Source organism: Leptonotus elevatus, chromosome 1, assembly GCF_054856555.1.
Source record: "Leptonotus elevatus isolate MCC_2025b chromosome 1, RoL_Lele_1.0, whole genome shotgun sequence".
Lineage (NCBI taxonomy): Eukaryota > Metazoa > Chordata > Actinopteri > Syngnathiformes > Syngnathidae > Leptonotus > Leptonotus elevatus.
Window position 1 is genome coordinate 15117683 of NC_141239.1, and position 135690 is coordinate 15253372.

The window sequence follows — 135690 nt, forward strand, 5'->3', positions numbered from 1 at the left end:
AGAAAAAAATCACACAGAACCCATTTTCCTTCAAAATACACATTCAAATTAAAATTACCAAAATTAAAAAATACAACTATGAAAAAAGTTTTTCCTCTAAAAAAAATATACACCACAAAAATGCTTTTCCCCCCCAAAAAATTATTTTTCTCTCAATATACAACTTAAAGAATTACAGTTAACAGAATAAAAAAACAATTATTTTAAAAACTTCTACACCAAAATACAAGTTTAAAAAAGATACCATGGAAAAGGCAATTTCTATATTATTATTCCTAAATAATATATATTTTTTTATATCTCCAGTAACTATACACATACACTAAGACACTTTTTGTAAAAGAAAATACAAACTGGCAAAGATGATTTCAACTGATAGAACGATAAGACAATAAATAAATTGCTTGCACAGATCATCTTTTTATTTGTCTTCACACAAGAGCTACTGTTGGCCACGGCCGACGCCGGAAACAAGAAACTAACCCGCGAGCCGAATTGGCACATGAGCTAACAACGAGTTCCTTCTCCCCGGGGAGACGTGCCATGTGTACACTTAACACTCGGGCACCAGAATGCAGAAAACAGAATGTGCAACACCAGAACACTTATGTATCAGCCATGCACGGATCATGTCCTCGAGATCACATTTACAACGCTCATAAGCAATATTAGCTTTTCAATTCCACCTTCATTTGTCGTCATTATTGTTACAACTTACTTTGACGTATCGTTGTTATCATATCATACCTTCGCAGTAAAAAGGAAGCCAATTGTCACTGTCACTGCTCAGATGTTTACACCAGTCCCCTGTCTGCGCCTATCAGACTGCATTTTGGTTTGGTTTGTCGCGCTGGATAAAACTTCTCCTTTCTTCTTTTTTGGGGATCCGTGCCAGCTGTGCTCAAACGTGCCCTTTTCTTACTCCCAGCAGATTCCATACCCGTCAATGTAAAAGCTTGTTTATGCCAAGTGTCTAAGGGGTGAGCACTTCTTCTATGCGTTATGGTGCAGAAGTGGTCACTTTTATTTTATTTTTAGCATTCCAGCACTACATTCAAATCACAGAATTTTTTTTTTAAACAGTGCAGAAGTGAGAGGAAAAAAATTTGGAAACTCTATTTAGAAGAGCTTTATAGGCTTATCGACGCAGTTGTTGTAAACACGTTAGGACTTATTCTACACATCAGGGCATTGCTGCTGCAAAATCTAATTCTAACATTTAAACTTGCTTGATGCAACTTAAAAAAAGAAAAAAAAGTCATACAAATGCACCAATTTCTCTTCAAAAATAATATTGCTCAAATTTATCCCCCCCCCAAAAAAATCTTTAATAGTACTTTTTTTTTATTACACGTATGTCCCTCAATTTTTTTTATTCTTACAAAAAATACTTTTTCCTTCAAAAATAAATAAATATTTTTTTTAAATGGTGCTGAAGATGCGAATAGCAAGTAACACATACCTGCGGAGGTACCCACTCTCCGTGTCCAGGGTCTCCAGTGAGCAGTTTCCAGTCGCCGACCCTGATGGCCGCCTGGACCGATGTGTCCCACACGGGCGACTCGAGGAGCTTGTTGGCACTGTTGGGCGGGGGCGCGCTCTCAAAAAAAGTAGGCGGAGACAAGGATGTAGGCGAAGGAGAGCGTTTGGCCTTGAGCCGCGATTGTCGCTTGCTGTCGGTCCACGACAGATTGTGCTCCGGAGATGCAGTCCTTTTGGACTTGGGCGCTTTGCTTTTAGGGTGGGACGCACGAGTGATGGACCGGTCTAGGCGACCTTTGAGCTCCGAATACAACTTTTTGGTGGCTTTGGACTTTGACAACTTGAAGGCAGACTTTTGCTTGGGTTTTTGCTTCAGAAGTTTCTTCCTTTTCTTTTGCTGCTTCTTCTTCTTGGGCTTCTTGAATTCTTTTAAGAGTGAGTCTCCTGTCAAATCAAAACAAATATCACGTGAATTTTCAGGTTGATCGACACGTGAATGAACGTATGACGAACAGCTTTGGATCTCCGTATGCTCAAACTCCTGTTTGTGCCATACCAGAATTTGGTGGGGAGAAAGTTGTTGTTTTTCAAGGAACAGTAAATATAGAAAAAAAGTTATATATTATGTTCAAAATGTTGTTTTATAAACTTTTTTTCCCCTCCCCTCCAGGAAAATAATGTTATCCTGTCAAGGAAAAAGGCCATATTAAGAGAGAAAATGTGTGATCTTAAAGTTTTTTTTCTTCTTCGTTTATTTAACCGCAGTACTTTGTTAGGATTTTTTTTCTCTCTAGAAAAAAAAAAAAGTTGTAATTCATAGAAATGTAGGTTGAGGGGTTCAAATTAAGTCATATTTTCTGGGAAAAGCCATATTTTATAGGAATAAAGTTGGAGTCATATTTGTGGGATTTTTCAGTGACTGCAGAGAACAGTCACGTTGAAATGTCCTCCATGAATCAGCCAATTGGAAGACAAGATGCCAAAAATGTGATTAGCAATTAGCTTAATTGATGTGACTTGTGAGCTTACTTGAGGTGACTCAACTAATCGCTTCGACCAAGACTGGAGAACAGTTTGGTCGACCAACTCATAAATTCAGCAACTTTAGAAATTTGTTATAACCTTTTTAACAACAACTAAACGTAGTCTGTTTTGACCACACCGGCCCAAACTCGGCGTTCTGCTGATGTCATTCACTGGTTTACCTGCGGCTCTGTGCGGAGCGTCCCAAGTGTGGGTGGGCGCGGGGGGCTTGTGCAGGGGGTCAATGTTGTGCAGGATCTCCTGGCGAGGAGACGCTTTGTCTTCGCTGATGGCGGCCCACACGTCGAAGCCGTCCAGACCTTGGCTCTGTGAAAGGAAAGCACATGCACTTTGGTACTCATGGGACATGTTTAATTCATAGATGGGGTAGAAAAAAAGTGACTATAATAAAATAATTCATTGTATGATTTGTAATTCATTTGTAAAAAAAAAAAAAAAGTTTGTAGAAATGTTTTTATGAATATTATAATTAAATTCCCCTATAAATTTATGTTTTTGTTTTGAAACAATCCATTCAAATTGGGAGTGAATTATTTATTTTACCAAATTTATGTAAATACATCCCAAATGCATTCATGGAATATGAAAAATCTACCCCTTCTTAACCATCACAGGGGGCGGCCATTTTGCCTTATACTGACACTTGCTGTCAACTGAAAATGACATCACAGTAAGGGCTCAGTTTGCAAAAGTCACATGACCAAACCCATAAAAAAGCTGAGCCTCGACGGTTGTTACCCGAGCAACTGCGATGTTATTTTCAGTCGGCAAGTGACAAAATGGCTGCCCCTTGAGATGGATAATGGGTGCATTTTGCTGCTTAATTTATATTCTACAAACAAAATATGAATCAGAATAACATGTTTAAAGTAGTGGGGACGCATAGAACATAATTTTGACCCTGACTTACCCCTGCTAGCTGCGTTATGCTCCAATGTAGTATTTGTACTCAACTTATACTGTATTTATGATGTAGCTTATGCTTGAGTAAAAATACCGAACCGGTCATATAATTTGCCCGAACCCGTGACTTAAAAAGCGTGTCAAGTTGTCTTCTCGAAGTCGTGGCTGCTTGACTTGTTGAAGTTTTTTTTTTGTCTTCAGGCAGCCAAAGGCGACGACTACTGTCAAAACTTCTGTGTGTGTAGCGAGCCAGCTTTCAACTTTGCTCTGCGGGAAGTGCCAATAAAAGTCAACAATTTATGTTTGAAGTCATCCAAAAAAGTATCCATGAGCTCCATGTTTTGTGCGCCGCTGACATCCGAGGAGCACATTCATCTCCATTACTGTCAAATGTGCTTTTTACTTTTACGGCCACTGTGGAAAACTTGCCAACGCTTCGACACAGATTCAGAATTATTGCTACTCATCAAAAGCACTCAACAAACGTTTTTACAGCTTCATAAAGCCGTCCAGAGCGTTTATGTTTTTTTTTTTACATCAGGTAAAATGATTATCACATTTATTTTGATCAATATTGTAATCACAATTATTAAACACACTCGCACTCGCTTATTATTTAGGCCTCTTAATGAAGCCTTTACCATGTTCGCCCCCTAGTGGTTGGCTGACTACTGTTTGAGAAAGCCCTTCAGTGGCTCAGCAGCAGGGCCTCCATTTAAAATGTGAAAATATCACCGACAATCAGGTTACCTCGTAAGTCACAACTCAATTTCATATTTTTTCAGAAATTATACTTTTGGTCAGTGTGGGTGTGATTTTATGAATTATTGCTCAATCAAAAGTGTTAAAATGGCTTGTTCTCCTTTTATGAGGTAATATTAACGGTTGAAAAAAACACATCATTTTTGGGGTATCCTGAAAAGTGACGATCTTGGAGGTGAGAGGTTTTGGCCCAATGCCACTGATAAGCGTTTTTGTTTCAGAAAAAAGTTCTGAAATGAAAGATCATTTGTTTCAGGATAAAGTACTTTTTTCTCAAAACATCACACGAACAAAGATGAGTAAGATCTTGAGTCGTCTTTTTTTCTATAGCTTGTTTTATTTTTTTCTAGCCTAACAGAGTAAAAATCGTCATGACTTACCTGGCTGACGTTTCCTCCAGCGAGCGTGAGCAGGGTGGGGAACCAGTCGGTGATGTGAACCAGAGCGTTTGATACTCGCCTCCGTCGCCGCAGCAACGGGCTGTGCACGAAGGCCACGCCGCGGACGCCGCCCTCCCAGTACGTACCCTTAAAACAACCAGAACATGTCACGTCATCAAAACCGTACGACTTTGCTGCTGAATGGAATGAGGGTTACTCATCGTGTTGGGATTCACACACATTGTGCAGTTGTTTTTATTCAATTGGGGGAAAAGTCATAAGTCATGTTTAGGAAAATGTCTTCATTCACAAACCCCCCCGCCCCCTTTTTTTTGTTAACAAAAGTGTGGCTTTTTGGGAGCAAAATACTGTTTTTAAATGTTTAAGTATTTCCATTGATTTTTTTTTTCGCCCCAGAAAAAAACACTTTAAATAGTATAATATAAAATTTGACATCTTTCTTTAAAATTATTTTTAAAAGGAGTATTCATGGAATAAATATAATAGAAAATAATTGAAAATTATTTTTAAAGTTGTAATTTAATCTTTTTTTCCCAAGAAAAAGTAGCATAATTATGAGAATAAGAATAGTTAAAATTTTTCATAAAAAAATAAAAATAAAATAAATATATATATATATAACATTATATTTAAGGGGATTAAAAAATTCTTTAAAGTACTTTCTGGGGAGAAATAACATTTCCTATATTCATTTTTAGAACAAGCAAAAAATAATAATTTTCAGGAAGTCTTAGAAATATCTATTATCACGTTGTTTTTCAGAAAGATAGTCAAAATTGTAAAAGCTAAAATAATAAGAATAAGAATGAGATTACACATTGGAGCACAATTTTCTGACAACTGTTTTTAACTCATTTTTGGATGCAGAATGCAAAACGTATCAGTTTTCCTCTATCGTGTCAAGTTTCTGAGCTATAGGATCCCTGTTTTCTGACAACATATCTTCAATATGCATTCATGCAAATAAAGATGGAATAATTACAAGCTTTGACAACTAAAAAAGCAGCAAACAAAATGAAGACAACTGCACAAACAAGTTGCCACGTAACTGTCGATGAGGCCAATCGTAATCGGCTCTTCTTACTACAGCTACGGAATTTTGTTTATCTGGAGGGTAGGCTGTGGAGAAAATACTTGACGCGCTAGGAAAAAAATGAGTCAGCATGCCAATTTGAGCTTTAATCAGAACATTTTTCCTAAACTGTTTCCCAGTGTTATTGGTTATGTCGTCCTTCTCTAAAATACTGTGAAGTCCAAATAAGTGACATTTTGTTTTGCGGAGCCCATGCACAGCCAGTCGCCGGGCGTTTTGCGTTACCTTTCGCCCCCGGAGCGGCCAGTTGCTCCCGCCAGTGAAGGGCTGTGCCCCGTTGTCGGTGGAGTAGACGATGACGCTGTCGCGGTACAAGCCCGACTTGCGCAGTGCGTAGGTAATGTTGCGCACTGCCTCGTCCACTGTTGACACCATGGCGGCGAACTTTCTCCGCGCCACGTCGGCCATGCCGCGGTACGGGTAGATGTATGACTTGGGCGGCTGCAGCGGCGTGTGCACTGCCTGTGCACGTAAAACACCAAAACACTTTAGGGAACAAACAAATCTCTCCGACAAAAGATTATTCTGGTTTAAAAAAAAATAATTAAAAAAAGTATTTAAAAATGTTTCTTTAAAAAAAAAAGTATTTGAAGGAGTCAAATTTTTGGTGAGGAAATAATTAAGAAAATAGAAAAATGTGTCGATTTCTCGGGGGGGAGAGTGAGTCCTTTTTAAAAAGTAGCATTTTTTTAAGTGGTAATTTTACATTACAAAGGGATTTTTTGAGATTTTTCTTTTTTTTATTGCACTACAACAATGTTGTAATTTTTCTATTGTTGGTATTTACTGTAGAATTTTTTTTGTTAAATTACATTACTATAATTTGGTAATTTTTCTATTGTTGGTATTTACTGTAGAAAAAAAGTTTTTTGAGAAGAAACTATTTTTAGAATAAATGTTTATGAATACTTTTTTAAAAGCAAATCCTTTCTTTTTTTTACAAAAAAGCGCATCACTATTCAAATAATTTATATATATATATATATTATTTTAAAGATTTTCTCTCTCTGCAAAGTGGTCGCCGCACACGTCACGTCCCCCCCCCCCCAAAGAGTAGCAATGAACTTAATTAGGATTAAAACATTTTTTTTAAGTTACATAATTTTAGAAATAATTGCATGAGAATAATTTTTTTGGGGGGGGGGTTAAGTTAAGGTTAAGGTCTTAAGGTTAAGTTGTAAGTTAAGATAAAAAAATAATAATAATAATAATAAAAAAATAATAAAAAACATTTAGAAAAGGTCCCCAAAAAGTACTAATCTTCCTTTGGGGAAAAAAAGTTTTTTTTGTTGGTTTTTTTGATCTTATTGCGTTTTGTCAATAGCTTAAGAGAATATAGTTGTATTTGATTATTTATTTATTTTTCTAATTGACCTACCTGCAGGGAAAGGAGCAGGAAGATGGGTTGCCGGGTGGGATCGTGACTCTGGAGGATCTTGCGAGCTCGCTGCGTGAAGAGCGTGGTGGAGTATTTGCCCTCGTGACCCCAGGCCACGCTCTCGTTGTCGTGGAGGTCGTAGCCGCACAGGCCGGGGCCGTCACATGACCCGTAACTGCGCACGCGAGCCAAACGCGCACGCGCGCAAGCCAGTCGCAACGTCACACCTTGTGATCAATGAAAACCCCACAAGCAAGCACTCGTTACCTGTAGTAGTCCACACTTCCCGTTAAGGATCCGAAGAAAGAGTCAAAGCCTTTCCTGGTGGGCAGGCACGCCTTCCTGGATGCGAGACCATAAGCCGAGTCCGAATAAGCGATCGCTCGTTGCGCGGGTGACGACTGAATTGCGTGGCGCTCACGTGTAGAATCCCAGATGCCACTTGCCCACCATGTGCGTGGCGTAGCCGGCCTGGCGCAGCCTCTGGGGGAGCGTGTCCATGTTGGGGGGGAGGCAGCTGGGCTGGCTCGGCCTGATGATGGAGTGCTGGAGCCCCGTGTGGATCTGGTACCTGCACGAACAAACAATACTTGTGGAACAGTAGCGTACTAGAGGAGCACTAACTAGTACCTGCCGGTGAGGAGCTGGCTGCGCGACGGCGTGCAGATGGGCTGGACGTAGTAGTTCTCCAGCTTGACACCCTCAGCCGCCAACTTGTCCAACGTGGGCGTCTTGATGCTCGGGTTGTGGTAGCCGATGTCGTTGAAGCCCTGATGGAGGGAAAGTCCGCAAATCATCATCATCATCATCCAAGACCAACTGTCCCGTTGCCAAACCTCCCTAAGTGGCGCATTGACTTGCAAGTTTGTCCAAATAGCAGAAGATTTCATTAGAGCGCACTTCACACCCCCACAGCTAGATGGCAGCAGCAGCAGCCTTCACAACATCTGGCCACCATCAATTCGCGTCGCTCTTGCACACCCACCTGATCATCGATGAGGATGAAGATGATGTGCGGCTGCTTCCTGCCGCCCTTCGCCGTCGTCGTGTCGTTCTCAACGTCATCGACGTTGTCGTTCCCGTCATTACGGCGTTCTTCCCGATGATCGCAGCAGCTGCGGTGCAGGCGGACAACACAAAGAAACAGGAGCAGCGATGTGGCGGCGGCCGCCCGCATCTTTCCTGCGGGGACCATAAAAATTGGGGATTATGTGAATCTACCACCAGGGGGCAGACCTCCAAAACACTTTCAGCCAGCATCCTTGCTTTTTCTTAGGATTTTTTTCAGTAGGAGCTCATAAGAAAAAGATTATACACAAAAAGTGGTGTCATCACTTGATAGATAAGAAAAATAAAATAGTACTATTATTTAGTTTTCTGTTGTTTTTACATATTTAGTATTTGTATTTTTTTTTTGAAAAAAACTTTTTTCTAAGCTGCTTTTATTTAATCATCTAAAAAAAAATGTTTTTTAGGTGGGAAAAGTTAATTTTTTCAAATTATACAACCTACATATTTTACTGAATAAAACGGGTGGGATCAATACAAATGGGGGGAGTGGAGAGGGGGGGGGCACCTAAAATTATTCAGTGTTTACATTTTCAAATGATTACTTCTACAACATTCCTAAAAAATCACAATGTCTCATCAATTTATTAGCTATTTTTAGAACAGGCCCATTGGCTACTGATGCCTTGGGGTCACCAACGTGGTGTACCCTTCAGGGTGTAAAAAAAATAGTCATAAAAACAGACTTTCCCAGCTATATATATATATATATAAAGACTATTCTATTTAGCAATCACATGACGCATTCAAACTAATCATGTTATTTTTCTTCTTTTATTATCTAGCATGTTGAAATCACGCTTGCGTTTATGGGTGCTTTGTCTTCAGCTTTCTTCAGTGAGATACAATGACGCCAGGAGATTTTGTATTTCTTTGTTAGGCGCGTGCTTGCAAAGTGCGTGTGAGTCAGACATGCAGCAACTGGTCTTCATTATGTTGCCATGAACTGGTCTCTATCCAATATACCACATATGCACAAATAATGGACTGGTCGCAGCAAATCACAGAGCATGTAAACTAGACACACAAAGGATTGGTCACCAGTCTTTCATGAAGCGAACGGGCACGTTTCGGGAATGTGAAAGGAAAAGCCCACACAAGTAAGAACATGCAAACTCCACATAGCCGAGATTCAAACCCACAACCCCCAAAACTAGCCAACCGTGCTCGCCACTAGAGCACGGTTGTGCTGTCAGACATTTATCACCCAAGTGTGTTATTTAATGAATACAAAAAAAAATGTCAACACATCTGATCTGCCGGCCTGCAGCGTTATGATCAGCTCAAGGCCGCTGTCAATCAATCATCAATCAATCAATGAGTCAATCAATCAATGAATCAAACAATAATACCTCAGGGTGGGCACAATGTGAGTCACTTCATTCTCTTTCTTGCTGTTCAAAGTTTGCTGAGGACGCCGCCGCATGTCCTCAAGTTTCCAAGAGAACTTTCCCTTCCTCCAAAAAACTTTCTTCACACTCCCACTGGAAGAAAAAAAAAAAAAGAACCTCACCACACTTGTCAAGTCACACGTACTCTTTTAACAAGAATTCCACCTTGACCCGCCAAAATAAGAATCTCAAAAGGCAAAACGGCAAATAGCCAATACAAGCGTGAATTCCACGTGCATAATTACTAATAGGTTACGACATAAATAATCATTAAAGTCACACTAAGCTAACGTTCGTAGCTAACGGCTAGCTAGAGGCTATCCCTTTTTCAATCACAGTGGCGCGAACTTTTTTCTTTTATTTTGAAAATACAACTAGTCTGAATCCGCCGCTTTTTTTCCGAGGGGGAAACTTGAGCTTAAAGTGAAGCTCAAAAACTTCTTTTCACGCTGTTTTTGTCGCTCACCCTCCCTTTACTCTTTATTGGACACTAACATCATAATACTAAATGTTTGAACGTCGTATTCTTGGTACCAACGTGAACACATGCTAAACACATGAATGGGAACAAGAAACACGCCATCTGGCAAGGATATGAATAATTCATGATGCATGTAATAAATGAAGCACGTTCAGTCTAATCCAAACCAAATGTATTTTCAGAGCACATTTCAAAACTGCAGACCAAAGTGCTGTCAAATACACAAAATTAACTCCAATATTGTATTAAGACAGGCGGTTCAGAAAATGGATGGATGGATGAATTGTATTAAGAGTGTTTTTATGTATAATCAAATACATGTACTGTAAAGTGTAAACACACAATCAGTAGATTTAACAGCATAAAATAGAATATTAACAGATAGCATGGCTGGTTGAACATTAAATGTAAAACAACATTTTGACATCTCGTCTTGTCACAATTTAACGCTCATCTTTCAGCAGAATATCATGTGGTCAGTGTTATAATGCTGTCATTAATGATCGTTACATTTTTTTTAAATCGTATTATTTACTAATATTTATTACATAAATAAAAAAGTTGCATGTATATGCATTAGATAGTTTTTTTTATGAAATACATATTTTTTACATGTGTGAAATAGAATAAAATAATTAAAGAACGGTGGGAGAAGAATTTACGTGACTGATTAAAAAAAACCCAACAACAACCAACCAAACAAACAAACTTCTGTATCACATTATGACGTCAGGAATAAGCGTCCAAAGAGTTTTTTTTTAACTTTATTGCAATTTACAAAACAAACATGGCAACAGTAAAATTATTCTTTGCACGTATGAAACCAACATAGGGTGATTGCCAGAAGAACGTTATGATTACAAAACACACAATAACTGTATTCACACAGAAATAATTATTTAAACTACCTTGTCATAATTGTCGTTGCAACAATACTTAATACAAAAATGTAATCCACAGAACAAACAGAACAACCTTCGATCATCTATCCAGCTTTCGGGTTTTGGGTCATTTGCCGAAAAAAGACTACAACTCCCATGATGCATATCGCGAAGTGAAATGAACCGTGTTCAAATGTAAAGTGAACCAGCCGAGCCTGGAACATTTCATTTTGATGCCATGTTCGTCATGTCGTGCCAGGAAGACTCGTCGCTGCTCGCTCTCATCGTACAACATTTAAAGATGAACGGCTTGATGGCCGTAGCTCAAGTGTTGGAAGAACATGTCAGCCAGGTAACAACACAAAAAATGGAGAAACATATTTGACATTTTTTAATATCCGTTTTGTGTGCGTGCCATCTGTTCTCATTTTATTTAATGGCAGACAGGCGACGAAGAAGAAGGCGAGAAAAATAGAATTGAAATGTGCATTTAGAGTTTAAAAGAGGGTTTATGGAAGGAATAGAACATGAAGTACAGTTGGAGGAGGTGTGTTCCAATTCTCTCTGCTGCTGACGTTGCTAAGCTTGACCAACCTAAAGTCGATGCTTGTATGTCAAATATCTACTTTATGTAACATTATGAAAGCACACTCGTATCAAGTATCCCTTAATATGATCATATTTTTTGACCCATGTGTACAGCAAGACAATATTTTATGTATTGATACATAGCAAGATATTTTTCTAACATGGCCAGACTTTTTTTTAAATGTTGTATTGTTTATAGAAATACATTATTTTAAACAGGACATGTTACATCTATTTAAAATGATTATGTAAGCATGCTCGTTTTGCATAAAGCATCATTATGTTGTTCATTTTTACTCATGTGTACGGCAAGACATTTTACATGACATGCATCAGTATAGCTTATAAGCACACAACAAATTAACCCATGCTTTAAAAAACATACAGTTCATGTAATCAATATTTCCAGAACATTGACGTGTATTTAAAATCACATTTTTTAACCGGAAAGTGACTGACATTTAGTTTAGTAAGACCGTGTCCATTTTTTTTGTGTGCAGGTGGAGATGCCAAACATGAGCTTGAACCTACAAGACATCTACAACGGATGGCTAAAGTAAGCAAAATTTAAAAATGAATCTTGCAAACAAAATGTCTGCCGTCATAAAATGCACCATCAATTATAGTCTTGTACGTTCCATTTATATGTTGCGTGCGTACAGGCTGTGCTCGCATACCCAGCATGCCGTGCAGCCAGCCGACGGTTCCGATGCGCCCAGCCAAGTTGAACCCCCAAGAGACGACAACATCGATGCTGAAGCTCTGCCTGGTAAGTTTGCTTGTTAAATTTTTTTTATGGTCTTGTTTGTGTTTTATTTTTACCGGTTTACTTTTGATTTAGCCTCTAAGGCAGAAGGCGTGGAGCGCACCAACGGACACGACCACAATGGATGCCACTCGCATCAACCTGAAGAGGAAGAAAAAACACAAGAGGTAAATAAGGTCACCAGAAATGTGATGGATATTGATAGATGTATGATGCAGTGCACTTGTACAAGCACAATAATTAACATATTTGAAAGTGAATACAGATAATGAATTTGATTTTATGGTGATGTGTACCTAATGAATGTGTAATGATATATAATGCAATCGAATATGGATTTTTTTCCCTAGCATTTTTATTTATTTTTTATTTTTTCCTTTTCCCATATTAGAGATTCATCAAAGTTTTTTTTAAAATATATATATATATATAGTATAATAGTAGTACTTTGTATGCATATATATTCTTTTTTTTTTTTTACTGTGTATTTTAGTGCATAATTATAGTCAGATTTTTGCCATTCAACTGTTTATTTCTTATGAAGGGTTATTGAGAAAACTGGACTCAAATTGTATTGATAAACGACCTGATATCACATTTGATGAAAACCTCGACTCATTTGACAAGTTCATGAAAATATCTTGGTTATATATTTGTTCCGATAATTCCAATAAAAAAAAAAAAAGTCGGTGCCAGTATGGATTGTATTGTTAAATTGTACGATACATTACCAGTCGTAACTCATTCTTTAAGTTCTGTAAGATTGCAATATCAGAATGTATTTTGTTGTTTAAGCTTATGATACACTATCAATCGAATTGAATCAACTATTGATTTTGTTGCTGTTCGAGGTCACACTTCATGAAAATTGTCTCATTCCAATTTGATTCCATGTACAGTGAGCACTTTGTACGGAGTGACGGTTGTTTTTAAAGTGCTTTATAAACAAAGTTGAGTTGCGTAATCTCCACACATTATTGTTACTGGGATGATTTTTACTGATACAACTGGATCACATATTGATAACGTTGTTGATGTAAATATTGAAATATGGATGTATCGTATCATTTATAGACTTGCTACTATCCATTGTGACACTACCCCAAAAACTGGAATTTGTAGTTGCAAAATAAATGTATGGTGAAGCCTATTATGTGATATCAGATATCAGTTATGTGATATCAGAATTTGACGAGCTCCTCTGCCCAAAAGTGAAAGCTGACTGTCCACAAATGCACAAATAACTTTGGCTTTGTCGGGCGGAAGCGGGCGAGCCCGAAAGTTTGATGTTCCGTTTGGTTGCACACGCATAGCTGCGCTCCACTGGCCGTAATAATGGCGTGCGTGTGTGTGCGTGCGTGCGTGCGCTTGTCTCAATCAATGACAACACGACACTTTCACACACGTCTGCCTCGCCTGTTTCCACTGCAGATGATCTGCTTTGTGTCTGCAATCAAGTGTCACCTCACAGCAAATCATCATTCTGATGTCATGTTGTTTTTCAGGCTTTTGTACAACAAACACAAAATTCGATTCAAGCAGAAAGTTGTCAAGGAGCATTGAGCGTTAACTGGCCTGTCGTCCTCTTCCTCCCGCAGCCAGAAGTTGACACGGATGCCTCGTTGGAGTCAAGTGTCAATCAAAAAGAGGCCAGGCCCTTACCAACGGAAGCAACCAATGATTGCTCGGACGACACACAGGTGCAAGAAAGTAGAATCGGCTTGAAAGATGAGCAAGAAATGTTTTGCACCCATGACGTCCCGCCTCCTGCAGGTATGAGCGGCCAATCACGGCCCAGCAAAGAAGCAACGCATACACACAGACACACATTCGCACAATGTTCTCTTTGGCACTTTGGCGGCAAGACTTGCAAGCGGCTGTGAAAATGTCTCATTTGTAAACGGATTCTTTCAAATGAGTCCGTGCAACTTTGTTCTTGCAAATTTATACCATTTTATTGTTCTCCAGGAAGTAAGACTTTACGCTTGTAAGATTACATCTTTGTTCAGTCAAATTATGCAACCATTTATTCCTTCACCTCTTCTCATGAATATATGACTTAAGTATTGGAAGAAATATTTTATTCTTGAAAAAAACTTTAATAATAAAAAAAAAAGGTCACATAATACTCTAGCTTTTTTTTCCGAATTTCCTTTTTTTTTTAAATAATTTTTTGCCATTTAAGAAAAATACTGCATTCCCAAAAGAGTATAATTTTATCCTATTAAGAATTATTTTACTACTTCTTTACCCTTTAAATTTGTTTAACTTACTTGTTGAAATATTGTGCTTTTTCTTTAAAAAAAAAAGGCTTTATTTCTTAAAAATAATAAATAAAATGTTATTCTGGAACAAAACCAACCAATTATTCCTTCATTTCCTCTAGAAATCAGACATTACTGTTGCATTATACCTTTTTTTTCCTCCAAAGAAACAACTATTCTAAAAAGAAAAAACTTAATTCAGTCAAGATTGCAACTTTTCTTGGAACAAACGTGACTTATTGTTCCTTCCTTTCCCCTTGAAAAAAAGATGCCTTAATTGTTTCCATATTATGCCGTGGCTGACTTTATTCTTGAAAACAACCTTATTTGACTTTATTCTGGGAAAAGTTCAACTGCATTCTTGATAAAAGACTTTTTTCTGAGAACGTCTGCCATTATTCTTTGCAAAATACCTCTTGTTAAGTTTACCCTTAAATCGTTTTTTCCAACCATTTATTCATTCACCTGGGCATTGTTTTTAGATGCTGACATCAAGACTGAGCGGAACGACGATGAGGTCGCCAAGGTAACAAACACTTCTTAGGATGTAAACAAAAAACTATAATAGTGATGGCTGGTGATGACTTGGGGGCGTGTGTTGAAAAGATGGAGGTCAGTGATGTCACAGTGAAGTCGGAGCAAGAGGACAACCAGACGGGGGCGCTGGAGTCTCCCGATAACGGTTAAAAACAATTTTGTCGTAGCCACGTGATGACATTTTTGTACAGTTTTCAACCATTTCAAACCGAATGTGTGTCCTATTTTAGATAAGATGGCGGCGGAGGAGCGAGACCACGTGGATGTCGCCATCACCCTCAACTTCGACGTAGTCAAAACAGAAGTTTGTCTTGCCGAAGAAGCGGCAAGCCCCAAGAAGAAGAAAAAGAAGAAGACGGCTCCTGAGGAGGATCAGAAGACGGAGCGGGACGATCCGCCAGAAAACACGAAGAAAGGCAAGAAGAGGAAGAAGGAAGACAAAGAAAAGGAGCAGCAGGAGGTGGAGGAAGATGTGGCTGCACCGGTGGAGAAAAAGAAGAAGAAGAAGAAAAAGAAGAGGGAGGAGGAGGTGGACGACGAAGGTCTGGGAAATGAGGAGGTGCAGTGCGATGAAGGAGCAGCAGGGGGCAACAGAGAGCTGCAAAAGAAGCTGGAGGCCGAAGGTACAAAACTGAAAAGCTGCTTATTGTTGTTGTAAAAATATTTTTTCTTGAAAAGCAAAACTTAATTCTTGAAAAACAAATAACAAACACCCTTACTCTTGCAAAAACCTGACATCATTCTTGAAAAAAGATGACTCTGTTCTGTGATTAGAATACTTTGGAAAAAATATGACATAATTATTAATAATAAATACAAATAATTAATTAAATGACTTTATTCTTGACAAAAGATGGCTTCATTCTTGAAAACTCTGCTTAGAATCTTCATAGATTCTTGAAAAAACAACTGTATATTGTTTGTAAAAGAACTTTGTTAAACATTGAAAAATTATTCTCATAAGTTTGAGGTTTTCCTTCAGCGTGCCACTAAAACTCTATGGTCTCTATGTTTGTTCCCAGCGCAAGCCAAAGTGTCGTCTAACTGTGGAGTTTTCTTTCTTTTACAAACCCAATTCCACTCAAGTTGGGACATTGTGTTAAGCATAAAAACAAACTGAATACAGTGATTTGCAAATCATGCTCAACTTATAATTGAATACACTACAAAGACAAAATATTAAACATTCAAACTTGATTGTTTTTAACTTAGAATTGGCTGCAACACGTTCCAAAAAATCAGGGACTGGTGGCAAAAAAGACCGAGAAAGTTCAAGAATGCTCATCAATCAAACACCTGTTTTGAACATCCCACAGGTGAACAGGCTAATTGGGAACAGGTGGGTGCCATGATTAGATGTAAAAGAAGCTTCCCTGAATTGTCGTTCACAAGCAAAGGCGAGGTTCATCTCTTTGTCAACAAGTGCGTGAGAAAATAGTCGGACAGTTTAAGGACGATGTTGCCCAAATGTACAATCACAAGGAATTTAGGGATTTCGTCATCGACTGTCCAGAATATCATCAAACGCTTCAGAGAATCTGGAGAAGTCACTGAATGTAACAGTGACAAACATGGCCATGCCGTTTTTTTTATATATATTTTTTTGTTTTTTATGTTGCAGCCATAACATTCTATGTTAATGATGCTAAAAGCAATCAAGTTGACCAGTCTGAACATTAACTCATTCACTGCCATTGACGGCTATAGACGTCAAAAATTAATTTGAACTATTTCTGTTAGTTTAACTTTTTTTTTTTTCACTTTTGTTAAGAGTATGAGAACCTAGGATTTTTTTAATTGTACATTTAGAACAAATATAACATTTGTGATTATTTGTGAGTTAACTAGTGAAGTCATGCAATTAATTACAATAAAAAAATAATAATTGCCTGACGCCCCTAATTTTTTAAAAAAAAATTATCGCGTCAGGTGATTAAAAATGTTAATTGTAATTAATCGCATGACTTCAATAGTTAAGTTATGATTAATTACAAATTTGATATCTGTTGAAAATGTACAATAAAACATGTTTCTAGGTTTTTATATTCTTGTTAACAAAAGTGGGAAACATTTTAAACTAATAGAAATAGTTCAAATACATTTTTGATGTCTATAGCTAAATATTTTGTCTGAGTGTATTCAATTAAACAGAGGTTGAACATGATTTGCAAATCATTGCATTCCGTTATTATTTACATTTAACACACCATCGCAACTTCATTGGAATTGGGTTAGTAGTATTTTTCGTAGCCTTTGCGCCGATCGAACTGGATGTAATGGCCGTTTGCGCCGTTGTTCACCTTTTGTGGGACGGAACAAAGTCTTAGATGTTGCTGTTTCCTCTTCTGTCCTAAAGGTGGTGCCGCCACCAAGCTGTCCAATAGCAAGAAGCGACGTCTGAAGCGACATCGACAAAAGATGCTCCTCCGCGAGAAGCAAGCCACGTTGCTAAAGCAACAGCAGTTGGACGTGAGCGAGGAAGAGCAAACTCCGCCGCTTAAACCCTCCAAACGAGATGCGGATGACGCCATCTTGGAGGAGGACACACCAAAGAAGAAGACGATGATGATGCAGGACGAAAACCAGTCTCCTACCAGCACCGCCAAGAAAGCCAAGAAGAAGACAGCAACCAGTGAGGAAAAGGTCGAGGATGCTGCTGACTTTTTAGAGGCCGTGAGCAAGAAGAAGAAAAAGAAGAAGAAGAGAGCAACCGATGAGGAGGCGGTTGAGGGAACGGAAAACGGCGGGAATGCTAACGACTCACTGGAGGTGAAGAAGAAGAGAGGAGAGGATGATGAAGCTGCCCAAAATCACGAAACGCCTGTCAAGACAAAGAGTAAGAATCTATTTCAAAGTTTAAAATTAATTTTTGTTCCAGGGCTAGTTTATCAACTACTACCCAACTAGTTGTTGTCCAATTCAAAACCAGGAAGTAAACCTGATGAGTTAAAAAAAATAAAAAATAATAATAATATATATATATATATATATATATATATATATATATGAAAACAAAGTTTTTCAAAGCTTGCTTAACAATCCACTTTTCCCCATTCTCTAACTGGAAATGTGTTGTGTCCATTCTGACTCACTTAACTCATTCACTGCCATTGACGGCTATAGACGTCAAAAATTCATTTGAACAATTTCTATTAGTTTAATATAAAATTTCCACTTTTGTTAACAAGAGTGTGAAAACCTAGATTTTTTTAATTGTACATTTAGAACAGATATCAAATTTGTGATTAATCGTGAGTTAACTAGTGAAGTCATGCGATTATTCACAATTAAAAAATTTAATCGCCTGGCGCCCCTAATTTTTTGATAATCCTTTATTTTTTTTCTTCGAGTCAGGCGATTAATTTTTTTTATTGTAATTAATCACATGACTTCAATAATTAACTCACGATTAATCACAAATTTTAGATCTGTTCTAAATATTCAAACATTTTATTTTTTAGGTTTTCATACTCTTACTAACAAAAGTGGAAAAAGTGTCAAACTAATAGAAATAGTTCAAATTAATTTTTGACGTCTATAGCCATCAATGGCAGCGAATGAGTTAAAAGAAGGTGAATGACTTCCTGTTGTTGTTGCAGAGAAGAAGAAGGTGAAAGGCAAAATAGTGGAGGACGAAGTCGCTCAACTCATGGTATGATGCAAACGCAACATCGCAGATCATAGCAGTACTTGAGCTGCCATAAAAATGGGTCCCCAAGAGGCCATAAATGACATGGAAACGACCACACAGCTGTCTGATTGCATGTGTTGTCAACTTCCAGTGATGATGCTATGACATCATTCATTGTACATTTGAACTTCTTGCAAAAAAAGAAAACTGGGAAAAAAAACTTGCCATTTCCCATACAATACGTGTTTGGTAGTGTTGGGAAAATGAAGCTTCATGAACCACTTGCAATATTTTTTTTTTTACTTCTCTTGATGGTGCTCTTGATAAAGAAGAACATTTGAATTTGATTGCTTTTCTATTGCATCAAGAGCACCATCTAGAGGAGTTAAAAATATCGCAAGTGGTTCGTGAGGCTTCATTTCTCATCACTAGTGTTCAGTAGTGATGCACCGAATATTCGGCCACAGAAAATTTTCGGACGAAAATGGCTATTTTTGCCATTTTCGGCATTCGGACAAAATACATTTAAAGCCGAAAGAATAGGATGTTGTGATGACGCAAGCAAAAAAAAAAAAAAAAACGCTGCAAGCAAGCGTCTGTTTGAATTAAACAGCGAACGCGGGGGTGAGTGTCCGCCTTGTCTTCTCGCTGGCTTTTCAACCGTGTGAGTTTACATCGGTCGGTCGGTCGCAGCAGCTCCCGGGGTCATTGATAGGGGCGTCGCTTGGCGTACAACATTTAAGTGGATCGAAAAAAGACAGAACTGCCGTGTACTGCAGTACAGGTGAGCCACTCTTTCTCCCGCAGCGACTTCTCCTTCTTTTTTTTTATTTCTTTTTTTTAATTTCTTTTTTTATAAGAGCCCCTCGAACTCTTCCACTTTTTCACCGGCATCCCGGTGGCCGCGCTGAATACTTTAGCTAATGCTAGCACTATTGCTATCAACAGTTTTGAACTCGGAAACACTTACCGCTATCTCCGGGTGGCGACACACCTGTACAGGACGCTGTGTGCGACTTTGCAGTCCGTTCCCAAAGCCGATTAGCTGGTACGAACAAATGTATTATTATTTTTTTAAACGTTGGTGAATATGTGAATGTGCTGATTTTAAGTGCGCCGCACACATCCGTGCCTGCCTTTGCAAACTACATTGACTATAAAGTGCAATCGCACCGCCAGAAAATGCTCACCCCTCGTTTGGTGTTTAATGTACCATTAGCCAACATGTCTGCGGTGTGGGCACATTTCAATTTATATTGTGCTTGGTTAAAAAGCCAGTGCTAAATAAATATTTTATAATAATATTATAATTTTAATTAATTATGATCAATGCAATGATAGTAAAAATTGGCATAATTTTTTTTTCAGCATTTCGGTTTTCGGCCAACATTTTTCGTTTTCGGTTTCAGCCAAACATTTTCATTTTCGGTGCATCCTTAGTGTTCAGGCTAAACAAAAAACACTCTTCCAGATTGAGAAGCTCATTTGGTCCTTTGATGGAGCTGGAAAGTGACCCACAAAAAAATAAAAATAAATAAATAGTGCTGTCAAAAGTTTAAGCTAAAATGGCTACGTTTAACGTAGCACAGGTTGTGTTTGAGCAATGTGAATTGTCTCTCCATAAAAGGAAAAGATTGACCCTGACTTTGTGTATATTCATGTTTCAGTGTGTCTAAAGACCACCACATTGGACCAGAAAAACACAAGACGACAAAACTTGTATCTTAACCACCTTCACTGAAACCTCTGATTGTCTTTATTCATGTTAAATCAAATGTGTCACATTACCTTTGTTTTCATGTTGTCAGTTGGATACTTCCAGTGTGTCGTCCATGTTTTTGTGCTGAAGAAATACATTCCATTAGCCACAAATTGGACAAAGGTGTTGGCTTTCCTGTTCACTTGTTATATTCTTCCTCATCACAATCATTACATTAAAGAGGAGACATGTTACGAACAATCGAGATTTCAATCTTTTCTACAAATATGTGTGTGCTCACCCATCATCATCATCATCATCATCATCAGCCTTCTTCATGTTTGGCCATGTCAAGCACCGCACCACACCACTGCATGACTTGCCAAGTGTAATTCAGTGGCTTGGTGATGAAATGTTGCATCCATGGAATCTCTATAACACTCAACTTAAGTGAGATAACAACATTAGCTTCTAATAAACATTTATTTGATTACTCTGAAGTAGTGCCCACAAAAATGCTTACATTATCTTCGCGTCGGCTTGTTTCACAGTCTTGCTCTGCTTCCGTTTACAAAGTGCTGTCTGGTGTGCAGGCGCCACCTAGTGGTATGTGAGAAAATTACAAAATTAATTAAATGTTACAGTGGCTTAATATTTAATATATGCTCAGTAGAACAGCTTGTTTTCAGATAATAATAAAACAATACATTTTACTTTATTCTTTAAATTAAAAAAGTACAGTGCGCATGTGCCTCTTATATTACCCAAAACATGCAGTAAAAATGTCAATTATTCTTAAGGCTTTGACGGAAGTATGTCACGGACGTTATTAAGACACTTGAGAACTCTTTAAACTGTGTGGGGGGAAAAACATGTCTCTATTGAGTGCTTGTGTCGTGGTACCATCAACGTGTGTTGAATTGTTGTTTGTTCAAAGTGCTGACAACAACTAAAGCTTTTTCAGTGAGTGAGGACAGAATGGCTGCTGACATTTAAAAGTGTTGCGCACAGACAAAGTAAAGTGCTGCATCGATCCAAGTAACATACCACCGCTTTTACGCTTAATGAGGGACAAAGAACAGCAACAATAGGTCATTGACTTTTCTTGGTGAGGGGGGACAAAACAAGTGAGACATGCCAACAAATACACACACTCTTGATTTCATCTTTTTGTGTTTACTGGACAAAAGTCTTTGGACACCTACAGGAAGTTAACGTGTATGTATTGGGAAACGTACAGGAAGCAAAATGGTGGGGGGGGGGGGGATGTCTTTTGGACAACAGTAAAGGGACATATGAAGGTTGTGAGGATTAATTTGAAGACAATTTGGACAAAAGTAATGGAACACAGTCAGTTACAATGGAGACATAAGTATTGGGACACCTACAGCAACTGAAAACGGAGTGTTTTCAGTTGCTGTAGGTTTTGAAGAAAATGTAGATGAAAGTAATGGGACACCTAAAAAAAAACTAAGTGAAGAAAATGTGGAGTTGGGACTAATGTATTGGTACATAACGTACAGGAAGTGAAAAATAAAGAGTTTGCTATTTTGAAAGCAACAATTGACATTCTAAACGCTCATCCACTCTGTGAGTGATTGATTCGTTGATTAACAGCTGTATCCAGATACTTGTGTCCATTTGTTGAAGAATGTGTGAGAGGAAAGTACTTAGTAACATCCAACAGGGGGCAGTGGTGGAGCGTGGAAGAGGAAACCATGCATCAGCCATGCAGGACACAGCAGAAAAATGTCACTGTTGTACATTGTTGAAGCAAAAGCACTGTATATTTTTAACACGCAACGATCAAAGGTCAAATCCATCCTTCCATGTCAAAGCAAGTCCACTGTTGATTTTGAACGGACCTCACCAGAGATTAAATATGGAGTAGGACAAAAGTATTAGGACACCTATCTGATGTGAAAAAGAAATAGTGGAACTTAACTACAAGTATTGAGACACAAATAGGAAGTGAACATTTAGATTAAAGAGCATAAAAACAAGTTAAATGTAGAATTTGGACAAAAACGATTGAAAATTGATTACTTTGATGACTCATGTATTGGAAGAAGAGCTCAAGTTTGGACAAATCTATTGGGATACCAACAAGAAGTTTAAGAAAAAAGTTAAAATGGGAATTTCAGACAAAAGTATTGGACACGGTCAGGAAGTGAAAATGTGGATTTTTGAAAAAAGTATTAGGACACTTGCAAAGTACTGGGACACCAATAGTTAGTGAAAGTGTGGATAACTGTATATGTATTTTTTGACTTAAGATTTGGCACAAAGGACAGAAAAATGTTTATACAAAAGTATTGGGACATTTACATAAGTCAAGCAAATATGGGAATTTGGACAACAGTATTAGGACACAAAGAGGAAATAAAAATGTGGAATTTCTGGACTAAAGTATTGGGACACCTAATGGATGGCAACAATGTAGATGCTGGACAAAATTATTGGGACAACAGGAAGTGGAAGTGTGGAAAAAAGTGACAAATTGACACTTACTGAAAAGGTGATAAAAATGTGGACAATAGTATTTGGAACATTTTTTTTATTTTTTGCAATTAGGTATTGGGCCACAAAGACAGGAAAAATTCAAATGTGGATTTTGGACAAACGTATTGGGACAGCAGTTGGAACTAGTAAGTGAAAAGGTTTTGAAAAATGGACAAGATCAAAGTCCTTGACTTGCATATTTTCAAGCAAGGAAGCAAGACGACTATTGATCTTGGACATACCTCATCTGAGAGATGTGTGAGCTTAAAAGAAAATGTTTTAGTTCAAACATTTTCTCCCTCCATGATGTGATTTATTTATTTATTTGTTGGCGCATGGAGTGAGTCACAACCTGATGTTTTCCCGAGATAAACGCTGCGCTGCCATAGAAGTAGCCACCGTAGCAGATTAGCATGCTTTGCCCGGGATGGCGCCACATGCCGGGAATATTTATGGGCTGCAAATGTGTTTTATTGGCTTTTATCAGCGCCTGGCAGACATTTCACTTACAGTAGGGCCGGGACTCGAGTCAATACGGCCGCTGTTTGTATTTTCTTTATTTTACGGATGAGCCTGTCCCGCCTTTGTCGGCAGCTAATCAACCTCTCGCCGCTCAGCACACTCCAATCAATTTGGCAACGATTGCGGCGGCACAATGAAAAAGAAAAGAAGAAAAAAAAAGGGACAGTGAGCGGCGGTGTTTTGCAGCTAAGCCCCAGCACAGGCCTCAAGGTTACAGGAAACCGGCGGGAAATTGCAAGTCGGCAATCGTGCGCAGACGACAGCATGCGTTGCGCGGTCGGCTCCTTGTTGGCCTCCACAAGGACAAAAATACAGTGAGCCACTTTTGAAGCACAGAAAGAAAAGTGAGTGAGTGAAAAGCGAGAAAAATATGTGCAGCAAAAAGCACAGAAAGTGAAAAGTGGAGTATGGACAGAAGTATTGGGACACAAAGAAAAGCCTAATAGTGGAAAAAAGATCATATTGGAACAGCTAAAAGAAACAATGTGGAAAAAATGGAACGAGAGACAAAATTATGGCTTATTGAAGAAGTGAAGTGTAAAGAAAATGTGGACAAGAAGGGGGGAGGAGACTAAAGATAATACAAAATCATCAAAAAGTTAACTTAATATAATGAAAGTGGATTGGATGTGAGCATAAATCCAAAAGTAAAAAACTTTTAAAATATTTAATTTAAAGTAAACTCAAATACAAATAAGCAAGTTAAATATGTACAGAGAAATTAAATTAAATCATTAAAATTCAATAAATACAATGTAAACTCAACTAATTTCAATACAAATGATTAAACAACAATTAATACAATAACTTAGAATTAATATATTTTTTAAAGGTAGTGACAATAAAACACAATTTAAATCATAGGTGTCAAACTCCGGTCCTGGAGGGCTGAAGTCCTGCAAGGTTTTGGATGTTTCCGTTCTCCAACACAGCTGATATATCATCAGCTCATCAGCAAGCTCTGCATGAGCCTGATAACGATCCTGCTGATTGGAATCAGCTTGTGTTGGAAGAGGGAAACCTCCAAAACCTGCTGGACTACAAATCTCGAGGACCGGAGTTTGACACCTATGATTTAAATCCTACGGAAGAAAACCGTATAGTAATAATAATGATAGTATTTTATTATTTTATGGCCACTCAAAATCATAAACCTTGGTTGTTTGTTTACTACACCACTTCTACTCATCTGCTGATGGGTGAACCAAAAGTATCATAAGAATACCGGAAGAAAGTTTTACGAACACGGTTTAAAAAAAAGAAAAGAAAAAAAAGTAATAAGAATACGTGTGTGGTTACCACAAAACAAGTTGCAAAAAGAAAAGAGAAAAAAGTTGCAAGAATATGACAAACAAAAAGGTCAAAGGAATGTTTCAAGAAAAATCATAACAATGCGGGGGGGAAAGCGGTACGAATGCAGGTTGGAAAAAATCCAGATACTGGAATAAAAATATTCGGAATGCAGGGAGGAAAGTAGTAAGAAATGTGTGGAAAAGAAAGAATATGAAAAAATGGGGGGGGGGGGGGTCACCTGACCATGGTAAAAAAAAAAGTAATAAGAATGCAGGGCAAAAAGTCGTAATAAAGGCTTGGCTCGGCCCCTAACCTACATGGATAGCGAGGCTTCACTGTACTTTTCATTATGCTGCGAAACGGCTAAAATGTTTTATCTGCTGAGCCACAGCTGCTCTGTAACGAGTCCGAGTGAAATGACGCCGGAGCGTTCGTCTCAAAGTGTCTCGGCTAGCCACCTGCCACGCTCCATCTAAATGTTATCAGGTGGAGGCACGGGGGTGTGCAAATGGAGTGCTCCCGAGTAGAAAATGGGATTTGCCAGGTTTAAGCTCACAGGGAGGACACGAGGCCTTCACAGAAAAAAGGTGCACTTTGAAGCCTCGTAGGCACAATACACGGACATTATTCTGGCATAGCCTCGGATGTATTCTAGCTTTGTGCAGCACTGACCTCCACCAAGCTTAAACAATCCCCAAACAGCTGCTCGCTCTTTAAATGCACAACTTGTCATCCCTTCAGTAAATAAAAAGTCCGCTTTCTCCTGTTGTGAACTTTATTCATGGATTCGTCTCAGAGTCCCACTAGATATTAAAGAAGCACCTCCATTGTGATTTTTAAATGCACAAAGGATCTCTGCAGTTTGTCACCTTTTTTACTCGTGACTGCCACCTCTGGCCCAAAGTGTAACCGCAACATCTGTGTCAGGCTCGTTCATGGTGCGCGTGCGAGTACGTGCACGATCACAGTTGACAAACGAAGATTATGACTTCAAATGAGGTAAGAAAAACTCCGCCCCTCCCCTCTCCAAAGAAATTACTATTATTATTATTACTATAAAAGGCATAGTCAGAATAAAAAAGTCAGGGCTCTTTGTACTCATCTGGGCATTGGTGGAGCATGGATGATGCAGAAAAAGCTTTAATATTAAAAATTTTAAAGGCACAATGCACCTTTAAATAAAACTGATTGATTGATGTTCCCTCCCAGACCGGTCGGTGGTGGAAATCCGCATTACAGCATGGATGTCATTTAACATACACGACAAATTTTTTGCACACCAGAATGTACAAAAAAATAATTAACATTGCTCTATTAGCTTCAGATAGCTAATTAGCCAGCCACATAACCTAACCAATTAGATAGCTACCTAACCAACTAAATAAGCAAGTGATTAATGAGAAAGCTAACCAGCACAGCCTAACAAGCCATAACCCTAGCTAGCTAACAACAACTAACTTGAGTATACAAAAACAAAAGAGCTAACAACCTGGCTAACTAAATAAATAAGCAAACAATCAGTTATATTAGCTAGGCACATATCCTTCATAACTAACCAGCACAGCCTAACTAGTCATAACCCTAACCCACTACTTAGCCCTCTCTATCTGTCTGTCTGACTGACTGACTGACTGCCTAGCGATCCAACTGTAAGCTAATGACTATGTAACCAGCTACTTAACTACGCAAATGATTAGTTAGTTAACTAACTAACAGTTAAATAGTTAATGGCTGAGCTAACCAACTAACTAAATAATTTGGTAAGTAAATAATAAAGCAGCCAACCATACCGAACATTATCTACCAAAGAAAAAAAAATACCTTGTGTAATTCACGCTTGGCCAATTTTTTAAAGTGCAATTTGTACTGCAACTCAATAGGTGGCAGTGTATCTGATGCACACAACAAGCTGTTTTGCGCCTAAAAATTTGCAAAATTTTATGGCTTATTTTTTTATTTAATAAAGCAATCCCCTCCTAATTGAAAAAAAAAACTGTCCTGGAACATAAAAAATAAACAATGATGTGGCCGGGTGCCAGTCATTGTCAAGGCACATTTAGACAAACATTCACACGAACATAATTTTGAGTTTTCAATGACGCTGACATGTTTTTGGAATGTTGGAGGAAAAAACACATGCAAGTACGGGACAACATGCCCGGTTAACTAACTAGACAGACTAACAAACGATTAGTTAGTTAGCTAGCTACTTAGCAAGCCGCTAAATCGCTAAAATTGAATGAAGATTTATTTATTAAATTTTTTGTTTAATGGTCTAAATGGTGAAAGACAGAAAATGAATGGCGGCTTGACCTAAAAGCTGATTGTGGGATTTGGAGTTGATCACCTTCCGCGGGCGGGCAAGGCCGTCAATCACCAGCAGCTTCATCCCTCTGCGGGAGGGAAAATCTTTTCTCCACCTTCCCCAGTTTTCTTCTTTTTGATTTTCTTCCAAACACGCTCGCCCGCTGACCCGTGTCAAGAATATTTTGCCACCTTTTGTTCCTTGTTTTTCTTTTTACGACTCCATCTCCATGCTGATGAAATCCCCAAATGGCGGCGGCGGCCCCGATGAGTCCCTTGCCACGTTTCACAACACAATCTGCGCGTTGTTTTTTCATATACTTGTTGAAATTCTGCATGGATCGCCACCTTACGGATTGTAAATTTCCACGGAGAAGCACACTAACAAGCAATATACACAAAAACAAAGCATGTTTAACTCATTCACTGCCATTGGTCAGCTATAGACGTCAAAAATTCATTTGAACTATTTTTATTAGTATAACATTTTTTTTCCCCATTTCTGTTAACAATTGTATGAAAACCTAGAATTTTTTTGGTACATTTAGAACAGATATAAAATTTGTGATTAATCGTGAGTTAACTAGTGAAGTCATGCGATTAATTACTATTACAAATTGTAATCACCTGATGCCCCTAATTTTTAATAACCTTGTCTTTTTTCCCTTTTTTTTAATGTTTAAAAAAAATAATATATATATTTAAAAATTAGGAGCATCAGGCGATTACAATTTCTAAACGTAATTAATCGCATGACTAGTTAACTCACGATTAATCACAAATTTTATATCTGTTCTAATACACCCCCCCCCAAAAAAAAATTCTAGGTTTTTAGACTTTTAACAAAAGTGGGAAAAATGTTAAACTAGAAATAGTTCAAATTAATTTTTGACGTCTATAGCCGTCAATGGCAGTGAATGAGTTAATATGCACATTTGGATGGGGACCAATGTGTTCCCCGGTGGATTAAATAGTTACACACAAATGTATTGAGTTATACATTCATCTGGTTTGGATAAATAGATTTATATATATATATATATATATATATATATATTATCAATATCAATCGATTTAGCCAAAAGGATACGTGTGATGTTAAAAGGAAACATTGGCGTAAAGAAACCAACAAGGTCAAAGACAAACAAAAAAGCGAGGGTTTATCTTCCTGCTGCAGCTTAATTGCTTACACTGCAGCATCTGTGCACGCCGGACACATTTTCAATTCAACTTTTAACAAAGAAGATCCCAAAAGTTTTTTGTCGTTTTAAATAACCATCTTTAAAGGTGAAATAAAGCAATATAAAGCGTTTTACAACCATAATCTTTCCTTGATATCCTAACCCATGCTTGAAGCCTTAATTTGAAAACCTAGCTCTGCTTTGAAATCTTAACCCACACTTAGGGCCCTGAATTTAAAACCCGTACCAGGGTTTGACACCCTAACTCTGACTTATATCCATAATATTGAACCATAGCTTGAAACTGTAAACCTTGCTTGAAGCCCCCAATTCAGGCTTGACAAGACCCTATTTTGAAATCGTAACACAGGCTTGAGTTACTAACTTGGAACACTAACCTATGCTTGAACTTGAAGCCCTAATTTGAACCCCTGACTGGCTTGAAAACCTGCTTTGGAAGCTTATCCTTTGTTCAGAACTTTAACTGAAAAACAACCCTAATTTGGAATCCGAACCTTTGCTTGAAACCCTAATTTGGAACTTCAACCTGTGTTTATATCCCAACCCCTGCCTTGAAACCCTTCTCCAAACATGAGCGGCTCATGATGAGCCAATAACTTAACTCATTCACTGCCATTGACGGCTATAAACGTCAAAAACATATTTGAACTATTTCTATTAGCTTAACATGTTTATTCCACTTTTGTTAACAAGAAACCTAGAATTTTTGTTATTGTACATTTAGAACAGATCTCAAATTTGTGATTAATCGTGAGTTAACTAGTGAAGTCATGCAACTAATTACGATAAAAAAATTGTAATTGCATGACGCTCCTAATTTTTAATAATCTTTTTTTTTTTAAATCGCATCAGGCGATTACATTTTTTATTTGTAATTAACCCATTCACTGCCATTGACGGCTATAGACTTCAAAAATTCATTTGAACTATTTCTATTAGTTTAACATTTTTTCCCACTTTTGTTAAGAGTATGAAAAGCTAGATTTTTTTTTATTGTATTAGAACAGATATAAAATATGTTATTAATCGTGAGTTAACTAGTAAAGTCATACGATTAAAACTTGTAATCGCCTGACACCACTAATTTTTAATAATCTTTTCCTTATAAAAAAAAAGATAATTAAAAAAATATATTAAAAAAAAGAAAAAAATATTAAAAATTAGGGTGCATCAGGCAATTAAAATTTGTAATCGCATGACTTCACTCGTTAACTCACGATTAATTACAAATGTTATATCTGTTCTAAATGTACAAAAAAAATCTAGGTTTTCATACTCTTGTTAACAAAAATGGAAAATATGTTAAACTAATAAGAAATAGTTCAAATGAATTTTTGACGTCTACAGCAGTCAATGACAGTGAATGAGTTAAAATCATAATTTTAAACCCTAATCCTTCCTGGCTTGAAACCCCAATTTGAGCATCTTGTTTGTGTATCGTCCAATAGAAAATGAGAACACGAACTGAAAGAAAGGTCAGAGTGTCACTTGGCATAACACTGCACACCCTGCAGCCAATCCAAATGCCCAAACTCTCCCGCCCTCCCCCCGTCACTCCCTCCCCCTCATTCTTTTATTTCACCTGCCCGCTCTCAAGGATTAGCAAAAACCTTCATTATTACGACAGGCAGACTCAACCAAAGCTTTTTTTTTCCTGCAGCTAAAATCTTCTCGATAAGAAAGCAAGAGAGAGAGAGAACAAAGCAATGTGCATTTGAATGTTCGCCGATATGAACACTGGCAGGTTGGAAACTGTTCTTAGTCTTAAATATACCCTCATCATCATCATCATCATCACCATCTTCATCTCCTTGGTGATCCCTTTTTCCCCGGGGGTTGTTATTTTGCCGCTGCAGATGAAAGTGGTTATCTCGTCGAGGTGCTCCCGATCCGCTCGTGTCACCGTTTTCATATTTCCCTTTACAATGGCAACCGACGGATCGCGATGCGCAGCAGAATTTCGTGCGCAGTCTCTCGGGAATTGGAAACGGTTTACTCCACATCACGGTCAAGGCCGGGTTTAAGGTGTCAAGTGAGCGTCGAGTCGAGATTAGGGTTTTAAGCAAAAGGTTGGTTTCAAACTAAGTTATCCAGCCAGGAGCAAAGTTTCAAGTTTGGGTGTCAAGCATGGCTTAAGTTTTTAAGCTAATGTTTGGATGCCTAATTGGGGATTCAAGCCTGGGTTAGGGTTTCAAATGTCAAGGGTTCTAAGAGTTTTAAGATCAAGTATTAAACATTGACGTTAGAATGTAAAGACTGTATTAGGGTTTTGGTAGGGTTTCAAATGATGGGTTCATGTTAGGATTAGTGTTTGTATCAAGCCTGGTTAGGGTTTTTAGGTAAACATTTTATAGTCAGTGTTAAGGTTTCAAGTCAGGGTAAGGATTCCAAGTGCTCCAAATGAGTGTTTCAGGTCAGGATTAAGGTTGCAAGCAAATGTTGGGTTTCCATAAAAGGAATTCAGGGATGGGGGATGGGGTTTGAAATTAGGGGGTGGATCCTGGGTTAGGGTATCAGTTTAAAGTTTCAAACAATGGTTAGGGTTTCAAATCAGGATTTGAGTATCAAGTTAGGGTGTCAAGTCTGGGTTAGGGTTTCAGGTCAAGGTCAGGATTTAAAGTTAATTAAGGTGTCAAGCATGGGTTTCAAGACTAAGGGTTAGGTAAGCCTGAACCATGAAATATGAGAGAAAATTCAGATTCTGTGTAAATAAAGTATTTATTGGTCCTTTTGAGCAAACAAACAATTTTTTTTTTTAAATCAACCTTCACGTATGACTTTTGATTTGAGTCATATTTGATACATTCGGTCACAATGCTTTAAATTCATACATTTATGACAAGAAACAGACATATCAAACATATTAGTACTTTGGAAAATCAGAAAGAACATTTCCCACTATTAATAAGTATAGGTGTCTCGCCTTTCTCAATTCGGGCGATCTTGCAAGGTCGCTGGAAAAGCCATCAGCAGGGTGATACTGCCCTCTAATTGATTATACGCACAATGCATGCATCCGATCATACGTGTCAGAGTTTTAATGGGGGAGAAAAATTATACTCATGAAATAGAGGGCTCAAAATATCTTGTATTTAATGCGATACGTTTTGCGTTTTAAGGATAAGACGGGGCTGGGGTTTCATATTAGATTGTCAAGCCCGGGGTAGGGTTTTAAATGAATGTTTTCAATTCAGCGGCAGGGTTTCAAGCATTAGGATTTGGAGTTAGGGTTTGGCAGGGCAGCAGAACGCCATCGTCTTTCCATTGTTTACCCATCATGATGAAACACACGCGATGATGTTGCGTCGTCGTTTTGTTCTCTCAACACGTTTAGTCGTCGCTGCCGAGCTGTCGCATTATCAGCTTGACGTTTCCCATCGGGACGCCAACGCGTCAGCGCCTTCTCCATTATTCAGAGGCAAAGAAGGAGCGCGCGAAGAGGAGGTGCGGCGCTTCCGGAGGATTTACAGCATTCACACCCAAAATGCGCTTTTGGCTGCAAGCTTTTCTTTTTTTGGCTGACAACAAAATCGAATGTTCTGCTTCTCTGAGGTGAGGGTTCGGGTTCGAAGAAAATATTGGACTTTGAAATGATGCTGTCTAAGTAGGGTTTCAAGAAGTAGTCCTTTGTGTTGTGTTTTGATGGCAGTGACATTTTTGTAATGTTTATCATGCTCATTCGTGGAAATCATTTGTGATGCCAGGAAGAAAACGAAACCAAAAATTCAACAACAACAAAAAAAATGGTTTAAGTAAACACCACACTTTATTAGTCACGTAGTAAGATAAAAAAATCACCTTAATAAGTTTTTGTTTAAGAAAGCATGTCTGACAAATGTTAGAGTTTCAAGCAAGCCCCTGCAAATGTATCAAATTATACCCCCCCAAAAAGCAGCAAGGCTCTCTGTTAAAAGACAATTTACCACTTCAGAACACACACACACACACGGTCCCACAAGGGCTGATGCCGAGTCTCAGGTGGAGCAGTTCTACTAATGAATCCATTTGTCATTCTTGGGAGAGGAAAAAAGAGAGAGAATCATCACAGTAACAAGCAGACGGACTCGCTGCATGAAACTTTGAAAAAACTTTACTCGCCAACTGCCAACCAAGTAACCATCCAACAGCCCAAGTAACCAAGTGTTGTCTATGTCAAAGTAACTAACCAATGAATCAGCTAACCAAACAATGAGACGACCATTAACCAGGTAAGGAGCCAGCCGACTAACAAACATCCATCCAGCAGGCAAGTAACTAGCCAATCTTAGTAACAAGCCACCCAAAGCTAACCAACCAAACAACCCCCAATATGATTTAAAAAATCAGCCCCCAAGGCCAGTTCCAGGTAGCAACAAGACATTTGGTAGACGTCAATCATACGTAGACCCACCCAAAAAAAAATCAAGATACAAACAGGAAGTCTGCCATTTTGGTTCACAGCAGCCATTTTAAACCCGCGTCAGCCATTTGCAGGTGGTGCTCGAACACAAACGAGCCTTTAAGATTTTGTCTGATTGTTACCAAATTGCCAGTTGACGTCACTCGACAGATGGCAGAGGCGAACTTGTGAAACATTTGAGTTTCTGTCAGTGCGTGTGGGCTGCGCGCGCTGCAGAAGTTTCTTCTCAGTCAGTTTGAAGGCATGTATATGAAGAACGAGCGTACACAAGGTCGGCGTGCGCGGCTTGTTCTCGTCCTTGCTTGATTGTACCGATCCGCTACCCGCTATCTGCTCCCTGTTGTGGTTGATGACGGTACAGATATGCGCTTTGTCCTCACACGACGAATAGACGCAGTCGGCGAGATGCAATAAGAAAAAGCCACCTCATATTTCATCACAGACGCCAAACTGCATTATACATTGCACACAAGAAAGAAAGAAAGAAAGAAAGAAAGAAATCGATGCAACTCCAGGGCAAAAGAATCCTGCTCATAATAAGCCACCATCAAAAGAGATCAAACCTCCACCAAGGCCAAAAGAAATACATTCATCATGCGCATGTCGCCTCAATCACAAGTACAAATACAGTTGAGGGTGGACATTCGGACACAGTCTGTGTTTTTTTACACGGTGCATTTCTGTTGAGTGCAATCTTCTATTTCTTACACAGCAAAATTGCCAGTGTTAGATTAACACTGAGAGTGTTAAATCTAAAACTAGAAAAGTGTTTATATGTGTCCACACCAGTGAGTGTAAATGGGACACTTTTCTAAGTGGTACTTTTTTTTTTATACACTTAACCAGCGTAACTTCAACACTGTATAGTGTTAAAAACTACACTGGTAAACACTGAGTAGTGTTGAAGGTACTCTACACAAGTGCTAGTTAAACATTTAATTCTTTAAACTACCCATAACTCTGTTGTTTAAACATTTATGAGTGTATGTTCCCTGGTGAACCCACGGAGTCCGATTTCACCCCTGTTAATTCTGCTACCCAAATAACAAACATTATTATTTTTGGACAAATTGAACTTCAAAAGTCCAGAGTGCCACTTCTGACCCCTGCATAGACCCATCGAGTGTACGAATATTGAACTGACATGAGCCAAAGTGACAAGATGGCTGGCAGCATGCTGTTTTGTTGAGCTGGAAATCTATCCAAACAAAATCGTCTTTTCTGCAAACCATCAGTTATTAGCTTGCGGAATGCCCAAAAGTATGTTTTATATTTTTGTGTGTGCATAAATTAGCAACTCTAAGCTAGTTAAAAAAAAAATGATGGGTCAAAAATGACACTCACAACACAATTTATTTTTTTTATTCTGGTGACTTTGTAAATGGAGAATAGTGACAGGCCTGTATTTGGCTCAAGACTTGAAATAAATCTTTTTGTATAATATATTTGACTAAATGACCTCAGTAGTCCAGTTGAGAGATGGCTGAATTTTTTCACCTGCATGTCCCTCATTCGGAAATTATTGGCAAAGGGAATCCAATACACAGAAACTGTGAGAAAAATAACCACATGTCAAAGTGCAACCTGATAACTGACAAATAACTTTTTAAGAAAGGCTTCAATGTAGCCGTCTATTTGATTGGTTATTTTCCTATATTCAAAATAATTTGCATTGACAGTGTTCGTGATTCTTTGAAATGATACTCCTAAATCCCAGTGGGTCAAATTTCGCCCAAATCCTAAATTAGAGAATAAAGGGTTCAATATTTTGGTGTTCAGTGAACTTCTCACAGTCATTTAATGCACAGTTCATAATTTTCCAAAGAAGAAAATGGATCTTGGGTTCTCCAGGGCTAGTGTTTGTAAGCAAACTACACTTTACTCTGGTAAGAAGTACTTGATTTTAGATAGTTTTTTTCCTCCTTAGCCTGACTACAGAGGACATGGAATCATGAGCAACTTGGGGGTTCAGTATCTTGCTCAACACTGGCTGATTTGCTGTGTGGTAAAAAAAAAAAATAAACATGAAAAAAAATTGTGTGTATTTTTTGAATGGTAGAAACAGGTTAATTTTAGTAAATGGAACAGCAAGCAGCCAACCTGTTTGGTCAAAGGCACAGACGAAGTGAAGCAATTTGTGTTCCAAGTATTTATTCACAAAAATATCATATAATTACATGCGTATTTTTTCAAATCATTTTAAATATTATTGTGTTTTTAAAGTTTTATGTTTGAATTTTGTTTCATACAACTCGTCTCGACTGTAGTGCTCTGTAGATAAAGTTATGTTTCAAAATCAACTGTGTTTTTGCTCTAATAACTGCGAATATATCAAAACTGCATGAGGCCCGTGCTCATCCATTAGGCAAATGCTAAAGGCGGCGTGGCCTCCAGTAGGAACCACAAAATGGGGAATTTATGTACGGTTTATTCAAACTAGCTAGGCCTACTCTTAAAGTCTAAAAATGGAAAAGCTAAAAGATTCAAATATAAAGCAGTGTCCAATTAATGTGACTACAAATAAAGTAGTGGTTTTGCATTTACATCTGTTTATTCCTGCTTTTTGCAAAGCATTTCTTTCTTATACATTTGATCTTAAACTGTAACATGCAGATTGCATTGTGGGAGTAGAAACAAGGCATCAAGAAGCAAACGAGCAGGCTCTCGAGGTTTTAATTGAACTCTGACGTTTTTTCTTATTTTTTTCTGGAGAGCTCAGTTCATTCGGTAATTTTACAGATTTGACATGTCATCATCATTGCGCTCTTTAAAAAAAAAAAATGTTAATACATTTTTATTTTGTATGTGGGTTTGTATGTGCATATGCGTGCGTGTATGCATTAGTTCACCTAAAACCTATTTAAAAAATCCCATACCGTTCACCTAAACCGAACACTTCAGAATCCAGCCAGAGTCGTGAGGCAGTCAGGAGACCGGACGTTTTTTGTGAAACCTTTTGAACGTCTCCGTGCCACATTAGCTACAAAAAAATAATTTCACTGCCAAGCAGACTGCTAAATATGATCAAGAGTCATACTGATAACAACTTCTAACAATTGGACGCAAATGTTGGCTTTTCAGCACTCTTCACTCAACAGCATTAGCCGTTAGCAACATTAGCATCAGTGATCCGTGCAAATAATGGTTCACCTCAAAGTAACTCGTGTAAATATATTATGTTAAATACTGAGATTTGCTCAAATAAAACACATTAGGCCACAAAAAAGTGAAAAATTGTTTCAAAATGGCAACATGACCAGAAACAACCCCCCAATTATAATCAAATAACATCATAACATCTACTCAAAAAGGCCAGCTAACCATCGAAATGCAATATGTTGTCATTAAATCACTAGACTTGCTCACAAAAACAAGATTACACAAAAAAAGGAAAGAAAATGTGTACTTTGGGCAAGTGAAACTGTCAAGTTTGAACAAAGCGAAGTGAAAATGTAGACTTTGGCCAAAAGTATTGGAGCACTTACAGGGAAAATAAATTAAGAGAATTGCGGCAAAAATAATTGTGAAAAGTACAGAAAGTGGAAAAAGCGTAGATTTTTTTTTCTTCAACTAGACAGTCAGAGTTCGGAATCCAGGTCCAGAGAAAACAAAACCCTGAAACGGTTTGACTTTAGCTACAGGTGCTTCTACTCAACAGGTGCTTCTATGAGCTCGTTTTCCTGCCAGTTAAGTAGTAGCACCTGTGGCTAAAGCCAATCTGTGGCAGGGTTTTTACTTTCTGGATCTGGATTCTCCTACCCTGTAGACAGCAAGTAGTTTGATTTGAGTTTGTAACCTGAACAACTGTTGTGCTATGCGTACGTCCATCATCATTCCTAAAATCCAAAACGATTGCTTCCATGGAAAAATAAGAGATGATGAGAGCATCAACTCAAAAGTCATGAGTCGTGATGCTGATGACTATTTTGTGGGGATGCTAACAAAGTAACGCATGAAAGTAGTAAAAATGGCGGAAGAGGAAGAACAGAACAGATGCGGGAATAACAATCCTATTTCCTCGTGCCACGCTCCAAAAAGATTTGCTGACGCTGCAGACACTTTCTCCACCTGTGCACTCTTTTCACGGGCAGATGCTATTTTTCACTTTATGACCGTTGTCCCCCCCGTCCTGTCCCAAAACAATATGCCGGCGGAGGGAGCGGCTGGAAAACATCCGTCATCCCGCCATGACTCGACTTTTCCTCCAACGCGACTCATTTACGAGCCAAAATTGGAATGGTGTCGCGACGTGGGCGAGGAAGTCGGACAAAAAAAGTCAGACGACGCCACCCTGTTTGACGTCCTTCATTTTCTTTTGGGCTGGTCCTCAGCAGGTTGCCGGGTACTGAATGCATCTGGTGTGGGCCTATGAATGGTCATGTGGTCACGTTATAACTATACATAACATAATTCCTACATCGAAGTGCCTAAGAGCTCGGGTAACGACGGATCACGGCTGTTTTCTGAATTTGGCCGAGATGTTTGCAAGCCGAGTCGTGATTGGTCGTTACCTGAGCCTTTAGGCACTTCGATGTCATTTTCAGTCGACAGCAAGGTGGCAAAATGGCCGCCCCCTGAGATGGATTTAAACGGGTTTATTTTACTGTTTTATTCATATTCCACAAATGTAAGGCAATGTAGTTTGTCCTTTCTATTGTATTGGTTTTATGTCCAGGTCTCCGTCAGGCAGAGGAAATCCAAGTTGTTGGAAAAGAAAAACTCCCTCAAAACAAACGTTTCGTTCGTCAATGACCGCGCATTTAACAGCGCGATCCTTGTGGGAGCCGCAGGGGTGCAGCATGGCCCTTCTGTCCGGCGGTCTCGAGGAAGCTCCTTCAGAAGCTGGAGGTCGGCACCGCGTCCAAAACGCGGAGGGGAGCACGGCCGAAGGTTTTCGGGTGACCCGACGATCGGTAGCAGCCAGGAGTCGACAGGGTCCAGGATACGCCACAACAAAGTACATCCATGCGTTCGGGAACGAGAGGGGGACGAAGCTTGTTCCATGCGCCCGTTTTCTCTTCACTAAATGGCCGCCGCGTTTACCCGGCGCAGCTGTCAACACCCGTATAGGTTGTTTCCTTTTTTATATCCTGCCCCCGTAAAAAGGTTGCCGGTTACCTTTAGGATTAATGACTACCGCCGCCGATGGTACGGAGGGGAATTACTTTTCCCGCATGCGCTGAAGGTACGTGTGACGTCGCACCTGTGACTGTCCGCCGCTCCCCGACTGGAGCGCGCTGCAGTCGAGCTGAGAGGAGCAGCCCACGTGAGCGCGCGCGCTACTAGCTCCTCGTTTCCGCGGAGACGAGCTCCGTCTAAACTGTTTTCATACAGCCCACACAAGTTCCCCCCGTAATTCGACACTTTCACAAACTGCTCACCTGCATTCGGCGGCGTCGTTGGACAATAAACACTGAACCCGTGACAGTACGTAATAGTCTGTGTCGGTGCAGTGTGTATTTACGTCATTTTCTACGCGCCGACGCCACATATGACCGACGTCGGATTGGTGTATCTAGGCTTTAACACTTACCCAAGAAAAAGTTAAGTCGAAGAGCAAACTTATGGGGTATATGCTTCGGAGGAGGCGGGACCTCCGACGTTTTCACACATGAGCTTTATTTCCGTTTCCTGTTTGCGGCATGTGGGTCTTGCGCTTCCCGTTGACGGGTCCGAGTGTGTCTGTCTCAGTTGTCCGAAGCATTTCAGAGAGTTGAGACACCCGACTGTGGTTGGGGGTGCGAGTGCTGCAATGTGGCCGGAAACCACGCATCTACCCCATAGCCTATCTGACGTTGGCTTGAACTCTGCATCCGGTATGTGAATTGATTGCATGCACCTGCACAATTTAATGAGGTCCAAAACGTGATATATGACATGATGATTTCTGCCGGAGGTCAAAAAACAACATTCGATGCATTCTACATGTTTACTATGCATTATTCATATGGGCATTATTACTGCAGGATAACTTCACCACACACACAGGTGTACAAACAGATGTAGTTATCTATGCTGCATATTCACCAGTTGACGTTCTTCTGAATTATTCGGATTGCTCTTCCTCCACAGCGTCTTGTTTACATGCGCATGACACGCGTGTTTGAATGATAAGCGTGTGCGTTGTGTAAGAGATGTAATCCCCTTTCCTGGCAGAAAATCCCCTTGTTTTGACGCATAATAACACAAGCAACTGGACTCACAGCAGCTTCTTCTTTTCTTTTTTTTAATGCCTTATTCAATCAATACGCTGCAAAAAAAATTCATGCGCGGCCACGCTGTGAATGCTCGATGCAGGTTTGTCTTTTAAGTCGTCTTGTCTCTCCAAACGGCAAACGTGTGCAGAAAGACGGAAAATCCAGCATCGTCCTCCTTTTATGAGCACACTTAAGCTGCTCTCATTGGAGTTGATTTATATTATTTGGATTCCTATAGAAAGCCAAGAAAATGCGGAGAAAATGTAGTGCTGAGATGCCTACGGGAAGAGGAAGCGTGGAGTTTGGACAAAAAAATGGGACGCCTACCTACAGAAAGGGGGGAAAAAAATTGGTCAAAAGTATTGGGACACCTCGAGGGACTAAAGTCTTGAATAAATGTGGAGTTTGGACGAAAGTATTGGGATGCTTACAGGAAGTGACAAATGTTTTGGGATTCCGAAGATAAATGAAAATTGAACCGATGCGAAACAAAAGGAAAAAAATAAAGGAAGAAAATTTTTGGACAAAAAGTGTTAGTATGCCAACAGGAAGTGGAAAAACGATGACAACATGGAGTTTGAGCAAAAGTATTGGGACGCAATCATGCAATGCCAGAGATGTTCATGTTTTAAGAATTCACATTTAATCCCAGGTACATATCCCCCCCCCAAAAAAGTAATCATCTGAAAATGGCTGGCTGGCATGAATAAATTAACCCTATGAAGGTGTTTGTGTTTGAAAGGGATAAACTATCTACTCTGAGTTAGAAGTTGGAATTCACTCGAATGACCAAACAGCTTTCCTTTTTTCCCCCCTTTCTTTTATTTGTTTCAAGCCAGCCATTCCATGTTTGTAGAGTAATTTATCCGAGAGCATGAGAGCTCAGACCAGAAGGCAAGCGTCCTTTTTCTGCTGCTGCTTGATTTCAAATTAGTCCCGCCTCTGACAGGTGTCGCCTTTTAAAAGGTCAGGCGGTGCGCTTGTCCTTCCAGGTCACTATAGTTCTCCGGCCATTTTTGTAGTTCTTTCAACAGCCCTTTGCCAACTGTTGGTTTGGCTTGACACCTATAAAGCCAAATGTATCATTAAATACAAGACATTTTGAGCCCTCTATTTTATGAGCATAATATTTTTTTCCTCCATTAAAACCCTGACGTATATGATCTGACACATGCATTGCACGGATAATCCGTTAGAGGGCAGTATAAAATAGCTGAGGCTTTTCCAGCGACCTTGCAAGATCGCCCCAATTGAGAAAGGAGAGACACCTATTCTTTCTAATTTTTTGGAAATACTAATATGTTTGTTATGTCTGTTTATCATAATATTTTTCATAGTTATAAATGCACGAATTTAAAGCATTGTGACCGGTTGTATCAAATTTAGTTGATTTTCAAAAACATTTTTGTTTTGTTTGTTTAAAAGGACCAATAAATACTCTAGTTACAAAAAAAAACAGAATTTTCTCTCATATATTTTATGGTTCAGGCTTTTTAATTAAAGTACGCATACGCGTCCGTCTGGACACCACATGCAGGATACTCCTCCAGCGATGACGTAATGGTCGCAGCTCGATGACGACGCATTGTCGCACATTGATGACGTATGCGCCAATTCTCGTGTGACTGCGTGTGAACCGTCAGTCTGTCAACAACAATGGCGGATAGCCGTGTCTTAGTCGTTTTGCGCAGCCTCCTTAGCTTGCTTATGCAGCAAAATATTTAGCTTCTTTATTCCCACGTTCAAGAAGCGGTGTTTTACTTCAATCAGCCGCCATTGTCACATCTTCTGTGTTCGTCTTTTTATGTTGTTTTGATAAATATAAAGCCATGTTTGTTCTGTAGATTGCAATAAAGTTAGAAAAAAAAAAGTGTCTGTCTTCTTCGCTGATTCTTTTTTTACTATTTCCGTTAACTCTCTGTGGCTGCGCTACAGCGCCACTCCAGACTTGGCATATACATTATAGCCTCAGCGTCTTCTTTTGGACACACGCAAGTCTTGAAATGCTTCTGTGTGTGCGAGATTTGTTTGAGGAACGAAGCCGGCTTTGCTTCCGTCTGGACGGGGCCTGAGACACTTACAGGAGTTTGTACCAAATTATTGGGACGTGCACAGGAAGTAGAAGGAAAGGAAACTTACAAAAAGTGAAAATGTTGCGTTTGGGCAAAATAATTGGGACACCTACAGGAAGTGGCAAAATGATGAACACAATTATTAGACCAAAAGAGACAAAGATTGGAGGGTGCTGACAAAAGTATTGGTATACTTAAAGTAAGTTTGACAAAAGTATTGCAATACTAACCAAGTACAAAAGTGGCCAAAGATAAAGGTTTCAGCATTTCAGAAATTCAATTGAATTCAATGGATTGAATTGAATTCAATGCAATTCACAGAAACTCATTCTCATCACACACCAGTGAGAATGACACAGTTTAATGAATGTGCTCCAAACAAAATGTCCGAAATGTTTGGCCATCCATTTTAAAGACTTAGATAAAGCAAGATATTCTGGGGAAAGAAGTGTTGTTCAAACAATTTCAAATAAGTTTTTTTTCTTCACAATTTTAATGATCTGTTTTATTTGAGTGGCCGTTTAATGTTTATTAAAAAAAAAAGAACCATTACTACACGTTACTAAATTCTAATTCTAATTCCTGTTGGCCACCTGAATTCAAATTTAGGGCCCATTCTCTATTCAATTCTGAATTTCGTACAGCCCTGCTGGACACCTACTTTAGAGGCAGAGTAAATGCTAAATTAGCATTAGTGGTATACGTATTGTAAATGCTGCTAGATTTGCTGCATGATGCCATATTTCGCAATGGCAAACGCGACGCTGAGGAAGAGTAACCGAAATCCCGCGCCGCGCGAGGAGTTTGACGTTAACGAGATGTGAAACGCGTCATTTTGCCGACATCAAGATGAATGTCCTCCCAGATGTCCTCCACATCATCATATGCGCAATCCATTAGTGAGCCAAAATGACTGCGCATTGTTTTGCTTCATATCAGCCATCGCGGCGGCCAGGCCGGGTCATTAATTCGTGCGATTGGAATCAGAGCGCGGCGGCAAGCGGCAGCAGAAAGCTGCGAAACTGAAAAAGGAGTCGCGGCGAGTGCGTTTGTGTGAGCTGAGCACAAAAAGCAGCACGGCGGCGAGTGGCAACAAAGGAGACGCTCCTCAGCACGCTTTTGTTTCTCTGACTCAAAAAGTGGCGAGGCCTCAAAAGTGCCGAGCGCTGTCGTGTTGTTGGAGAAGAAACGATTTCTCGCTGGAGGGGGCGAGCGGAGAGAAAGATGAGAGGGAAAAAACGACGACAAAGTGATGGACTTTTTTATTCTAGCAGGCGCGCACACACGCACCAACTTTAAAGCACACATTCCCTCTGTACTTTGTACATGTTTGGGTTCTCAGACATTGGGAAGAAACTTCCTATAGCTTGATCAACGATGACACAATACAGAAAAATACTACTTGTAACGTCACACACACACACCATAAAAGACATTTCTTTTTTTTTTTTATGCCGCAGTGGACATTTTGTCTGCTTGACTTGAACGATTTACCAGCGAACAAGCAGATTTTCTTTTCTTTCCTGACACGCTGGAAAGGGCAACAGACACACGCGCTTGCGCTCCCATTTCTAAATGAGCCACGAAGGGAAACAAACGCACACACAAAGGTCACGCTATTACTACATTTTGTTGTTTGAACAAAAAACAACAACTTGCTGGCTAAATGTCAACACTCGTGTTGCTCTTAATCCAGTGCGTATAAAGCAACTATTGCCTATTCACAAAATTTATTAGATTTATATTATCCCCGACTATAAGCTGAAAATCTCCCCTGTTCATGGTTACTGTGCTCTTTCTTAATGTTCTAAGGTGTCACAAATGTGGCGCCAAAGCCCTGTATAATAGGAAAGTAGTTGGCCACTGTGTAAAAGTATTTGTTCTCTTCTAAAATCCTCACTTCTGGTGCATTTTTATCACTATGTCAACTATAATAACCCATTTTGATCACAAGATAATTCATTTTCTATTATTTTAGTTCATTGCTTTAATTAATTGAAAGATGACACTAGCATGACATTTAAACATTTATTTATATATCTTCATGAAGTCAGTTGTGTTTATGTGAAGTTATGTCAAATAACAAAATTAATACAATAATCAATATAGATAAAATATAATTTTGCCGTCATGTGAAAAACACTTTTTCACGTTTTTTGGGATGCCTGCATTCAGTTTCATCCCATAAATGTAATAAAAAAAATTAAAAAAAATGGACAGAAGTGTTTTTCACAGGAAAGCGACGATATGTTTATAATCTTGTAAATTGTGTTTTGTTATTGACGTTTTATGTCTCTATGGGGGTTGCTGTTTAAATGTAAACAAGTTGGTAGTCAGGGTACTTCACATCTTAGAATTTTTTTTATTAAGCACGATTAAACGCTTAATTAAAAAGGCTTTTTTTTTTCATCTACATTTTTTGCCCGCCAAATTTAAAGAGCACCTGTTGTGTGTTATTTTATTTTGGACAGTTAATGTTATGAGGATGTCTTAAAAAAAAGTTATCCACTGCACACACTCTAATCAATTAATTATTTACATAATTTTAAAATGGAGGGGGAAAAATAACTCCAATAGTTTGACATGAACAAATGTTCTAAATGTCATATGCAAACATTTATTAAATGCTTTACTCTAATGCATGTAATTATGTTTATTGCTCAAACACAACCTGTGCTACCTTTAATGTAACCATCCGCTGTAATCATCTGCGGTCAAAATTAATAGTGTGATTAATCTGCTTTAATACATGCTTTATGCAAATTTTTTTGGTGATTCATTAATTAGTTAACGCTTTAACTTTGACAGCACTAGTTCCACTGCACTTTTTGTGGTCGTAGGTGGGAAAATTCCAACTTCCCATCGTCCTGGAATGCAGCATAAGCCCAACAGCTGGGCGTGGAAATTAGCCGCGTTGTTAACTAGCAGCACTAATGACTGCTTGACTCACTTGGCTGGCTGCTGGCTCAAAAGGCTCACGAGCTATTTGAGAATCCCCCCCCCCCAAAAAATAATTTTGATAAGATTCTCAATCTTTTTCCCCTCTTTTAACCTTTCCAACACTTTTTAATTTCTTTCTTTTTCTTTTTTTAATTTGTCCAGCACGCACGTTTGTTAAATAGCAGCGGGTCAGCAAACTCCTCTAGGACTAATTAGCCGCGGAATATGGTTAGCATTTAATCTCGGCTGGCCTGACCTCGGCAAAGACAAAAAAATCATAAAAGCATTCAAGCGTCATCTGTTTGCTTTTTTAGTGCTAATGAACAAACGCTGACGCTGTTGTGTTGCCACTTGCCGGTTCAAAGTGTTAATTGTGAGTAGCGTGAAAACTCCTCGAGATGCCTTCCTCTCTCATCGGCTGGCCTGTAAAAATAAATGAGTTATTAAACGACTTCATATCAGTATCGTAAAAAAAACACACACAAAAAACAGCAACAATAATAAAAGCTCTGAAGTATTAATTTTATAAGTTAAACTTTTAAAGTCACCGCCACAGTGTTACCGCAGGAGTCGGCGGTTAAGCTAACGACATTAATTGTCACAATGTAGAAAGCGAGGCACATAACAAGCGTGTACTTTCCTGATCTTGCATCTTGGAAATGGAAGAAAGACGGACTTCACTCCTGCAATGGAAAGCTTCATCTTGGACAAAATTTCTCGGAGTTTTGATGTCCTCTTTAAACCAAAGGGGCAGAGTTCTTGGGTAATAAACATTTGGTTTTTCAGATTTTTTTTTGCTAGTCTAAACATGATGGGGATGTCTTCCAAATGTCATGTTGCTACGAGACGTTAGCTTCGGGGCGGAATTTTTGAAGAATTAATGAGCTTCTTTACTGGTGTTTTATGGCAAATTACACGAAAATTCCAAACGTTTGTAATTGAGGATTATCCACCTGTGTAGTATGTGCTTCAGGTTTGGTAGCATTTGGACAAAAAAATGCTAGAAGTTATTTTAGGAAACAAGTAAAATGGTAATTTCAAACCAAATTACAGATCTTCCGTCTCTCTTCAGGAATGACTTGTTGAGGCGTTTTTGTGTGGGGCCTACCAAATTCCATGTTGCGCGCTTTGAGGACATCATTTCTCAAAATTTCATGAGCTATTACTAGAGTTTCGTGTTTTATGGCAAATCGTCAAACTTTGCTGCCAAAATGGCAGATGTCCTTATGTAATTTTCTGCATATATTTTTATGACTTTGTGGGTCAACTCATGATAGAAATGTCGAGCAAATTTCAGCTAAAGAAAACTGGCTTCAGTGGCAGAATTGTCAAAGAATCATTAGGGGCATTTGGTATATAATCAACAATAAGAAATAAACATCTGCCCATATTTTGAACGATGTTTTTTCATATTTCATGACCCTTGGGGTTGTTTCGAAAATTTGCATCGTTTCTCCCTATTTTTTTTCTTAATGAAGCATAAGTGCAGATCACCTTTTCAAACGTGGCATCAGAGGTGTTTTATTATCGCAATTTAATGGAACCAGCAGCACTTTGTTGCGATGACATGTTTAATAATGTCACAATTATGGATGTCACAATCATCTGTTGACTCGACAGCTAAAACGTTGACAGCCGAGCTCAATGATCACAATGATTGCTTTCTTGGTCTGGCTTTTTTTTTTAACACTTTGGGCATTATTATTATTTTTATATTTAAAATTTCTGTACAGTACATTTCAGACTAACACGCCCAAAAACTGTACAAAGAATTCAGAGAAGTTGATGGAAGTGTTTTGAAGGTGAAATGGACAAGTGAGGCAGAAATTCCCGTGAAAGACAATTGATTCATCGAAAAATATTGTTAAAAGATAAAAAAGAAAATAGAATAAAAATAATAAAATAAAGAGATGATGGATGGAGTGTTTTTAATCAGACACATACAAAGCCAATTAAATACATCATGATGAATTTATTCATTGCAAATCTAATTAATTGTGTTGTCCATTAATAATATTGTAAAATCTTTTTTGTTTTGTTTTTTAAGTATTTATTTAATGACCTTTTTTTTCAACTTGGCTCCTGGAATTTATCGTTATATAACGTTTATTTTTTTATTACTATTTTGTGTTGGCTACAGTTGTGCTGGTATGTAAACTTGTGAGAACAATTGAATGGTATTTTCGGTGGTTTAACCATTTTTATTGTATGACATTTTCATGAATTCATTGCATCTTTTTTGAAATTTAATTATAACATTTCCAATTTAATTATCTAGTGTTTTTTTTTTTATGACCACTTAATGAAATGTATTCGGCATATAGCATTTTAAATTACTTAATAGATAATAATTGAGTGGCCTTTTATTTTCACGATGCCTACGTACTTATGTTCAACCAATCAGATCCCACCGAGCACAATTTTGACGTACTCAGTATTGTCAGTAACAAATGTTATTGAGCAACTAAAAATGCAAAGAAATGAACTAATGCCATAAAATGTCCACTTTACATTTAACAATGAAATCAATTAATTATTGCACATTTTAATGAATTAATTCCCATTTTAATTATGTCTTTAATTGGCTTAATATGAGTAGAATTTGTCAGCAACTCCAAAAGGTGGAAGAGTTCTAGTAAATAAGCCGTGTTCCATTTTGCTCCTTTAAAAGTTCATCTGGAATCCTCCACAATGAGGATTTCTCTTGGTCTCAGTAGGTATGTGTTTTTTTGTTTTTGTTTTTTTTGTCCTTTAAGTTAGAATCCAGTGTCGGGAAAAGTACGCCAAAGTTAGTCCAAAGTGCACAGAGTGAGTGGTTTCTCGTCAGATCGGCAACGCTCCCCCGTCGTCCTCTACCGGCCAAATAGGTTGTCGTACTCCAGCAGGATGAGCTCCACGATCTGGTTCTGGTAGACCATGTGGACCGCTATGTTCCACGTCTCCATCTCAGGCCTCAGCAACGTGGGGCCGAAGACGATGGCCACGCTCTGGTTGGTCATGCGGTTCTCTTCGCCGTGCTCAATCACCCTGAACACGCAACACGCGGATTATTTATACAATTCGGTCAATGGATAATTGTGATACAATTTGGAATTGGACCAGTTTGTAAGGAAAATACGACCAGAAAGATCCTTGTCATTAAATTTAAGACAAGGCTTTTTTTGTTTTGATGTTTTCATATTTAAATTTGGTTAACTTGCAGTAAAAAGGCTGCTTGAACAGCAGATAAAGGGTTTTGTGGTGGGGACAAATTTGATTCACATGACATTAATGCCAATTAGAAAAATAATGATTTTCATATTTCTATTATTTATCATGAGGAACAGTTTTAAAAGCAATCCAGAATTTAAATGTTAAAATAATCAGATATTTTTTAAAACATCGACAATAAATTTGAACACGTGAACATTTTTATTTAGCGAGAACATAATTTTTCTTGCAAAGGCTATTTTATAGAATCTATCGAAAGGTTCCGCTAATGACCATTTTTACGTGATTTTGTTGTCAGTCCACACAAAAATATGTTCTCCCCAATCTGCCGCCATCAGAGTTCCTCAACATTCAGTAAGTGCATGTACGGTAAGGAACAAAAGATCTGATCCAGATTGCACACGGCGTGCAATGTCAGTAAACACAAAATGTAAAAGTCCATGTTCAAGAACACATTGTATTTTTTTTTCTTACTTGCGGAGGTGTTTGAAGAGGGCCTGCATGGTGTCGTGGTTGGGCTCGGGTAGCTGTCGGACAAGTTCTTTCATGGCGTGGACCCGCTGCTTATAGTCTGGGATCTCTGCAAGCCGCCACCACCCAAGAACATGAAAGCACGATCAGTGACTTGACCCATGGGGTGAAAACAAGAGCACTGCGTGTGTAATGATTGCAAATGATGTGCTAATGATTGCGTTGACTCGCTTTGGTCTCCAAATGAGATGCTTAATTGCAGTGCAGCTCTTAAGGGCTTGACTTTAATGCAAAGCAACAAAATTCAAGTCAGTATTAAGTATGTTATAATAAATAAAATAAAAAGTCTCCTTTTAAGCCACACGAATGGCTCAATAAAGTCGAAAAGCAAGAGTCTAAGAATTATTGGATCATAAATAAATACAAAACAATTAGAATATGGATGCATATATAAAGCACGGTAAAAAACAATAAACATTTTTGAGCCACACATGTAAAAAAAAAAAGACCAAAAATTTATGAAAAACAAAAACATAAAGAGGATTTTAAAGTCCTATTTACCCATGTGAATACTTCAAGAGATGCAGTATTTATTATAGTTATTTTATCACTACGAGAGAAAAAAGGGGGCAAAATATACTAAACTATCCCCAAAATTATGTATATTTGGTAAAAAAAAAAAAGATAAGCAAAATGTGTAAAAATAAATAAATAAATATGAATATATTAAAAACAATATAATAAACAACAAATATTTAAGTCCAAGACATGTATAAAACATGGGAAAATGAAATATTTTAAAAATAAAACTACACTTAAATTAAGGTAAACTGGGGGAAAAAAGTAAAAATCGGGTCATACCTGCAAAATAGGATAAAAACAACACTAGATATCATATAATAAAATTAATACAAATATATAAAGCCAAAGATGCAGAAATGAAAAAAATAAAAAATAAATACAGTACATAATACAAAATACAATTTTAAAAGTAGCCACACAAAGAACATGCTTGGTCATAAAACTAAAAAGAAAATTAATTAAATTAAATTAAAAAGTATTGTTAAACAAATGAAAAAAATCAAATCAAATAAATCAGGAAAAATAAAGATAAATAAAAGAATACTTACAGGGGAAGTCAACCCAGAAATGTTCTTGACAATAATATGTTTTCTGTAGGCCCACTCATCTAAAACACGTTGTTCTGCGTAATATTGGGTTTGTGGAATATGAATAAAGCAGCAAAATCCTTGCTGTCGACTGAAAATGACATCACAGTTGCTTTGGGCTCAGGTAACGACCAATTACGGCTCACCTCTTTTCTGAAGCTGTGCTGTGATTGGTCGTTACCTGAGCCCTGAGCAACTGTGACGCAACTGCAACTGTGACAAAATGGTCGGCCCTGAAATGAATAAAAACGGGTGGATTTTTCTACTTAACTCATATTCCACAAACACAATATCAGAATAGCGAGTTTAAATCAGTGGGGTCACATCCAACATATTTTTATTAATTTTTTATTAATTTTTTTTTATTATTTATAAGTAAACTATCCAATGCGAATGGTATATTTTTGGAGGCAAGCACTCACTGATGGCGCTGACAAAGTCTTGGAAGAGCGTGTAGGTGAAGAGTGGCTCGGGAAGCTCCCTGAAAAACATCTTCAGGGCTCCGGTGGTCACGTGGATGTCCTCCCACTTGCCGTCGGACAGGTTCACCTTCTCATCTGCGCCGCCACGGCAACAACCAGAAATAAACAAACAGCCGGACAAACAACAACACGGGGGAAATCACCGTGATTGACAGCATAGCGCAGCTTCTGGATGAGGGCCAAGTTCCCGCTGACTCTGTAGAGGCCGTCGATGTGCAGACCTGCAGAAAAATAAACACACAAAAAAAAAAAGACAGGAAGAAGGCAAATCAAACACATGAAAAGGGTTGCACGGTGTGTCGTCAGGCAGGTGGCACTGCGGGACGCACCGTTGCTCTCCACGTGCTCAATGCACATTTTGACAAAGGAGGGCACCGTGCTGTTCTCCCTCTGGCACAGGTTAGACAGGCTGCCTCCAAACACCTGATCTGCGCACACAAACACACACAGACTGCATAAGAAAAGAAAGATGTCTTTGTTTGACTCAAGTTTGGTCAAGTTCTCACCTTGTGCAGTTGACTATGAGACTTTTTTGTTTTATGGTGAATCATCAAACTTTGCCACCATGCGCCGACCACACCCAAAGACAAAAATACTTTATTTACATTGTCGGTCTTTCTAATTGATGTGAATTAAATTGTAAAAAAAAATCTCTGGGAGTTGATCTTTAAAGGATGCTAGGAAATACACAAAAAGGAACGTAAAACATCAGTTTGAACCAAAATGTTCATTTTATTCTTGAGACTTTTTCATGGGTCTACTCATGATAGACACGCCTACCAAATTTTATGATGCCAAGTGAAACTGATTGCTCAGCACATTAGTAGGACTCCTGGAATTTGCAAACGTGAGCCTAAAGCAGTCACTTCCATTCAAAGTGTCTGATTTCCTGTTTGTTTTACGACATGACTTCTTGGGACTTTTTCGTGCATCAACTTGTGACCGACGAGCTGAGCAAATTTCATGCTGTTACATGAAACTGGCTTAAGGGGCAACATTTTCAGAAATGTAATGATTGATTACGAATGACAAATTTAGTAAGACTCGTGGAAATTCAAGAGAATGGTTGAAGCAATGGTCAAAAATGGTGGGTGGCAGCAGAGCAAGAGAGATCAACCAGGACCTTGTTGCAACAAGCTCTTTTTCCCAGTGTTTTAAACAGACTTGTAAATAATGATAAAACTTAGCTATATTCTAATGCTAATTGCTGCAAAGCACAAACACATAAAAATCAACTTTTTTTTCCTGTTTTGTTTTCCTGAAAGAAGATGTAATCTAATTTAATTTTCTTTTGGTAGGTTTCATGCTTTTCTAGCAATAGGACACAATATTCTGTGGGCCTTGCAAAATCAGTCAAAATCCAGTAAAACAGCAGGAAGCGAAGGTGGTTGCTTCAGTGAAAATGGCTGGGAGTGAATGAGTTAATAATTTTGTGTTTTATGGTGACTAACGCAATATTAACCGGAATACCATATTTAGACTAGTGGCGCTGCATAGAACATATTTTTGGGGGGGGGTTGACTTCCTCTTTAAGAAACCTCAGAAACAGCTAAAATGACCCTAAAATGGTCGCTGCGAAGTACAAAATAAAGTATTTTCAGACATGGCTTCTTGAGACTCTTCCCGTGATATAAATGTCTCCCAAAATCCATGTTGCTCAGTGAAACTAGCTTTGCAGGCTGCATTTTCCCAAAATGAAATGAGGTTCATGTTTTAAGGCAAGTCATCACAATTTGCTGCCAAAATGGCAAACTTGCAGTGTCATTTACGGCATGGCTTTGTGATCCTTTTTTGTGGGTCTACTCAAGACAGACGTGCGTAACAAATTTCATGATGCTAAGTGCAATTAGCTTCAGGGGCTGAATATTCTAAAAAAAAATTCAAGAGCTATTGCTAAGAGTTTTGTGTTTTAAGGCCATCAAAATGGCTGGCTTCCTGTGTCATTTAAAGATTTATGAGTTTTGTGTGTGTGTGGGGCTACACATTTTCTTGATGTTACACACAACTGGTTTCAGGGGCTGAATAAAAATAAATAAATACGGAGCTGAGTTGTTATTGTTAAACCAGAACCAACAAAACACATTTGGCCCTGGCGGAGGTCAGTAATGGCAGCGGTACCTTTGATGTAGCCTTTGTCTCGGACTGCCTGCATGGTGGGCCGTCGCATCAGAAACTTTTTCAGCTTGTGTTTGGTCTTCTTGTCGTCGGTGCAGTCCACGCTGCTCGACGTCTTCATGGCTGCACCGGAAGCAGAGACCAAAATCAGACAGCAGATCTTCGTCGCCATGACGATGCAACAGGAAAAAAGGCTGATAATATATTGTCACACAATAACAGACATTTTGTTTCGCGACACTTTGTCTCTTCTAGCTGGATTTTGCCTGAATGGCAACACAAACACAAATGCCGTATTTATGTTGCAGTTTTTCAGGCCCTCCATATGAAATTTCAAATTTGAAGTAGACAAACGCCTGCCTTTCTTGGAGTCCCTGCGTTCTTTCTCCTTGTCTTGCTTCTCTGCTCCGGGCGACTCGGGCATGTCTTCTTCTATGGCTTCATCAGACTCACAAGCCTGAAAAGCACACCAAATAATAGGCTAGTCACTTTTAAGTGGCTTGAAATCCATCACTTGACTTTCACAATTTTCTTCCTTTGTAAGCCAGTGGCCTGCAAAGTCAAGTTAATGCAAGAAAACGTGCTGAGTCAGGAGTCTCCACGAAGCACTGAATGCAATGTTTTACTTGCTTTTAGGGACTTAAGCTTCCATGGCAATGGAATGGAAAGGCAAGGTGTTAATTATCATAAAATACGTTATGCGAGATTTAACCCCTGCAGCATAAACAATGTAGTTTGTTTCCTCCTCTATCCTGGTGAGCTCAATAGACCAATTTAAACGATTATGTTTAAACAATTATGTTGCTTTTTTGTGACTGTTATACAGCATTCTATTGTTACTAAAATCTGTATGTGTTTTTGTGTTTTCATTTAATCAAATAAATTGCCTTTAAAATAGGGTCTGACAGGGTCAGATTTTTTTTTAAGGCCGATTCCGATATTTAAAGGGGTAATCAATTAATTGAAAAATAAACATAAAAATGACAAATAATTAAAACAGCTTAATTCAACTGATTAATAAAAAAATGTACTAATGATTACAATAATTTTTTGCCCCTTAACACAATTATTTAGTATTTGTTTAACTTAACAAGTGAGTGAGAAATCGACAAATATATGCCAATTTTTTTTAAATATTTATTTGAACGTGAATATTTGTCTTATTTTGTAATTTTATCTTTTGTTGTAATATGTTAGTAAGAATTTTTTTGGGTGGAAATTGTAATATTTTTTGCCGATTTTGAAGCTACATGGCTGTGCCTTACTTTAAAATTTTAAGTTGAATGTCTAATACTTGTGAGTCGGCAGCCTGAGTGAGCTCTGTTAATTTTCTTCTTTATTTGTACTTTTATACCATTTTTAACATTCAGTGTGAGTTTTGAGGCATTTTAACCCGTTTTGAATTATTTACTCACAAAAAGTTCATAAATAATTGTGCGTGCTTGCGAGTTGACAGCCTGTTTACAACAGCTCCATTGATGTTCTCCTTTATTTGTACTTTGCCCTCCCCGCATAATACCTACAATGCCCGGCACATCTGAAGTTGAGTAGATAGGAATGTGTAAATGTGGGACTTGGATAGTTGGTGCATTGTTCTTACCGGACTGCTGACGGTGTCTCTTAGCGCTCGGTACCACTCGTTGACAAGGACGTCATTTTCCGACTGGATCAGGAGTTCCGTGCCCTGCCGGGTCTTCAGCTGCGGATGAGGTTAAGTATTAGCAATATCTTAACGATTAAGAATTAGAATACACTTTAAATCCAATTTGTTGTATTGCTGAATTAGCCTGTTTTGAAGGGGCAGTCCTGTCTCATGGTTCTTGATGAAGTTTTCGACTTGGTTTCTGGCTGGTTCTAAATGTATTTTTTTAACTTGTATTTGATCTGGTTCTTGATTGGGTTCTTACATCGTTTATGACTTGGTTCTTGATCTGGTTCGTAACTTGGTTCTTGACCTGGTTAATGATCTGGTGCTTAATTTGGTTTTTGACATTGTTCGTGAGCTGGTTCTTAACCATTTTTTTTTTACTTGGTCCTTCATTGGTTCTTCATTTTTTAACTGGATTTTAGTATGGCTTGTGATTTGGTTCATGTGCTTTTAACTTACTTCTTGACTGTTTTTTCACTTGGTTCTTGATTATTTTTTTACATGAGTCTTGACTGGGTTCTTAGTTCTAGCTGTCAAGTCATGGGCAGAAAACTTGGTGTGGGCGGTGGTTATTGTGTAAACTAACTCCACTGTTATATCACAGAGGGTTAAAATTTTTGAAGGGCTCCCTTTGAGACATTTTTAGATACAGGCAGATGATTTTGTTCCCTTGAAATTTCACACAACTGCATAGAATCATGAAAAATTCAATTTTCGATGTCCCCTTCAAGTCCAGTCTAAGGCAGAATGAAGTTCACCTCTATGACGTGTTTCTTGCTAGATTTGTCCTTGGAGGCCCAGTCCACCGAGCCACCCTTCAGGTCCACCGTGAACTCGGGTTTGGACTGACCACCGCCAAACTGCACACATGTAAAAGAAGATAGCGAATAATCACACACACACACAGAAAATAATAACCATCAATTTAATTGTAGGCTTGATTGACGCACCCAGCTGGTCCCGCCTCCCTGGCCTTTGGCAAAGAGCAGTGTGCAGCCTTGTAAAACCGTCCAGGAAGAAGTCCAATTCTTCCTATGGTTAATAGTCCACAAACCACTGTTCAGATTTGCGCAATAGAAAATAACAATGTACAAGAAGTTGTACTCACCGAACTTTCTTGCCGTTTTCTGTGATCTTTGTCACATTGAGCACACCGCACTTCTCTGAGGGCTGAACACAGAAAAAGACCACAAAAAAAAAGTATACAACACAGCGAGGGAGCAGCTTAGACATGCGTCATGACAACAAGCGTTGATCATCACAGCAGGACGGCTACATTTAAGCATCACCGACGACAGCAACACCAGCACCCAAACAAAGCACTGCAAATAAACGCTTTGCTCTCTGATCTGCATTCAGGAAAGCAGCTAAAACACAACACGTGTGATGTGACACACATACAGTACACGCACCAGCGGGAAAATTCAAGGAAAAGCAAGCACGCTTGATCAAAGAAATGCAACGTAGACCTAACAACCACGATACACTGACAATCACACTGATCATTCGCCATCAAGTATAACAACACTCTTGATGCCATACAGTACACTCTGATTACATAACAATACGATTTGATACGATTTGCCCCAATGACGCGATACAATCTGATACGATTCATAAATGTTGTTACGAGTCAATCCGACGAGGATCCAACAGAATCCGATACTATTCACTCCTATTATGAGCTGATCGGATTCACTTCGATTACAACATAATATAATTGAATATGATTTACTCTCATTCTGTTTCACTCAAATGATGATACAGATTGCATTCACTCCCATTACGAGCTCACTTGAAGTACGATACGATTGACTGCAATTACGTTAAGATTCACTCCAAATAAGTTTTGATGCACTCCATTTACATTACGATTCACTCCAGTCTCAATACAATAAGTTTCCCTCTAGTAAAATTTTACACAACATACTCCAATTACACAATCAATACAATTCACTCCAATTAGGACAGTAGGCTTCACTAATTACAATCTGACAAGATTCACTCCAACTCACTACAATGCGATCTGATACGATTAATTCCAATGATGCTACACTCAATATGATTCACTTTGATTACATTACAAGATAAGCATATACAATTCACTCAAATTATTTTACAATGCACTCTGATTACGATATTTAAAAAAATCTGATACGATTCACCCAATACAATTAATAGGATTCACTCAATTTACAGTATAATTAAACGATCCACTATAATTCCAATAAAAAATTTTCAAATTACAATTCACAATAGCAATCTGACAAGATTCACTCCAAATATGATCAGAAACAATTCACTGTAATTATGTTACATACGTTCACTCAAATGAAGTTACTATTCAATTTCATTAGATTCCTTTCAAATACAATGTGATTAATTCCTACATGTTACAATACGATTCACTTCAATTAGGATAAAATATGTTTCACTTTGACTTATAAAAGATACTTTTTACTTCCTTTATTGTCTTCAAATCTGTTACTACTATTCTAACAAAGCTTGATCAAAGCACAAAAATCTAACAGCTCGCAGTGGTCCGATTTAGCCCAGCGACGTGTTGCTTTTCCTTTAATTTGTCACATCCCAGCACAAACACTAAACAAGTCAATGAAAGCTTCCATGTTGCAAAAAAAAAAGAACATACTCCTCGAGTGACTCAAAGAAGTCTACTAACAAGGTTTCCACAAGGGTTCTCGTCCATCTAAAGAATTTCTATTGTACGACTTTCCCAACCAATGTGGAAACTTGCATGAGGTGCACAACACAGAGGTTGCTATATAGGGGGGCTTTTACTAACGGAAGCGGAGCGCTTAGGAGATGAGGGGCTGGAGTCAGAGTTGGGTGTGGGGGACTTGGGACTCAGAGGTGTGTCCTAGTGAGGAGAAGACAAGGCGGTCACATGGGTTAAGAAACAACCAATCAAACCAGGATGATCACAAGACATAGAGGATGCAATTGGCTAGTGTGGGTAATGTTGCCGGTTTTTAATGAATACAAGTTCTACATGTTTCAATCTCTTCAGGGTTCAGGGAAGCCAAATGGAATATGTATTTTTTCCCAAGAACTTTTTAAAACCCTGTATGACTCTTTTAGGACCCGTCAAGACTACAAGAACCTTTAAATATCTTTAGACCTTAAAATACTTTAAATCAAGTTATTGTAGGATCTTCTACAACAACGTTTAAGACTTTTAGTGACCTTGTTGGACATTTAAAGACTTAAGCCCGTATCCCACTAAGCGGAGCAGGCTCGTTAGGGTGCGTGCACGTAGCGAGAGTTACAAGTCTGCATGGCTCAGTAAGGCTTTAGGAATCTTTTTAACACTTCAAGAGCTCGTAAGCTCATTTAAGACGTCCATTTTAAGACCTTTTAAAATCTTTGTAGACTTTTTGTTACTTTAAAGGGCTTGAAGACTTTTAGAGACATTTAAGAACCTTTTAAGACTCACTTAAAACATTTTGTAAATGTATTTAAGACCTTTTACAACCTATTAAGACTTTTTTGAAACTTTGTAGGTCTTCTAAAGATCTTTTAAATAACTTTAAGACTTTTATACCTTCTAAAGACCGTATAGGACATTTTAAGAACTTGTAGCTTTCATGACTTTTTAAAACCTTTTAGATCTTTATAAGACCATTTAAAGCCCTTGTGTGATCTTTTAATAACTTCTTAAGATCATGTAGCACATCATAAGACCATTTAAATCCTTTAAAATACTTTTTATGACCTTGCAGGACATTATGATGTTCAAAACCTTTTAGGACCTGTTGAGACTTTTTAAGACCCCTGTAAGACATTTTAAGATTTTTCATGCCTTAAGAAGGCCACTTACAGTAATTTCTGGCCTATAAGGCACACCTGACTATAAGCCGCGCTAGCTAAATTTGGGGAATACTCGAGTTTGTTACACATATAAGCCGCACCCGACTATAAGCCGCAGGCGTGTTAATGTTACCGCACCGGGTTCCCGCTACTTTCTTTTCCATAATGAGGGTGCAAATTGTCTCTCTCTCGTTCTGTCTCTCCTACTGTATTTGGGCTCACTTGGTTTGTTTTGCTCTGCCTGATGCTCTTGCGCTTCCTTTGTAGTGCGCCCCATTGTGATCTGATGGATAAGCTGCACCTTTTATTAGCTGCAGGGTCGAATGCAAGTGAAAAAAGTAGCGGCTTATGGTCCAGAAATTACTGTAATCATAAAACATTTAGCAGCTTATTGTTCATCTTGTTTCATTTGGTTGCCTCCATGTGTTTTCTGTTCTATGCCCTCAAATGATGCATTTATGCAAAAATTCTCATGGAGCAATGATTTCAAAAAGTCAGAGGTAGGAAGAAGATTATCATCATCATGCGAGGTGATTGGTCACTGACAAAAATAGAAGCACAGTTGTGTTAATCCATGCACATGCTGACACAAACTGACTTGCTGTTTGTAAGGATGCGGGCGGGTGGAGCTCGTCCGGAATGTTCTGAGTTTCAGTGTGTGCTGCAAAGCAACCAAACTACAACTGAATCCTTCATTTATTTCCCAAAGCAAAATGCCGGAGCTGTGCAGCCAACGATGAATGCAACAAATGGGACATATTGCTCACTTGCCAGTCATCTACGGATCATTGGAAAAGCATTTTGCGTTTTTTTCTACATGACGCACCTTCTCGTTGGGTTCTTGGACATAAGCGCTGTGTCTCCACTTGGTCAGGACAATGGGCTCCACCTGTTTCCTGTCCAGACTGCGAGTCTTGGTGGGATCTGTGAGGTGCTGTGGCGGCGAATGGTTGTACTAGAGGGATAGAGCATGTGTCATTGTCCGAACTGATCAGGTTTCCTCAAAGCAGTTTTTTAGCTTGCGTTGTTTGACAGAAGCCTGGATTTAACCAAAAATGAGAATAACTGGTGGGCAGCACCCTATAATGTAATAATTTCCCGAAAATGAAATAAAATGTGCACTTAACTATCAAAATGTAATAAAACCCAATAATGTAACAATTTTACCAAGATCGATAATATACTACCTTATTACATTATTGAAGATTTATTAAATTTCCAAGTGGGCATTTATTTTTTTCAACTCTGATCATGTAAAACTTAACAGATAATTTAATATATATGTATCTGTTCATTGTAGTCCGAAGTTCTACAATTTTTGTGTTGAGAATGTAAGATTGTATACAATCGCAGCAAAAAATGGAGTGTTAATATTTTGGTGTTTGAAAGTGTATTTTTACCACAGATTTAAATGGAGGTTAGAGTTATTTGACAGAGTTGATTTATTTAGTGTTAAACCAGAGAGTTAATCATAGAAAGCTCCGCCCACTCGATTAGCACTGCTCTGCTTCAACGACTTCAGTAAAAAATGTTACTACAATATCAGTCAGGGTTATTTAAAATTGCACTATTGGTGAAACTTTTGATCGAGTTAAGTGAACATTTTATTACATTTTCAGGAAACTATTACAATGTAGGGTGCTACATGGTGGCTTCCAACCAAAATGGCAAACTTCACGTTTGTTTTACAGCATGGCTTCTTGAGACTCTTTAATTAGCAGACTCGTATGTGTTTACCGAATGTTATGTTGCAAAGTCAAATCATTATTAGTTTAGAATAAAAACAAAAAAGCCTACTGGTAGCCACTTGACATGACAACATGGCCTTGTAATTGCTGCTTCGAACTGAAGTGGCAGACTTCATGCTCACTTCATGCCATGACTACCTGAGACTTTATAGTGGGTTGCTTCATAATTCCGTAGATATGCCTACCAAATTCCAGGATGCCATGAGAAACTGGGCAAAAGAAAAAGAAGCTGAGTTCTTACTATGGTTCCACGTTTTATGGCAGACTGTCAAATTTTGGTGCCATGCTTCGCCCACAGGCAATGACAAAAATTTACATTTTTGATAATTCAGTTGTCCATCTGCCACATGTTTTTGGTTGGCATTTCGTAATGTTGCATTCACACACAAAATCGCTGGGGAGAATTCGCTTTTGAAGGATACCTCGAAATGGCCAAAATGACTTGCTGCGATTTCATGTTTGGTTTAAAACACGGCTATCAAATTCAGATTGCTAAAGGGATGCTGGCTTCAGGGGTTCAATTTTGCTTCCTGCAGTTTGTTGTTTTCTGGCCAATCTTTACCTTTGGCAGCTCCCATTCGGACCTGGAGCCATCTGCGCTGTAGTAATATGGCCGTCCCTGCTCATCCACATGTTTTAACCACTGTTGGTATACAAACAGAAAATGGATGATTAGAGACCAAAATTATATTTGCTTTGGTTTGTCACAGCAGGAACGCCAAATGTCCACCAAGAGCCAAGCCAAGCCCCAAAGACAGTGGAAGGAGTCAAGGTACCTTCTCGTTAGTATAGTCGCTGACATACAACGTGTGGCCGTACTCATCCATCCCTTCCGACCACCCGCGAGGCGGCGAGCCGTACTGGCTGTCAGACAAGCTGGAGTAGGCGCTGAAGCACGCGTCCTCCGAGCACAAGGGCCCCAGGCGGCCCACTGACAGAGACAGGAGGGGGAAGAAAGATGGCGAGAGCGACAGGGGAGTGCTCTGAGCGTGGAAAAAGAGAAGATAAAAAAGAGGGAGGGGAGTAGTCACCTTTCACCAATAGAGGAGGAAGACACCAGAAATGCAAACACATGTACAGAGCCACAAACATGACATAAGGGGAATTTGAGGGTGGGGGATATAGTAGATAATGTGTACATTTGTACATGTGTACATGAAATGATTTGTATTTTAAAGGGACACTTGACTAACTTAGCCATTTTACACGCAGTAAAATATTTTGCATACAATCAATTTGATAACTTCATTATTTTTACATGTAAGACTAATACTTTTAAAACACATGTTGCCACTTGCTGTCGACTGAAAATGACATCAAGTGCTCAGGAAACAGGTAACGACCAATCACGGCTCACCTGTTTTCTGGGTTTGGTAATTTGACGCTGGCAAACTGAGCCATGATTGGCTGTTACCTGTTTACTGAGCACACGTGATGTCATTTTCAGTTGACAATAAGTGGCAAAATGTGTTTTTAAAGATGAAAATAATAATGTACACATTTTGGGGCAACAAAATACTAAACTGTGGAAACAATATAGTAATTTGTGGCCACGAAATACTAGACCATGGCTACAAAATACTAAATTGTGGCCACAGCATCTTAATTTATGGCCAAATAGTAGTTTTAGCTACACACAAAATGCTATTTTGTGGGTTCAACACAAATTTCATGGCATGTCTGGAGCTCCCTACAAATGCAACAGCAACAGCAACAAAAACAAAACAAAAAAAACAGATGTGCAGCAAACGGAGTCAGAAAGCAACATTTTAGACAAGAAATAACTGTTTGCAATGCCGGTTTTGGTCTGCAGGGAGCACTGTGGCACAGTCATTGCAGGTTGTGTTTGTGGACAAAATGGACAACAAAATTTGCTGTGCTTTTCATTTAATTTAATCTTGTACATTACAAGCTGCTGCTGCTTTTCTGTTTATTACCAGGATCACTCTCACACTTTCAGTCCAGCTTTGCACTAACAGCACTAAAATGTTTCTCTTATAAAAAATACTGTGGCACTGTTGTAACACACCACATACTATCTCCTATTGGCCCCTTTCACGATACCCCTAAAAGCATTCATCCCTATGATGCTGTTCCGTGAAAACAGCACAGATGTTGTTAGGGAAAGGATCGAGGGCTGTAACAGAGAGTCACTGTTCTGTATAATTGGCATGGGGAACCAAGTGGAACAGACAATTCTTCTGCTTTGGAGGTAGTATCTGAGTCGTAAGAGAGGCTATAAGCTGCCTGTGCGTAAAAGGTATTCCAAAACGCAGGGACAGCGGTGTAAAGTTCAACATCAGACACTCACTTTCTCTGTAAGAATAAATGCATTTGAGATGTTTTTTTCCCCTGTGTTGCTACCATTTTTAGATATTGCAAATAAAAGCCACATTTTTGTCAATCTCTGCATGAAACGGGTGTTTTTCCTTACCTCGTTGCTTTCTCCCGTGCTGGTGTTCTCTCCACGCGATCCGCTGGTGTCCCGGGCACGAGGCGGCTTCCAGGTCCTCTCGTGGCTGCAGCGGTTGTAGTAGAAAAGGCGTCCGTGCGGGTCCTTGTACGACTCCCAGTCACCCAGCACCTGGAGGGGAGCGCCAGCCGGGAGAGGGGGGGCCGCCGACTGGGTGATCTTCAGCTCCTGCAGGTTGCTGTACACGGGCGAGTCCGGTCGGCCGCGGCCCGACGACGACACGCTCTGAAATCACAAGAAAGGATATTTGAATTTTCCTTGAGCCACATTCAAGACAATGGATGTACGACTTAAAAAATGATGAACATGTCACATTGGAATACTATACACTGCATGAACATTGCGCTTGAATATAGGAAAATAAGAACATGCAACACACTGCGAGTGTGTTGCATGAGGTGAAAAGAGGAGAACAGAGGAAGGAAGTCAGCAAGAAGCAGCATCAGGTAGAATGAGGAAGCGAAACTGCAAGAAAGGCCTGCATCATGAGGCGGGAATGCACATCTGCCAAGAAATTGAAAACGTACTCTCATGCAACTGAACCTCCAAAGTGGTCCAATGTGGACCTCAAGCACAATTTTCAAAACATGCATCATCATGCCTAACGTCACATGACATTGAGCAAATCTTGTGAGGCATCAACTCACTAAAAGTTCAAACAAGGCAGCAATTCATTCAATTTCACAAGGATTCATTTGAGAGTTACACAAAAATCACCATTAGGTGACAGTATTCTGACGTAAGCATCTTCAACAGGTGAGTGGTTTCACTTTATTTTGCTTTCGCAAAACAAATGTATTTACTATTTAGATTTCTTCATTCCGTTTTTTGCGTGTGTGACAAAAGTCATTTAAAAAATATATACATAAAATGGAATTTTATAAAGTATTTTTACATGTAAATTTTTTTTTTAAATGGGCACAATAAAATATGAAAAAGTAATACCTTTTTTTATTCATTCAAACTTCATTTAAAACTAATTTGAGAGAAATGAGAAAAAAAGGTAATTAAAAAAATATGTACGTATTTTTTAATTTACAAATTGAATTTAAAAGCAATTGAAACAAAAAAAATTATACAAATATTAAGTTAAAAATAAATCGAAAAAGTTTTTAATTTATTCACAATTTTCAATAAAAAAACAAAAAAATATTTTCTTAAAAATTCATTTAAAACAATGAGTGCTAATATTTTGATAAGACAATTGAAAAACATAAAAAAAAAAAAGTTTCAAATAAAAAGTTTCTAATTTCCCTAAATGTTTCTAATAAAATTCAAATTATATATATATTTTTAAATTTCACGTAAAAAGTGTATTTCCTAAAAAAAAAAGCTATTTGAAAAAAATTAATAATAATAAAATACATTTGTGTTGAAAAATGTCAACTTGAAGTCAACCAGTGCCAAATCTATAAAGTATCAGAATAGAAGACGGATCAAATTGCATAACTTTCTGTTTACAGAAGTGAAAAATAAACATACAAGTCTCGATATTTTCTGTGGTGTTGCAGAGCTGTTTACCACTATGACCATGATAAGTCCATTTGAAAAAGTTGCTGAGGCTTAAACAGTCCATGACAAGCCACGAGAGCAACCATCCAACTTGTCAATGTGTCCCACCCGCAGCACGGTCGGCGGGCGACTCGTCAGTATCGTTTCACGCTGTCGCGACCGAGGGCGCAGAGTCATCAATAGCGGTGGCGGCCCGTGGCCTTTTTGTAATGTGCAATGATTTGAAATCGTTTACCTGTTCGTGCATGGAGAGTGCACGACGACTACTCCTCATTCGTATGACCGCCATCTTCCCTTACTTGACTCCTACCCGACAAGCGAGCACGTGACTAATGCAGGGGCACGCATCAAACGGGAAGTCTGGACCGTCAATCAACTGTTGAGACAGCAGGGGAAGACAGGATCGCATTTCGACTGCTACTGCGAGACCGCATCCTGCTGTTGAGGTTGCAAGGAAACTCCCCCAAAGCATACACATTAGGGTTTCCATTGAATTCTTCTGAACATCATGTATACCTCTTTCCCGCTGATTTGGTGTGACAGAGCCCATTGAAGTATTTTGATCTTTATAACATAATGGCACCCATTTTCAAAGAACTGTTGCTAATTTGGACTTTAGCGCTGAACCAGCCATGGCTGGCACCAGATCAGCATGAAAGGGGAATGCACAACGCTAATTTAAAAGGTTTTTTTTTGTGGTCAAACATAAAAAAACCTGTGATAATTTTGTCTCTGTGTCGGTATATAAGGAGCACAAGGTGGGTGCTTCCATATTGGGGAAAAAAACAATCTAAGAATCGATGCTAATTTTGGCTCTTAGTGTGAAAGGGGTACAAGTGGATGCTTCTGTGGTGGAAAATCAAGTAAGCAGTATTAACTTTGAGCAGTGGCTTAATCTCAGAGTGAAAGGGGTTACCAAAATGGATATTTTTGTTGTGAAATCCCCGAACCAATACTAATATTGGCTCTAGCTCACAGAGAATAGAGTGGGTGGTGCGCTTTTGCAGTGAATAATTACTTATCAATGAACTGCTGCTAAAGTTGGCTCAAGTTCCCAACCACCAATTCAGTGTGAAAGGGGTAAAAGAGAAAGTGTTATGTAATTTACGGCCTCATTAAAAGTGTATGGCGACACTGCGGCCTCCATGATGGCACTAATGACGTTTGTACATTAGCCAGCAGCTGCTACTGGCCGACATCTGCCGCTACCAGCTGATCAATACAGAGGTCAGTAAGTGTGGACGAGGCGTGGCGGGATGCTCAACATGTTCACCTGACCTCAGCGCTCGCCATGACAAAGTGGCGCTTTAAGGGGAAGTCAGTGGAGGACAATTTATTACCCATCTGTCGAGAATACCAGGTTAAAAGTTGGAAGCAATTGTACAAAAATCTCCATGGTGAAGTTGTCTTTGAAGGAATAACCTTAAATGGCTGCTCATTCATTCTCTTTGCTCACAATTATACAGTTATAAAGTTGTTTCAATTATTTTTAGGAAACAACAGACATGCATAATGCAACTGTGACTTCATTTAATAACCTTCCTTCACAACGCTCTCATTGCCTTCAAAGGCATACAGTTAAGTATATGCCAAAGTCTCACATCCATCAGTACAGTATAACACCGCTGTTCAATTTCATTGTCCCACTTCATTTCATCCTGCCACGTAGGAATTACGAGTCATAAATCCACAAGTTCTTCATTAAAATAATTTCAAAAAGATTCCAACTGAAATATTTAGTTGTAATTTTTTTCGATTGCATGCTTTTTCTTTTAACAAAAAATTTAGTTCTGCTTGTTTGTTAATAAATACATGTTTTACATTAAAATCACTTTTTTTCTTCTCTACTTTCCTTCATTGGGGCATTGCAAAGATTTCTCAAAATTTGGAAAATGGTTGAGAATACTTCTCTTGATGCTCAGTAAACAGTATACTACACAAGTTAAACTGTTACAACCTGCCTAGGGACGACAGATACAAATTAGCCAACGGCTGTAATCTGGCATATTTATGTAAATGTTCATTAATATACACTTGACTGTTTCCCTTTAAATAAAATAAATACATAAATAAAAAATATAATTAATTATAATTAAAAATACAGTAAATAAGTTATTCAAATAGACACATTGCTCCATCTTGTTATCGGATAAGTCATCTATTGTTGTTTTTAAAACTCGCTGATCAGCAACTAGCCCCAAAAATCTTGATAGTGTAAAGATCTACTTTTCAGGTACTTGTTCTTGAGACTTTTTGGTGCGTTTGCTCACGATAAACAATTTGACCAAATTTCATTTTGCTATAATATGAATTTGGCTTTGGGGACTTAATTAAAAAATAAAATAATAATCTTGTACAAATTTATTTCTGAAGGACCTGGAAAAGGAAAAAGAAGAAAAAAGAGCCCTTTTAAACCAAAATGTCGTACATCCTGTTCATTTTACAGCATGGCTTCTTGAGACATTTTTGTTGGTCTACTTATGATAGACATCCCTACCAAATTTCATGGTGCTAAGTGAAATTGATTCAAGGGGGATAGATTTAAAATATATATATAGAGTGGTCCCTCGCTACTTTGTGGTTCCTTTATTGCAAATTCACTTTTCACAATTTTATCCCTCCATTTTCCATAGTAAGTACCCCATACAATTCTTTATTTATGCTGTTATTTTAGTCTCTTTAAAAAAAATAATTGAGTAAATATAAACAACGCTACGGTTAATCAAGAATTACAAAATAAAACTCATACGACATCATCGCACGCCGCAGTCGCTTCCTGGTCTTCTTCTTCTTTTAAATTACTGGTGGAGCGCATTTCTATGGTGTATACCGCCACCTACAGCGGTGGAGTCCCCTCTCAATATTCGCAAAATAAGAACAGATGTAACGGCCATACGTCGCATGTCCGTTTTGCGCATTTTCTGTAAATTTGCTTAAACAATTCGAAACCTGACTATTGTTGATGTTATGTGTGGGAGTCCGTGCTTTCTCGTCGCGTCACAGTTAAGTCGTCTTTGTCTCAGTCAAGTCGTCCACGTCTCAGTCAAGTCGTCTTTTTTCAATGACCGTTACTTTGCGAAAATTCACGTATAGCGGGTGTGCGTGGAATATAATTAACACTCGTGAAAAGTGAGGGAACACTGTATATCAGAAAAGTTCAGATAATGGATAGATGGAAGCTTAAGTTTGAGGGTCCACCGGATATTGCTAAAACAACATTGCCAATGCAAACCTAAATGGCAGACTTTCAATTCATTGTCCGCCATGGCTTTTTAATAATTTTTGTACTACGCGTGATAGACAACGTCAACCAAATCCCACACTCCTAAATCTGTCAAGTCAGTGCTGAAGGTTGGGTTGGGATTGCGCATTTTTTGCCCCATTTCCTTTCTGGTTTGTCTGTGGCACACAAAAACCTGCTGGGCTGCATTCCCCACTCGAGTACCGAGCAAACACAACACGCACAGTTGCGCACGCATACGTTTCACGCATGCTTACACTTGTACAAACATGCCAGGGATTATTCAAGTAATCACGCAAAATGAGGAGTCAAACTCAACCAGTGAATTTTAGGATTCTCAGGTAGTGTCAGATTGGGAACAGATGGACTGGGTTTGTCTAGCTCCTTTCACACTTCCTGTTAAGGGACGCTTTTTCTGGGTAGTTTTCTTGTACGAATAGTAACCAACACAAATAATGAGGTTCAAGTCAACCCACCAGTTTCCCGGCTTCTGTGGTAGTATCAATAGGTAGGACCGAGGCTATAGCGAGTTGTTGTGAGAGTTACATTTCAAACCCTGATCCCTGCACTGTGGAATCCCCTCACACACAGGCATGACTCCCTTCCAACACCGGGTTTTGCATCAGTGGCTTTTCACTCTGGAGGGGCACTAGTGTGAAAGTGTAAAGCTGGGGAAGGCTTGTGAAGTTTAACATCTGAGACTCACTTCTCCTGCTATATAACATTTGCTGAAATCCATTCAAAACATGACATGTTGAGTCGTGTTTGAGCTGTCTGTATGCACACACATTCCAAAGAGTGTAGTGGTTTAACAATGTTATGTGGTGTGTGTATGTGTGCGCGCGTGTGATTATGTAAGGCCTGTAAGGGGGTAGAATTTGGACAGGTGCAGACACATAATGCAACGTGATTGACTTAGCGGCATCTCCACTATGAAGGATTTGGTATAGCAAGTTATATAAAGTAACAACCTGGACACGCAGAGTATAATAGTCACTCTTGGGCTGCGTTCACACTGCAGCTCAATTTCAATTTTTTCACAAGTACCTGATTTTATCCTGCAGTGTGAACGGTACAATTCCGATTTTTTCCACACCCAACCTGGGCCTCTTTCGTATGTGGATATAAATCGGATATGTATGCGATGCGTCTGCACTGTGAACGCTCATCCGCACGCATCCGATTCATACCTCATCAAAAGCCTGATATGCACTCTGAGCAGGCGGGAGAGAGTGCTTGGAAGGGAGACTACTGACACGTCTGTGAATATATACAAAGCTGTTTTGAGTAACAGTGTTACATTTTTATTTGTCTTTAATTTAATTACACTTGAAACATGAAGCATAAAGTTGATATGTGTGGCGATCACGAACGGTGATGACGCGACGTCATCTTCGGTAGACTTCCCAATAAAATGAGGAGGTCAAGGAGTGTCCACTCAGTTCTCCCAAATATTTCTATTACCTCTTCCAACCTCGCTACTCTGGCGACATGAGATGAAAAAATAAGTCTGACGGATTTCTGTTGCTGTTATGTAAACACAGCACATTCAAAACTGACGCACGAGGAAGCAGAGAACAGCAGCCAACCAACCAGGAGCGAGCGTGAAAAAATCCACCAACCAGGAGCGCGGGCGTTCGCACAGCTGAATTTGCATAATGTGAGCAGACAAGACACATGAATCGAACTCCTAACACATTCGCAAAACGAGTCCACCAATCTGTAGCGTGCGTTGGCACAGCTGAATTTGCATATGACACTGATAAAAGTCGCGTGCCACGGCGGCTTGGCTGGCGGTAAAACGTTGCAAGTCGGGTTACTTCCGTGAACGTGACACAGTTTTGGGTGTACGTCACTCGACCTTAGAAACACCACTGAATAAAGCCAATTGGGTGAACCTTTGCTCAGCAGCTAGTCACAAACAAGTACAATCCTCAAAGCCAAGCAAGTCAGTCAAGTCATTCATTCGAATTTTGATCTGTTGTGCTTCTACTACAGTAGCTGGTTGCAGAACGCCTTGCTCATAGGTAGATAGGAAAAAGCATATCATACACTATTCACTATTCTGACCAGCCTGATGTGTTTTTCATCTTCTCAAGATAAATGAGGCAGAACAGCATGCAGCTTATCTTATTCACGCCCAGCCATTTTCACTGAAGCAATCCCCTTCGCTACCGGCTGTTTTACTAGATTTTCACTGATATTGCAACTTAGGTCTACAGAATATTCTGTTCTATTGCTATAAAAACATGGAACCTACCAAAAGAAAGATTATAGTCTCAAAAGAGAGATTAGAGTCTTCTTTCATCAGCAAAAAAGTATATTTGTATCTGTTTGCGTTTTGTGTCAAGCAGTATAATCTGACATGTACTGTCTTGACTGACAGAATCTTGTTTCAATGACATCAAACATACGAGAACACGTCAACCAGTTCATCGTCTTCCTTTTACTCACTCCTGAGTTCAGTGAGGCATCGCAGCAAGCAGCATGTTATGCACTGTCGTGACAAGACTGGTTTATAGTCAACTAATTGAACACTCTTGGAAGTACAGAGGACCGAATAAAAGCTCCTGATTAATACCCTTAACAAAACAAACAACAAAATGTCCTCCATCCAGAATGAATATGCATGCATGCACCTTCCCTGGCTGGCACGACACAAAGGTAATTAGAAAAAAAACACGACAACACCTGCTATGCATATGAAACCATTTGAGCAGAAGAAAAAGTTGAATTCAGGCACAAAGTTAACAAGGAGATTTGCAGTGAAAGAATGATATTTTGGCAGCTTACTGCAGATTAGCGCAGAGAGGCGTTCATAGTTATCATGCTGATGACAATGACGAGGTGATTAGGACGGCTCGTGGTGTAATTACACTTGACAATGTGCACAAATGTGTCTGTGCAAGGTCAACCGCGCTACGGAGCGGCTGTGAGCGATTAGAAAATGCTTAAAAATCGAATCTAAATGATATTTCATACATAAATGAGAAAGATGATCTCTGTATTGAGGACGTTGACCTCAATTCATTTGTAGTGAAAATATGTTAGCCTGTGCAGCTATCAAACTCTACCATTATAGACGACATTTTTTTAGCAAATTAGTCAAGGCAGTATGTCACATGGTGCATTTACATTCATTTTGGATGTAGGAGAGTTTGTTCTGTTAAGTGTGATAATTCAGGAGCTCCTATAATGTTAAATTACTTCTCTACAAAACAATATAGTCCTTGTGTAGTCAAGACAGTGCATAGAATGTTGCTCGTCACTGAACTGGTCGTCGTGTGGATAGTGCATGTTGTGCCTCTTGCTACTGTTCGTCACTGACCTCAAGAGGGCTAAGATATGTGGTAGTTGCACTTAAATGTCATGGACATTTGGTTTGTTTAGTCATAACAGTGCATAGTAGGCTGTTTCTCACTGAACTCGGGAAGACAAAAAAAGACAAAGGACTAGTAGACATGTTTAGCCGTGATAGTGCTAGATATGCCGCTTGCTGCTATGCCTCGCTGAATCCAGGAAGGCGCAAATATAAAAACATTGGATTTGTTGACACGAGGACAGACTTTCTTGATTCATTGTCAAGGAGCAAAAGTAATATTGTTTAGTCGAGACACTGCGTAAAATGCTGCATGGCTATTCCTTTTGGATGGAGGGGATTTTGTTGTTTTGTTTTTGTGAGACATTCAGGAGCTCTTATTTGGCCCTCATTACTTTTAAGAATGTTACATTAGTGACTATGAACCAATACAGTCAAGACAGTGCATGGTATGTTGCATGGAAGAAAACAGAAAGATTGAAGTTTTTCAAATAAATAAATAGCTCCAAAGAAGACTTGCACTATATTCTTCTCTGGGTGGTGGAAATAGTCATAAAATTATAATAATGTAAATAACATTGAATCATGCAGCATATAACGTACTGTCTTGACTAAAGCATATCACTTCCATAAAAATTACATTTGAGTAAGTTAAGCTACATGACGACAATTCCAATGTTTGTTTAGCAAAAGGTAGCATACCATGCACTGTCCAGATGAAATTTGAATACTGTGACACTACAGTGACATCAAACTATCCAAACTTAATCCAGTTTTGTTTTGTTTTGACAGCTTTACATTTTTAATCAGACATATTAGCAAGTAGCATATCATGCACTCTCTTGACTACAAAAAATATAACTTTCAGGAGAAATACAAAAGTATCACTATCCAGATGGCGAACAGTGCATTGTTTTGTTTTTACGTTGTCTTGAGTTCAGAGACGCATGCATAGCAGAAAGCAGTACATGCACTATTGGAACGTTAAAATATTATTTAATGTGAATGACATCACAGAACAACTAAGCTACACATCAATCGACTAGTCCAAAGCGGCCTAAAGGGGCAAAACAGCAAGCGGCATATCATGCACCATCTTGAAATAAAAAACATTTTCCTGACAACCACATTAAAGTATGACAATTTAAAAGCCTGCAATTTGCCCACTGATTGTTGCACAATGTGTTCATATCAATCTCTATTTTGAAAAAATTAAACACATCACTACTTGGCCATAGCAGTGACAAACTTCCATGCCAAACAGTGAGTCTTTGATAATAATTAAAAAAACACATACAAATAAAGGAGAAAACCCTCAAACCTAAAAATTCCTGCTACACCCTTTGTGGATGGATCGGAAACACGTTTTCCTGCGTAAACGTGGAAAGTAATAACCGGTTTAACTCATTTCAGGAGACCTCATTCTTACAACTTGGCAATTTGTTGCCATATGAGGACACATCAATGCTGACATAAATATTTGTCATCTTTAATTTTTTCCCGTAAATGGAATAATTCAGGAAACATTGCTGAGATAAACTTAAAATAAGTAAAACAACTAAATAATAATTGTCCATGTATTATTTGAAATTGAATGTCCAAACACACACATTTGGGGGGGATTTGGGTAGTGCTATATGTTTTTTTTCCTATTGGGAATACCATCAGTTCATTCGTAGGACAGGAACTGGTCTTTCTGGTCTTGAAGGCTTTGGTTTCCTCAGACAACCACACACAAAAACTGCCGGGATCAAACCAGTCCAACAAGACAAAACGACGACCAGTCCCCCATGTTCCCAATCACGGTGCAACATGGTGGTAATAATGTGGACCGACGTGGCAGTTAAAAGTGTACAGTGAGTCATCAGGAAGAATAATTTCCATGTCTAATCTGGAATGGAATGATTGAAACAGGCTTGTAACCACATAAGAAAAGGTCTAATTATGAAAAAGCTTTGCTTTGCTAGTTGGTTTACAAGGAAGTACGAGATAATATATCTCACTAAAGAACATTTTAGAAGCAGTTCCAGTTTGTCATTGAATTATCGAGAAATGTAAAATTGCTAAATTTATGTAATTATGATTGAGCAATTTAAGAAAAAATTATTAAATTGAAGTTTTTCAACTTTGAAAATGAACAGCGGTCAGGTTCTTCTTTACAGCAGTGAAAATCTGCCCAAAAACAAAATTACAAACTCACAAACAGTGTGGGTACTAAAGATATTAATGATAATTCTTAAGTAATGAAAATAAAAATGCGTGTATGGGCAATACGTCATGCTTTCCCATCACAGAGTTAATGATTATGCAGCAAGAATGTTTTTGGTGGGGTACAAAGTTCAAAGAAAAACTGGTCTTTCTTACAGAAGGTGACAAATGACACTGCACAGTTTTATGTGAGGGAGTACATATGGGCGGTGCAAAAATGGACCAATGGCAAGAAATGCTATATAAATCATTTGAGCATCATAAAAAAAAACATGTTAATTGTAAAACAATGTTTAAAGTCACATTGCAGTTATATGCATTATTGCATTGATGTATGCGGTGCAGCGCTTCAAAACTAGCACATTCTGACATGCCAGCGGAGTGCACCCACAGCTGCTCAATATGTCAACATTCGGGGTTATTGTCGTATCAAATGACGCTTAGATGATGTAGCGTGACAGGAAACAGCATTTCTGCTTTTCCACAAAAACATGTATTCAATGAACTGTCACTAAACTGTCACTGTTTGCTCGCTCACGCTAATTACAAAGTCGAAACCAGCTACATTAAAATGTCAAAAAACAAACACTCTGATGTACATGTATTTTGTGTACATTGCGCCAGCCATGCTCTGTCTTAGAGGAGTAGCTCGGCTCAGCAGCCAGCTGTCCACACAAATTATGGAGCCACACGGCCAGCTCTTATGTAATGTAGCGTGGCTAGCGCCCTAACACTTTAGCCGGAATCACTTTAAGCATCACAGGACGGCACAGAGTCCCTCGCGTACTTCTGTGTGATGGCCACGTGGATTCATTGGCAACAATAAGCTAATGTTTAGGTTGCTAAATTCTGCTTTTTTTAAATCAGCTGAACAAGCATCTACAACTAAGAGATTTTTTTTTTCACTAATGAATATTACTGGTCTATCTCCAGTGACTTTTAACAAGTTCTAATAACTATTGAACACATGAACTGTCATGTAATTAAACTCCATTATTTTCTCACTCAGCGGGAGCCGTGCGGCATTATATCACCTCAAGATTGACAAACTGGCAAAACAATATGAAAATGATTCCATTCAAGTTGTCTGTTCTAACTGGGAATTAAAGTCACAAGTCACTTTTTTGAATAATAGTTGCTCGACAAGTCAGAAAAGTTGCTAAGTTGTCAACAGTGACTGTGCATTAGTAAAGTAGCTCCTCCATGTTTTTAATGTAAACATGCACTATGGAAATCTCCCAAAAATATTTAAAAACTAAAACTGAAATTAAAACTAATCAATTAATTATTAATCAATCAATTAATGAAGTATTATTTATTATAAGTTTTGTAATATTTAGTGTTATTTTCATAGAAAAAAATAAGGACATTTCTAAGCGGCCCTAAATTTATGAATGGGACAGGAGTATGCATGTTTTGGCAAAAGGAAAAATTTTCCAAGTAGAAGCACTTATTTTCACATCTGGGAGAAAGACAGATTTCTATTGTTTCTGAGGAAGTTGATGCAAGTTAATGCTGGGGGGAAAAACTGCTTTAAAGCTTGTTTGGTATCAGGAGAAATAAAGCAAATCCAGATAGGGATGAGGTGGGGCGGAGACAGCAAATCTCAAAAATATTTTATTTGAAGGCCATTATGTTCCCCTATTGAATAATTTACACAAAATAACAACAAATATATTAGTTTTTTTTAATAAGGTAAATAATAATATATAATTTTGTACTTTATTGGCATAATAAAATAGAATGTAAATAATTCAACATTTTTGTCAAAGTTTTTGCCTCATTTGACATTGTGTTGCTCTTGGTGCGCATTCTTTGGCACACATACATACACACATGCAAATATACAGTTATGTAAACTTATGAGCGCAACTGTATACTGACAAAAAGACTTAAATACCTATGAAATCCAAAATACTGTGGCAATTGTTTTGATAGTTTTTAGAAGTTGAAGTGGACATGATCTATATGAGCTATATGCATGTGAAATTTGGTGACGATTCATAGCATTTTTGTGTAAATAAGTGACATTTAGTTTGCATACCGGGGTATGTTAATTTATGAATACAACTGTACGTGAAGCCGGTGGTCCCAACTCAGTAAGCTGCAGTAATATCAGCCGGAAATGTGCCTGTGATTATTGTTATATTGACTGTGTACATGTGTTTATGTACTGTTTGTGCTGAAAGTATCTGTTGCTTAAAAACGGCACCGGTTCTATTCTTTAGCCCATCTGTGGCATTTTGTGTTTGTTTTTGTTTTTTGCTAGCAATAAGCTACACAGACTTATCTAAAATAAAACTATGTGGTTGTTCTAAACCAGAGGTGGGCAATCTCGGTCCTCGAGGGCCAGAGACCTGCAAGGTCTTTGGAGGTTTCTCACTTCCAACACAAGCTGATTCCAATCAACAGGATCGTTATCAGGCTCATGCAGAGCATGCTGATGAGCTGATCATATAACAGCTGTGTTGGAGAAGGGCAACATGCAAAAACTGCAGGACTCCGGCCCTCGATGCCCACCTCTGTTCTAAACACACAACATGTAATTGTCCTTGTTTTATTTTAGTTTAGGGCCGCAGCAAAACATAAATTGATTATAATTTAGTTATTGGTTTGGTCCATAACATATCAGAAAATCAGCAAAAATGTTGATCTACAGTCCAGTTTTATTGAGGACTAGAAAACTAATATTTACTGTTGAACTTGAGAGCCTCAAATCAGAGGTTTTGGACTATTTTAAGTTAAACAATAACTCTAAACAATTCATCATTATCAAAATAGATGATGATTAAATTGCTAATCGATTGTCGATTAATCGTTGCACTTCTAGCTAATTATATTCAAAGCTCAACACTTGCAGACTGTCTGTAGTGTGGAATGCTTCCCACGCTGCTAAAAGCCCTGTTTACATCGCGTCACAATAACATCAGCGTGCGGAAAAAGTGCTGACTGGCTACGAAACGACTCGAGCGTGAAGCGTCTGTCCTACCTACCGTGCGGTTGTCATCTGGGTACATGATGATGTCCGATACTGTCCTGTTGTTGTTGCCGTGACCCCTCTCTGTGTGTCTGACATTGGCGAAAATGCTACTCACTTACACGGGCACATACACATTATTATTACATAAACACACACACACACACACACATAGAGCTAGAAAGAGAGAGAGAGATAGCAGTACTCTGCTGACATAATAACACACGCACACACACACATCCAATTGAAACGCTTGTAAGGATTAAAAAGAAAAGCTCTGTAAAGAGAAGAACTGTGCCTCCTACGCACACATACGCACAAACATACACTTGTTTCTGTCTAATCAAAGACACAGGAGATGATCAGATGATCCTCTTGTAATCACTACACAGAATGTCTATTATTCTGAGACTTCTTTTAAAGGGATCCCTGGGCTGGCTACACTGATATAAGTATTTTTTCATCCTTATCCAGCTAGTCAACACAACAAGCAGCATATCATGCACCATCTTAACTTAGATAATCGTAGATCTGTAAAAATATCAAAGTGTGAGCGTGCATGTCGAACAGTTTAGCGCGTTAACATTTTTCTGAGTTGAGAGAGCAAGGCTGGCACTGGGTTGTGAAACCTTTTAGACAATGTAGCTAAACAGTATATATATATATATATATATATATATATATATATATATATATATATATATATATATATATTAGGGGTGTGAATTGCCTAGTACTTGGCGATTCGATTCGTATCACGATTCATAGGTTACGATTCGATTAATCCCGATGCGAATCTATAAATTGATTATTGCGATTTTTTTTACTCAAATTTAGAAAATACTAATCAGTAAACTTGTACATGTACACTGTAAGATTTGTATGAAAATGTATTTATTCATCTGAAAATTCAGGCTTATAACTGAGCCACTGCATTTAACAAACAGGTTGCAGTCTGTTTGATGTTTGAACAGCACTGAAATAAAATATTAAGGCTTAAAGTTCCATTAATATAACATTCTTCCATGCTTAATGTGTAAATCCTAACCCTAAGTAAGACGTTTTGTTGAATATTCCCATAAAAAAATTGATGATTAAAAATCGATTCAGCTGCATATCGAATTGATTTGATTATTGCGCGCTGTAATATCGCGATATATTGCTGAATCGATTTTTTCTAACATATATATATATATATATATATTGTGTATAGTTAACCACCACATCCCGCGTTTATGTGGCGGCGTTTTGTGGCCATAGCTTGATGGAAGAAACTTAGAAAGCAGACTAACCAATCCTTTTATCAAATGCCAATTATAACCATCTACACCACGTGTCAAGATTCGGTCCTCGAGGGCCTGAGTCCTGCATGTTTTCAAGGTTTCTCTACTCCAATGCACCATGATCAGGATAATTATCAGGCTCCTGCAGAGCTTGCTGATGAGCTTAAATATGAATTAGCTGTGTTGAACGTGGGAAACCTCTAAAACCTTCAGGACTCAGGCCCTTGAGGACCAGACTTTGACACCACTGATCTACACGATGACTAGTTCAGTGACCAGTAGCATATCATGCACTGCCTCGACTATACAGTTTAATTTCCATGACAGTCATCAAAGGTTGACTATTCACCATCAACCATTCCAATGTTTACTTTGGTATTCGACTTGAGTTCAGAGAGGAATATCAGCTAGAAGAATATCATGTACTTTCTTGATATAACAATCCTACTTCCCTGACATCCATTCCCTACCACACAGACTGGTCTGATCTCTTCTAGTTTTTTTTTCCAGGGTTCAGTAAAAGTTCACCAAGACATGACAACAAGCAGTAAATCTTACGATATTTTGACTAAATAAATCAAATTTCCTCCTCATCAAAATGTTCAACGTGCCAGCAGCAAGCATATCATGAACTTTCTTGGATAAACAACATTTTTCTATGAAGCTGACAAAGAACAACTAATCTGCATGTCAACACTACAGTTTTATTTGACCTGAGTGAATAGCAAAAAAAAAAAAAACATGTTTAGCGAATGTATACTTATCTCCCAGATTTTAATCTAGACAATGACTATTTTGCATTAGTGTGTTTGTATTTATCATTTTAATATCAGGCAGTTATTACATGTGAAGTTTTATTTTGCAGTGATTCGGGGTGGTAAAAAATCAGTAAAAGCCAACTTGGGGCTCACTGCACAAGAGCCCCGGAGAGAACTTGGTGAATTTTTATGAAGAAAAATAAGCAGAGACAGCAAACGGAGTGCACCAGCTGCCACAAGCCTTGCGTGTTTGTGTGTGTGTGTGCGTTCTAGGTTGAGATCCAGCGAGCCCTCAAGTGCCCCCAGGATTTCTTCACAACACAACACAGACTTTTTGCCCCAAGTGAAGTGCCGTAGAGCTATCCCAAAACAAAAGCAAATCCAAAGCAAACTCAACCAAACCATCCGACACCTCTGCTAGCTACAAACGACTACAACTGAATACTGATGCAGTGGTAGACAGCCACTAAATTGCTGTGGAATTTACAAGGACGCAGAATGACATTTTCTTTGGCCTTTAAACTGCCGTTCACGTCCTGTAGCTCATTTGTGAGCAAGGAAGGAAGTCCATTGTGGTGTTCACATAGAAGTCAGGTTATGAAAATGTAAACGTCTGTTTGCCTTTGGATGGCCTTTTCATCATTGGGACGCCAAGATGAGAAGATTAGCAGGAAGCTGGACTAAAACAAAACAAAACATGTTTGAGAAGATGTGATGTTCTAAAAAGTCATTGTGAGGTCCGTTCAAAATAATGGCTGTGGTCCAGCAAATACAACATTTGCAGTGGGTACAATTAGGCCAAGTCCACTTGGAGCAAATCTGGGTTCAGTGTCTTGCTCAAGGACACTTCGACATGATCACCAGGGGTGAGGATCGAACTCACAACCTCACGGATGGGAGACGACCACTCTACCACTGAGCCATGCTGCCCTAACCTTGACCAATTAACTCCAAAATCCCAACAACCAAAATCCTAACCTTTTTTTTTTTTTTATAGAACTTGAGCTTCTTGAGCGCCTTCATTCGCACCAGAAGTTATCCTGTGTAGTAGGACAAGCAGTTTGCTAGCTAGCTACAGCATGCTGACACTCCAAAAAAGACGATAGAGTGAGTTTACAGAGCCCAGACTCCAAACATAACCACATCATTAACACTAGACCCTAACCCAAAACAAAAACCCTATCCATCCTAACTCTTCAAATCCATGAAGTCACAATGAGATAAGTTTCTTTACCTGGAGCTGTTCGGTAGAACTGCTGCTCAGCTCATCTCCAGACTCTGAATCGTTGGTCCGCCGTTCCTCGCCTGCCGAGTGCGGAGGGCTGTCCACATCCAGCGGGGCCCGGACCAACTCCGGAGATCGGGTCCGGGTGCGGGGAAGCGTGCTGCTTCGTTGGGAAGGCACGGGTACGGTGCTCTGGGCTAAGATTTCAGCTAGAGATCGCTCTGGCCCTGTGAGGGTGCCAGGGACATGCTGGTGATGGTTACTGTCCCGCCGCTGGATGGGCGGCGTCAAATGTGTGGACGAGGTGGAATGAGCAGAGGGCGAACGCATGGGGTTGGACTCTGGTCTGTCCGGGTTGGCCATGGAGGAGTCCTGGAGCGCCAAATCCAGATTGGCCGGTTTTACCCAGACAGCACCAGTGTTCTGAGGCGGGGTGTTCCCAGAGGAAACGGGTTGATGAGGCGGGGTGTTCCCAGCGGAAACGGGGTGATGAGGCGGGGTGTTCCCTGCAGAAACGGGGTGGTGCGGCAAGGGCTTGGGAGGTGGCATGAGGGCTTTGCGGACCTCCCTGACGTACTGGGCGGGCACGTAAAAGGCTTTCCTGCCCTCCTCCCGGCGCACCTTCCACCAGTCATCGTTGGTCTTCTGAACCAGCATGAAGCATTCTCCCTGGTGGATGGTGATCAGTCGGTCTTTGGACTTGTACTCATAGTCATACTCCACCTCGATGTAGACCTGGCCCGGAGCGATGGGCAGCTCTGCCATGGCGCCTCCTGCTGTCTGCCGGCTAGATTATACGTTGTCTGACATGGCCTCCACAGTCGACCTGATGGGAACAAGAAAATAAGTTAAGATTGAAGACCCAGATTGAACCCAGATGCACCGCCATCATCCATGATACACTCCATTTCAATGACAATGCACCGGCTTCGGTATCCTGACGCAAAGCCTTCAACATCCTGAATCCTTCATAGGGTATACAAACACATCTATGTCAGGCCAAAACCTATTTCCAAAATCGTCACTTTTCAGGAGACGCCAACAAAGGCATGTATGCTCAACCATAATAATTGTATGTTTTTAGGTGTATCCATTTGTTCTTATCACATCTTCATTTAGTTATTTTCTTGTCTCAAAGAAACGCACAAGAATTCCAATGTGCCTATACTGCTACGTCTTGGTGCAAATGGCAAATAAGGTCTATTATATTCTAATGCAAAATAAAATTTTAACCGATTATTTGTTTAATCGATGGACTAATTGGTAGAAAAATCGATTCTAAAAATATTCCATAGTGACCCCCTTCAACCCTGTGACATCCAGACACCCTTTTAAGATCGCAACACCTTCAACATCCTGCCGCACCATGACAATCCCAGCGTACCCAGTCGCAACTCGCAACCCAAGGAAACCTTCAATCCCAACCTACCGACCCGTCCGGACACACCCTTTTAAACATCCCGACGCACTCCCTTTAATATTCCAACATGACACCTTCAACATCCTGATGCATCACCAACAATTCTGTCCTCAGAGGTAGGTACCTCCTTCAAACCTAATGCACCCCCTTCAAGATTCTGACACCATACCTTCAACATTGTGACGTACCACCGATAATTCGTCACATACGATCAGAACTCGGAACCCAAATCCTTTCAATCGTGATGCACCCCCCCTTTGACATCCAGTTCCACCATTTTCAAGACCCCAACATTTTCACCATTCTGATGCAAATGAAGTACCATTTACCATTGTAACAGCCAAACACATCCCAATCAAAACATGGCCTGCTTGCCTTCAACAAACATCCCCTTGTGAAAGTCCAGACGCACCCGCTTCAATCACGACACAACACATTAAAGCATCCCAAAGAGCTTTACTCAATTGCAACTTACGGTCTTCAGAATTCCAACACACCGCCTTCAATTCTACTAGCTAGTAGTGTAACTAATAGAGTGTCTATGTTAGTAGTTCATTAGACACTCTGGTTGTGTGTGTTAAGCAACAACAACGCGGTAGACACAAAGAGCCTGTGTGTATTAGCCTTCCTAATATGGTCACAACCTGATGAGAGGAAGTGAATAAGAAGACGAGTAAATCCTCTTGAAAGGCAGACGCCTCGTGGGGATAGATTAAATGCTAACGCTAATGCTATCACATTCTACCACGACGTCTACGCTCATGATACGTACAAGTCACAGTTCATTTGTCCAATGGCTCGCATCGTTTCCTCCTCAAGACACACACACACACACGTTAAGGTGAGGCAATGAGTCAAATACACACTCAGCAACAGTCACAAGGACACCATGTATGTATAACTCACACACATATACACACATACCCGCGCGCACACAGGAATTTTAAGGGTACTATTTTATACCAGGGGTGTCAAACTCATTTTTGACACAGGCCCCATCATAGTTAGTGTGTGTTCTCCCTTGGAAGGCCATTATGACGGCAAACCCATATAAATGTATCTATTGTTATATTATGTCATACACAACAAATCCATGGATATGGACACCATAGTTTTGAAATCAGAAGCTAGTGGAAAAAAATGTTTCTATTTCTTTTTTTCTTTCTCTTTTTTTAAGGGGAGGGGGTGGGGGGTGGTAACAAATCAAAATGCTTGCAATATCTAGATGTTACACAATTTGCAATATTTGGTATTTTAATAAGAAACATTAAGTCGAGGCACATGATTTGTCTTGGTGAGCCACATAAAATGATGTGGTGTGCCGGATCGGGCCCCCGGGTCTAGAGTTTGACACCTGTGTTTTATAAGCATTTCGACTAAATTGACTATTAACTCTACATGAGCATTAACGAATAAGACCAGTCAATTGATTGTCTTTATCCATCGTTTCATTGAATGGCGACCAGTTCATTGTCTACATGTGCCCTGAGACTGACTAGCGACCAGTCATTTGTTTGTCTTTATGTGACCGCTGATTGATTGGCGACTAGTCCATTGTCCAGCTATACATGTCCTATAATTGACTGCCGATGTCCCATGTATGTAATTTGATATTGAATTTATCAGCAGTCCATTGTTTGCCTATGTGTGATCTGACATTGACTGGTGACCAGACCGGTCCGTTAAAAAATAAAAATAAACATATGTGGCATGCCATTAAATGCCCACTATTGTCTGTCTGTGCCCTGACTTGGCGACCAGTCAAGGGAGTATCCACCTTCCCTCGTCTGAAATCATTTAGGATAGCCTCCAACTCACCTGCGACCATGATGAGGATAGTGCTATATAAAAAGGTGGATGGACTCGAGTTCATTATTGAAATAAACTATTTTACTTTTTTTCCTTCTTCGTTAAATCAGCCCAGCCCTGCTAGCCAACCTACTACCGTATTCCCAACGGGATTGTAACACTTCCTGAATCATTCCACCCAACTTTTTCCGCCACCGGAAAACCTTTTTGATACTTTATGATGCGTGCGGCTCTTGAAAGACCATTTCAAATAGTTACGTCAAAATGACATGGAATCGATAACACGTCGTAAAGCGAATTCGAGGCTTGCTAATTGATTAGCATGGCGGCTAACTGGACGTCCCAAAAAAAGTGTCCTGTCAAAAGTCTCTTACCTCAAGGGAAACCCATCCCGATGGTCCCGGCTAAGTAATTGGTTTGCGGTAGTACTTAAATCCCAGATAACTTGACCCAGGTCAACGTGTGTGTGGATAAAGAAATCGTCCACTTGTCAAAGCTTGACGCCGAAAATGAGTCACTTCCTGTCCGATACAAGTTGCTCAACTACTCGCCACCTTCCACAGCCCACGATTGCATGGAGTGCTACATTGTGTCACTCTGACGAGGAGGCTGACGTTCGATGACGTCACGCTTCCCCGCGCGAAACTCAGCGAGCTAAAGTTACAAATTTGAATATGACAACCTTTATTTAACATTTTAGGTATTGTTTTTGTTCGGAAGATTATCGACCAAAATGTAATTAACATAATTTACTGATTAACCTACGCAAACAGGATGGTAGCGCCTCCTAGGCATTACGACGTGGAACTACAACAACATCACGCGTCGTGATAGTTTTAAAGCAGGGGTGGCCAAGTTCGGTCGACGAGAGCCACTATCCAGCCTGTTTTCCATGTCGCTCTCCTTCAGCGCAGCTGAATCTAATGATCAGTTCATCAGCAAGCTTTGCAGAAGCCTGATAACGATCCTGATCATAAAGCAACAATCAGAAGAAAAGTCAATCACAAGGCTTTCATGGAATGCTTGCTAGGTAGAAGCCTCTGCTCACAAAAAAAGAACAAAGATGCCCATCTCAACTTTGCCCAAAAATACCTGGACAAACCTGAAGCTTTTTGGAAGTCCCTTCTGTGGACAGATGAGTCCAAAACTGAACTGTTTGGTCACAACTAAAACAGTCATGTTTGGTGAAAAGTCAACACTGCATACTAGCAAAATAACCTTCTCCCTACAGTGAAGCAGGTTGGTGAGAATGTTCAATTCTGGGCTGGCTTTTCATCCTCAGACCTGGACAACTCCACATAGTCGAGGGAATCATGAATTCAGAGGAAAATCCTGGATCATAACCTGAAGCCGTCCTTTGTGAAGTTACAGCCTGGTAGACGATGGATCATGCAACATGACAATAATCCAAAGCATTCCAGCAATACAACCAAGGAATGTCTGAAGAACAACAAGATTCATGTTCTGCATGTGCCCGGTCAAAATCCTGACTTAAATTATTTCAAAATACTGTGGTGGTACCTGAAGCGGGCAGTTTATGCTAGACGCCCATCCAACCTCTCTCGATTGGCTGCATTTGGCAAGGAAGTGTGGCAAGAACCCCCCAAAGTAGATATGAAAGACTGATAAATCACTAAAGAAAATGTTTGGATGAAGTTATCATTGCAAAAGGAGGTGCAATGTCCGATTAAGTGAGATGTTCACCTTTGCACTCATGAAATTTAGAGTTTTTCTTAAATCAACTTTTGCTCAATAATGAATGACAATATTATCATTCTTTTTGTTCAAGTCTATTATTTTCAATGTCAGCATTGTAGATTGGGCTATGACTAAACATTTAATAAGGTTATTTTAATATTTTACACAAAAAATCTGACCATGCTTGCAGGGTTCACAAACTTTTGAGTAGCACTGTATACATACACAACCCCCCCCCCCCCTCTATATATAGGCTTAATTTCCAATAAACTAACTTACTAGGCAAAACAAATTTAATTTGTAGTCAAAATAAGTGCAAACATATTCAACATATCTTTATAATTAAGCATTTCAAATGGACCCACTACCACAAACAATTTTTTTATAGTACAGTATAAAGTGCAAAAAATTGTGATATACTGTTTTGTAGGTTTCAAATAGTTAGTATTAGGGTTAGTGTAATTACCATTGTTTGTAGGCTTCAAAATCAGGAACCATAAACCATCAGAAAAATTAGCAAAAAGTACATTAAAATAAACTGATTTGAAAAAAAAAGTCAAAGCTTTAAAAAGGGATGCATTACCAAGACAAAGTAAATAATTTCAAAAATGTGTATAACAGTTGTCCAAAGAAGCGCAGAGACAAGAGCTGAACGTGTTTACTGATAATTATTTAATCACACATACATTTACATCATGCAGTCAATCAAAAAACAAAAACAAAACAAAAACTGATCTCATCTGCGTCCATGTCAGAACTCCAAATTTGTGCCCCAGTTAGCCAGGAATGATCCAGTACCTTTTGTCCACTCGCATATTTTCTTCCAAAAAACAACTCTTTAAAAATGGAGCAACTATTACACAGTAATAAAAAAACAAATGGCAAATTTTCTTTACCTTTAATTTCAAATGAAGTTCAATGGGAGCCACAAATATTCTTTATTTGTAGTCATTTATTTAGTTTTTAAACTACGTTTCCATTTAATATCCAGTTTTTGGTGGGAGGTGAAAGACAGTGGAAACATTTGTAGGTCCATGCTAGTCTACTTGATTCATCGGTGAATATTACAGAAGGGGGGTGGGCTCTACACATATACGAGGGAGGGGGGTCACTAGAATCCCGCCTAAAGTGTGACTCAAGTCCAAAACAGATGGTGTGCTTTCAAAGCTAGATGCTAAATGCTAGCTAGCCTGTACATATATGTATAGTCCATGTTGAAATATTTTCATCTTAAATAAGTGGATCATGTTTTCTTTTTTTGTATGGTAAATGTTACATGAGGATGTGTGTGTTGTACAGTGTATCTTACAGTATATATTGCACTTGCACATGGTGTTAGCGTCCTCATGCTGGGATTACAACGCGCTAAAGGAGTATTTGGGCCACAACCAAAAGAAAAACAAGTATACACAACTAGGAATGTGAGAAAAGGTATCATTTTAGTGAGATAGTCACACTTCGATATGCTTATATTTTTCCAAGGCAAAGTCTTCTGTTACCCCAAGATAGTTATATTTTAAGTAATACTTTTTTTTTTAAGGAAAAGTCATACTTCCTGTAAGGTTTTCTTCCTCAAGTCAGTCATGCTTTTTATAAAAAAAAAGATGACATTTCTCAATAGTTGCATCTTCCAGAAAAAAAAAAATCTATAGAAACATCTCATTCTTTGCAGAAAGCTGTATTTGTCATGTTAGTCGTACTTCGTTTAAGAATTTCTACAGATGTGTATTTGAGAGAGGAAAAGATAAAAAAATAAAAAGGAAAAAATATTAAATTCTCAAGAAAGTGACTTTTACCTTCGGAAAAATCTAACTTCTATTCTTAGAAACAATGCAACTAATTCTCTTGAAAAGTTTGACATTTATTCTCAGGACTTTTCTTTTGATGATGCCCTTTCACTTTTTTTTTTTTTTTTAAACCACCACTAACAAATAGGGGTGGGGGGGGGGGGAACTACTTTGGAAAGGTTGTATAACTGAAAGAAAAAAAAACTTTTCCCTAAAATATGTATTTTAAATAGGTCTTTATTCTCACAATCTTGCAACTTTAATCATATGCATTTATCGTTTTCCTTTTAGTGTGAGCTCAATAGTCCTCTGTAACAACTCACGGGGTAAAGACAGGGGGCGGGGGGATCAACATAACCCAAAAACGTTAATAATAATAAAAAAGAAAGAAAATCCTACACCTTTTATTTGAATTAAATAAACCCTTTTGACAACTTGTGTTTGGATGTTGCTTTTTGCTGCATGTCGCACCAGCAGCCGTCCCCTCTGATAAGCACAAGGCCGATCTGAGACATCCAAAGGAGTCAAAGGAGCACATAAGACGCACAAAATGGCCGTGATGGCTATAAATAGTCGTCATGATGGGTAAAAACACACACGTAGCTTTACAGAGTTAGCCTAGCGGGCCTTAAAAAGCGTAGACTGGATCATCGGCGTCCGTTCCTTTTCCTTTCCTTTGTGACACAACAAGTACACAGTTTTAAGTTAACCACAAAAACAATTGGCCTCCACAGGTGTCCAGTTAAATACATCTACAGTACACTCTTGCACATCTTGGCTTTTTTTTTTTCTCTCCCTCCACCACGGCTGTGGGAGCAAGAAGTGTGTGGCGCGCTAACCAATTTGGACAATTTCTGTGCAAGGAAAAAGACGCACGACAGAAAAGTGAGGAGGTGGAGCAGTTAGCTCCCGGCTTTCATGGATTTTAGATACAAGGCGGGACAAAAGGAGGCAGATGATCACTGTCAATTCACTTAATAGGGAGGAGGGTTTGAAGTAAGGAAACTAATGTATGAAAGGCGCAGGGCAGGGTGAGGGAGGTAGAAAAGATGGAGGGAATGGGTGAAGGTAGAATGGATAGAAATCATGGGAGGAAGTGAAGGAAGAGAGGAAGGATGATAGTATGAAAGGAAAGATGATATGAAGGGAGGAAGGAGGGAACGTAAGGAGCATAAGAAGGGTGGGAAGGAGGAAGTGAGTTAGGTAGGTAGGGATGGGACGAAGGCAGGACGGTTAAAGGAAAGAAATGTATGAATGGAAGGCAGACAAGTAGGTTTAAGCAAATGAAGGACAAACGAAGGAGGGAGGACAGGAAGGAAAAGCTGATGTTAATGTCATGAAATGAAACCATTTTCAATTGTCTACCTCCCATTTGGCCCGCCCTGTATACGTATATACAGTATCTATATTCATATATATAATGAGGTCATCCTTAAAAATCTACGTTCAGAAACCGGTGTGCTGCTAATAGGTAAATGTACAGAGTTCGATTTCGCCTACAAAGCTACGCATCTGTCCGGCCGTAGGACCTCTCCTTTTTGTTTTTTGCCTTTTATTTTTCTTTATTATATTAGCGTTACATTCAGTTTGGGGGGCAGCAGTGCACAACCACTCGCACGATGACCACGATGACAGACGTGTGCAAAAAACAAAAAAGAAAGAAAAGAAGAAGGAAAGCTACACATTCAAGTCGCGTGCAGTTTTTGCTGGCCAAGGCTGCTGCGGCTGTTCAAGACTGTTTGGATATCATTGTTATTTATCATGTTTTAGTAGCTCGCATTGTAAACTCCATCGGTCATCTTTTTGCCTTTGTGGTGATGGGTATGTAAGCGGGTCAGAGCTGTACAGCCAGGAATATTTATATTTATATATATTTATAAACTGCACACTCACTCCTGAGCGGCTGTGAAGCTGTAATGGAATGACGGGGCCAACAGGGGGTGCTAAGAGTCGTAGAGGGAGGGGACAGGGATCGGATGATATCGGCTTCTTCTGTGGTGTCGTCTGTCTTTCTTGCTCGCTTCAGCTGCACGCAGGAAGACAATAGGAATTAATACGCTGAGATGGACAATTATCAGCATCAGACACTACGGTGGAAAGCTATTAAATACATTTTCTTCTATGTGTATAATGTTAAAGTTGAACATCAGTCACTAATGTAGACATATTTTTTAAAAAACAATGCTGTTTTCTTCATGTCAAAATTGTGCATCTGTCACTACAGGAAACAACTATGCAAAAAACATTTCTTCTAGATGCAAAAATCTGGATGTCAAAGTTGTCCATCAGTCATTACAGCAGACAGGCACACCTTTCTCTGCGCTTCACTTCAAGGCCTTCTGTCGGCCACTTTGCTTTTGAGGACTTTTTATTTTTGTACCTATGACTGACCATTGGGTGGCAGCGTATGATATGCTACACTCACGTCTACTGGAGTGACTGATGCATAACAGACATTCTTATACAATGGAAATTGCTCTATAAATACCTGTCCACTGTAGTAACTGATGCACAACTTGGAAATCATTCACATCAAAGAACTCAGCATTTTCAAACAGCTGACGACTAAGTGACCAATGCACAACTATGAGACATGCTTATCGAAGAAAACAGCTTTTTGAATAGCTGTCCACTGTAGTAACTGATACACAACGTTAGGAGGCATAGGTGGACGTACTTCTTGTCCACTTTGGTGGAGGAGGTGCCGCCGCCCCTGATAGACACCGACTGGCTGTTCTGGTAGAAACCTCCCCCGCTGCGGTTGATGTTGGGGTGGGTGGGGGATGCCACCGGCTGTTGCCCTGGCCTGATGGGCTTAGCTGCGGCGGTGCCAGGATGAGAGGAAGAGTGTATCAATTTTGAAGCCTATATTTAATGAGGCTAAACTCAACCATCCACATGATTTTTCGTTACTTCTAGTACTTGTGATGTCCATTTTAAATTTACATTTTAACTATACCAATTTACTGGTAATTTTATTTCATCCATCCATCCATCATCTGAACAACTTATCATAAATTCAATTTAAAAATACATTTAAAAATAGTAATACAAAAAAAAGCTATTTTAACTCCCTAATTTATTAAATACTAATGTTGTTGAGAGTGAGAATGTATGTTAAAAAAAATTCCATTGTTTAATGACACTAATGATAATTTTTGGGATTATTATTATTAATTATTAATTATTATTTTTATTTTATTTTTATTTTATTATTTTATTTTTATTATTATTAATTTAGTAATATACTTTTATTTATTTATTTTTAAATCCTATTTTTTCATTGTACAAATTTTTTATATTTTGGGGCTTGCTTTGCTTTAAGAAAATGTTTTAATTATTTTTTTGTCTTTTTTTTTTCAATCCGATGATAATTAAGTTTTTCTGGTCTTTTTATTTTTTATTATCAATTGTCATTATACTTATTTGTATGTGTTTGTAGTACCGGTAATATTTAAATATATATTTTTCTTGTGCTCTGGTTTTCTTTGTTTTTAACCCATTTTTATGCAAACAAATTCTCCTTTTTGAAGCTTATTTTTAATTCTAATATATTAATTATACATTTTCTTTGGTGCTTTAATTTATTTTTGCAGACTGAAGTTTCCGCTTGGAACTTTGTTTTAAGTACAGTACTCAAATATATATATTTTTTGTAACTGCATGAAATGAAAGATTGACTTTTCCCACTGACCGATCTGCGCCGAGTGTCCCCGCCTGGCCATGTTCTTGGCTCTGACGGCCTCCTTGATGCGGTCCACCTCCTGCTGGTAGCGCTTGCGGTCGCGGGCGGCGTTCTCCTTGGCTTCCTTCAGTGCAGACTCCAGCGCCTTAACCCGTTCAGCTGTAGCACGAAGGCGCTTCTCCAGTTTCGGAAGCTCACATCGAAGATCTGCATTGTCACGCACCAGCTGACAGAAAAAAAAAAATCGTTGAATTGTGAGCTTGCGCTAAAGAGGACGGCGGATGTGACGTCTCTCAACTCTCATACCTGTTTGTGAACCTTGGTGAGCTGCTCAAGATTGTTCTCAAGAAAGGATATTTTCTGCTTCTGGGCCGCGCTCCCCCCAGTGTCGTCAGAGTCCATCTCAGCGCTCTGCAAGCGAACAGAAAATAACTTTAGCTTTAGCATGCACACATGGGTGGTGGAACGCAGCAACTGCGCCAATCATGTGTCAACATCTTTGGCTAACTTGGACTAAATTTTGTTTTTTTCCAGAGGTCAGATATGATTTCTATGTGCTCTGGGATAACAGGTACAGGTAACAGGTGGCATGCTAACAACCAGTATGGGCCATAATCAGGCTTTCCCGCAGCATTTTATTAGCCCGGCGGCCCACCTGGCTTACTTTGTCCCCCCCACCGGGCTAAGCTGTACACCCTGCTAAGTGGCTCAGTAGATTGGTACCACTTCTTCTCAAATTTAAACATGCTGGCCAATATCCCGTACGCATCCAGGTATTATTTGTTTCACCTTTTTCACACGTGTGGCCAAGTCCTGGACAAAGAGCTTCCTCAGGTTGTGCAGCGTCTGCAACTCCTTTGCCTTAAAGGACAAGAAAATAAGAGAGTGAGGAGGAGGATAAATGCCTTTGAAAAATGGTAAATGGGATCTGATTAACAACTTACGACTGTCTCCTCGAGACCTTTCAGGTCCTGCCTGGCCTGCTCCCGCCTGTCCTGCATCACCCTGGTTGGAGAGAGGATATTTTATTGTGTCCATGTTTTTTTGTTAAAAATGTTTAATAACCAAATGTCTGGGCAAATCAGTAAAATGAAGCAAATATTTGGGTTTCAGCACAGACCACATTATTCGGCGAGTGGCTTTTGCACTTTAGCCACACGCCTAATGAACCTTCATTAGACAAAATGGAATGGTTTGGTTGACATTTTGGTGTTTGAAGATATGTCGGGTGGGGGAATGTATCGCATTAATTAATTCGATTTTAGAAATCAGTAACTTGGAAATTAGTCAAATTGTGAAATCGAGGCATTTGTAATAGCAGTCAATACACTGTTCTTTTGGATTATTAAAATTCGTTCATGTTCTTACATTCTGTTCAAAATGTTTTTGTGAGTTGTAATTTTGCACAAGTAGCAGAATGCTGGATGGGTGGTTTATACGATATGATTAAAGTAACTACTAAGTACTTAATTGTGGCATTTAAGAACGTTTCACAATTTTTTCACAACCTACTGATTTAAAATCAGTGTACATTATTGTTGTCTGAACATTTTGCACTGGATTTCCATCTATCCATTTTCTGAACTGCTTATCCTCACGAAGGTCGCAGGCATGCTGGAGCCTATCCCAGCTGTCTTTTTTTTTTTGAATAACTCAAACTGTATAACCTATAAATGTTTGTTGGGTTTAGTTCAATTAAATTTCAAATGGGCCAGAATGACACATATTGTCCAGCCCGAAAATTATGTTTAGCTTATTCATTGCCATGGACGTCAAAACAGTATATGGTGCGGTAATTAGTAAAAAAGTGTGTGTTAGGATCGTCCAAAAAGAAGACAGTTCATGGTTGGATCATAAATGAGGAAAACCTTGTATAAAAGCCATCAAAAGCCCCTTCCTCAGTCTTGTTTTTGTTGTTTAACAGTTTGAGGTGTCACCAAAAAAAAAAGGGTCAATGTCAGTGTTCTGCTTGACATGTTTCTCTTCACTCTTTGGTGAGAAATTTGTGTTTTTGTTTTATGTTCTACCCCCCCCCCCCCAGAAAAAGCTAGACAACAGAAAAGAAGAAGCTAGAAACAATATTTTTTTCTGGTGAAGAGAGAGTCCCCTTTCTTTTGGTAGGTTCGGAGCTTATAGGGTCACAAAACACAATATTGTGCGGGTCTTCAAAGATCACTCAAAATACTCCAAAAAAGGCGACCTGACAATATGACAATAGAGCAAACTTCAACAGGGACATACGTGAGCTCATGGAGTTTGCGGCTCTTGTCCTGGTCGGTGGACTTGAGCTTCTCATGCTCCACTCGTAGCCTCTCTTGCTCCAGCATGATCTTCTGGTTCAGGCTAGAAAAAAATGACATAACTAATAAGTATCATATCTCCTAAAGGAGGGAAATGACGGCGTCGGATTGTCTTACTCTTGCAGCTCGGTGATGAGCTTTTCTTTGCTGTCCAGCTCATCCCTCAGGCTGCTGATCTGTTTCTGGTGAGCGTCGCGGTGAGAGTGGATTTGCTTCTCCACAGCTTCCTGTGACACAACAAATGTTACTTTTTGGGGGGTATAATTGGAGAGGACGAAGGTGATTGACAAGAACCGAGTCACAAACCTTAACTTCGTTGGCAGTCTGGATCTCGTTCTCCTTTTCCATGGCATGGACTTTCTCTGCAAAACACAAAGGGAGCTGTCACCACGACTATAAATTTGCTGATATGGCATCTCCTCGACATGTGAGTGGTATTAGTCATTATTTTTGAATAATTCATGATGCATGACGAGTTGAAGTTTCTTCCATTTTCTGTCTTTCTGCAGACTTTAGTCTATTTTAACCGAGATACAGAAAAAAGCTGAATGGCAGTCTAATAAACCTCACAATACCTTCTTAGTGCAGCGATCCACTTCTAATACCGTTTATAGACAAGGGGTATGTATACACACAGACAAGAAAAAGAGTATTCATACACACAGGCTGTTCCCACAAATATATGGACTACTCATATACAGGTTTAAAGTAGGGTTCTGTGCGTATTTAGATCCTTGAATTTTATATATAAATAAGAATACTGTATACTAAAATAACAGCAATAAAAATAAAAAAATCTCGAGCATGTCGGTCTCTTAAGGGCAGTGTGGTACAGACTTAAAATGACTCTTGGACAAAATTAAACTGCGTTCATTCATTGGTCCAAGAATGAGCATGCTCACAGAAATGTTAACGAAGCAAAAATAAACTACGTTCAGTTCAGTGACTATGACACTCCTCCTTTCAGCCCCAAAGTATTTCCTCATCGGATCTGCAAGATTCTCCTCGGTCACGTATTTTGGTTTCAAAATGGCAAATTTCACCAAAAGGTGAGTGACTTTCATTCCTGATATTTGTATTTTGAGACATCGTTCATTTTTGTTTGATTCTCCTGGAACATTTTGAGGTGGTGCCTTTTAAGCGCCAAGTATTTGCAACTTTCCAGTAGTCTTGACTGCAGCACAATTCCATGGCATGCTTGACATACCCTGGGCACTGAGTTTGACCACCTCCTCGTTAAGTGAGTCCACGTTCTCCTCCAGCTGCCTCTTCTTGTGCTCCACGTTCTGCAGGTACTCCGTCAGGGACTTGATCTTTGCCTCGTGCTACAAAACGAGATAAATCGTGTAATTAGAGGGCTTTCTCCCTCTGAGTCGGTGGTGGATGAGGTACGCACCTGCGAGATGCGTAACTGGCAGGCGGCCAGCTCTTTCTCGTTCTCGTCGATCGTCTTGTTGCTCTCCGACTGGGTGCCCTCTAATTGCTTGCAGCGCTTCACCATGGTCTTCACCTCCGATTTCATCTTGCTGATGTACAGACGGGCCACCGTGAACTCCTCGTCAATCAGGCCACTGCCACCCTCATGCTGCTACAGACAGAGGGAAGATGATGAGGAGGGCGGCTGGGAAGAACCACAAAGATAGACATTCTTCTCTCCTGCTTCTCCTCACCTTGATGTCATTGCTGCCCACGGCGATGCCGATCTCGGCCAAGTCTTTGAGAAGTGATGACATCATCTCCGTCACTCTCTTTTTCTGGTGGTTGGACATCTCCTTCAGCTTCTGGAGCTCAGAGTCCAAAGATGACAGGATGGACTGCAAAGAAGACGACAAATACCTCTGTAACAACTCCAGGGGTCCTCGGTTAAAGGTTAAATATTGTGGAAAATTTACTTTTTAATGTTTGTACACGTTTCTGGGGATTGACTGCATAGAAATCAAGTGTGAAATTACACACGTAAAACTTATTTGCCTGTTTATCAAAATGTGTGTGTAAGCAAGACTTTCTTAATTTCCACCTCACTGTCTTAACAACTAAAAAAAAAACCGAGCTGTACAATTAATCGAAATTTAATTACGGAGGAAGGAATTAATAAATTAACTGTTTGCAAGAAATGAAATGAGGTATTAAAAATAAGGTATTCTTGATCCTTGGGCTATTTAGATGAAAACATTTGTATACAATTTATTACACCTGGGACCTGCTATAAACTGTGAAAAAAATTGCTTAGTGTGGCCCCTTTCAAGGTTAAAGTGGTCCAGTTCATGTTTTTAGGCATCCCTCACCGACTTCTGGTTGAGCTCCTCGCTGATAACCTCGAACTCCTTAGTCTTGTCCTCCACCTCCTGGCTCTTCTGGTCGTAGTTGACAGCCAGCTCCTCCAGAGCCTGCAGCACCTCCTTCACCTCCTCCTTGGAGGCCTCATTCTCAGCCTGCAGGCGGTTGAGCTCAGCCTGGAGGTTCTCGTGGTCACGGCGGGACGATACCAGCAGCTGCCCGAAGAAAAAGTTTTGTTAAGAAAAAAAAAAAAGAAGAAAAAAAACATTTGTTTCTGGACTACAGGGCTTACCTCCTCCTGGTCCAGCATCTGCTGCTTCAGCTTCTCGGCCAGCTGGCTCTGTTGGTTGATCTCTTCATCCTGCACAGACACAGACGTTCAGTGGCATTAGCATTCACGGCACGGCATCAGCATTGTGCTGCGGCCAAGGTTCAAGGTGAGAGACAGCTAAGGAATTCATATTCCAGAACAAGTCTTTCATTGATTCAGTGGCACCTGGTCAATAGAGAACGTCGCCCCACCACTGAAGGTGGTCACTACACTACGTTCCATGAAGATGAAAAAACACATTTGGAAAACTTACTTAAACGAGCAGGATAAATTATATATGGTTAATGATGAGTGGTTTTGTTCATCGCTGTTGTCTGATTTCATGACATACAGTTGTACTCATAAATTTATACAGATTTTTTTTTGTGCCTGTTTGGGAGATCTGTAAGCTATACCAGGTTTTTAACGCATATATTTTAAAGTTCCTTACCTTGTCGTCCAGCTGCTTATAGAGCTTCGACAGCTCGGCCTCGCACTTGTCCTTTTCCACGTCGGTGAGGCGCACTCCGGGCACGTTGGGCGTGGACGCCGGCTTGTCATTGAGGATGTTGTCGAGAGCCAACACCTCGGCGTTGGCTTTCTCCTTGTCGAACTGCTCCTCCACTGGCACGCTCTCACCTGTGACAAGGTAAAGTTCACGTGAATATACAGAGATTTGTGAACCTTCAGGGAAATGACGTGGGACAGTGGAGCCAACAGTCATTACTACTCTGTGTTAATGAACCAAGTGTCGTCACTGGGGTGTAACAGTATGTATTAAGACAGATGGGCGTGCCACTAAGGGTGCATCAGTCGGGATCGGGATTGGCCCCAATTTCAGTCATTTTTGGGGCTCGGCAATCACTTAAAATAAAACCGATCTTGTCCATCGATCTCCTCTCCTTCACAGGTTTGAAAAAGTCAGCTAATGTCATCTTTTGCTGACATGGCTAATAGGCTTTCATTTTTATTTGAGAGAACTACTTTATGTGCATTTAAAACAACCCATTTCTATTGTTTCACAGATATTATTCAATGTTTTAACATAAAACAAGATTGGAACATTGAGGTGTATGCTGCTTATTTTAACTTCTATCGGTGCACCCCTAGTTTCCACACGTGCGTAATAGGTAAAGCAAAGGAAGGGTAACTCTTTACACAAGTCCCGTGAACAGAAACATTAGCTAGGCTTTTTTTTCGGGCTGTATGCACAACTTGTTTACGTCATGGTTCATCCTTTGGGTCCAACAGTCAAGACAAATTAAGACAAACCTAATGGTGCACTTTCCTAAGATTATTATTTTGATGGTTATTCATATTATTCAGGGTAAATTTACATATCTCTTTTTCAACTTTTTAGGGCACAAGTAGCGGTAGCACTGGCAGGAGCATCTACATTAAAATCTTATAAAAAAAAATAAAAAAAATCTTCAGCTCAGGCCACAATTCAGCAGCTATTTGAGAAGCAAATTCCCTATGCACTTACATCAAAACAGGCAAAAGAGTTCAACTGTGGCATATTTAGAGTGCATTCAATGGGGGGAAATTTAAATAAATGTTTCACAATGATATATTTTAGAGCTGTAATTTTCAATACTGCAATACCGCAATATTTTTTCTATCATACGATATCATCATCATATGATATCTGCCCATGCCTATTTAATGATTAATTTGACTGTATTGGTATATTTGAGAATTTGACACATACTAGAGAATTGCAAATGTTTCCATTTGTGCTGCCACTATCGAATTTTTTAGAATCTATAAATTAGAGTCATTTTAATTTTGCATTAATGTGTATTTAAAAAAACATTTCCCCCCTGATTACTGTTTGATAATCAGTGATTGGTGTTTATTCCATACTTTGTATTTGTATAGTTATTTAAAAAAAAAAAAAAAAAAAAAACGGGGGGGGGGGGGGTTGATGTAGTACTATGTTACGGTTAGGTCATTGTACTCCAGAGTAAAAAAATATGTTTGCAAATGTCCTATTTTGCTTACACAGAAGATAATCAGTCTTCTTTTATGAAGGACTACAGAAATCAGTCAACAATTACTGTTAATATGCTGAAATCAGACGATTTGGACAACTTAAAATTAAAAAAGGGCTCCAAAAGATTACTCGATTATTGAAATAGTTGTCGATTAATTTGATAATTGATTACTTGTTGATTGATTAATTTTGACAGCTCTAGTTTCCATTTAAATGTCTTCATAAAAACAAACAAAAACATTTTTTTTACAGAAACAACACCCCCAAAATAACAACCCTAAATAACAACAAAAAACAAACAGCATACCCAAAATAAACAAAAAGAAAAAATATAATATAATTTTAAAAAAAGTCAATTTCGTCCACATTTCACTAAAGATCTCAATTTTTTTTACATATCTTGCTGAAACTCTCTCCATATACATATAAACTATATCAATCCATTCATTCAGTTTGTATATCTTTCTTCAAACATTTCTCAGTCAAAGCCTTCTTATACGCCACCAAAATTCTCAAACATTTCTCTTTTCTGTCCTAAGTCATTAAGATATAGTTTTAAAGTCAAATTGAATTTTGCACTTAAATACCTTCTCCAATAAATCATGAATATCATGCCAAAATGGTGTCAGATAGGGACAATCCAGCCACCGAATTTCCATACAACCTCCAGCAATCAGTCTGAGCAGAAAATTTGCTTTTCTGTTTGGGAGTACAAAAAAATGAGCCAAGTTCTTCCAACTGAATTCCCTCCAAGTAGGTGAAATGTCTTCAATTCTTAAGCCGTTCAGGCAAGATAACACTTTTTTCCCTTACTGTCACCTTGAAACCAACGTACGCAGTAATGACCCCCATTACACTGCTAGTCCACACCATTGGGAAATGATTGTAATTTCTTAAGGAGAGAAACTCATAATAACTGAGAAAAGAACAAGTTCCAATCATCTCACCATTCCTCCAGCGATTGAGCTCATTCTCCAGCCAGGTGACGGTGTTCCTCAGGGTCTTGTTCTTCTCCTTCTCCCGCTCATACTTTTGCTTCCATTGTTCCGCTGTCAGCTCGACGTTCACCGTCACCGTGTTCTTGATAGTCTTTGCTCTGTGCAGGACAAACGGGCAAAAAAAAAAAAAAAGAAGCCACATGAAATGAACGCTTTTAACAGTGATTTTTTTTTTTTTGTTCTTGCGTACCTTTGTCCGAACATGAGCGTTGATTTGGTTTCACACTCGTTGTAGGAGGAGGGTGAGCAGCAGATGACGATGGTGGTGCGACAGTTGCCACCCAGCGAGTCCTGAAGGATACGTGTCATCTTGCTGTCTCGGTAAGGGATGTAGGCCTCGATAAAAGCGCACATAAATAGAACATGATTAGTTAAGTTATGGACTGCTTTGTCAGTTTAGCTAGCCATCCTATGCTTTGTCTATTGTAACGTTTTATATGATTGATTTCATTTGATATTTTTTTCATACACATTCTAAACTATAATTTCATCCTTCATCAATGACAATTGGAGTGGTTAACACTCCTGTTACATTTGATTCTGATGTACTTAAAAAAATATATACAATTTTTAAAAACAACTTAAATAAGGTCAGCCGAACTGGCATCCAAACATTTTATAAACAATTTCTTGTTTTTCTTTTCAAGTTTAACCAACATGGGCAAATTTGCGCCGCAACATAAATGGACTGGCTTGAATTTATTATTAATATTATTTTGTTGTTTTCACGTAATAATAGCCAACTAGTTAACTTCTGCTCATATTATTACAACAAGCAGGTTTTTTATCCAGCATAATTTGGTGGTTTCAGTCTCAGTCTAATTTCTGGCCCTCTCCAGCTCTAAATCACAAGTGATGTTATCTGTGCTGCGTTTTAGGTGAAATTTGAATGCAATTGAGGTATTACCTATTATATTATTTGTATCAGAAAAGGTTGGAAGTCACTCTTAAACTGTTGTTGGCAAAGAAGCTGAGTGGCAAATGATTTCTTTCGTACTGCAAATGTGGCCGCTGGTTTTGTTGATTTTAAAACAGGTAAGTATTGTCTTGACATCAAGCATCTCAGATTTCTCAGGGAATAAAAAGCATCTTAAACAAGCGTTAAGAGTTTATATGATTGGCTTTTCAGAGATATCTAATAATACAATCTTTTTTAAGGAGAGGTGGCAAAGAGGAGATTCACAACTGCATGTGAAATGGTGCAGCTGTAGCCATGGTATATAGTATAGTAGTCAAACAGTTAGGATTCATAGTGATGAGACGTACTCATTTGTCAATTGTGAAATTAGTTAAGTTTCATTAAATACGAGTGGGCCAATGTGTCAATGATCAGATTGGTGCCACCTCTGCCTCAATTTGAGCAAGGAAAAACACTGTTAGGGACTTTGAATTGTAACATTCTTTGTATGGTAACTGTTTTTATGATGGTGACAGTTTGACTTCTGGAAAACATTACTTAAAATATAAATGATCACAATAGGAAATTTAGGTTTGTGGTCGCCAATCTTTGTACACTATTCACTTCAATGCGTCATACTGTGTGTATAAATCACATAATTCATCTTAGGACATGAGAAAGCTTGCTTAAATGTTGTTTTTTTAATGCTAATGTGTGTCAGGGGTCAGTGGATCTATTCACTCTGCCAATTATATCATATTTACTTATGCAGCATGACAGCTGCAGGATCAGGAAGAGGTGAAGGACAGGGAAGACTAAATGCTGCTGAGGTGGACAAAATTAAAGTGAAGGCTCACATTTTGAATTGGCTTATGCGTGTGTTGACATGTTATATGATCTGGTGGTTGAACGGCATTATTTGTGTCCAACCACTAACACACTACACTTGTTTGTATGATGATTTGTGGAGTGCCCTGAGGATGTGTACCACAACAAACATTGATCAAAGTGAAAAGGGTGAAATTGAAGGAAATAGATTGCTTGGAGGAGAGGTTTTTTTTGTTTTTTTTGTCATTAAGGCTGAAACGAAGGAGTGTGTAGAATGCTGCTTGTCTGGACATAGTGTTTTAAAAAAAATCTTAATGAAAAATTCCAAATCAATCTGACTAGCAAGATCATCAGGCATAATTGTTTCTGAAACTGAAGTATTCAAAGGGAAACAAACTAATTGCGGTTCCAATAATAAGGACAACTCAAATGAAATTGCCATTGTCAATCGTAGAAACAAAGAATACAAACACGCATACACAGCATTTTCAACACGAATGAAATAAAACAGTGACCTGTGTTCTGTACAAGAAAAAAAGAATAGAGGGATTACAAATAATTATTATCATAATCCCTACCAGATACCTCGAAATTATGCACCCCGTGGATTGGATGCTTAATGGATGCTGGGCTCTTCTTGTCATGACATGGTTGCATTCCTGCCCAGTATGCCCAACTTTTACATTTTTATGCATTTTTTATAAGGTCGAAAGAGACACACGATTTGCTGTTTAAGCAAGCACATCGCATGTGCAGGATTATGCCTGTCATCTTCGAGCAGAGTATACAGTAGACACCCGCATATCTGCAGTTCCGCATTCGCTGATTTACCTATTGGCGGAATTTTGTGGGACCCTATCCCTCGCTATTTTTAGTGTTTCATTTGACTAATCCCTGGGTTATTCACATTTTTGATTTCCTGGGAATTTTTTGGGGGGGGGTTCTGTTTATTTTTTATAAAATTTCTGGACAAATTATAATAAACATCTAATAATTGCACATTTTTGCTACTCTCAGTAACCTCACCAGCCAGATTGATGTGTGATTCACTCGATTATCAATCTGGTACTTCACTAGGCAGACCCGTTCGGGAAAGGCGAGGCTTGCTGTACAATACTTCAAGGCAACGGATGAAAATCTTGTCTTCCGTCTTGTTTTAGGGAGGGGTGTGTAGGGGGCACGAATATCTTTACCAGATAAAAATGCACGAAACTCCTCTTGCTGTTCAATTTCAACAAGGAAATGGTAAGTAATTCTGCAAGAACATAATTGCAGTATCCATTCGTCTGTTAGGTTTGTTTGTTTGTTTGTTTTCACCTCGCCATCGGCGCTTATTGGTTTCATCCTGCCTAAACAACGCTTAATTGGTCCGATCGAAAAAAGATCGGCTGCAAGCGTATATCAGCGGGATCGGTACAAGATTTATTCTCCGTAGTTTGTGAACTCATAAATACCGTGAGAATTCATCTTGCTGGCAAGGTTATGCTCGCACTGGGGGCCCAGTCCTTATTTTCTGCAAATAGTCTACTGAATAGCTAAACTTGGGCTTAGGCAATATGGAGGAGAAAATAGTGTCACACGCATCATAAATGCTCAAGAAAATACAGACAACGGTTATCGTTTCTATCTTGTTAATGGCAATGACATCAAGGTAGTTACCGTTCCTTCAGCCAGAGCGGATATGACATTCCCAAGGGACGACAGCGACTTATTGATGTTCTTGGCTTCGTCCAGCAAAGCTCCCTCCGCTCCTGTTTTGCTGACCTGAGGAAAAACTAGCATTAGCAAAACACGCTATTATTGGGAATCACTCGAGGCTTGCTTCTGCAAGCTCCTCCGCACCTTTTCGCTACCGGCCAGATCCACCAAGTAGAGTTTCCCGCTCAGCTTCTGCTCCGTTTGGGTGTTCTCCTGCTTGACGTTGATCAGGAAGATGCTGTGACTCCGAGAGCTGTGCTCGTTCATGTCTGGGGAGCAGAGAAGTCAACTCAGTGCCTTCGCACCTCAATATGCAGTTTACGTGGGAAAAAACTTGATGCCTTACTTGTGACTGCTACGTGTCTGTTGGATTTGCCTTCGTCTATGGTGTCCATGACCTCGTCCGGACTGCAGACAAAGCGCTCAGTGCAGCCCTGTGGACACAAGACCAAGTGCATTTAGTTGCATTCTCTTGGCGAGTTTAATAAATTTTCTAGTGTGTCTCACCTTCACATAGGGTACTCTGTTTTTGTCTTCGTGCACTGAAAGATTGGTCTTTGACACTGGTAAAAAGACAAGAGTGTTAGAGGAGGACAAGAAATCTCAAGGTGAGAAATTTAAAATAGCATATGAGGAAAACTTTCCTCAAAAGTTTCCTCAATAACTACTTCTATGATATAAAAATCAACAAACACATTTGTGGTAGCCCATAAAAAAAAGCCCCACGCTCTGATCATGCTGGCATGAAAATGGGTAATTGTTTTTTTTTAAGGTTAAAACTGTGTGTGGAAGAGAGGGTGGTCGGTGGTGCACTGGATTACAAAAAGGTTCTAGGCAAAAAATCTATGCCTTGAAACTTTGCAGATTGTGTGCGTGTGTGTGTGTGTGTTTGTCTCTGTCTCAAAGGTCTGTGTGGTTTAAAAAAGTTTGTATAAACTCTTGTCGTATTTTGATCATGCTAGTGTCTGTTTTATGCTGATATTTACATATACCTAAAGAAATTAATTTTTATTATCTAATGAAATAAATATTTGTTTTAATGTGGCAAAATAATTAGGCTCATTGAAGTCTTAGTTGTTGTGTAATTGTAACAATACATTTTTTTTAATGTAAATCTATTTTTTAAGTTAATGTTAGTAAATATGCCTAGATGAGCTGGAGATAAGAGTCTGGGTTGCTTTCATTAGGTCACAAAAAAGGCGTTCCAAGTATTAAAATAAAAAATACAACTAATCCTATATTCTCAATCCTTATTAATAACAATTTAGTACATTAATAGTTCTTCAGAACGTGAACAAGATTGGTGACATGGTCCTCTCTTTTATTTCCCTGGTACTACAAACTCAGCATGGCTTGTTGAGTAATGACGGCTGATTTTTTGAGCACCGCAACTTTCTCTGTGCATTTTTCGTCGGCAAAACTTCTCTTCATGGCAGGCTTTGAAAAATACATGACTGTTACTGGGTGACATGGTATTTTTTTCCGTCAACTTGTGTCACTTCACAATTACAAAACACCCAGGGCAATGACGTAGGGAAGACACGAACACTAAACTTTGATGTTAAGTAGAGGGCCACAAAATATCTGAGGGCCACGAGTTAAGAGTTCTGCCCTAGCCACTGTTCTCCTATTGGTCAGAGATGTGTATTTGAGGTTGCATTACATTGAATAAAGTCAGATAAAAGCAAACCATTTCATGTGAAACATATCATACGTCTTTGCGATAAACATATTGCACATGCCATTATCACAATCAATATGTTTTGACATCTTGTGCATCCCTAGTTTAAACAGCCTTTTTTAGGGGGTGCACCATCTCTATTGGGATGTCGAAGGGGGTACATGGCTTAAAAAGTTTGGAAAAGTAAATGACAATTGCATAGCTAAAATGGGCTTTTTCTTTTTTCAAATATCCTACTGTGCCCAGCTTTTTGTGTGTGCTTTGCAACCGCATGAAAAAAACAATAAAGCTGGAGTGGAATGGTCTGGAAAGTCTGGCCCCACTTACCATCCAAGAGGTCCCGGATCTTATCTAAGTAAATTTCAAAATAGGAAACCTGCAAAGAGAAGATGATGATGAATGTAGACCTCATTTTAGCCAGCATCCGTGTAGCTCATCTGGCGACTTACTTTGATATGAAACTCTAGGTTCTCGTCCATGGAATAAATGTAGTTGAAGATGTCTTGCACTATCCTGGGGATGATGCCCATGCAGTCTGTGTCATGGAGATTCCCCTGAGGATCCACCAGAATTTAACATGAGAAAAAAATGGGAAGGTTTATTTACATGTTTGTTTCTTTTACACGTACCTCCATGGTGTGTGTTTTTCCAGAGGACGTCTGGCCGTATGCGAAAATCGTCCCGTTGTATCCCTCAAGAACATCTACAAAACAACATTAAAAAAACCAATCATTTGTATACCTACTTTTTGTGGAGTTGTATTAGTGGCTTACCTTTGACAATCCTTTGGGCACATGCATTGTATACTTGCTCCTGTGTCGTGCTGGACTGAAAGACTCGGTCAAACATATACGGTTTGCTCTGTAAAACAAACACGGGGAATCCGTGAAAACTATGCAGGGAGCAAAATAATCATTTGCAATTTGAGAACAGCAACAACGGGGATGGAGTCTAAGAGGAGACTGATGTCAGTGACAAAACAGCCCGGTACAGCAAAGTGATGTTGTGGCATATGACACTGCAGAGCCCACAAAGTTAAGGCATAGCAACCCTAGATTTGTTTTGCCTTAGGTTATAGCAGATATTCCAACAACTTTGTTTCTATATTTTATGGAGTAGTTCAGTGTTTTTTCTGTCTACCAGGATCCTTTTCTATCAGAATTACTGGTGACTTTGCATTTCATCATTAGGGTTGCTTGTTTGCCAGACGATCAGGTGACTGTGTTTTTGGTCTTTTACGGTTCCAACATTGTGGTGATTATTTTCTGTAATTTAGGGTCCTCGTCTACCTGACTATCTGGGACTGGCTACTTTGTTTTCTGTCTTTTAAGTGTCTACCAATCTGGTAAGTCTGTTTCTGTCTTTAGGGTCCTCCTCTGCCAGAGAATCCATTGACTTCGTCTTCTCTCTTTTAGGGTCTGACATTTTAGTGACTTTATATTCCATGTTTAAGGGTCTTTATTAAACAGACTTTCCTGTTACATTTGGGCTTTTATGGTCTATTAGGCAGTCCAGTAATTTTATTTCTGCTTTCTAGGGTCCTCATTTGCTTGACCTTTAGGTGTGTTTTCTGTCTTTCAGAGTCCTCATATTCACATTCAACTCTGAAGCAGAATGTCTTGAATGCTGAGTCATCAAGTCCACTGAGCTGGGTGGAGTTCCAACTGCGACTTCATGCCAAAAAGTCAATTCGGTCAGCATGTATAACACTAAGCTACAAATATGACATCACTGTCTGAAGTAAACCATGTATGACCATTTTCAATATGATGCAAACGTCATTATATAGTGTCAAGAAGGCAGCCTATTCTGTATGTAAATCACTAGTCAATGATGAAAATGTCAGCACTGAAAGCAGAAGCCAAATTGTACTGATGCACTCTGGTCAAAATGGGAAGGCTAAATTAGTCATTAGCCTTTGAATTATTCATGTTTCGATGTTGTGAAACGTCAATACAATGCTTTGATGACAGTGAGCTTTGTGTAAACATGTAGTTCTACCTTGCTACCTATTGTTACAAGCCAACACTCTGCTCCCAAGTGCTCATTATTACTTGAAAGGCATCATTACATTGAGCTAGAAGCCGACAGCGGGAATTGCAGTAGGGAGGAGAAATCAGCGTCAGGTGTTAAAACCTTACACCCCTGTCTCAACAGTGAGGAATTCTCTTGAGCCCAGGTTCTGTCTCACCTCTGATGCAACCTCCAAAGCCGAAAAATTGCCCCATCATCCTCGTCCTATCTCAAACGTGAACATTTTCACTGGGATGGTGCTAGGGGGACAGGCATCACACTTTTTATTTATTTATCTTTTTTTATTATTTTTCCAGGACTTTTTCCATCTACTACAGTACAAGTCAAGTTATCACGACATACACCAACTAATACATTCCACCACCCTGTTTTGCAGTTTAAATTGTGCCTTGTAAGCATATCTCGACTTTAAGCTGATGCCATTTCTGGAGTTCCGCCGGAGTTCGAGTCGGCTTTGCGGATAGCGTCCAGTCGCTACACATCGCCAAATGGGCGGGGTCCAAACGAGGTTAACGAAATGAACTACAGGAGACAGGATGTCACACTGCAGTCTGGCGTTTCATTTAATCTCTTTTTATTCACTTTTTCGTTCCATCTCCACATTCGAATACATACAGCGACAACTCTCTTCTGCCTTCGGCGCCGCCACCACCCCCCCGTCCCTCCGCAGTCCCAACACAGGCCAGCAGCCAACCAAGAACGAGCGTGAACCAGACCACCAATCAGAAACGTTCATTGGCGCAGCAACATTTGCCCCGAAGCTTGGCTGGAAGGAAAACGTCTCCGGAACTCGGTGCACATATAAGACAAATTTAAGTGCGCCTTATTTTCTTGAAAATGTATTGGGCGGCGAACAGTTTACTTGGGCGGCCTGCTCAAGTATTAACATGGTGTGGGAATGGCTGGGGTCTATTTATGATAAGCAATGCACAATAAAACTACCACTAACTAACGTCTCGGCACTCTGGGCACGTCGCTGGCTTCCATTCCGCTTTTCGCCATAGGGGTCGCAAATCTGCAAAAATTTGGTAACTTGCGTCCGGCCCCTTCAATAATAAGCAGTAGCTATTTATTGAGATAAATTAAAACAATTTTAATACATACATTTAAATAGAATTTTGGATATTTTTTTGTGGCTAAATTAATAAACAATATTGCTTGGTGGGTCGGATTAAAGAAGTGAGTAGAATTGTCCATTCTAAACATATTCCACGTGTCAATAACGTTTAGTGTAAACTGGTTTAATATTTAACTACAGTTGTGCTCATAAGTTTCTTCACTCCTGCTTCTCGAGAGCCGGATGTTTCCGTCCTCTGATTCTAAAGACCGGGATTCATTATCAGGCTTCTGCAGAGCTTGCTGATGAGCTGATCAGATGAATCAGCTGTGTTGGAGAACGGAAACATCTAAAACCTGCAGGACTCCGAATCCCGAGGACCTGAAGTAAGGAAGCCTGCCCTAGGGGGTATGTAAACGTATGAGCACAACTTTATGTCTGCCAACTAGTGGTGAATTATGCCCAGTTGTGCTCATAAATTTACACACCCCTAGACCGGTTATATGTAAACACTGTATACTATATGTGTCTTGCTCTTCACTGTTCACGACATGACTTCCATGTTGAAGACTTTTTGTATTCCAGAAGCACCTTTAGCTAGTGTACAATGTCCTTGATTGGCACCACGCCTCATATAATCTCCTGTAAACAGGCGCGTGCATGTGTAGCGCCGCTCGTCTTCTTAATAGGCTGATCATTCACTTCCTTGTGTGTAAACCTGCGGGCTGTCGAAACGCCACGACGCTATCGCTCACGGCAGACATCGGAGGCAAACAATAGCATTGCACCCATTTTGTCAACTCCTCATTGTCAATGTGGCCACTGGCCTTATTACCTACAATTGCGTCTTTATGGGATTACATGCTGGAAATGAAAATATAATTACAGCATCGAGAAGGAGGAGGCTTGTGTGAAAAGACTTGATGACTTTGGTTGGTGATACCGTTTAAGTTGCACAATGGGAAGAAATCTAACTGGACTGAAGAACACAACACTATAGCTCAGCTTTTTACAATGGTCTCACGTGGAAGCCGCACCCACGCGGCTAACTTTTCCCTTTCTTTCCTCAGTGGGCTATGCCTATGACAGTATTAACTTTGGCTACACCAAAGTTGAGATAACAATTTGTATTTCTACTCATGGTCAGATACATGTTTAATTTTTTTTTTAAATAAATTAACTCATTGATCATTTAAAAACAGAGCTCCCCATATTACCAGCCACATTAGAGCATTTTGACTGATGCTTTTAAGTCCCACAGAATCTGTTTTCCAAACGGAAGTGCAGTTTCTTCTTTCACCAAGAAAAAAAAAGGTTGTTTCTAGCTTTTTCTCTTCTTTTGTAATCAGCAACAGTACGTGAGATAATATGACTTAAAGCAGCACTAAATAAGTTTTGAACCTTCAATTCATATTTTCATAATTGCTGATGAAACATTGACTTACAGCTTGATTAATGAAATCTTTGCCATGGCCTGAGGGGTCTGTATCATTGTATCGCTGTCCTGTGAAAAAACACTTATGTCCTTTTTTGTAATTTTTTTTAAAAACATTTGTAAATTTAAGGGATTAAACTGAATGTAGACATCCCAAAAGAAAAAAAAAAGGGCATAAGTGTTTTTCACAGGACAGCGATGATATATTGTTTACATGTTTTACTTTTAATGTAAAGACGATTACAGTAATTTGTGGACTACAAGCCGCTACTTTTTTCGCTTGCATTCGACCCTGCGGCTAATACAAAGGTGCGGCTTCATACATCAGATCACAATGGGGAGCACTATAAAGGAAGCGAAAAAGCGTCAAGCAGAGAAAAACAAACCAAGTGAGCCAAAATACAGAAGGAGAAACAGAATGAGAGCGAGACAATGTGCGCCCTCATGGAAAAGAAAGTAGCAGGAACCCGGCCGGTGCTGTAACATTAAAACACTTGTGGCTTATAGTCGGGTGCGGCTTATATGTGTAACAAACTTGAGTATTTCCCAAATTTAGCTAGCACTGCTTATACTCAGGTGCGCCTTGTAGTCCAGAAATTACTGTAGTTGGTGGTTTAGTTTGGTGTCATTCATTTTGTGTCATGTAATGTTTACTGTGAAAACGATTAGTTGGAGCATTCAGAATCATGTATTTTGCAAGGTTTTCTTTTATTATGATTTGAAAATAAACGTGAAAAGCTATGTTGAATTGTTAAAATTGGCTGCTAACAAAACAGTCTAGCCATCTAGTTCAGTCGTATGTGCTTTGTTTTACATGTCATGTGAAGACATTTGGTTAGCCCTCAGGCGGCGGCCTTTCTGACAGACATTTTGTTTTGCTTTTGATTTTTTTCTACTTGGTTATACAGCATTTAATTTTTTGAATTATCCAATTAACTGGCATTTAATTTTCCCTGTTGTCTATCAGGGAAATGTGGTCAAATAACCTCTTTACAAAATGTAATGACACGATGAACAACATTGTGCCAACTACAGACACAACACTACATCACCCCCCCCCCCCCAAAAAACAGCTCATACAAGGTGACGTTTGGCTATTTAATTCAAGAACATGACCAAAGAGACCGTAATACCAAGTCAAGTGTGGACACTCACTCAAGTTCCAGAAATAAGACTGTCACATTTTCCTAGAGGAAGCCGACTTAGAAGTGATGCAGCACTCCTGCACATCCTTGCCTGAAACCCTGCACAATAACAATCCATCTTTGCCAGGGTGGCTAATTTAGCATCTGACTGTATGCAGCTGTGACTGAACAAACAGCTCAAGTGTTGTACTTGTCAAACACACACCACTTGCTCCAGTCAGAAAGCACACTGCATTTTGACACTATGGCAGGCCGTCAGCAGCTGGGCCCCGGGGCTGGGCCAGCCCATGCTTCAGGGGCACAGATTGCAAACCTGCTATTGACGCTTCAAGTCAGCGCTACATTTAAGTCTTCTCAATTTTTCTCACACTACAGGTTCATTCTAGTGAGGCTTTGATTTAATGACCCTCATTTCAAAGCACCAAAGTCCACAACAGCATCCAATTCACTGAATGTTTAACCAGCATTTTATAGAATGAACCAATGCCAAAAGTTAGATCAAATAAAAAAAAATAAAAAATATATACACCTATTAAGGATAATATTGCTGTTTTCATATATATTTTTTTATAAATGGAAATTTATATAATGAAAAAACAAATCCGGTAGGGGACATTTTTGTTTTTGGGGGCGAGTTCCGCTTTTCCGGCACAATGCAGCTGGTCCGCAGTCGATTCACAGCGCATACGCAGCAGGGGCAATTTGAACAAGCTGTTAAAATGGAAACGAATCAGCTCTGCCGCCGGAGCGGAGCCGCAACGCACACGCATGCAGTGTTATCCCGGGGTCAGAGAGACCACACTTCGCAAGCCTACCACCAATTTCTTATTTTGCGCGAGCGGACGAGCATCTCGGCGAGGGACGCCGAAAGACAGAGCGAGCCAGATTTAGCCGGAGCAGCTAACAACAGCGGCTAGCGGAAGAAGCTAGTAAAAGCTTGCGAGAACAAAGGCGAAGGTGACAAGTAGGGATGCACGATAATGCTATTTTCAACCAATACCGATAAACCAATAATTTAGAAACTGCCGATGTCGATAAGCAGATAACTGTTTGCAAAATGTACTTGTCTTGAATACAAACATACTTTCGAGTGCTATTAAAAGTCTAACATACAAATACATTGAAAAGTGTAAATTACCATGAAGCTGAATTTTATTGATATATTTGCTTCAAAGACAACCAGTAACTCATTTTGAGTTTGACAAAACAAAACAGACATGTTTTAAAAATGCAACAAAAAGGCGAGGGTAACTTTTTTGGATAGACACAGTAAAGAAAGCCCACACTGGCGACTGCCATGTCGCCATGATGCATCTTCAGTGAACACAAATATGCGACACTACCATAAGAGGGGTTGAAGAGTCGGGCACAACCACAACAGATGGACCAAAGTGGCATGTCTATTTTTTTCATCTGATTTCTTTATTATGTGGTTTATTTGTATGACGTCAAATTGGTCGATAATTGCTGATGATTATAGGCCACCAATATTATCGTGCATCCCTAGTGACAAGCGACGGAAGCCCGAATCATGGGACTCAGCGACTAAAGACAAAGAGTTCCTTGCAATACATGTTGGGGTTGCATAATATACTGAACTAGAAAAATACTACGATACCCAAGTGTCAAAAATTTAACGATACAACATATTCTTTACGAGTACTTCTGCGAAATTTGCCCCCCCCACCTCAAAAAAAGATCCCAAGAGTGTTTGTTTCAAGCTCTTAATCATGCGTGTACAACACATGAGCAATGATTAATCCATAACTGATCTGTCAAATTAATCGATAATTATTTTGATAATCGATAAATCATTTTAAGATCATTTAATTAAAACTGTCCAAATCCACGAAATTTTACTTGCAACACATGAAGCAGCTATGGAAGACAGAACTCGAATCCACAATGTTAAACATCAGTGTCGAAGATTTCTGGTGCAGTTTTCTGAAATTAAATCCTCTGTAATCCATTTATTTTTTTAAGGGTCATTTTACATGAGTTTGAGACAATTATAAAGTTTTGGGGCAGTGAGTATCATGAGGGATAATCAGGTATGCCGCGGGAAATTATCAAATTTCACTTAACTTTTAAGTAAAAGCTCAAATGGCTTCAATATAACTTTTCAAGCATGACTTAAAAAAAGATTGACTCAGAGCTGTTGAAGATCTGTGTGTCCTTCCGTACTATACTTGCGGTAAGTTTTTCACACCAAGGAACAGTGAGTAAATTGTGATGAGCTCATTATTTCACCATGTATACTTTTTGTGACATTTGTTTGGTGATATGCCTTTTTTTTAATGAAGCACCTTAACTCAAGGAATGTGAAATGCTGGTTTGGGGTATATTTAGCATTTTAACTATCAATTTACACAGGATTATTTGGGAAGAGGTGGCTTCAGTCACTCAAGGACAATTAAAATTCTAAACAATCTTATGCTTATTGTGAATAACATCATTGAAATATATGTAACAAACAAACAATCAAATTGATTCCAACATAGCATATTTTAGTTTAATTCAAACGTAACTGTTTATCTCTAGGCGAAAAAATATTCTGCAAAATGTACATTCAATTTACAGGGAATTATTGTCACATGACAGGGGACTCAACTCAACTTTATTAATCAATATCATGGCCTTTTGAAATGATAAAATATCCTCACCGAAATGCTTGAGAGGTTGTTTTTTTTACCAAAAAAACTGCATCTCAGTTGCAATATGACATAATTTAGCTAGTTAAGAGAAACAATCACCAAGGTGCTTCCTTCTATTTACAGGTAAATGGTTCCTAGTGTCACATGACATGTGGCCTGGGTCACTGTTAATATTTATCAATATTGCAGCCTTCAAAAAAAAACTACAATATTTACAACATACATTTCCACTGAAATTGGACGTACAAATCACCCAAGGTGCGTTCGATTTACAGGTATTGATATGATCCAGCGTCACGTGACAAAGGATCTGCGTCAAAAAGGAGACAATTCCACAGACGTCATTGGGTAATACAGATCAATATTATCACATTTTCTCCTTTATTTTAAAATTTTAAACACACACACAAAATACATTAATTTCACTATTTCCATTGCTAAATTAAGTAGCTCGGTCAGCTAAGTGCTACATAAGCTTTTCATTAAATAACTGTTAAGACCGGTCAAGCTAAGCCCAAAGGCCGGCGAATACATAACTATCCGTTGTTGGCCACTATCAAATCAAAGCTCGGTCCCTGACCATTTAAATTCGGTTAGCATTTAGCATTAACCACCACTTGTAATGTTTATTGTACATAAATTAATGTGCTCCAAATGTGATGTGCGCTAACGCGGCTAATGTGGCTAACTGGCACCGTGTTGGGAGGCTTTGTTGATTGACAGCTGGTTAGCCGTGGCCGGGGCGAACTTAGCCAAATGGGCTGACATTTAGCGTGACACCTCGCCCAAAACATAGATCAGGTATTGGATTATAAAAGTTAAATCCAGGTGACAGCTCACCGGGCGCCGGTTGCTACTTCCTGGGCGGCGGAGAGGGTCAACCCTTTGCGCTAGCAAGCTAAAGCAGCTAACTTACCGTAAAGCTACAAGACAATTAAAATGGCGTAACGCTGACTTGAGCCCGGGGGCCCGGTTGATAGGGGAAACAAAAGTCGCCTTGGATGGCGTTTGACTCACCGAGATAATAACGGTGTCTTCCCCTTGGAACTTGGGAATGTATCGGTCTCCTCTGGTCACCTCGGAGCTGTTGAGAGGCCTAAAACGGCACATCACTTTGATGGTGCACTCCGCCGGGTCGGCCATCTTCCACCACCGCGGTGCTTGCCTGTAAACGTCGGGGGGAGTTGAATGTTCAAATCAAACAAAAATGATAAAAAGTCTATCCTGGGCGAAAAGCGAGGCCGAGCGAGCCCCACTCCTCGCTTCGGTGGGAATAGGGTGATAGCGCGTCGGGGCCTTGGAGACAAGCGGGCTTGTTTTTGCTCTCATTCAGTCCCCCCCGACTGTTAGGAAGCCATGACACCGGTGGATGAGTCCTGGCTGCTGCTGCCTGGCCACCACCTCGCCCCCGCCTCCGCCTCCGCCCCACCCGTATGCGTGTGGATCGACATGACGTCACTCCCTCCTGGCAATGCTTGGACAGTATTGTTGTGGTTGGGGGGTGGGAGAATCAATATTTTGACCCAATGATGAAATAAATTACATTGTAAAATATAGTAAGAAATTACATTATAAAAAATCTCATGTTAAAATGATATTTGAAATATCAATTCATAAGTTTCATTAATAAAAATAAAAATAAACTATTAAGATGCTAAATTAAATCCAAAAAATAATTACATTAATATAATATATAATAAACAAAAGCATTAACATAATTTCAGAAAGTACATGAAGTATATGAACACATTTAAAATAATTCTAATTTCAGGTGCAATGATTAATTGACAACTAATTGATAATCAATTAATCAATAATTATTTTTGATAATCAATTTATCCTTTAGACACCTTTTTTTTTGTTAATTTAAAATTGTCAAAATCCTCAGAATTTCAGCTTCCCAACAGTGCATATTCTCTTGATTTCTGTAGTCCACTATGAAGGCAGACTGATCATCTTTGAGTCAAAATAAAACACAAATATACTAAAATAAATCAAGTTAACCCATGACCTAAAGCACAGAAAATGGATGGATAACTGAATTAAAAAAACATGTACAGGTATATGAAACTATAACATAGCTAATATAAGAATAATTAAATAATATAAAATACATGTAATTTTAAAACATGAATAGAAATATATGTACAGTATAAATAAAATTGCATAACATTTTAAACATAAATTAATCATTAATTATTTAATATACAGTTTATTGAAAATACATGGAAAATCTACAACCTATCTACTATGAAATTAAATATTAACATGAATTTTAAATGATTTAATCCCATGAAAGGCACAATTTCCTTTTATTTAAAGTTATTTTATTAAATTTAATGTCGCGTTTTTGACAGAACATTATTTTGTTCCGGGCATATCCCACGAGCGGGAGGCCCGGGGGATGACCCAGGACACGCTGGAGGGACTATGTCTCTCGGCTGGCCTGGGAACGTGAGTTATTTTTGACCCAACAGTTTTTAGAGTGTAGCCAGGTATCTATGTTAATCCATTCAGAGTTCAGGAAAAAAAGTAATTTCCTTATAATAAAGGTAAAATCTATTATATTGACATAACCTCTCAATGTTCATAGCGTGTACTGACTTGTTTACATAAGCAGACTGGAAGATTAAGCTTGAACCGAATGAAGTTGATAATTACATACAATATTAAATTTACCCCAGATTACCAAAATGTCAGGTGGTTTAGTGAACGTTATTTTTACTTGAATAAAAATGTTTCAAGTCGGAGGAGAAGTGAAATACCAGGGATACTAGTGCTATTGTAAAGAGCAAAAGATAATATTTTCCATGTGCTGTGACTCAGCTGTCTTTGAGAGCCCTGGCCCAAAAAATTCAGCAGGCGACAGAGGGAGGGAGGCCTCTACACATTTTTTTTTTTTTAAACCACTCCCTAAAGAGATCATTTTCCTCTTGGGAAAGACCAGTTCGACCAGGCTTGTTGTATGTGTTCTTGGCTCAAGGGTGTGCCGAATGCTGCTGCTGCATGTGTGTCAGCTCCCAACCTGCATATACGATCATTGTTGTCAATTGAAGCACAGTAGCAAAAAAACAAAAAACATGGATTGGCTCGTAATGTGAGGCGCTTTCACACGCTTTTATGTTATTGTTCTTTAGAGCAGACTTTCACATGTTGTAGCCTCGTCCTGCACACATCCTTGAAAAAGTAGAAAATAAGTTCATTTAATCACGTTCACATGATCAAAACGTCAGAACCAGGAATGGTGTAACCCCTCTTGTCAACCCAGACGTTCAAAAAGGTCAAAACAAAGTTGATTTAATTTTGATGCCACTGAAGTGATAACATCAAACAATGTTGAATTCGGATCTCATCCAGATTTGCCATCAGTGTAAACACAACCTATAAAAATGCTATTGGAGTACTATCAGTAGCTGAGGATCATTTTAAGCATTGCCTTTTTTCTTCCAGCGAGGCAAAAAAGAAGATATGTTTACATTATTAATAAATGTAATTGGGGGGAGGGGGCGACTCTACGGGTACCGAACTGCGACTATGCAGGAGTCCATGGAAGTAGAGGAAACATATTTATAATCCCCCCCCTCCCCAAAAATGTTTTGGGGGGGAGGAAAAAAAAGACTTTGGGGGGATTGAGAGGCTACTCACTGTGATTGAACATACGTAATTTTATAATATCTATATTTATATAATATCTATATATTATAATATATCTCCTTCATTGTGTTTTTTTTTAATGAATGTCATCTTATTGAACTTGACAAACAGTCATGTCATTATCATTTGAACTAAATTGGCTTTGAGGCTAGGTGTAATATGCATGTTGAATATAGATCCAGATCTGCTGTCAGAGTAAACGCAAGCTGTAAAATGCCATTGACATTTATGGAAAAAAAAATCTGCAAATAAGCAAATCTGCGGATGGCCAACCGTGAGGTTCCACTTTACATAAAATGAATGACAAATATTTCATTCTCATTTTAATGATTAAATGTTGCAATATGAAATAATGTGGTGAATATTAGTCATTGTCATTTCATTCAATTTGAATGAAATTGGCTTTCATGCTAGCTGTAACATTCAACTGTATTTAAACGGAGGCCAAGGGAAACGCAACCTATAAAATGCCATTGACTATCAACACAAACATTTTTTATTGAGTGTTTATTAGTTTGATCACTTCTGCATATAGCACCAGAAGCTTCTGGAGAATGAAGGTGTGTGTGTTTTGTACATGTGTGTTTTGTCCATCACTTCTTTTGGAAAAATCCCATAATGGAAGCTTGTTTCGTCGTTTTGTTCTCTGTCGTTTTCTTCTGACTTTTCTTCTCTTTACTCGCCGTCGTTTTTGCTCTGACCTGATTTTTCGTCGCCGCTTGCTTGGCGGCGGGAGCGGCGCTTTCGTCTTCAGAGTACGACTCGCTTTCATAGCCTTTCTCCGTCACTGCAACCACAGAACAGAATCAGAACCACAAACGGGAGAAAGTTGATAGTTCTAATTTGCTTACCAATGCAACCTTCTTCATCCACGAAAGTTCGAGACTTCAAGACACGTCTGTGCTTGCGTATTTTAGTCGTCTCAGAAAGTCCCAGCTGTAATGAAAGAAACGTTTCTTCTTTGTTTGAATTATTACAAGTAAGGCATAGAAGTCATTGTCATAATTACACGTGAAGCAGATTCCTTGGGAGGAGCTGGCGATGCTTCTCTCACAGTCGTTGTGGGCGGTGAATCTGGAATGACTGTGGACAATTCTTATTTTTAATGGAATATTTATGAATTTTGGACAATACAGAACATGTTATATATCTCACCTTGGTGCTAAACAACTACATTGTAACCAGATGAGCATCCGATCAATACATCAGTATATACAAACATGATCAAGATCAGCAAGCAAATCTTTTTTTTTTATACACCATTAGCTGGAAAAAAAGTCATTATAAAATATTTAATTTTTAATTTAAAATGTTTGTGAGTTTTTATAGGATTATGTTTTTATTTGTTAATGTTACATTTTATAAGGGCTGGTAATACAGTACTTTTAAGAGATCTTTTTCATTTTTTTTCATTTTCATTCAATAGGCCTACCTTATAAAATTTATTAGAACACTATTGAATGGCTTTTTCATGTGCAACCTTTTAAAGGAATACTACTACTAATAATAATAAAACTTTTAAATTTCAATAGAGATCGAGTTCGGGCTTCGGCCTTCCTGGGCCTGGGTGGAGTTTGCATGTTCTCCCCGTGCTTGCGTGGGTTTCCTCCGGGTGCTCCGGTTTCCTCCCACATTCCAAAGACATGCATGGCAGGTTAATTTAACACTCTAAATTGTCCATAGGTGTGATCGTGAGTGTGGATGGTTGTTTGTCTCTGTGTGCCCTGCGATTGGCTGGCAACCAGTTTAGGTGTACCCCGCCTAGTGCCAGAAGCCAGCTGGGATAGGCTCCAGCACCCCCGCGACCCTTGTGAGGACAAGCGGTTAAGAAGATGGATGAATGCATAATTTTCAATAAAATAAATTCTTAAAGAGCCACAAAAATAAAAGCCGTAAATCCAGAAATCGACAATAAAACAATTGGATCTAAAAATCGCAAGGTGAAAAAAATAACTGCAAAAATAAATAAAGAAATAAAAATGAACAATGTTTTAAAACCATATAAGCAGCGGTCATCACATTTCAGCACAGTTCCAGATAAAAAGCACAAATCAAGTGCTGATTAGCTGATCATTTTAAATCAGCTGTGCTGGAGGAGGGAGACATGGAAAACAGGCAGGACCGTGGCTCTCAAGGACCAGGGTTCCCTATACCTGCCCTAACCCCTAAAGCCTGGTTCACACGGCAGGAGAATTTCCCCTCCTGACAATCATAAGGACACGATTCATACTCTCAATGCATTGTGGTCTATCTCAACCAATTGAGTGACTATCAATGTTCACTCCTTATCAAAGAGAATTTATCCATTTGGATATTTGGACACCCCTACAAAATGGCGCAACCCCTTAGTAGTGCACTATATGGGGAGTAGTGTGCAGATTCAGACACAGCCCCGGTGTTGCATTTGGCATCCATTTTGTGTTATGCACACGACAGCCACCTACAGGACTGGAGTGGAATAGTTTTACCCAACTCGACAGAAGGGACGAATTAAAAGACGGTAACACGTTATTCTTACCGTCTTCGTCTTCGCTGCTGTCGGGCACAGGCTTCTTAATCCTTCGCCGCTTTTTCTTCTCCATCTTCTCCTCTTCACTGTCAGAACTCTGCTGACGTTTGGTTTTGCTTCAGAAAGAAGAAGGAAAATTTAATAAGCCACAAGACATCATAGCCGTAAAATAAAACCCTTTAGCAGTCACTTTATCAGGTACACAGTCTTATGTTTATTGGCAGTTCTGGAGTTTCTAAAGCAAGCACCCATCAACCAGGAACAGCATTGACTGAATTTTCCCTGTTGGATGCAGCACTTCATTACAAAGCTACAAAGTTACACTTTGTGTGTAGATCTGTGTATGTGGCTTATGCAGCAGACACCAGTCAACAAGTCCCCGCCAAGCATTACAATTTGGGTTGTTGCTTGAAAGTGACTTTGGATCTTCACCAGACCCTAGCTTTGATGTCACGAGCAGATCAAGTCAGTTGGGCGGTTACATTGTTAATTACCTCCACTGTCCCTTCGATATTTGGTTCTGATCAGTAATTGAACAATATGGTGGAACCTCAAAAGTAGAACACAATCTGGCAAAATGTTTGTGTTGGATCTCATGTAGAGGGTGTCCCTAATGAATTGTCCGGTCATTGCACACAGTCACAAACCTTGAATCTTTCTTTTTGTGCTTCAGCGTTTCTGTTGTGACCGTTTCTTCTTGCTCTTTTTCCAGCGGTCGCAGTTCCACTGCAGACTCCACTGCCACTACTTCCTCCTCCTTCACAGGTTTCTCCTGTTTCTCTGAAATAAACACCATTTACTTCACATTTTACAAATACTTCACAGTTTGTGTGTGCTCTCCAAAATGTTTTGTTTTTTATTTCAACAGAATTCATTATTCACTTTTTTCACTTACTAATGCTTTGATTGCCAAAGAAGTTCATCATGCGATTGGACTTTGCAGATGCTTTACCTTTGGGGACATCTACCTAAAAAAAAGAAAATAAAAAGAAAATATATAACAGGCTTCCCAAAAAGAGTAATATTAGGTAATACTTATATTATTATTTATTATATGAGACAGATTTATATAAAAATAAATCTTGTTATTAATACAAATATTAATCAAAGGAAGTGATCTGCCATAGAATCGAAACATTAACATTATACACCAACCTATATAGTTAAGAATCCTCATTACAAGTTAACTTTTCCAGCTATGGTTGCAAACTTTGCAATTTCCTTTTAAAATGTAAAAATCCTAATTAAATCAATTCATCCTTAAAAAAAAAAGTAACTTAAACTTGAGTAACTTAATGGCTTTTCAATGCACCAATCACCAGGAAGCTTCGCTGTGATTGGCTCAGGCCTCATAGAAAACGTACATGCTGTTCATTGGCTTTTGTGAGCCTCTTGACTGGGAAAAACTTTGTGTATTGGATCAAGTCAGTGTCAATCAACGCATTGGGAGTAGCTAATCTGTGCATCCTAATTTAAGCTTCGATCAAGAAAGGGTAGATCATTTGCGTATCAGATGGAAATTTGTAAAGTTTGCAGCAGTAAATAACGTAGCTTTATGGATATCATTATTGGTGTGGACTGTGGACTAACAATTTTACTGGAATACTTTTACTGGACCCTTGTCGATGTAATAGGAACATTTGTTATGGAGTTTGACATCTTAGAAATTTATGAGGCTGAAACGGTGAGTTGCATCTTTATTGTAAGTTTGCGACTGTCTGACTTAATTGATCACTGAGCCTGCAGTTATGATTGGAAAGTAGCCACAAATTGCCCAAAAATTGTTTCTCAACCAACCATTTCAGCCTTGTGCAACCAGGTGAAAGAGGACATTCTGAAGGAGATAAATTACATCTCATTTTACTCTGTCAATAACCGATAGTACGTGGTTATACGGGCTGTGTTAATATAAGATGATGTGATTTTTTTTTTTAACAGTGCCTGAGCCTTATTTATATTTCTAACAAGTGAAAATACTTGAGATACATTTGAGTAAACTTGATTTAAGATTGTAGCTGGAATGATTCAATGCAGAAGGAAATGGTCAGCCACAAATGTACATTTGTGTGCAGATTAAATTACACTGTTTTATAATAGGAGGTTAATTGTGGACAAACCTCAGTTGCTGCTTCCTGAGGCTCTGACTTCACCTCTTTGCTGCCATCTTGGCTCTTAGCTGCTGCAGCTTTACCAGCGAACATTCCCATGATGCCTTTGGCAGGCTTGGGTTTGGAAGCAGTGTCGCTGTTAGCGGAAGGCTTCTTGCTCTGTTGTGGCTCTGGAACAGGAGGCGGAGTTTTCTGTGCGTTGCGTTCCAGTGAGGACATGGGAATGGCAACGGAACATCGGATAGCGCTATACCTGCGAACAAGCAAAAGACAAACTTTGTTATCACAAATGCAGGTGAAAATCAGGAACTCTGAACTTTTTAAGGCCCGTTGCGTATTTTGGAGCATGGCAACTACATTTAATTCTGTGGTCATTTATTATTAGGGTCAAAAGAAGACCCTGATGGTGGGGGTAGCACTTTTGAGGGGTCCGGGAAAAGGAAGTCAAAAAATAAAGTATAATCCTACAAGAATAATATTTTTGGGGATTTTAAGTCTAGTTTTTCCACAGAAAAAAACTTTAAAAGGTCATTTAGTCAACAATTTATTTCAATAATCTTTGTACAAAAGGCACAACAGGAAGTTAGATAATTTTTCTGAGGAAAAATATATATTTTTAATTGAATTAATATTTTAGACAAGAATAATTGTAATTCATTTTCAAATGGTTCCAATCATCTGTTTAGTGCCCTAAGGTCTCCAGACCTCTTTAAAAGTATGAGGGTGGGCTGAAAAGTTCATAGCCTGACCCAGAAGGACAATCCTGTGTGACACGAATGACATTTTTTTTCATATTTAGAAGCTCATGTGGTTGTGACATTTCAAACAAATTTAAATAGGGTACTGTATCAGATAAAGTGTTAATTTAAGTACTTTTGCCTTCATTTAGGAAAATCAAGATTTACTCTTGCAAATTTTATTCCCATTAAGGAGCCATGCAAAGTGGGCTCAAACCCTTGTGTGCTCAACCTACTTGCTGCAGCTGAGCAGGTTGTCTTTGACGGCGTCGTAGTCGACCGCGTAAAGTGGCCCACTGTCCCTCAGCAGAGCTTTCTGGACGCTGTAAACGTGTTCGCTTACGATTAGACTCATCTTAGATTTGAAGTCTGCAAAGGCAAAAAAAATTAACGATGAATGCAGATTTGTATCTACAAGATTCATGAAATGTGGATGAAATTACACACCTTCCAGCTGTTCCTCACGCACCAGTGACACCCTGTGACTCTGGTAAAGAAACAATAGTTTAATAAGTAATCAGACATAGCACAAAACAAGAAGGATTTTAGTTGTTTAAGCGCACCGTGTGACCATTCCCCACACACTTTCCAGACACCAAGTACGTTGCGTGGAGCTGAGCCGAGCTCTCCTTCCTCTTGTGGTCCAGGTAGTGATAGAGCATTCTGGGTACAGAAAAGTAAAATAAAATATTGCTTTGGTCTTTTTTATATTAAATATCATTGTTTGGTTAACGAAAAAATGACTCACTGTTTAGCTGTGTTGACATGGACCCCAAGAGTGAGACTCAGCCATTTATATGTAACCTGTTCATGATTAAACAGACATAAGTAGTAAGTACTATTGTTATTAAACAATACCCAAAATGGAAATATCAAAATGAGTCTTGTTGACGTTAAGTGGACGTTGAAATAAAAAACGTTCTACATTTTCATCCTATTTCATTAAAATTCCATGTCGTACTAGCTTGCAAAACAGCTTTTACTGGCCTGATACATTTTGGCGTTTAAAGGTAATTTTCTATTGATTCTACGTCTTTTCAGATATGAAATCGAAGCCGAATGAATTTAAATGGCCTGCAAACCAATATGATTTTGAACATTGTGGTTTACTTGCCATATTAACGTCAGTTTATTGAGATTTACTTTAATATGTCGGATTTGTCAACAGACATTCAGCAACTACACACACCTCGGCGCTAACCTGGTCGAACCTAACTGAGAACGCGACGATAAGCTACACAAAATCATTCTTACGATCTTGTCGTGGTCGTTGACGTACTCGTCGATGTTATCCAGATAAAGCTCGTCCATTTTGTTCAATAATTGCATTTAAGGATCGTTTTGAAAACGCGAGACTGCGCGGGAAGAGGCTTTATTTACTTCCTGTACAACAGATCACATGAGCGCGCATGCGCTCTTCCCACTTCGGCGGCATTGCATGTGTCCTGCCCACTTTGAAATACAGTGCGTATTGTACTTTACAGTGTTCTAACTATACAAAATCATACCAATACCATACCAATAATGATATAATGACAAAATAAAAACAATAACAATTTTAACGAGCTCTATAAACACAGTCCAGAAGATAGTTTGTAACCAAGTTGTAAGCATATATGTAATAAAATACTAGTTTGCAAAACGTGTTTTGTGACAACTTTTGTCATGTTCAACTATAAGATTAATAACTAAGACATATAATGGTAGCAATGATGGGAAATGCCATCATCTAGTGTTTTACAAAAGGAGAGCAATTGCATAAAAAAAAGATTGCATATTAAACTTGAAAATGTGAAAATATTTTTGATTAAACAATACAAATGTATTGTATACTTGTGTATTTTTTTTTTAGATTTGATTTCTTATATTTATTTAGCCTACTAAATGATTGATTACATCTAAATAGTAAATACATATAGGCCTACTGTATATCTCTTTCTCATCATTGCTAGACACTCAATAGTAAAATTTAAAAAAAGACAAGAAGAAAAAACAATAAGAGTAAAAAGAAAAATAATCAGAAAGAACATAAATACATATCATTAGAAAAAATGCAAAATAAAATAAAATAAAACAGCTAGAGCCGGTTGTTTTAAAACTATACTAAAACAAACATTTAAAAATAAAAGAAATAAACAATAACAAATGCCATTCTAGTTGTTGTTTTGCTTACAATATTAAAAATTCACAAGGCATCTAACAATCCTTTTTCAGCTTTGCTTAATTTGCTGAAAATGTCCACACTGCAAACGAAGCTAATGCACTCGGCTAGTAAAAAAGATGATGAATTGTCATCGCTTCTCCAATTTTAAAAGCTCACAGAGCAGCTGCTGCCATCATTTACAAGATCAACTCTGCTTGTTCATCATTTTCTGAATGTGGTCTCACACGTACGCGTTTAACAAGAAGCCAAACATTTTCTGGGCCATTTGTTCTTTCTATGCGGCTGCATCCAAAAAAAAAAGACCATTTGTCATAAAATGCTTTAGTCTTATCATCAACTTATTGCAGAATAACACTCCAACAATTTAAACCAACTAAACTGAGAATGCTATATACAATTTGACAATTTGAGTATCTGGCATTTCCCCTGGAACTAGATCCTTTTGGAGGACTATTGTGTGTTTGTACATGGAGAAATGCATTCATTCATTCATTCATTCATTCATTCATTCATTCACTGTCAATGTTTGAGTATTTGGCTTTTTTTTTTTCAATTTTATTTCGAACATGTATATTTAAAAAACTGACTCGTTATAAAAGTACACGTGAAAAGACAAAATATACAAAACATATAAATCACAACATTCAAGCAACGAAAGCAACATAAGAAAGTTTCACAGTGTTTCACCCAGTCATGAGCTACGCATTTACACATACATGTTCGAAAAGGAGTAGGAAGAAGTATAAACTCATTAGGTCCTTCCCCTTTTAACATACATTACACAATAAATAGTAGGCATGTATAGTAAACAAACAAAAAAAAAATGCTAGTATACAACTAATATATCTTGATTATTAATAACAAACGTTATTATAGTAATTATAAATAGTGAACACATTGAACAGTGTGCCTTATGCATATATTGTAATACTTTTACATAAACATACAGTATATATTTTGTCCTTATCAATAGCAACAATACTACTGCTGCTACTACTACTACTACTAATAATAATAATAATAACAAATATAATAATAATAACATCAACAAATGTGTATATGTTTGGACATTGTTGTAAATCAGTACTCAGCCTGTTCCAAATTTTCACTCCACATACAGATGTACAAAATCTCTTCACTGTTGTTCTTGAATATTTTGTCTTTAAATTATGAATTCCCCTCAAACCATAACCTCTCTGAAAACGTATTTTCAACATTGCCCGGCAGTAACTTATGTCTAGCTTTATACCCTAATTGTACAGTATTGAGTTCCACAAGATCAAATAATTTTACAGTTTAAGATTGTAGAAACAGTGTATACAACCATATGGTGCCCAAAGCGCTTTACAATATGTGACATTCACCCATCCACACACGCATTTGGGGCCAAATCTCTTGTACTTGGTCGAGGAACCTACAGCCCTAAACATACCTAATGAACTAATTCCTAGGAACATTTTGCTCCAGGAATTCCAGCTACCAACAACTACATTCCTAGCATTTGAGGTAAAAATATACGTTAAGTGTTTTCCAGCCATGCCATGAATGACATCATTGCTTTTCTTTCTTTAATTAATTATTGTTAGTGAATGGCAATTTGGGGGCCAGAAGAAGACCGTGCTAGGTGGGGTAGTACTTTCCAGAGGTCCAGAAACATTGGCGTTGGAGACTGCTACCTTGAATATACCTAAGTGGAAGATTTTTGTTCCAGGAACCATAAGTGTCAACAACTGATGGCTGTTAGAATTTCAGGTAGAAATGCATCTGCTATCATTTTCCAGCCATGACAACGCTGCTCTTTTGTTTATGATCTTGCCTTTGACGTGGGAACTTTTGAATCATAAGTACACCTCTGCAGAGGAGGTAAATGGTAATACTCCTCGCCAGGGTTGGGAAATCCAGAAAGTAAAAACCCTGCCACAAATGAGCTTTAGCCACAGGTGCTTTTACTGAACTGGCAGGTAAACAAGCTCGTCTCCACCTGTTGAGTAAAAGCACCTGTGGCTAAATCCAAATAGTTTCAAGGTTTTTACTTTGTGGACCTGAATTCCCCAGCCCTGCTCCTTGCGCGCTCTCTGACAATGTGAGCGCCACTGCCATCTACTGTAGTGGATGTGCGATTACACTTTATTCTAGTAATGCAAAAAAACACACACAAAAACGCACCGCTCCCCACCATGGGGGGCTGACCCCTAAATGAGAAGGACTGCCCCAGGGCGTTATCCCAGAACTATGAGCAGTGTATGTTTAGACCGCATAAACTATAGTCAAATTTTAGGTCCTGGGTAATTTTGAGGCTTAAAAAAATGACTGTGCTCGGAGAGGTAATACTTTTCAGAGGTCCAGGAACTTTGGGGTTTGGCACTTTGTAATGTTCCAGGGATGGAATTCGTGCACCACTTCATGCAACACTGCCCCCCTAACCCCACCAAAAAGTCAATTTGTCACAAAACTTTTGAATCTCACCCTGGGCTTACTGCAAAATTACTGTAAGACAATTTACGACTTTTTTTTAATATAATGGAGGCTTTGAAAGAGCTAATTCCATTCCACGTTGTTGTAAATTGCATACGCCAGCAATTACTTCCGCGTCACCGCAGTCAGCCGAGCAAAAAAAACACGACGGCGGCAAATTAACAAGGCGCGTGAACCTTGAAATGATTCCGTTGGAAAAAAAAGAGGCGAGAGGGAGGACTTGGCGGGTGTTTTTATTGCAATTTCCACGGCTGCTTGTTAACGTTCATGACTTATTCACTCGGAATCGCCGCTGTACTTTTTCAACAGTATTATTGGAGGCGAGGAGGAAAATGGCACCAAAGAAAGACGATGAGATGATTTGACTGCGTGGGACAGGAAATGAGAAACCAATGTGGTGGTAATAAAGTTCAGAAAATCTCGAAGGCGAAGATTATTATCAGTTATTAATGACCATATTAGTAGAGTCACAATTCTAATGAGCCCCCCGCGCCCATTTATTCATCATCAATTGCACTGTTTCTTGCTAATAAATGATCACCTCCGCGTTTTTCTGCATCAGATGAGAATCATTATGAGCAGAAATGATTTATTTTTTTCCCCACCAGGAAAATGAACACAAATACTAAATCTTTTGACAGTTTGACCTATATTGATTATCTGGTTGTATGGCAGGTCAGAAGGACTCCTTTTAAAAAAGTGTAAATAAAAAAAACAAGATTAAAAAAACAAAACAAAACAATGATGTATCATTATAAATCGACCTTTGGTTATGAATCAGTTTTTAAGTTTTTAGGGTAAATAAACCAACAAGAGTTAGCCTGTTATGTACTGGATCAAATTGACCCATTTTAATGCTTTAAGACCCAATATTAACAAAACATTTCCAATAGTATAAATATTTGTTGATTTTGATCCCTCCTGGTACACTGAGTCAAATTGGCCCATGTTAGTTTTTAAAACAAGAGAAAAATTATGTTGAATCATTTTAATGGATAATAAAGCGGGTCATATTGACCCACAAGTTTTTTAGCTTACGGGAAAAAAAACAATACATTCGTTGAAATGAATCCTCTTGTTTTGTAGCGGGCTAAATTGTCCCGTATTAAAGTTTAAAACGCAAGAGAAAATATATATTTAAAAAAAAAACAGGTCAAACCTATCAATTTTATAGTGTAAAACATGAGAGACAAATTAATAAGAATACATCAGTTGTCAATAGCGAAGATGACCGCATAGCGATATCCCAAGCCAGTTTTTTTCTGGGTTTGTGCGTATTACCTCTGTTCCACGTTGTGATTGGATGGCCTGCGATTCGGGGACGTGGCTCAAGCAAAAACGTCACGTGAAGTCTCTAGAGTGCAGCAGGTTGACTGTCCGGTTCATTTGATCCATGCGTGGAAAAAATGGTCGCCGTCTCTCTGAGGGCCCCATTACTTGATGTTCTTTTCACAGTGAAATGAACTTTAACTTGCAGCCAATCAGGGGCGACATCATTGATCGCTTTGAAGTGGACTTCAGGTCTCACAACAGCTTTTTTTGGTGTCATTTGTGGCCTGAGTAATAACACAACCTCCACTCACTCAGCTCTCTGGAGCGCCAGCAAATCAATACCAAGGGGCCGTAATCATCCACCACCATACACACCATCACAATTATGACCTTTTATAGAATGAGCGGGTTGAAAGAAAAAGAGCTATACGTTTTTGCAGGGTTTTCTATTCAATTTGAACATTGACTTCAACATTCTGTTCGAGTTTAAGCAAAACCCTCCACATTATGATAACCATGTACCATGGACATGAAAAACGTGACATGAAAATGTACTTTATGTCCACATTATGTAGGCTATGTCCACTTTACGTCATGAATATCAGGTACAGGTAGGCTATATCTACTCTATGACCATGCAGGTCCCCTGGAAACTATGCATATCCTTTGTACAAAGTATAATGCACTGTCAAATGACAACAACATGCTGAATATCCATTTCATGAAACTGTCCATTAAAGCGGAAGACAATTGTAAACATTTCTTGACAATAATATGTTATGTGTAAACATGGCATTCTAAATAATATTACATTTGTGGAATATGAGTTATGAAGCAAAATCCAGCCGTTTTTGTCCATCTCAGGGGGCGGCCATTTTGCCACTTGCTGTCGACTGAAGATGACATCAATGTTGCTCAGGGCTCAGCCAATGACCAATCACAGCTTGCCTGTTTTCTTCATGTCTTCTTTAGTTGACAGCAAGTGGCAAAATGGCCGGCCCCTAAGATGGATAAAAACGGCTGGATGTTGCTGCTTAACTCACGTTCCACTAACACAATATTAACCAGAATTACCATATTTAGACTAGTGGGGCTGCATAGAACATATTATTGTCCCAAAAATTTTGGGTGGTTGACCATGTGTGTCATCTTTATGATCATCACTATCTCATAAAAAAAAATCCCCAAAAGAAACTGTGAAATAATTGCTGTTTCTTCTGTCTTTGGACCAAATTATTTTTTGAGGATTTTTCATTTAATGTCGCATAACGTCACCCTCAACATGGCCGTATTTACAGCAATATGATTTGATCCCGGCCAAGATTAATTTGTAAATGGGCCGACTGGCCTCGGCTGTGCCCTTCCACTCTCACATGCCTTGAATTTGTTTGTGAAATATGGATTTAAGGAGGATATTTGGTCCTCAGAGCCGTGTGTGTTTGAAGAGCTCCAATCCTCAAACTCATCAGTATGTTGATTTGAGGGATTCCGGCATCTGAAGTGCGGGGAAAATATGCTCCGCAATGGCAGCTGCGGGTGGAATAAACCACATTTAACGCATTCATTATGCTTGACTGGGAGGCAGGTACCTGCCAAACGTCTTATCATCGCAGGCAGGGAGATTGTAAATGTTGACACCAGCATTTAAATGTGCAGCATAACACAAATGTTATTTATTTTCTTTTTACTGCCAAACGCCAACGCATCTCTCATAAAATAATCCATCGAGGAAGATTTTAAACGTTTGAGGCAATCAGAATGTATCGCCGTCTGAGGGAAAAACATGTATATCTACAATTACTGGAGCAAGAAATAAAGCTTTTACTGCTACATAATTTATACAAATAACAGAACAATCAAATCATATTCAAGTGAAACTTATAAGGTTGAACACAACCATGTCTGTCCGCTGTACAACATCTGTACAACATGTGTGTTATGCATGAAAATGTGTCCACTATACTGTATATCACCTGTATGCCCATTTTCTGAACATGTGGCTCCACATTATAACACTGCCCTAGCACCTGAAACCCATATACGTCCATTTCATGAAAAATATGTATGTCCATTTTATGACCATGCACTGTCTCATAAAAATCATGTGTCCATTTAATTAAAAACATGAATGTCCGTTTTATGACCATGCTCTGTCACATGAAAAACGTGTAGGTCACGCCAATAACAGCTTAATGTAGAGCAGGGATTCTTAACCTTTTTTACATTGGGGCCCAACTTTTCCTGTAAAAAGTGGCCTGGGGCCCATTCTGAAATTATGATTAATGTTGATTTATTATTGTTTGTATTTAATAACTAAATTAAATCTAGTTAAAGTTTATAAAATAATTATCAAATAACAGGATACAATGAAATTATCAATGACATTTATTTATGTGTAAACACTGATGCCTGGAATCAACTTTTCAATTTTTGTGTGCGTTCACAGGAATGTGTGTGTGTTTTTTTAAGCAAACGAGGCAGTGTGACCAGATTGATAATTGTGCACTCAAGGGAGTTCTTCACATGATCAATCTGGGACTGGGACTGCTCAATGGTGATTTTCTCGGGAAATGCGAAACATTCTGTACAATACTTTGAGCCGATTGGACGATGTGGCATCTTGTGCACGTTTGTTTTGACCAATCACGGCAACGGATGAAAATGTCGTCTTCGGTCTCGTCTTAGGAAGAAAAAAAAAAAGTACGAACATCTTTACCAGATAAAAATGCACGAAGCACCTCTCGCTGTTCAACATTCAACAAGGAAACGGTGAGTAATTCTGAGAGAAAGAATTAATTGCAGCGTCTATTACCCGGCGTCGGCGCTTCCTGGTTTTGTCACATTTGCATGTCCCGCCCCTAAATAACGCCTGATTGGTCCGACCTGAAAAAGGGCGGTTGCAAACGGATCAGCGGGAGCAGATCAAGATGGATTCTCGTAATACAAATACTACAAAAATTCAGATTGCCTGCGAGGTGAGAGGCAGCGTGGACAGATTTTTGTTTCTACACGAGGAGGGGAAAATATTCAAGATTAAAAATACCTTGCTACATCTGCATAAAGCCTCAATTGAAAGTTAGCCGTTGTGGCCCAATGGGGCCCACAGTTACAAAAACTGAAATTACTTTGCAGCCCACGAGATGGCGCTCACGGCCCAATGGTTAAGAATCACTGTCGTCCTTGTTGGCTATGCAATATCAGTTCTCAACAATTACAATGTAAGTCTTCATTAGAAATATTTATGATAATATTTATTATATTTATATATAATATGGCTATTCTTACATTTAGTCACAGTCTTTGACACATTGTCTACATTTATCATATATACAGAGGTGGGCACTTCTGTCAATCGGCAATTCCCGTCAATGACGATGCTCACCTTTCGATTAGTGTACAAATGACGGGAAGCTTTGAACAAATACACAGACTGAGCACAGAGTGAAGCAGGATTACTTCCACCTCTGCATATATATTCACAAAGATCTTTAAACCAGTTTAAGACAGCGCTCATTATGATGGCCGGCAACATTTGAACAAAAATATACTATTAGCCTGGAAATCCAGACTCACTCGCGGCTTTGAGAGATAGTAGTGAATGACTTATGTCGTTGCGGAAAAAACTTGAAGAGTGAAGAGTGACGTTACTCACGAAGACGACGTCACGCAAATAGACAGATTTGATTGGCCGGCCTGTTTTCGTCCGGAGCCGAATTGCTGTCTATGGAAGCCTGTCCAGACCCACTTTCTCTTTCAAGAAGGTGGGTGTGGCTTGCCAGATAATACAGTATCTCTATAGTGCCTTTGAACATGTGATAGCCACTAATCAGTATGTTTGAATTTATTTTGTCAAAAGTTTTGAATCCACTATGAATGCACTGCATCTACTGATAGCGCCATAAATTGCTCTTCAATTGCATGTGCAATTTGCTCACTTTTAACTAGCATTGTTCTAATACCCCTTTTTGGCTTCCGATACCGATTCGGCTGCGCCTTATCGGCTCATTATAATACCGTACCGATACCACGCTGTTTGAATTAATTTTTTTTCCAATTCAAAATAATTGGCCTGTGATTTGTTAGTACTCACTGATATCCATGCCAGCGTTTTGATGCAGTATGCATGCGATGGTGGTATTGGTATCGGCACAACACTCCTCTTTAGGTAATATTCACCAAGGATATTGTTCAAATCAAATACCGGCGTAAACACACCCACAAAGTTTGACAGTTGAGCGCAGTTTGCACCTGATTTACCACACATGGCAATGCTGCATTGTGCCAAGAATACCATGGGAGAATAAAAGCAGCGGAAAGATGAATTGATCAGAAAGCGAGCTTGAACCGAAGAGGTGTAAAAGCGTGAAAACGGTGTACTCCAGCAAGCCTTTGGCCGTAGTAGACTGGACTCGTGTTCGAATTTCTCTCTCTCTGTCTGCGGATGTGACATAATGGGCACAATGAAAGGGAGTGTGTAGTTGCATTTTTCGGCCACACGTGGCAGTAGCGATTCAAAATGGAATTTCCTGCATTGAGCAGCTTTAAGAGGAGACCAATACAAAGTTAGAATGAGCAACTTAGCATGCAAACGAAGTGTGTGCGCTGACTAGTGACTCCCGTCATCCTTGGAAGACATGACAATGTATTGTTTTCAAAATGTCGTTTTGTACAGCCAGGCATCTGCCACGGCGACTCATTAAACTACGACGGCGTATTAGGGCCATGTATAATAATAATACTTTTTTTTTTTTTTTAGAGAGGGGAGGTAATATTCTGAGAACAAAACTCACAAATTTATGAGAATAAACTCGCTAATTTGCGTCATTTTAAAGTGGCAAATTTGCGAGAAAACGCTCATAAATGTACGATAAATAAACTTGCAGATTCGCCAGGAAAAAACAAAAAAACTTGCCAGAAATAAACATAGCGTACTTGGATGTTTGTGCCAATACTTTTTGTCGAGTTTTCAAATAAAGAGATATTAATTGCTTGAGCAGAGATGAACCATTCATGTTAAAGGTGCGTTGTGCCGTTTAAAAAGGTCATGTTAAAGCTTTTTCTACATCATGCATGCTTCACCAACGCCCAATGAGTGCGAGAGCACTGACTGTTTTACTCTGACTTCACCTATCAGCTTTTATCTTCCCTTTATAGTAGAGCGTGCGGACCCTGCACACTCCACAGTTCCTTTGGGGAGGGGCGGAGTTTTTCTTACTTCATATGAAGTCATGTCTTCGTTTGTCAACTGTGGTTGTCGCTTTAAGATCGTGCACGTACTCGCACGCTTGACACAGACGCTGCAATTACGCTTTAGGCCAGAGGTGGCAGTCACGAGTGAAAAAAGTGACAAAGTGCCATTTTTTTCTCCGAATATTTCCACTTCTAAAAAAATATATACAATTTAGAATTTATCCATCCATCCATCTTCTTAACCGCTTTTTCCTCACAAGGGTCGCGGGGGTCGCTGGGGCCTATCCCAGTTGGCTTCGGGCAGTAGGCGGGGTGCACCCTGAACTGGTTGCCAGGAGAAAACCCACGCAAGCACGGGGAGAAAATGTAAACTCCACCCAGGAAGGCCGAAGCCCGGACTCGATCTCACGTCCTCTCGACTGGGAGGCGGACGTGCTAACCAGTCAGCCACCATGCCGCCCATTTTTTAAATTTTTATATAGTATTGATAGATTAATTGCCAACCGTTGGGGTGGCAAGGCATGTGGTGGCGGTAGCAGCTGGCACCTTGCCATCTTGTAAAACCGCTTATGCATCTGTCCCATCTGTGACTTTTAAAAAAGTTCGCGCTCAAGCCTGAGATTCACACAAAACTTGTTCCTTTGTGGAAACTTCGAATCCGCAACAGTCACCCAACACCTCGCGTGGCTCACAAATGCAAATTTATGAAGAAACAAGTAGGCAGGAAACAATGTCCTTTTGTTTGGTGAGCAATACTGAGCGGCTGCTGATGCCATCTCGACGCTAACAGCCTGCGTTCTCAAATGAAAGCGGCTTCACGCGCGTTCACGTGTCGTTAAGCAGGCTCTTCTGCATCGTTAAAACACACTTTTAAACACAGACACACACACGCGCGGACGCCACATGCATGATGATGAAGAGTCCTCGCAGTGCAAGATGCAAATCAACAGCAGTTGGCTCAATTAGATGCTCGACAGTGATTACGAAGGACTCTAGTGGTCACGCTCGCTTTGCATCGGGACTGCAAAGCATTATGAGACGAGACCTTAGAGTTTGCAAGCAGGTAATGTTGTCAGACTGACACATCTGCGGCATTCAAATTAGAGTTTTTGGATGGCCCTGAGATAGATGGATCGATAGCTCCGTTCGTTTTTTTAATCCAGATATGTGTGAATGGACAAACGGATGTTTACAGAATGTGTGGAATGTGGATCATGCTAAGTGGATGTGAGCGAGCGAGCGAGCGAATCAATGTGATTTTACCGTCACTAAGCGTCCTTTAAGATTTTTAACCTTTGTTAGAGTAGACAATATTAAGTATTGTACTCTTTGCGTGTTCAATTAACTGAATGGTGAGATTCTGTTGAAGAAGTTCCTTTGCAAAGGTTTTAATTACCAGAAGCTTCTGGTCCACATAGACAAACCATCCAAGCGATGTCTCTGTTCAAATGTGTCTCTTCCTCTTGGCTCACATCGTTATTTATTCACAAAGAGGGTTCATAAAAAGGTCAGCCCACAACACACCTGGTTACAACTAAATGAATACAAGAAAATCCCTCTCTCCTCCCTTCTGCAAGTTCAGCAAGTTCCCATAGCTATAAATCAGATTAGAGAAAAACAATCACACATCGGCCCGTCTCCTTCGGAAGAGACAGATACCAGACCCATACACTCCCTTATTTTCTCAGGAGTGTGAGACACATAAAAATGCTATTCATTTAGCCATACTGAGTTAACTAAATCTAAAACGACTAAAATATAATTTAAAACTGAAAAACAATGTTAATAACTTAACAATCCCTCATTTGAGCTCATAAGAGCTCAACACATTAAAACATTTTTTTTCAATGGTTGTGTGGTAAAAATAATTATCCTTAAAACATCCCTTTAGCAGAAGAGGAGGTAGTTTAGCAATCATTTGACATTAAAAAACAATTTGATACATTTAAAAGATTTTTAGTGAAATAAGCATAGCATATGTGAGGCTTAACATAAAATGTTGTTCATTGAAAAGTGTCGCAATGTATCGGCAGACGAATATGTGTTCTTTGAAGCCATCTTGTGATGAAGTTCTTTGAAGGTCTTTTTTTTTTTTTTTTTTTTAATGAAAAGAGTGTCGCAATAGTTTGTCTCTTCTTTAAGAATTTGGGGTAGACTACCCAAATTCTTCGATTTGTCACCTGGGATTATTCTGCCCAAAATGTGACTGATCAAAGGAATGATTGCCCAAGAAAAGGCACTTGCTCTTGATCCGTTGACTGATGTCCTCAAACGGCAGCTCCGGAACCGGGCACGGATTCAGCTGACGTGGCTCCAGGTCGGAGGTGATAAGATTGATGCTCCAGTTGTGGAATTTCGTCTCTCCTTTCAACCTGAGAGCATCAGTTGATGAGATGGCCGAGCCTGGCACGTCTCCTTTCCAGTTGTGGAATTTCTCCTCATCAACCCCCTGGGGCCGTTCTCCTGAGTGCAGAAACTTTTCATTTTTAGTTTCTCATAAACTCACATAAATTTTATTTGGAGGGAAAAAAAACCCTGATAGTTTTTGTTAGTTGGGATTAGTAAATGTTATTTGATTAAGATCCGTAGGTCCTGTGCTGTTGGAACAGGAAAAGATCTATTTTTGTGACATTAAAATAGAGCCCAGCCCTTGATTGAGTTGAATGACATTCGCTCATTCATTAATATAAGACAGAGCTTATAAATATTTATCTTTCAAATAGGTTTTGTTCAATAATAGGTAATTTTTTACCATGACTTAATTTGTTCTAAATTTGCATAACTGTGCCTTTCATATCTCTTATTCTCTTCCCAGAATCCCATGACCGGCCGAATCCTGGCATGCTGGGAAAAACTCACATATATTCATATTATCTATACTCTTTTGCAAACACTGGGCTCCAAACATTACATTTTTCAAATATGATTCTGAGATAAAAGATATAATATAATATAATTACCTTCATTCGGCGAATATGCATTATTGTCCTTGCTTGCTTCAGACTTACTTTGCGATCGATTTCCTCTGATAGATTTCTTCAAACTGTGGATTATCATTTTCAAACTCATCCTGTCAATTGGAGTGTAGGCCGATACCCCACAACCTTTTTAATTTCGTTTTTAATTTTCTAACTCGTCTACATTGGTTAAATTCTTAAACATAAACTCCCTCATTTGACAAAGATCCACTGATTTTTTCAAACACGTCAAGATAAAGGGAGGACAAAATAGAGACCTCATAACTCAAAAGACGTCATAAATAACTCAACCCTCTAAATCAGGCTATGAGATAAACAAAAGAGCTACAAAACACTATAAAACTAAACATAAGCAGATACAACTTAAGACACTAATATATGATGACTTTGGGGCCATAAAAATAGAGATAACCATAGTACTCTAATTCTCCTAGAGTCCCGAAAATTATTTAAACTGCCAATTCTCCTAGAGTCCCGAAAATTATTTAAACTGCCAATCAACCTCACCTCTTTTATAGATTAGTGGGGCTGAGGATAAAATCATCTTCAAACTGCTAATCTTTCACATATTAGCGGGGCTCATAAAAAACACAGCACACAAAATATTTCTGGGATTTATAAATCACAGTGCTGTTAAAAAAAAAAAAAAAATCAAACTTAGCCATCAAACTCTTAGTTAGTCTTTTACTCGTTACTACTCATTCTATTCTATTATTTATTTTATACTATAGCTGCAGCTGGACGAAGTCCAAAAAAGTTCCTCACGGGGAAAATAAAAATATATCATATCATAACATATTAATAAAATTCCCATTGTACCAATTCAGAAACTGATTCTCCCAAAAATATAGGCAAAAATTTAGTAGGCTATAGATTAAAATAAATTTTCTCAATCCCTCATTTCAAATTTACATATATCGTTTTCAATTTCCTGAAATATCTTGCTATAGATCACAGTTCCCCACTCAACACATTAAAAATGCCTTGCATATCACTATGTAGCATTTTACTGAATGGATCACATCTCATTCCGACCACCAACTTTCTCAGTCCAGACCCCCAGCAAAAGGCAGGACGGCAGCTGTTGTCAATGTTCAGTCCTGGCCAGCATGGCGGCTGCTGTGGCAGCAATGTTCAAAGCAGGCATTTAGATTTCCTCTGGATGCAAAACAGCCATAGGGGAGAAGTCACTAGAATGAGGCGTATACACAGTCACTGGGCATTGAGGAATTTGAACATCATGTTTTTCTTAGGCACAGGACGAGAAGACTGTTGCTCTGCGGCTTTTGACCTTTGATCTCTGCCACATCCATTCAGACGCTGTCTGCAATGTGGATCCGATGAGACACAGTCTTTCTGAGAGCTCACCTGATCAAAAAATGCACATTCGTTGATACAATGCTTTAAAAATGCCAGACTGAGGATATGGGATCATAGCAAGACAGTTCACTCCCTGCTTTCTCAAAAATGTTTCGTAAAAAACACAGCCTCTTTATTCATTTCTCTTTTTTTTTTTTTCAATACCCTTTCAAATAGCTACTAGCCATACAACGTATCAGCAGCTGGGGCGCATCCCGTTCACAGTTTGTAATCAGTGAAGGCCATCAAACCCTCATCTGCCTTGGAACTCAAACATCAGTTTCTGAAATGACACAGAGAAAAAACAAATATTAAAAATCATTATCAACATGTCAATTTCAAAAACATTCATAACTCCTTATTCAACTATCTTACTTCCAGCCACAGCTATAAAGATGTAGGCATAATTATATCAACTCTCAAACAAAATGCCATTATTTTATCATTACTCTTTATTCATTTGTCCCGAAAAGGGAAAGTTAACAAATTAACCATCGTCATCAATCATTAAAGTGTAAAGATTTATTAGCTCAGTCAAATACTATTACTTATTTTATATTGTTTATCATTCCTCTCTTACCATTTTGACAAAAAAAGAGTCCCATTACGAGGACACATTATGCTCACAGCGCACAGCCCAGCCCCCACCTTTTTTTCTAACCTAGAAACGGGGGAAGGGGGGGGGGGAGGAATCTTAACATTATAAATCGCAAAACCTATTTTATCATATTCCCATTAATAAAACAAACGCCACTATCACAACAGTATCATCTCACACAAAACAACACCAAACTTAGTTAAAATATTAAAGAAAAACAAACAAAATCCCCATATGCACACTTCTCACTTACAAACCCCCACCTTTTTTTTTAAAAGCTAGGTCACACACTCAAATGCATACGCACACACTCTTCAGTCATTATAAAAAAATAAACGGTGTTATTCCTTCAATTCGTTGTCTACAAATCTTATAGCATTCAAACTACAGTTTTATACGGTGATTTCAGTAAACGGGTAACTTTGAACAACCCATCCGTAAACTGCTCCACAAATGCTGGAGTCATTTTAGCATCAAATTCAGCCTTTTTCCATTACCAACAAAGAAAATACAAAAGTCTGACATACCATTTTGTCCAGCAAAAGCTTTGTATACAATCGATCCATAGTTCGTTTTTTCATTGTTCATCGACGCTTTTATTTTTCGCTGAACCGGAAGCGCATTCAGGACAAACCATTCTGTATCCGGGTCGAAATCGCCTCCATTTTGTTTATAGTTTTTGATGTATACATTCGGTTTTAATACAGTGACGTCTCACTTTTAGTATTAATAGTTCAATATGTTAACACATATGGCCACACACAGACAGACATAAGAATTACGTGACCTCTCGTTTATACACAGCGGTTACCCAATCCCGCTGAGCTAAACTGTTCTCCATACATTGCAAAATTTCTGCAAGGCGCTCATTTTCAAAATAAAATGTCACGTACCATCGAATTTAACCGTAGAACAAAAGGAATTCATACGGTAATCCTGACCCCAAAACTACAAAAGTAGGAACGCCAAAACTGAAATAAAATTTTTCACGTAATCTCTCGATTGCAAATACAGTGATACAAAAATCCAATCATCGCTGTAATCAACCTGGACCCCTTTCTGTTCAATTTCAAACAGGCGCTTTTTCAAATAAAAGACATATTACGTGTAGAGAACTTTCACACCAAGAGCCATGAACAATTATGTTACTTGTCCTCAAATCCGGCCAAAACTGCTTAAAAAACAGAAGCGCGTACCATAATCTTCGCGATCCTTAGTAACAAGAAGGACTTGTTACGTCATCCGGCAAACCCTTTTATTCAATATATATTATGGTCTAAGGATTCTTCATAGCGTTGACGAAAAACAAAACAAATCAAAAAATTAACCGCTATTTCTTCCTGTACAAAAAAAGCTTCATCACTTCGAGTCTGCATTACGTCACCTTCAAATGCACCACTCCACGACGTGTTTAGTTCAATATCGTCGGAATTATCACAACTCACAATAGAACGACATCAAACTACACT

The 135690-nt window shown here is 38.9% G+C and overlaps 5 protein-coding genes and 1 long non-coding RNA gene across 11 annotated transcripts in view; 1 reads left to right on the top strand and 5 right to left on the bottom strand.

The window, feature by feature from the left end:
* The window catches only part of LOC147181010 (arylsulfatase I-like), an 11752-nt gene extending 2102 nt beyond the window's left edge, over window positions 1-9650 (bottom strand). Inside the window, exons 1-10 of the mRNA XM_086076689.1 lie at window positions 9484-9650; window positions 8049-8245; window positions 7694-7833; window positions 7485-7634; window positions 7331-7405; window positions 7064-7238; window positions 5911-6147; window positions 4572-4718; window positions 2688-2832; window positions 1463-1926 (exon numbers count right to left, since the gene is read on the bottom strand). Of these exons, the coding sequence (XP_085932815.1) occupies window positions 1463-1926; window positions 2688-2832; window positions 4572-4718; window positions 5911-6147; window positions 7064-7238; window positions 7331-7405; window positions 7485-7634; window positions 7694-7833; window positions 8049-8240 (1725 nt within the window). The 5' untranslated portion in view covers window positions 8241-8245; window positions 9484-9650. The remainder of the gene's footprint in view (window positions 1-1462; window positions 1927-2687; window positions 2833-4571; window positions 4719-5910; window positions 6148-7063; window positions 7239-7330; window positions 7406-7484; window positions 7635-7693; window positions 7834-8048; window positions 8246-9483) is intronic.
* Window positions 9651-11043: 1393 nt separating this feature from the next.
* LOC147181011 (uncharacterized) lies at window positions 11044-20634 on the top strand. The gene is made up of 11 exons (XM_086076701.1): window positions 11044-11236; window positions 11973-12028; window positions 12135-12241; window positions 12314-12405; window positions 13837-14011; window positions 14985-15028; window positions 15109-15184; window positions 15270-15662; window positions 17396-17875; window positions 18639-18691; window positions 20338-20634. The coding sequence occupies exons 1-11, from the start codon at window positions 11123-11125 to the stop codon at window positions 20344-20346; spliced, it is 1599 nt and encodes a 532-aa protein (XP_085932827.1). The 5' UTR covers window positions 11044-11122; the 3' UTR covers window positions 20347-20634.
* Window positions 20399-20932, bottom strand: LOC147181012 (uncharacterized). The gene is made up of 3 exons (XR_015094891.1): window positions 20893-20932; window positions 20671-20814; window positions 20399-20513 (listed from the first exon to the last, which is right to left on the bottom strand). It is a non-coding gene; the product is annotated as an uncharacterized LOC147181012 (long non-coding RNA).
* A 24373-nt stretch (window positions 20933-45305) lies between these two features.
* Window positions 45306-81295, bottom strand: LOC147181013 (rho GTPase-activating protein 12-like). Of its 5 annotated transcripts, XM_086079030.1 has the most exons (19): window positions 81071-81295; window positions 77477-78293; window positions 60906-61169; window positions 59248-59454; window positions 59034-59114; window positions 57550-57678; window positions 57322-57384; window positions 55699-55773; window positions 54004-54065; window positions 53846-53927; window positions 53654-53755; window positions 52848-52946; window positions 51608-51704; window positions 51251-51370; window positions 49462-49560; window positions 49276-49353; window positions 49073-49207; window positions 47485-47590; window positions 45306-46827 (listed from the first exon to the last, which is right to left on the bottom strand). In XM_086079030.1, exons 2-19 carry the CDS (start codon window positions 78230-78232, stop codon window positions 46653-46655), a joined length of 2730 nt encoding a protein of 909 aa, XP_085935156.1. In that variant the 5' UTR covers window positions 78233-78293; window positions 81071-81295; the 3' UTR covers window positions 45306-46652. The 5 variants fall into 5 exon arrangements, with proteins under 5 accessions (XP_085935156.1, XP_085935190.1, XP_085935165.1 ...); XM_086079064.1 differs by lacking the exon at window positions 59248-59454; XM_086079039.1 differs by lacking the exon at window positions 57322-57384.
* Window positions 81296-83043: 1748 nt separating this feature from the next.
* On the bottom strand, window positions 83044-110589 carry LOC147181014 (kinesin-1 heavy chain). Of its 2 annotated transcripts, none has more exons than XM_086076776.1 (26): window positions 110195-110589; window positions 101626-101713; window positions 101482-101555; window positions 101302-101406; window positions 101180-101228; window positions 99679-99734; window positions 99518-99605; window positions 99316-99440; window positions 99133-99237; window positions 95938-96083; window positions 95697-95845; window positions 93205-93392; window positions 92736-92804; window positions 92452-92658; window positions 91837-91980; window positions 91563-91751; window positions 91374-91491; window positions 90473-90528; window positions 90284-90393; window positions 90108-90209; window positions 88811-88871; window positions 88656-88727; window positions 88173-88277; window positions 87876-88092; window positions 86859-87000; window positions 83044-86207 (listed from the first exon to the last, which is right to left on the bottom strand). In XM_086076776.1, the coding sequence occupies exons 1-26, from the start codon at window positions 110318-110320 to the stop codon at window positions 86204-86206; spliced, it is 2895 nt and encodes a 964-aa protein (XP_085932902.1). In that variant the 5' UTR covers window positions 110321-110589; the 3' UTR covers window positions 83044-86203. The 2 variants fall into 2 exon arrangements, with proteins under 2 accessions (XP_085932902.1, XP_085932894.1); XM_086076768.1 differs by having other exon boundaries at window positions 91563-91754.
* A 2392-nt stretch (window positions 110590-112981) lies between these two features.
* Window positions 112982-119586, bottom strand: pold3 (polymerase (DNA-directed), delta 3, accessory subunit). Its single transcript, XM_086077306.1, has 12 exons — window positions 119440-119586; window positions 118934-118989; window positions 118749-118848; window positions 118633-118672; window positions 118422-118554; window positions 117458-117701; window positions 116236-116308; window positions 115988-116120; window positions 115350-115456; window positions 113841-113914; window positions 113683-113767; window positions 112982-113618 (listed from the first exon to the last, which is right to left on the bottom strand). The coding sequence occupies exons 1-12, from the start codon at window positions 119512-119514 to the stop codon at window positions 113425-113427; spliced, it is 1314 nt and encodes a 437-aa protein (XP_085933432.1). The 5' UTR covers window positions 119515-119586; the 3' UTR covers window positions 112982-113424.
* Between the last annotated feature and the right edge of the window lie 16104 nt (window positions 119587-135690).

Excerpts from the sequence above, each read along its gene's own strand:
- LOC147181011 (XM_086076701.1), top strand. The coding sequence starts at position 11,123 with ATGTTCGTCATGTCGTGCCAGGAAGACTCGTCGCTGCTCGCTCTCATC. Across the intron at positions 12,029-12,134 it reads ATCTACAACGGATGGCTAAA|GCTGTGCTCGCATACCCAGC; the intron begins GTAAGCAAAATT and ends GCGTGCGTACAG. Across the intron at positions 15,029-15,108 it reads ACGACGATGAGGTCGCCAAG|ATGGAGGTCAGTGATGTCAC; the intron begins GTAACAAACACT and ends TGTGTTGAAAAG.
- LOC147181013 (XM_086079030.1), bottom strand. The coding sequence starts at position 78,232 with ATGGCAGAGCTGCCCATCGCTCCGGGCCAGGTCTACATCGAGGTGGAG. Across the intron at positions 59,455-60,905 it reads GCACGGGAGAAAGCAACGAG|AGCACTCCCCTGTCGCTCTC; the intron begins GTAAGGAAAAAC and ends TTCCACGCTCAG. Across the intron at positions 49,354-49,461 it reads TGAGCACGTGGAGAGCAACG|GTCTGCACATCGACGGCCTC; the intron begins GTGCGTCCCGCA and ends ATTTTTCTGCAG.
- LOC147181014 (XM_086076768.1), bottom strand. The coding sequence starts at position 110,320 with ATGGCCGACCCGGCGGAGTGCACCATCAAAGTGATGTGCCGTTTTAGG. Across the intron at positions 96,084-99,132 it reads CCGCTCTGGCTGAAGGAACG|GCCTACATCCCTTACCGAGA; the intron begins GTAACTACCTTG and ends GCTTTTATCGAG. Across the intron at positions 90,210-90,283 it reads CTCATCACCGAGCTGCAAGA|CCTGAACCAGAAGATCATGC; the intron begins GTAAGACAATCC and ends ATTTTTTTCTAG.
- pold3 (XM_086077306.1), bottom strand. The coding sequence starts at position 119,514 with ATGCAATTATTGAACAAAATGGACGAGCTTTATCTGGATAACATCGAC. Across the intron at positions 118,990-119,439 it reads TCAACGACCACGACAAGATC|GTTACATATAAATGGCTGAG; the intron begins GTAAGAATGATT and ends AATCATGAACAG. Across the intron at positions 118,849-118,933 it reads CATGTCAACACAGCTAAACA|AATGCTCTATCACTACCTGG; the intron begins GTGAGTCATTTT and ends TTCTGTACCCAG.